This window comes from Eschrichtius robustus, chromosome 6, assembly GCF_028021215.1.
Source record: "Eschrichtius robustus isolate mEscRob2 chromosome 6, mEscRob2.pri, whole genome shotgun sequence".
NCBI lineage: Eukaryota > Metazoa > Chordata > Mammalia > Artiodactyla > Eschrichtiidae > Eschrichtius > Eschrichtius robustus.
The window spans coordinates 47,330,631-47,474,809 of NC_090829.1; the positions used below are offsets into that span (position 1 = coordinate 47,330,631).

Consider the following 144,179-nt stretch of genomic DNA (forward strand, 5'->3'; position numbering starts at 1 on the left):
CCCTTTAAATACCACAAGCAGCATGAAGAGCAACTTAGATTTTCTCCACCCTCCTGCTCACCATCAGCTATCAAGCTATGTTGATTATAATTCATATATTATAGTTAATCCATATTCTCTCTCCAGCTACACACATTCGAACATTATTCATCTGTACTCTAATCAGTCACCTTACCTCAGCCACTTCCCCAGAAAGTATTTTCTTTACTGCAACCATATTTACCTTTCTGAAATATAACTCTGCTTACACTCCTCTTCCTTTTAAAAGTGTGCAAGAGCCCACACTGCGTAGAAGATTAACTGCAAATCCTTTAGCATGGCATGGAAAAGATTTTAAGGTTCTAACCCAAACTGTGACTTCTATTTCTTCACCCATAGATTGTAGGTAGTGTCACTATTGTCAGTCAGTTTTTGGTACCTTATATCTCACTGGTTTATTTGCCTAGAATTTTGGTCCACTACCAAGGCATAGCCAGTATACCTGGGCCAGAAAGCTATGAAGCTCAAACCTGGGTTGGCAAACAGAATGGCGCACAGTATAGTCCCTCAGACAAAATTATATCAACAGATTTTGTTACAACCGAAAGCTTGAATACAATGATAGAACTTAATGATAACCTTCAACATTATTTAAGAACTTCCAAACTTCCATTAAAGACTTAACACAGTTCACAAGGGGAAAAAAAAAAAAAAAAAAACTACCTAGTATGGCAGAGAATGTCTAATGTCTCTCTGGCTCATTAAAATGAATAATATTTTATCTTCCTGGACACAGAATTAGGCCTCATTTCCCAATCCACTTCTATATAGGTGTAGCTACGTGTTGAAGTTATAACTGACCTGTGGTATATTGTTAGAGTGATGTCCCTAGCAAATCATGCCTCCCTATATCTCCATTCTTTTGCAGTGTGACTTTGCTATTCCTCCAATCAAGAGGTGGAGCTCGTTTCTGACCTCTTTGAATTCACCCTGGCCTTGTGACTTGTTTTGACCAATAGAATGTAACAGAGGTAATGTCATGTGACCTCTGAAGTAGGTTTTAGAGATCTTGCAACTTCTGTTTTCATCCTCTTGAAACACTACCTGCAGTGCCCATTCTTTGAAGAAGCCTAGGATGAAAGACTATCTGGGGATAGAAGTCCAGCTGATCCACCTGAGCTCAGCTCTCAACTGACCCATCAGCGGAATGTAGCCACATGTGTAACCCAAAATAAGACCAGGAGAAAAGCTGCTCAACCAACCAATAGAATTGTGAGAAAAAAGTAAATTGTTGTTGTTTGCAGATATGGAGTTTTGGTGTTATTTTTTACACAGAAATGGATAACAGATACAGGAAGTAATGTTCCCAAAAGTGATCGTACCCGTTTTTAGGCCTGACCCATAAAACCCTCTGATGAGCACTCCTCCATACTAATTTCCTTTTCTCAGTAGCTAGCGGGAAGATGATTCTCAGCAAGACCTTAGAAGCCATTTATTGAAGATGGCAAAGCCCCTCTGAGCCTGGTTCGTAAATGACTGACTATTGACATATTTATCAGGAAAGTGCAGATACTTGAGCAAGAAATAAACTTCAAGTGTATTTTAGCTTTAGCTTTAGTATTTTGAGTTCTACTTATTACAAAGTTAGTCTGTTCTAGTTATTACGTCAACAATCATACCATTAATACAATCTTTGACATTTCTTCAGCTAATATCTAGTTTCAGAAACATTTTATTTATGAGCAAAGATTTTTTTGTGAAAAAAATTGGACTTTAGTTATATGTAATTATGTTTGCAATATAAATTATTTTCTCACACTAAGACATTAGAGAAAAATTCATGGGAGTAAAACATTTATACATAATTTCAGCACTAGAATTTTGGCACATTTCATTCTTTGCATATGACCATTTTAACCTAAATTTATACATTCATTTTACCTAATATTACACAATAAACAATTTCTATATGAATTCATAACCACTTTTTTAAGTGATTGCATCCTACTCCATCTAGTGGACACAGTACAATTTATTTCTTATGCTTTTTTATTGATAATTTAAGCTGTGCCAAATATTCAGTGTTGTAACTCTGTAATGAGCGTTATTATAAATATAGCTTTTACTGTTTCATATAATTCCCTTAATTGTCATTCTTATTTTCTTAAATTCAATAATTTGTGTTTTTATTAAAATTACTTAATTTTAAGTTATTAATTATTTAATTTTAAGTTATTAATATTATTAAATTAGTAAAGGATATTAAGTCTTTGCTTGGTTTCTGTTATGTTTATATAAGGATAATAACATTAATGTAACACTGGATTCTTCTTTACCAAGCTTGGCAGACTTCCCTCAACTGTCATGCTTCATCACTAAGTATTATATGAGATCATGGTGATAATTATTTACTCCTCAAAATCTTTATTTTTTTTCTCATAGTTCATCACTTTTCTTTTTATCTTCTTTTTTCTGTATCCTGAATCATAGTTCCCAAGAACCAAGAACGTTTTTAGTCTACTGAACCTTCTTCTCTATATTATAGTCTCACCCCTCAAAAACCAATTATTTAATCTAACACAAGTGAAAGACAACCACGCCTACCACCCTGGCATTGATTTTCCACATTCTCTTCTGTTGTCCAAAATATCTCCACTTGAGTATCTCGCTGACATCTGGAATGTAAAATAAAAACCACATAAGTTATATTATCTTCCAGCACATAGTACATATTCTTCCCAACCTTCTCGTTACTTTAAAGATGTTCTTCCCGGCATTCCTCTGTTTTCCCAAGCTTACACAGAACTTTCTCTTGCTATTCAGGCTTCTGTATTTTTCCTTAGCTGTCTCATAGCCTTCTTAAAAGTATATATATATATATATATATATACTTAAAAGTATTTATATATTAAAAAATATATATATTGTTTACATTTGCTTCAATATATATATTGTTTGCTCTTTTCCTTTACATTTGCTTCAATTTCAATTTTCCATCACAGTGAATTGTGATATCAATCACCCAAACATTCTAATCAAAAACCTGGGGGTCATTCATGTGTTCTTCCTCATGATAACAGTACCTTTTAACCTGTCACCAAGTCTTTTTTTATCACTTTTTTGGTTTGGTTTTCTTCTATTTTTCTTGTTTTATGTTAAAATTTTTATTGATGTGTATATTGAAGATTGCACAAATCTTAAATAGTTAGACAAATGTTCACCAACTAAGTAAATACATGTATGTAAGCTGGACCCATTTTAAGAAACAGAATATTGCTAGCACCTGAGAAACCTCTGCTATGGCCCCTTTCAGTCACTAAATCTCATCTAAATTTAACCATTATGCTAATTTCCAACACCATAGATTGGTTTCTCCTGTTTTTGAACTTTATAGAATCAAATAATACATTATGTACTCTTTTGCATTTGGCTTTGTTCACTAAACAGCATGCTTGGGTCATCCATATTGACTGTAGTCGTAATTCTTTCATTCTCAACGCCGTATAGCTTTCTATTCAGTGTATGCTACCAATTATCCTTACCCATAATTTGGATGATAGATCTTTGGTTTGTGCTATTTGGAGAGTTTATTTTGAATAGTGTCACTATAAATGTTTCTATACATGATTTATGGTGCACATATTTAGGCATATGCTGGATATACACTTAGGAGTAGAATTGCAGGGTCATGGAATATGAACTTGACTGTTTTATGGGAACTTTTATCTTTGGTAATAGCCCCATCCCAAGGCTATCTAGGAGCTCCACATTGTCACCTTATTAGCATAAACTCTTGCTTGATTAAAAGGGGCTCTTTATGAATAACAAAAGACACTCCTATCACTCAGGAAATTCCAAGCATTTTAGCTCTATGTCAGGAATAGGGGCAAAGATCAAATATTTCTTATTATACAAGAGCATGTATCAAAATTTTATTCTTTCTTTTGGATTACTAATATTCTTTTTATGGCTAAATAACAGTTTACTGTATGTATATACCACAATGTATTCATCTATTTTTCTTTTGATGGACATTGAGCTGTTTCTACCTATTTACTATTTATAGTGAAGCTATGAATATCCATATACATGTAGTTGTTTGAGTACTTGTTTTAAACTCTTTTGGATATGTACTTAGAGTAGAATTACAGCATCATATGGTAGTTCTAAGTTTAACTTTGTGAGGAAGCACCAAATTATTTTCCATACCTACTGAAACATTTTACATTTCCATTAGCACCATATGAGAGTTCCAATTTCTCTACATTCTCACCAACACTTTTATTTCTATTTGTTTTAAAATAATAAGCATCCTGGTAGGGATGAAATGGTATCTCATTGTGGTTTTGATTTGCATTTCTCTAATGAATAGTGATGTTGAGAATCTTTTCATGTACATCTTGACCATTTGCATATCTTCGGAAAAATTTCTACTAATTTTATTTTTATTTTATTATACATTATGTATATTATACAGATTGCATATATCATTATACATAATATAACATTATATATATATATACATATATGTTTTATTAACTTTGGATTAGCAAAACTCTAATAATATCCCCTTCTGCCTGGCAGTGTATTCAAAAGGATCAGACATCTCTAACTATTTTTTTCTGGAGACAAAGGATTTTATTACTCTCAGCAATAGCAGTAACCAGAGGATCAGTATTTGTACTGGTTAACCTACCCTCATTCCCACAAGGTGATGCCATGAGGGCCAGGTGATCAGGCCTCTGTACTTTATCTTACTGTCTAACTAACAACTCTTCTTAAAATTTCTCAAAATAATTTTACTAATATGAATATAGTAAATATAATTCTGTACAACGTTGTAGAAATTACAGAATAAGCTCATCAAAGTTGATAACATTTTGTTTTACTTTTAGTTATGGAACTCCAACTTCAGTTTGTCTTTCTTGCATAAGAGAAGAATAACTGTATTTCAATAGTTAAGAAAAAATGCTACTTCTTATTCAAAATTTCCTCAAGCCCTCTCCAAGAATTTTGCCAAGTATTGAAGGTAAGAGGTTGTTACCTCAACTGCTTGTTTGAAGATCATCTAATTCAAATGGTCACCTTTTATCACAAATGACAATTACAATGCTTTATGGAAATCATCTTGCTTATAATAAAGTAAACCTATCGTTTATTTTCTACTAGAAATCTTCAGGCATATACTTGGACTTATCTTAATAACACTGACGTTTTTGATATTTATAAAGTCACATAGCACATATTTTCAATTGTATGGTGAATGTGATATCAAGGCTGTAATTAATACACATTTGTTTCTTGGAGCATGAATTTTGTGCTTGGCAGATGTTTACGTATTTTCTTCGTACAATTTACCAGCACATTTTGGAGTGTGAGAACACATGTTAATTTATTCAATATTGCCCTCAGAATTAACCCTGTATTCTAATATAACTCCATTACTGTGGATAAAATACATGATTTAATTTAATTATATGTCAAGCATTTTATAAAATGTACAATGATGGCTTAATATTTAATGACATAATATTTAAGTCATAAGATATATGACTTCTAGTTTCATTCATAAAACTAAGGATGTATCTCAGAAGTGCCTCTCCTAGCTGCCCCCTTAACACCCATCATCTTGACACATATTCATCCCCACTATGCTCCAGAACTCTTAAGCACCAATCATTTTCAAACCTCAATATATTCTTTCATTGGTAAATGCCTTTACCCATGCTCTTTACTGAGCCTGAAACTTTCACCTGCAAACATCCCCCTTCCATGTAAGTCTGCCTGGGAAAGAACTACCCAGTACCCTCAGTGCAAGATCTTGCTGAGCTGTCACTTCTATTCTGACCGAGTTCCCCACCACTGTCGGCCCTGCCTGTGCAGTTAGCTCTTTCTTCCTCTAAGATTCAGAAGGACTTCGAATTGTCTTATTCACCTTTCACACCAAGCTTCTAGCATAAGAACTTAAACTCTGGAGACCAAAAATACTGTTAGGAATAATTTTTCTGAGGCAGGAAATACAAAATCTATGTCTATCTCTGAATCAAAGAAGCAAAGAATACCCAGATTGGAAAAGATATTGAAGCAAATTAACACAACCGCCCACTATGCTAGGGTTCTTTCTACCACATCCTTATCAAGTGTTTTCTTAGCTCCTGCACAACACCTCTAGTTATTAGCTAGTTAATCTAATTAATCTGAATCAACAGACAAGTGCCTTTATTAACTTAAGGTTGCACCGGTACTAGATATTTACTGCACATTGTTTTTAAAAGTTCCTTATCTTCATTAGGGAAAGAGGTTCATAATGTACGAGTAGTTTAAGCTATCCAAACATACTTCCCATGTTACCAAAGAAATTTAATCACAGCAGCAGCTCCAGTGGAGAAAAAAAAATCACTGTATTCCATCTTCTTTATTAGGAAATATTCCTATTAGCCATCATTATCAGCTGAGCTCTATTCTCTACTGCTGAAAAATACCTATGGTGGTCATCATCAACATGCAGAGCTTTCCAAAATGAATAGCTGAAAGATGTGTTTGCCTGATAAACTCCTACAGCTGTGACCAATTGTGAACTGTGCAGTATACCTCTCCTCATTAATAATAAATCAAATAATAATAAAAAATTTGGGGCTTCCCTGGTGGCGCAGTGGTTAACAATCTGCCTGCCAATGCAGGGGACACGGGTTCGAGCCCTGGTCTGGGAAGATCCCACATGCCGCGGAGCAAATGGGCGCGTGAGCCACAACTACTGAGCCTGCGCATCTGGAGCCTGTGCTCCGCAACGGGAGAGGCCGCGACGGTGAGAGGCCCGCGCACCGCGATGAAGAGTGGCCCCCAATTGCCGCAACTGGAGAAAGCCCTCGCACAGAAACGAAGACCCAACACAGCCAAAAATAAATAAATAAATTAATTAATTAGAAAAAATTTGGCAGTACTTCTGTGGACTGATCTCACAATATTTCATGTGAACAAAGGGGAACATGGAGAATACCTCATGTTAGTACTTAAAATGCAAATAAGTTCTAAGACAAAATAAAATTTTTGTTTTAAACCCACATTTATGTGTCTGGTTAAAATGTTTTAAACAAGCTGATTATTAGGCAGTATACTAGAATGGAGAGAATGTGGGCTGAGGAGTCAGAATAAAGTCTGAATTTTTTATTCCTCACTTAGGTACCCAAATAAGAAAATTACATATACATTCTGAGGCTGTTATTTCACTTATGAAAAGGAAACACCAATATTTATCTGGCACCAAATGTTGTCGGTACCAAGTGAGATAACAGATTTGTAAATCTTCCCGTGAGTTTTTTTTTTTTTTTAATCTTGCATCACAGTGTAAGCTCCAAAGCCCCATGAGTGTCATGCATCTCTCTATCATATGGAAACATCTCTGTATAAAAACTATGGTGAAGAGATCATGTACTCATTCTATATATTTACATATAGTCATACTTTCCCATTACCTGTGAAAAATATGTAGGGGTCTCCCAGTTGTTTTTCTTTTTATGCCATTAGTTAGTCAATTAAAATTATATGGAGGTTAACGTTTTAGAGCGTGTAAGTAAATTCTTAACATTAAATTTATCTATTATTGAGAGAAATTATGCATGAAGATATATTCTTTCTTTTTTCTTGGTATTATCATTAATCCAGTGACTGAGACTACTGAACATTTATGCTACTTTAAATATCATACTTGTATTTCTGTCTTCGTCTTGTTGCTTTAATCCTTGCTGCTTATGCGACTACCCCAAAACTTAGTAGCTTAAAACAATGTTGTTGTTGTTTTTTTTCTCATGATTCTGTGGGTTGCTACAGAAGTTCATCTTATGATTTCAGCTGGGTTCACTCATGCCACTGCACTTAACAGGAGACAGTGTTGTGTTGGATCTGGCTCCTAGCAGCTTATGAGAGCTGAAGGTTGTGTGATTTCTGTAAACCAGGTGGCATGATATGGATGGCTTGAAACTGATCATGGTGGGTATTAACGCACAGAAAGTGGCAAATGCTACAAATCAGGCTTTTTAATTCCCCTAGAGCTGGCTGTTAAACATTTACCAACACATCACCTATTGGAGAGTTAGCTGACTGGAAAATTCAAGATGGCTTCACTTGACAGCTGATAGTTGGTGATGGCTATTGGCTGAGGTATCTTGGCTTTGGTCCGCATGACCTCTCATGCTCTAGAAGCTAAACTGAACTCATTATGTGGCAGTTTCAGTGCAACACTGCAGAAGGAGGGAAGCAGAAATTGCAATGTCTTAAAAAGTCGCATAACATCACTTCCATCACATTCCATTGGTTACTTACATAGCCTAACACACAGTTCCCCTTACTTATAAAATTAATGTAGCCTGCTAATAGCTTTTACAATCAGAATTAAGTAATAAAGTCCATGTGAAATACTTATGACAGTAACTGGTACATTAAAAATATTCAATAAATGTCAGTTACTATTATTACTATATAATTTATGTCCTTAAAATCTTTCATATCAGTCATCTCTTTATCCTCATTGCCACCACTTTAGTTAAAGGGGCCCTGTTTAATTCCTCCCACTTTACTTGGTCTGCAAAAATTCTGTTTTAGCATCTGTAATTGTAAACAAATATTTGTTCATTTGCCAGATTCCAACTTTTAAACTGTAAATTTTTAGGGACTTAAAACTCCTATTTTTCTTTTATGATTTTAAAATGAACATTCAGCATAGCATCTGGAATAATCATCCAATAAATGTTGAATTATTTTTTCTTCTAATAGCAATTGGAATAATTAACTTGTTAAATATTATGTTTTGTACTGAAATATATAACCATATTATGAAATAATTCATGTATCTGGAGTGATAAATCTACAGTATAGATAAGTTAAGAAATCATGTCTAGTGAACTAGTGTCAAAAATGTGAGATGCGGTCCTGCACAGTAGTTGAGCACACAGACTCTTGATACAGGTTACCCGTAACCAAATCCCAGCTCGATAGTTCTTGCTGTGTCTTTGGTAAAGTTACTTAGTCTTTCTGTGTTTTAGTTTCTTCCTCTGTAAAAAGGAAGATAAGACCTCTTACCTTAGAGCATTATTGTAAGCATGTAGTAAGTTAGTAATAGAAAATAGTAAAGTAATAGAAGACAAATTGACACATAATAAATTCTATTTAAATTCTCTATTATTATTGTTAATATATTTTCTGATACTTTATCTTCAGAAATATACTTGCCCTAAAAAAAATAAATATTACAGATTCAAGTAAGTTTGTGTTGTTTCATGTCATATTTTAGGAAAGGTTAGTGCAACACACCTATTGTATTTTTCATATTTTCTTTTTAAAAATACAAAAAACTGTCTAAAATTTGCCATAATACATTTTAATGACAATTTTACTTTAAATATAGACTAGATACCTGTACCTATAATGTAGTTTTCATATTTATTATTACCTAGAAAATATTAACATATATGTTTTGCCTTATGTAAACATGAAAAGAAGACAGATGAAAAGTCATCTTACCTCCTGACCCTTTACATTGGTTGTGTTCGTTAAGAATTCTTTTGCATAATAGTTCTTACATAACTGCAAATTATTACTTTCATTTAATCCTACAATTTTAACTACATATCACTCACCTTTTCTGTTTTAATTCACTTAATCTTTTTGTGCTTTTCCTCTGTTTTCTGTTATTTTTCAAACCTGTCCACTGCAGAATTAACTTAGCATTCAAAAGGATAGCTTCTATTATTCACTGTTATTAAAACATAAAAAGCTGCTTTATCACCTATGTTGTATCTAAACATTTTCTAATAATCCCCTGAAGCTCCACTTTTATTTTGAACTGCCTTCTAGCCTGCTACCTTTTCATCTCCTTCTCTCGTCTTTCATCTAATCTTCAATCTATTATTTTGCCTTTATGTTGGAGCCATGTTTCCTTGACTTTTATAGACACTATTTGAAATTTACTCCTGTTTCTTTGACTTTTTTTAATTAATTTTTATTGGAGTATAGTTGATTTACAATGTTATGTTAGTTTCTGCTGTACAGCAAAGTGAATCAGTTATACATATACATATATCCACTATTTTTTAGATTCTTTTCCCATATAGGTCATTACAGAGTATTGAGTAGAGTTCCCTCTGGTATATAGTAGTTCCTTATTAGTTATCCAGTTTATATATAGTAGTGTGTACATGTCAATCCCAATCTCCAAATTTATCCCTTCCCCCTCTTTCTCTCTTGGTAACCATAAGTTTGTTTTCTACATCTGTGACTCTATTTCTGTCTTGTAAATAAGTTCACTTGTACCATTTTTTTAGATTCCACATATAAGCAATATCATATGATAGTTGTCTTTCTCTGTCTGACTTACTTCACTCAGTATGACAATCTCTAGGTCCACCATGTCACTGCAAACGACATTATTTTGTTACTTTTTATGGCTAATATTCCATTGCATATATGTACTACATCTTCTTTATCTATTCATCCATCGATGGACATTTAGGTTGCTTTCCTGTCCTGGCTGTTGTAAACAGTGGTGCAATGAACATTGGGGTGCATGTATCTTTTCAAATTATGATTTTCTCTGAATATATGCCCAGGAGTGGGATTGCTAGATCATATGGTAGCTCTATTTTTACTTTTCTAAGGAACTTTCATACTGTTCTCCATAGTGACTGTACCAGTTTACATTCCCACCAACAGTGTAGGAGGGTTCTCTTTTCTCCACATCCTCTCCAGCATTTATTGTTTGTTATATACTATAGAAAAGAGAAGTAAATTTCAAATAGTATCTATAAAAGTCTCAGGTGTGCCCAAGCCTGAGACTTTTATAGATACTATTTGAAATTTATTTCTCTTTTCTATAGTATATAACATTTAGACATACGATATTTCTCACTTGATGCATGTATGTTTTCCTTTCCCTATGATACAAAAAATTTCTTGGTCTTTTTCTTCTTTGATATTTTTGCTTCTATATTTTGCTCTTTATCCTTAAAGAGTGAGAGTCCTCTTTGGGTCTGATATTTCATGTAGACTTGAGATAATTGTTGATGTTGTTGTTGTTTTAGAATTCCCTCATTTTGAACTGGGATATGTTTATAGATCATCTTCAGGACCAACCATAGAACACGTTAACAATTTGGCCACTCAGCGGGTTATCTGTCTATGGCTCTTAGCTTTGCCTTCAACCTTCCGTGATATCCCCTGCATTTCAGGGAAATGGAAGCCTGCAAACTTAATTTCCATCAATCATTTGCCATCTTGATTATCTAGGCTCTTTCAAAAGGAAACAATGAGGGGTTAGAAGGAAGGAGTAAGGAAAAAGCCCTTTTTTGCTACATGTGATGTCACCGTACAGGGCAGCAGGACACTGAAATATCTCAGGTGGTTTCACTTTTCCTGACTTGTCATTAACAGAGCTCTCTAGCACAATCAGAAGTAGCCAGCCCATCCTTCCCACAATCCATGTGATATTAATTCTCACAGTAATAGTCAAACAAAACAGCCCTTTTCTGCTTCATAAACTTGCCTTTAAATTCATCCAATTTATGTACAGTTTTGCATTTGCTGACATGGGATAAAAGTAGCCCATTATCCTCTGACAATGAAGTCGCAAATTTCAGAAGGTAAATAGATTAACAAACCCAGATTTCAATCCTAGAAAGCCTATTTCTGAGTCTACTTCTTTTACAAATACCAACTGAGTCAAAGTCTAGTTGGGATATAGAAACCACTTGAGGGATATCAGACAGGAAGGAATTGATGACGGAGATGGAAGGACTAGAGAGCTAAAGCGGGGTGGGGGGATGGTAGAGAGGAAACTGGAGATGAAGAAGAGGTAGTAAGCAGCAGTCAGAGGCTTCTATAGCTGCATGCTGGAGCCTGTAAGTTCACATGTGCCTCAACCTCCATAGGATGTCACCACTGTTTCTTCTGTCACCATTGCTGCTTCACGGGAACTCGGGTACCCTCTCTCCCACTGATGTTTTTAACCCCACTACTGCCACTGATGAAGCCACTCTTACAGTCACTATGTAGGCAACGCAAGAAGCAGAGAAAATGGCCTTTTCCTCCCTTTTGCCAGTGCTCCCATGATAGGAGCTGTCTCTTAGGACACCGACCTGAAACTCTGTCCCTGGGAGCTTACAAAATTACAAAATACAATTTACAAGCTTCAGTCCCCTAGCAATACAGAAGAAAGCATGGAATAGCAGGCAGGATAGGAGCTGACAGGCAAAAAAATCAATTAATCAATAAATTACCAGAATAGGAGAGTTTGTATGATCTAACATTGTGGACAATTCAGGTAGGAGAAATTCATCATTGCATAGATGACACTATTTAGGACAAAGGTACTGAATTTACTTCTAAACCCATTGTTACTGTACCTCTTCTAGAGCAGGAAGACACTTGATTCTTAAGACCATTTTGTCTATATAAATAGTCACTGAGACAACCTAGAAATTAACCGATAAATGAAAACCATTTCTCAAGGGCGACTACACTTCTAGCAAAAGCCTGCCCAGATAAGTATAACATGACAAGTTTTCAGTTCTGATTCTGATCATTAAATATCTCCTGTATTAAAGAAGAATCTTAAAAACTGCTCCCTGCAAGACCACAGGTGCCATTACTTCAGGCTTACTATTAGGAGCTCTTGGGCAACGGCACTACCACTGCGGTGGCATCTGCTGACGGCATCTGCTGTGGCAACAAAAGGCACTCTGGTTGAAATCAGCCTGCCTTCACCTCTAACATTTCCTTGTCAAGACTTGAGGAATTCATGGGATATAGAATCTCTTCTCGTTCTTTTGGACAAAAAGACATATTCTTTTTCAAAAGAGAGATTTGAGATCTAGACCTGTGGCTTCTTTCATTTCAATCCACCTGTGCTATACATAATAGAAAACTTAGAATTCTGAATTACCGTGGCACTTTTGTCTAACTTTCTAATTTAATACAGAGTTGTCTCTGTTTTATGTTTTCTGTGCCATTAACGTGGAAAGAAGGTGCAGTTTTTCTATTGCTCCTGTAACAATTTACCACAAATTTAGTTGCTTAAATGATACAAATTTATTATTTTACAGTTCTGTAGGTCAGAAGTTCAACATGAATCTCACTGGCTAAAATCAAGGTGTCAGCAGAGCTGTACTCCTTTCTAGAAGCCCTAGGGGAGAATCCATTTCCTTGTCTTATCCAGCTGCTAGAGTCTCCCCTCATTTCCTGACTCATGAACCTCAAAGAGAGCAACTGCAGGTTGACTTATTTTCAGATTACAACATTCTGATCCTTCTTCCATCTTCTCACCTCTCTCTCTCTCATCTGCTGGTAAAGTTTTTCTGTTTTAAGGATTCATGTGATTATATTCAGCCAACTATAATCCAGAATAATCTCCCCTCAAGATTCAGGATGTTGATCACATTTGCAAAGTTCCTTTGGCCATGGAAAGTAACATATTCACATGTCCCAGAGAACGGATATCTTAAGGAGCCATTATCCTGCCTACCACAGCAGGATATAATTTCTTACTTCTCACAGTCCTTCCTCCCTTCCTTCTTTCTTTTCTTCCTTTCTTCTTTCCTTTTGCTAATACTTTTTCATTTCAACTTTCTAATAGACTGTGAAGAATTTGAGTGAAAAACTGTGTCTTAATATTGTATCTATCCAGTACTAATTAAAATGTGTTGGTAGTTGAATATAATGGGGATAGCAATTCCTAATTCATGTTATTATTATTATTATTACTTATTTTTTGCTGTGGGGTGGTGCAATGTGGTAAAGATAGAGCAGTGAGCAAGGCAGAGGTGGTCCCTGCATTTGTGGAGCTTAGAGAATAGAGACAGTAAATACATATTTTTAAGTGTCACACTGTGAGAGAATGAGCAACACTTAAGTGCAATGTAACTTCTCTGATTTTCTTCATTAGAAAATAAAAAATTGACTTGATAGTCTATCATTCCATGTTTTTGTAAAGAATAAAGAGGCCAAAACATAGAAAAGTAATTTGTAACCTATAATGTTCTGTATTGATCAATATAAAAATAGTTTATCACTTGTGAAGGCATCAAATGTTACTTGAATTGTTGAATTAAATTTTCATGAAGACTCAAGGAACTGCCATTCCATTCTGTAATGGGAAAATGTTTTAAAAATATATTAAAATGGAAGAATTGCCTTTATTGCAATCTTTTGATTTAGTCTTTCAGGAATAATTATTAATCTCCCCTCTGCCAATGTAATATAGAAGGCAGTGCATTTGCTTTTCTCTTTTTTTTTTTCTTTGAATTTTATTTTATTTATATTTTTATACAGCAGGTTCTTATTAGTTATCCATTTTATACATATTAGTGTATATATGTCAATCCCAATCTCCCAATTCATCCCACCACCACCACCCATGCCACTTTCCCCCCTTGGTGTCCATACGTTTGTTCTCTACATCTGTGTCTCAATTTCTGCCCTGCAAACCGGTTCATCTGTACAATTTTTCTAGGTTCCACATATATGCGTTAATATACGATATTTGTTTTTCTCTTTCCGACTTACTTCACTCTGTATGACAGTCTCTAGATCCATCCACGTCTCTACAAATGACCCAATTTCGTTCCTTTATATGGCTAAGTAACATTCCATTGTATATATGTACCACAACTTCTTTATCCATTCATCTCTCGATAGGTATTTAGGTTGATTCCATGACCTGGCTATTGTAAATAATGATGCAATGAATATTGGGGTGCATGTGTCTCTTTGAATTATGGTTTTCTCTGGGTATATGCCCAGTAGTGGGATTGCTGAGTCATATGGTAATTTTAGTTTTAGTTTTTAAGGAACCTCCATAGTGTTCTCCACAGTGGCTGTATCAATTTACATTCCCACCAACAGTGAAAGAGGGATCCCTTTTCTCCACACCCTCTCCAGCATTTGTTGTTTGCAGATTTTCTGATGATGCCTATTCTAACAGATGTGAGGTGATACCTCATTGCAGTTTTGATTTGCATTTCTCTAATAATTAGTGATGTTGAGCAGCTTTTCATGTGCTTCTTGCCCATCTGTATGTCTTCTTTGGAGAAATGTCTATTTAGGTCTTCTGCCCATTTTGTGATCGGGTTGTTTGTTTTTTTAATATTGAGCTGCATGAGCTGTTTATATATTTTGGAGATTAACCCTTTGTCCATTGATTCGTTTGCAAATATTTTCTCTCGTTCTGAGGGTTGTCTTTACATCTTGTTTGTAGTTTCCTTTGCTGTGCAAAAGCTTTTAAGTTTTATTAGGTCCTATTTGTTTATTTTTGTTTTTATATCCATTTCCCTAGGAGGTGGGTCAAAAAGGATGTTGCTGTGATTTATGTCAAAGAGTATTCTTCCTATGTTTTCCTCTAAGAGTTTTATAGTGTCCGGTCTTACACTTAGGTCTCTAATCCATTTTGAGTTTATTTTTGTGTATGATGTTAGGGAGTGTTCTAATTTCATTCTTTTACATGTAGCTGTCCAGTTTTCCCAGCACCACTTACTGAAGAGACTGTCTTTTCTCCATTGTATATCCTTGCCTCCTTTGTCATAGATTATTTGACCATAGGTGCATGGGTTTATCTCTGGGCTTTCTATCCTGTTCCATTGATCCATATTTCTGTTTTTGTGCCAATACCATATTGTCTTGTTTGGGGTTATTTTTGTTTTTTTTAAATTTTTATTTTTATTTATTTATGGCTGTGTTGGGTCTTCATTTCTGTGTGAGGGCTTTCTCTAGTTGTGGCAAGCGGGAGCCACTCTTCATCGCGGTGCGCGGTCCTCTCACTATCGCGGCCTCTCTTCTTGCAGAGCACAGGCTCCAGATGCGCAGGCTCAGTAATTGTGGCTCACTGGCCCAGTTGCTCCGCGGCATGTGGGATCTTCCCAGACCAGGGCTCGAACCCGTGTTCCCTGCATTGGCAGGCAGATTCTCAAGCACTGCGCCACCAGGGAAGTCCTACCATATTGTCTTGATTACTGTATCTTTGTAGGATAGTCTGAAGTCAGGGCGTCTGATGCCTCCAGCTCTGTTTATTTCCTTCAAGACCGCTTTGGTTATTCGGGTTCTTTTGTGTCTCCACACTAATTTTAAGATTTTTTTTATAGTTCTGTAAAAAATGCCATTGGTAATTTCATAGGGATTGCATTGAATCTATAGATTGCATTGGGTAATATAGTTATTTTCACAATATTAATTCTTCCAATCTATGAACATGATATATCTCTCCATCTGTTTGTATCAACTTTAATTTCTTTCATCAGTGTCTTATGGTTTTCTGCATACAGGTTTTTGTCTCCCTAGGTATTTTATTCTTTTTGTTGCAGTGGTAAATAGGAGTGTTTCCTTCATTTCTCTTTCAGCTTTTTCATCGTGTATAGGAATGCAAGGGATTTCTGTGCATTAATTTTGTATCCTGCAACTTTACCAAATTCATAAATTAGCTCTAGTAGTTTTCGGGTGGCATCTTTAGGATTCTCTATGTATAGTATCATGTCATCTGCAAACAGTGACAGTTTTACTTCTTCTTTTCCAGCTTGTATTCCTTTTCTTTATTTCTCTTCTCTGATTGCTGTCTCTAGGACTTCCACACGTATGTTGAATATTAGTGGTGAGAGTGGACATCCTTGTCTTGTTCCTGATCTTAGAGGAAATGCTTTCAGTTTTTCACCATTGAGAATGATGTTTCCTGTGGGTTTGTCATATATGGCCTTTATTATGTTGCGGTAGGTTCCCTCTATGGCCCACGTTCTGGAAAGTTTTTGTCGTAAATGGGTGCTGAATTTTGTCGAAAGCTTTTTCTGCATCTATTGAGATGATCATATGGTTTTTATTCTTCAATTTGTTAATATGGTGTATCACATTGATTGGTTTGCGTATATTGAAGAATCCTTGCATCCCTGGGATAAATCTCACTTGATCATGGTGTATGATGCTTTTAATGTGTTGTTGGATTCTGTTTGCTAGTATTTTGTTGAGGATTTTTGCATCTATATTCATCAGTGATATTGGTCTGTAATTTTCTTTTTTTTTGTGGTATCTTTGTCTGGTTTTGATATCAGGGTGATCGTGGCCTCATAGAATAAATTTGGGAGTGTTCCTTCCTCTGCAATTTTTTGGAACAGTTTGAGAAGGATGAGTGTTAGCTCTTCTCTAAATGTTTGATAGAATTCACCTGTGAAGCCATCTGGTCCTGGACTTTTGTTTGTGGGAAGATTTTTAATCACAGTTTCAATTTCATTACTTGTGATTTGTCTGTTCATATTTTCTATTTCTTCCTGGTTCAGTCTTGGAAGGTTATACCTTTCTAAGAATTTGTCCCTTTCTTCCAGGTTGTCCATTTTATTGGCATAGAGTTGCTTGTAGTAGTCTCTTAGGATGCTTTGTATTTCTGCCATGTGTTTTGTAACTTCTCCTTTTTCATTTCTAAATTTGTTGATTTGAGTCCTCTCCCTCTTTTTCTTGATAAGTCTGGCTAATGGTTTATCAATTTTGTTTATCTTTTCAAAGAACCAGCTTTTAGTTTTATTGATCTTTGCTATTGTTTTCTTTGTTTCTATTTCATTTATTTCTGCTCTGATCTTTATGATTCCTTTCCTTCTGCTAACTTTGGGTTTTGTTTGTTCTTCTTTCTCTAGTTCCTTTATGTGTAAGGTTAGATTGTTTATTTGAGATGTTTGTTGTTTCTTGAGGTAGGATTGTATTGCTCTAAGCTTCCCTCAGATAACTGCTTTTGCTGCATCCCATAGGTTTTGGGTCATCGTGTTTTCATTGTCATTTGTCTCTAGGTATTTTTTGATTTCCTCTTTGATTTCTTCAGTGATCTCTTGGTTATTTAGTAACGTATTCTTTAGCCTCCACGTGTTTGTGTTTTTTATGCTTCTTACCCTGTAATTGGTTTCCAATCTCATAGCGTTGTGGCCAGAAAAGATACTTGGTATGATTTCAATTTTCTTAAATTTACTGAGGCTTGATTTGTGGCCCAAGATGTGATCTATCTGGAGAAGGTTCTGTGCACACTTGAGAAGAAAGTGTAATCTGCTCTTTTTGGATGGCATGTCCTATAAATATCAATTAAATCTACCTGGTTTATTGTGTCATTTAAAGCTTGTGTTTCCTTATTAATTTTTTGTTTGGTTGATCTGTCTATTGCTGTAAGTGAGGTGTCAAAGTCCTCCACTATTACTGTGTTACTGTTGATTTCCTATTTTATAGCTGTTAGCAGTTGTCTTATGTATTGAGGTGCTCCTATATTGGGTGCATATATATTTATAATTGTTATATCTTCTTCTTGGATTGATCCCTTGATCATTACATAGTGTCCTTCCTTGTATCTTGTAACAATCTTTATTTTAAAGTCTATTTTATCTGATATGAGTATTGCTACTCCAGCTTTCTTTTGATTTTCATTTGCATGGAATATCTTTTTTCATCCCCTCACTTTCAGCCTGTGTGTGTCCCTAGGTCTGAAGTGTGTCACTTGTAGACAGCCTATATATGGATCTTGTTTTTGCATCCATTCAGTGAGCCTGTGTCTTTTGGTTGGAGCATTTAATCCATTCACGTTTAATGTAATTATCAGTATGTATGTTCTTATTAACATTTTCTTAATTGTTTTGGGTTTGTTTCTGTAGGTCCTTTTCTTCTCTTGTGTTTCCCACTTAGAGAAGTTCCTTTAGCATTTGTTGTAGAGCTGGTTTGGTGGTGCTGAATTCTCTTAGCTTTTGCTTGTCTGTAAAGCTTTTGATTTCTCCATCAAATCTGAATGAGATCCTTGCCGGCTAGAGTAATCTTGGTTGTAAGTTCTTCCCTTTCATCACTTCAGTTATGTCATGTCACTCCATTCTGGCTTGTAGAGTTTCTGCTGAGAAATCAGCTGTTAACCTTATGGGAATTCCCTTGTATGTTATTTGTCGTTTTTCCCTTGCTGCTTTCAATAATATTTCTTTGTCTTTAATTTTTGCCAATTTGATTACTACGTGTCTCAGTGTGTTTCTCCTTGGGTTTATCCTATATGGGACTCTCTGCACTTCCTGGACTTGGGTGGCTATTTCCTTTCCCAAGTTAGGGAAGTTTTCAACTATAATCTCTTCAAATATTTTCTCGGGTCCTTTCTCTCTCTCTTCTCCTTCTGGGACCCCTATAATGCTAATGTTGCTGCGTTTAATGTTGTCCCAGAAGTCTCTTAGGCTGTCTTCATTTCTTTTCATTCTTTTTTCTTTATTCTGTTCTGCAGCAGTGAATTCCACCATTCTGTCTTCTAGGTCACTTATCCGTTCTTTTGCCTCAGTTATTCTGCTATTGATTCCTTCTAATGTAGTTTTCGTTTCAGTTATTGTATTGCTCATCTCTGTTTGTTTGTTCTTTAATTCTTCTAGATCTTTGTTAAACATTTCTTGCATCTTCTCGATCTTTGCCTCCATTCTTTTTCTGAGGTCCTGGATCATCTTCACTATCATTATTCTGAATTCTTTTTCTGTAAGGTTGCCTATCTCCACTTCATTTAGTTGTTTTTCTGGGGTTTTTTCTTGTTCCTTCATCTGGTACATAGCCCTCTGTCTTTTCATCTTGTCTATCTTTCTGTGAATGTGGTTTTTATTCCACAGGCTGCAGGATTGTAGTTCTTCTTGCCTCTGCTGTCTTCCCTCTGGTGGATGAGGCTATCTAAGAGGCTTGTGCATGTTTCCTGATGGGAGGGACTGGTGGTGGGTAGATCTGGCTGTTGCTCTTGTGGGCAGAGCCCAGTAAAACTTTAATCCGCTTGACTGCTGATGGGTGGGGCTGTGTTCCCTCCTTGTTGGGTGTTTGGCCTGAGGCAACCCAACACTGGAGCCTACCCGGGCTCTGTTGGAGCTAATGGTGGACTCTGGAAGGGCTCACACCAAGGAGTACTTCCCAGAACTTCTGCTGCCACTGTCCTTTTCCTCACGGTGAGACACAGCCACCCCCCACCTCTGCAGGAGACCCTCCAACACTAGCTGGTAGGTCTAGTTCAGTCTCCTATGGAGTCAATGCCTCTTCCCCTGGGTCCTGATGTGCACACTACTTTGTGTGTGCCCTCCAAGAGTGGAGTCTCTGTTTCCCCCAGGCCTGTCTAAGCCCTGCAATCAAATCCCGCTTACCTTCAAAGTCTGATTCTCTAGTAATTCCTCCTCCTGTTGCTGGACCCCCAGGTTGGGAAGCCTGACGTGGGGCTCAGAACCTTCACTCCAGTGGGTAGACTTCTGTGGTATAAGTGTTCTCCAGTTTGTGAGTCACCCACCCGGCAGTTATGTGATTTGATTTTATTGTGATTGTGCCCCTCCTACCATCTCACTGTGGCTTCTTTGTCTTTGGATGTGAGGTAGCTTTTCTGGTGAGTTCTAGTGTCTTCCTGTCGATGATTGTTCAGCAGTTAGTTGTGATTCTGGTGCTCTTGCAAGAGGGAATGAGAGCACGTCCGTCTACTCCACCATCTTGAACCAATATCTCCTCCAGTTTTTTTCACCTTGAGCTTCAATTAATGTCATCCTACCATTTGCCTATGTAGGGTAAATTTAAGGGACAGCCATACCACATCAATGGCTATTTTATTTTTTTTATTTTTTATTTTTTATTAAAATATAGTTGATCTACAATGTTTCCAATGTACAACAACGTGATTCCGTTATGCATATAAATATATATATATATTTTTCACATTCTTTTCCATTATAAGTTATTAAAAGATATTGAATACAGCTCCCTGCACTATGCAGTAGGTCCTTGTTTTTTTATCTGTTTTATATATAGTTGTTTGTATCTGCTAATCCCCAATTCTGAATTTATCCCTCCCGCCCTTTTCCCCTTTGGTAACCATAAGTTTGTTTTCTATATCTGTGAGTGTACTTCTGTTTTGTAAATAAGTTTATTTGTATCATTTTTTTTTAGATTCCACATATAACTGATATTATATGATATTTGGCTTTCTTTGTCTGACTTACTACACTTGGTATGGTAATCTCTAGACGCACCCATGTTGCAAATGGCATTATTTCATGTGCTAGTGACACAAATTCTTTCATTGTAAGAAAATGTTAAGATTAAATATCTTAATTTTATTTTATATGTTGTATATTATACTTCATTCTGCAGTGAGAATAGCACTGACTTTAATTTTTTAGAACCAGATTTGAAATTCAACTTTAAATTTCTTTCCTGGATGACTTTAGACAAATTTCTTAACCTCTCTGTTATTCACTCTCCAATCTGAAAAGTAGAAACCAGTGTATCTAATTTATGGGAATACTAGTGCCTAAAAAATAAAGAATATATGGAATGTTAGACATTACCTGGCACAGTATACTTACCTATTTAAAAAGTCACCATTGGACGTCTCATGACTTTTATCTCTATCTTGAAAATTTACACAGATATTGCTTTGGAGGTGTTTTAAGTTATTTTTATATTAAGTGACTTAATTCTTAAGATAGAATACATTTCATTTCACGTTTAGTAATTACATTACTAAATTAAACTACAAAGCAAATGCTGTCATATTTAAACAGACTACTGTTGGCATAAGTCTACACCATCACAGAATCACACACATTTAGGGTTAATCATTTCCTTTCGTGGTTAGCCTCTGTCAAAATTCCTACCAATGAGTTATTTTACAGTTCTGTCACTAGAAAAAATAAACTGGAAGGGACACAAAGCAGAGTGACAAGAACCCTCGTTTGGACTTACATGCTTAGTTTAGGATCATTTCTCTGCTATTTATTAGATCAGTGATATGGAACAATTGTTTTCTTCATGTACCCTTCTAGGGATCCTTCAACAGTCTGTTGAGGGAAGCCAAGGGACCTTCCTGGCCATTTATCATGTATTGATATTTCTTTCATCTGTGAACAAATGGACTTGGCTACTCTCATTAGGAAAGCAAAATGGCAAGGCTTAAACTATTAACTTCCCACGAGATTATTTACTACAAAGAAACACAAAATACTTTTTAGTCTTTATATCTTGAACTGTATCATAAGAATTGTTTTTGGTCCATTGTTCTATAATATGCTTGTTAGAGAAGAGAAGTTCTACTTTTCGGTGCTCCAGATGGAAAAGGAAAAGTTATGATTTTTTTTCACTAACAATAATTTTGGGTATAAAAAGAGGAGGCAGCTCAACCTAAGGGCAAGAAACATTGACAAGTTTTTATCCATGAAAGTAGATTGATGGGCAATATTGTCTGACACTTTTTAAGACAAAGAAGAGTCTCAGGATTTGCCAAAATCTATGAAATAGTTCAAGGATAGAACTTTCACCATCAAAGAATTAAGAAACTAGTTTGGGTGATATTTATTGAAAAATACTATGTTCAGAAAAATTTAAAAACTTTGTAGACTATTCTCTTTGATTAATGCCCATCCATTAAAATTCTATACATTCCATTTATTGACCTAAAATTAATCTATTATATACCTTGTGGCCTGAAATGAAGATGGGCATTTCCCCTGATTTTAGAAAACATTTCCCTAAAACATGAAACCTATGAAGATGATAAAAATATTAACTGAAAAGTACTTAAGTAGAATAAAATCTTTCCTAAGTTCTAATGTTATGCATGAACAAAATTATCCTTAGTAATTCTACTAATAGCCCCCAAACAGACATGATTTTTGCATGTACAGTTCTGAGTCTTAATTTGTTTGTAAATGTGTTATATGTATGAATTAATTTTATGTATTACATTTTCTATTTACAACAGTCCATTGTTATTATGTCCATTTTTACCAACAAATCTCAGATAGGATAAGTAACTGGACCAATTTACCAAGTAATAAATTGTAGAACTTGCATTTAGTTTTGGGTCTGTGCAACTCTAAAATCCACATTCCTTAATGTATCAATATTGGTTCATCAATTATAACAAATGTACCACACAATACATTAATAATAAGGGGAACTGTAGGGGGAGGAAGAGGGAGTATATGACAACTCTATGCTCGGTTTTTCTGTAAACCTAAAACTTCTCTAAAAAACACAGTCTATTAATTTTTAAAATATATATTTAAAAATCCACATTCTTTGCATTACACTTGATGAAGCAAGTATAGCCAGTTTGATTCAAAACATCTAGGTCAGGATTCCAATGGTGAATAAAGCATGTCACTCTCCTCCCAGAAAGACAAAAATACTAGGCCTGGGCCTCGGTTTTGTGTAAAGGTTGTAAGTGCCAAGTCAACTATTTCTGGTATTGTACTTAATTTTCCAAAGGACTGTAGCAGATATATAAATTAGAAGAGCTCTTTGAATCCTGATTTCAAATATAAAAGAAAAAGCCCTCCTTGCAATGTAATTTTTAAATTAATATGTTGTGATTTGTTCCATTATTTTGAACTAGCGTTTGTGTATTAGAGCTTTAAAATAAACATAAAAGCTGTCATTATATTAACTATCACATGAAATACCTGGCTTTAGAGATATGCGCCTATTTTCCAAGGTATATGTACAGGTAATTAGTTCTAACTCAGGGCGATGTTCTCATAAATAGGGAACAAATATTAGTGAATTCATTAATTAGTCATACTTACATTTCTGTCATTTGGAATAATGTGTTTGTTTGAACCAAGGTCCTTATTTATTACAGTCATTAATGACTGTCTGTAAGAGATGGTGCTGTAGCAATTCACCAATATTTGAAAAATGCACAGGTATTACATTTCTTAACAGGAGCCCTATCTCATTCTTTATTTTTTATAGAATGAAAACCAAACTAAAAAGTATGAAACTTTCTAGGCTTTTTTCAGCCACTTTCCTTTGTTTCACTCATCAGCCTATGCTCCCTATGCCTTTTCAAAAACCTTATAACACTTATTTCATTGTATTATAATACATGTTCACATTTATGCCTTCCTTAGTGTTTTTCTCATAAGCACCGTGATTCACTGTTGAATGAATTTGAAGACTCACTTATACAAAAGTATTTTAAGAATGTTTAAATTATTTTAATAAATTAAAATATTTTGTCTATTATATATGTATATATAATCATTATTTTACATGTATTCACATGGCACATATGTTATTTTGCCATATATATATAAGCATGTATAAACACAAAGACTATGACCATAAATGACAGTGTTTCCAACAGTTAATAAAAATCTAAAAAACTTTATAGTTTTATTTTAAGACCACAGAAATAAAAACATATATTCATCTTCCTGATTGGTTGTCCATAAGACAATGTCTTATATATATGATTCTATTACAAGTGATTTGTTCCAAATACGTTATTTTTTAAGGATTTACTGCAAAACATCATCAACAAAATTAAAGGGAATTATGTAATATAATAATTTGTCACTGAAAATTTTTATTTTCTATATTTTGTGTAACGATTATTTGAAGCATTAAATGATCTCCCAGTCTAGTAAGAAGGTATACTAAGAATATTTTTAAATTTTCATAATGAAGTAGGGCAGCATTTTCCAAATAGTGCTCCAGAAAATATGTCTCTGAAAATGTTCTTCAATTAAAAATAAGTTCATGATATATAGATGAAAAACAAACACATGAAAAGATGTTCACTATCCTATGTCATTATGGACTTGCAAATTAAATCAACAATCAGATATTACTGCACACTTATTAGAATAGATACCAACAAAAAAACAATTCCAACTGCTGGCAAATTTGCAGAACACCTGGAATTCTCATTCGTGCTGGTGGGAACGTAAAATGACACAACCAATGGGAAGACCATTTGGCAATTTCAAAGAAAAATAAATATAGTCTTATGATCCAACCCAGCAATCATACTACTAGGTATTTACCCAACTAAATTGGAAATATATATCCACATAAAAACATACATGTAATGCTTATAGTAGCTTTTATTCATAGGCACTAAAAACTGGAAGCATATGAGATGTCTTTCAATAGGTGAATAAACTGTGGTATATCTATATAATGGATTCAGCAATAAAAAGAACTGCGTTCTCAAGCTATGAAAAGACATGGATAAATCTTAAATGCATGTTGCTATGTGAAAGAAGCCAATCTTAAAAACCTATGTAATATATTATTCTAATTATATGACATTCTGGAAAAGGCAAAAGTAGAGTTGGTAACCAGATCTGTGATTGTGAGGGGCTCAGGAGGTAGAAGAAATGAAAGCTGGAATAATTGAAAAACAGGGGATTTTTTAGGGCAGTAAAGCTATTCTGTAAACTATAGTAAGATATTAAACATTTGTCAAAACTAATAGAACTTTGCAACAAAAAGAGTAAACCTTAAGGTATGCACATTTCTAAAAAAAGTCATTTACAAGCTTGCAGTTGCCAAGATGAAATGCAGAATGTGACAAAAGAATCTAAAAGTATTACAAATATATAAAACAATCTCACTAAAGGGGAGGTTGAGAGGAAAGGGTGCTGACCTAAGAAATTTTGGAAATGAGTGGAGTCTGTAAGACTAAAGACAGAAGGGGGCTTCCCTGGCGGCACAGTGGTTAAGAGCCTACCTGCCAATGCAGGGGACACAGATTCAAGCCTTGGTCTGTGAAGATCCCACATGCTGCAGAACAGCTAAGCCCGTGTGCTGCAGCTGCTGAGCCTGTGCTCTATAGCCCGCGAGCCACAACTGCTGAGCCCATGTGCCACAACTACTGAAGCCCACGCGCCTAGAGCCCGTGCTCCACAACAAGAGAAGCCACCACAATGAGAGATCCACGCACCACAACAGAGACCCACTGCAACCAAAATATAAAATAATAAATAAATAAAATTTTCAAAATAAATAAATAAATAAAGACAGAAGGAACTGCGTGTAAGCAATGTACCTGAGTTAATAAAGCTGTTCACCACAGGATTATGGGTTAACAGGTCTGATACTACTGAACGCATGTACTGGAATTCAGTCATTACATAAATAGATGGTGGATTGTGTGCCAGGTTTATCACTGTTAGAGTGAGAGTTTATGAGTCCATAACTGTCCATGTGGTGTTAGTTTAGGTTAGTTTAGGTTAGGTACATCAGTATGAACTCATTTTCCAGCTAAGTATAGATATAGATGGTTATATATATGCATACATAGAATTTGGATTATATATGTATATAGTTGTATATACATATATATCTTGCTCTGTCAACTGAGAGGGCCTAGAAACATCCACACAACAGCAGCAACAAGCACACCTAATGCTCAGATCTTGGTTTCAACAGCATTCTCCAATAAAAGGATTCAGGGCTCCTTGAATAAATAACTAATTCTAGGACTGGGGAAGGAAATATACTATATGAGCCTGTAGTATTGTGTAATGATGGAAAGTAAGAAGGTGCAGGAAAAAAATACACACAGGGATAGTTGTCAAAGGGATATTGGAGCCAACTGAAAGAGCTCCCAATGGCAAAAGCTAGAACAATCTGAACAACAAAATAAGTAAAGCAATAATGGATTATAACTTAAAGTATAAAGTAAGTATCCATGATTTCAATTTCATATTTACAAATTATTGAATAAATAAATAAATAAATGAGGGAGAAAAACTCTATCTTCCGTGCAGAAGAAGACCAAATAATTGACATAATCCACCCTTAAACTTGTGGAACATAACCCCTCAATCCTTAAATGTGGGCTATATATAGTGATCTTCTTCCAAAAGTAGAAAGGGGAAACAAAAGAATAACTTTACAGTAAAGAAATTTCATAAACACTGCATCAAGCCAGGTAATCAAGGTTATCATCAACAGTGATAATTCATAGTGATGTATCCTTGATATGTGATATTTCTGTGGTCTTCCTCCCAAAAATACATAACCCCATTCTAATTATGAGAAAAATATCAAACAAATCCCAGTTTAAGGACATTCTACAAAATATCCAACTGGTAGTCCTCAAAATTACCAAAATTGTGAAAAATAAGGGAAGTCTAGAGACTGTCACAACCAAGAGAAGCCTAACTAGATATGATAATGAAATGTAATATGATATCCTGGATAATATCCTTCCTAGAACATCAAAATAATATTACGGGAAACTGAGGAAATCTCAATAAGGTATGAACTTTAGTTAATAATAATGTATCAATATCTGTTCATTAATTATAATAAATGTAACATAATAATGTAAGATGTAGGAGAATTTGAGAACAGGTTATATGGTAATTATTTGTATTATTTTTGCAATAATTTTATAAATCTAAAACCATTTTAAAAGAGTAGTGGGCTTCCCTGGTGGTGCAGTGGTTGAAAGTCTGCCTGCCAATGCAGGGGACACGGGTTCGAGCCCTGGTCTGGGAAGATTCCACATGCCGTGGAGCAACTAGGCCCGTGAGCCACAACTACTGAGCCTGCGCGTTTGGAGCCTGTGCTCCGCAACAAGAGAGGCCGCGATGGTGAGAGGCCCGCGCACCACGATGAAGAGTGGCCCCCGTTTGCCACAACTAGAGAAAGCCCTCGCACAGAAACGAAGACCCAACACAGCCAAAAAAAATTAATTAATTAATTAATTTAAAAAAAAAGTTTAAAAAAAAAAGAGTAGTAAAAAAATCAGTGCAATAAATACAAAACAAACAAAATCCAGTTCAAGTGCTGAAGTCTGAGAAATATAGCATATTTACAAACTCCTCTTAGACAATCAAAATGCACACTGGCACCTAGAATACCTGAGAATTTCTATGGAATAGACAACTTTTTAATTATTAAATCCAACAATTTTCTTTCCTTATGATAACTTTTAAATTTTCTGTGGATCTAATATTATAAAATGATAAATTAGGGCCCCCTTAAGCCCAGAACTGAGATTTGGATATATGAAATATTAGTTTATGTACACTGTCTCCCTCACTCTAAACACCAAACATAATAACTATCTGATTTTATAGGGATAGAAATTATCTGAGTAGAGAATACACCATAATTTATCAGTGCATAGATCTCCGTAATACACAAGAATGCTTAGAAACTTCAGCTGGGTAGTAATGATGAGAGCAAAAACTAATCAAATTGCAGTGAAATGGGTTGTTTAGACTCTCTATACCCAAGTGAGAAACCATTATAAAGCTGAGAGTCAGACACACGTGAGTCAGATGAAGCAATAAGACTGAAGGCTGGAGGGGAGTAGATAAGGTTCCAGTTACAGGGAGGTGGTTTTCTGTGAACTCTGGGGAGGAAAACAGTAAGTACAAACTAAAAGAGTGGTCCCTGCCGTAACTCAGAACACAAATGACACCGCTAGGGGTTCCTATGACAGACCACAGAAAAGGGCGTTTTGTTTCTTTACCTACTTTTGAGAAGAAAGATGAGCAACAGGGCTCTGGGGAAGAGTGAAAGCAATGGGAGGTAAGGACCCAGTGGTCCACGACGCGGCAGTAAGTAGAGTGCAGGAACAGTGGCTGAAATGAGGTATCAGCTGAGCTGTGGTCTCTGGAAGAGGGGCAGTGGGGTGAGAAACATGCTGGGATGAGCACTTTAAATGGCTCATTGCCAAGTGTGGTACTACTGGAACCAAAGAGAAGCAGCAGATGGGGACCTGGAGGAGACCAGAGCAGTCAGGTGAGCAGTGCGCTGAGAGAAACATCAAACTGGATGAGTCCCCTGACTTGAAGTTTCCAGGAATGTCCTAAATGAAAGAGATCATGAAATTCCTCAGAGGGGTATTGTCTGTGCATGTGTATATGTGAAGGGAAGTGGATGTCAAACTCGTAAAATCCAAATCTAGATGTTTATGATGTACGTTTATAACGTCAGGATAGTGAGACCTAGAGACCTTTGTTTTATAATGAAAACTTGATTTCCAATTAAAAATTAAATTATTTTCTAAATTAAAAGATGTCAAAAGGCTAAGTATTTAGAGTTTTCCCGACTTCTTTATATAGCTCTTCTGCCTCTTCCTTTTATGTCAGCATGTCTATGTTTAGGAGTATTGCCTTATGTTCCAAGTTTTTAAATAAGCTTATTAATTAGTCATTCTTCTACACTTAATTGTTAATTATCAAACTCTACTTGAGTCTCTACAGATATTTCCAAACTTTCTACAGAGTACAAGCTCTTAATACTACCAGGAGCTATTGACACTTGCTTCTGACTTGTGAACATGTTCTAGATGATTACAATTCTGAAAGTCAGAGGCAGATTATTACCATCAGTTAACTGTAAGGCACTATTGATTATATTTTGATCAAGATAGTTATGTGTACAAGTGTATAACCAAATGATTAAATTTCCAAGGAATTCAATTTTAATCATGGGATTTCAGCTAGGCTGAAGGGCAAGATATGAATCAAGTCCAGGGTTATATGCAGAAGAACTTGAGATGGAAAGGATAGATTCCTATATTCTTTGGAGATAATATTTTAACATAAATGACAAAGTAGTAAATAGTTCTAATATATATAGAGGAAAATTTTTCTTGCAATCACCCTTTTAGAAAAAAAGTGTTTTGAAAAAGTATGTTTTTAAGCTTTAGCAGGGTGAATTTGCGAAGTGGTAACTTACATGGATTGACTTTATAAGCACTATGAAGAAACATCATCCTCTCAAATATTTCAGCAACAGCCCGTGAATGCTTGATACTTATTCAGCAGAAAAATGGTATTTTATTGTACAATAAGCAAGAAAAATTCACATGCAGTTCCCCGGGTATGGATAAAATAAGTATTCATATTCAACTAAATTCATATAATGTGTAAAATGATTGATAACAGATCTTTCTTGGGTTCAAGTCAGGCTAGAAGGTGAAATCCATTTTTAATTCCCAAAAGATCAGTTTAACAAGACAAGAACTATTTTTGACTGCTAACAACCAAGGAGAACTAGACCACCCACCATATTCACCCACAGTAACATTCTCGTCAGCTGGTTTCTGGTTGTTCCTTCTGTTTTCTGTCCTCAAGAGCTCTAGTAAAGATTTTCACTAGAACACTTGGTTCAGTAGTTCTGAGATTACATGAGATGGACTGCATAGGCTACGTATATGAGTTATGACAAAAATCACACATTTTACCTTGATTGCCAAACTTGTAGCTTCAATTCTCTATTTTAGGTAGTCTGAGCAAAATTACAGTGTGAACCATAAAAGAAAACATATTAAAAAGTAGCTTTGTATCACTGAAATTAACAATGTATAATGAAGAGAAATGATGTTTATTGAGTGATATAACCGCCTCACAAAATATATTCCTGATTCAGTTTAACATTTATCACAAGTGGTTTAAAGAAATTACTATTACCCTAATATAGAAATGAGGAAATTGAGGCCTAGGTAAGTTTTCATTTGTAGCAAATCTAGTCTCTGGCTACCAGGCCCAAGTTTGATTGTATGTGTAAGTAATAATGATGCCTATGCACATAGTTTTATATTATATTATGTATATATATATATATATATATAAAATACATATGTATGTGGTCATTTCATATATATCATGTATACCTCATATATAGATAGATATAGATTATAAGTATAGATATAGATATAGACCCAGATGGATACACTAGATAAGGTCCATTACCCAGACATATTTTGTAATGAATGCAACTATACACATTTAGTGATATCAATTGTATAATATAGTCACACTTAAAATTACATTCAACAGACCTGGAATAATTTATAATATGTAAAAGTACTCTTTTATTTGATCTAGAGTGTTTGTTATCATCTATTACGTTAACCACTTTAAATTACCTAATTAAACCATACTATTAACTACTTATAGGTATACAAAATAATAAAAGCAATTTCTTTTTTAGTGTGCGGGCATTCTAGTGGAAATTTGTTTACATTTTGCGATATTTGGATAGGCAATAATGTCTCCTTGTGAATTATGAGTCTATGTTTTAAATGAGAACATTATTTTAATTATAGAAACTCTTAAATGGAATATAAAAGCTAGCAATGTAATTTTATTTTAATGATCTCAGTTTAAAGAAATACAGCTATCATCTTAAAGCTAGTAAGATTTCAATCATTGTGCTTCCCAGTACAAAAGCATCCAAATCTAGAATGCCTGCATTTTTCCCTGGAGACAAAGCAAAATTACTGAAGCAATGATAACAGAGACCATATCCAATAACTCTTATAGAGAATGAGTAGATTTACAGTCTCATTTGCCCAACCTCTCAAATTTAGACTTGTACATGGTCACAAAATCAGGCATCTACACAGGTTCAGTGAGAGACTCAACTTCTCTCCCCACCAGCATAAGGTCCTGTCCAAGGTGTCACAGTACCAAAAATTACACAATTAGAAATGCATTCCTTTGAGAAAAGAAAAATCATCTCATTTACAAATGGCAGATACTCCTGAAATGTTTACTGTATTGTCACCAGCATTTTGACATAAGTTAACATATTACTCTATTCTCTTAGACAAGTGACTTAGATGAATATGAAGTTGCCTAGAGCCAAGACAGAGAAGTGGAAATCGGAAGGAAAGAGAAGATATGCGTTAGATAAGGGTCTTTTAATTGGATGTGACAAAAATAAAAGTAGCTTAAGCAAAAAATGAAATGAATTATAAAGGCAATGGGGTGTCTCACAGAGCACTAGGACAACAGTATAACTAAGCCTTGGGAAGAACTCAAACAAGGAATTCAGTGAAAAGACTATTTTGCTATCTTCCACCTCTGCTATTCTCTAGTCATTTGCTTTATTATTTTTTCTCTGAAGACCCATCATATGGTTCACATGGCAGAAAGGAGAGAGCAGAGAGCACCTAGTTTTACATCTTATACGAACAGCTTATACAGCTTCAGCCTCCAGAAAAACTACACTACCCTGCCTCTGTCTCAAGGCCCAACCTTGTTAGGGGAGAATTATGGTCTCCTCTTAAATGTGGAGTCCAACTTTAATCAGCTAGTTGTATATATACTTAGTTCCAGTGCAAAAGTCATGTATTCTTCCAGTAGAGAGAATTACAGAATTCTAGAAAATTACAGGTAGAAGGTTTATGTAAGCTCCTCTAATCCAATCTCAGCGCTAAAAAGAAATGAGCTATCAAGCCATGAAAAGATATGAAGGAATCTTAATGCATTCCGTTAAGTGAAAAAAGCTGATCCGAAAGGCTACATATTGTATGATTCCAAATATATGAAATTCTAGAAAATGCAAAACTATGGAGACAATAAAAAGATCAGTGGTTGCCAGGGGTTTGGGGAAGGGAAGTGTGAGTAGGTAGAGCACAGAGGTATTTTTAGGGCAGTGAACACTCCGTGTGTGCCACTATCATGATGGATATATGTCATTATACATTTGTCTAAACCCACAGAATGGCCAACACCAAAAGTGAATTATAATATAAACTACAGGCTATGAGTAATCAGGATGTGTCAATGTAGGTTCATCAGTTGTACCAAGTATATGTATCACTCTGGTGGGTGATGTTGATAATGGGGGAAACTATGCAATATATAGGTGCAGGGTGTATATATGAACGCAGTAACTTCCAGTCAAATTTTCTGTGAACTTAAAACTAATCTAAAAAAATTGAAATCTTGAAATATGAAAAATAAATAAATAAAATGTATCAAAAAGAAAAATATAGTAACATCTCCACCAAGAGTTATCAGACTGTGTATTTGTCCACATACGTACACAACAACACTGAATACAATCGTTATTTCTATTTTTTGCCAAGTAAACACGGAATTTCATTTGTTTGAATTTGTGTTTATTCAAATACAAGTTAGATGGAAAATTTCTTATTACTGCATCTGTGGTCCCTAAGACCAACCTCAAGCTCAATAACTTGCTAGAAGGACTCACAGAACTCAGGAAAGCTGTTATACTCATGATTACAGTTTACCACAGAAAAAGCACACAGATAAGAATCAGTAAATGTAAAAGATGCATAGGGCAGAGTCCAGGAGAGAGTAGGATCAAGCTTCCAATTGTCCTTTCCTAGTGGAGTTGTGTGGACAGCACTTAACTCTTCCAACAATGATGTGTAACAACACCTACAGAGTATTACCAGCCAGGGAAGCTCATCTTGGCCTTGATTTCCAGCATTTTTATTGGGGGGAGGGTGGCCATGTAGGCGTGGAGCACTCACTTTTCTGACTTTAGTGACTCTTTCTCCAGCCTCTCCAGGGGCCATACTGATACATCATGGCCCCAGGACCCCTTAATAAATTACATTGTTATCAGAAACCCTCTGAATTGGCCCAAGCACCCCAGGATTACAAATACACTATTAACAAGCAAGATATTCCAAGGGTTTAGAGATTATCTCCCCCAAACTGAGCAGGGTCAGAGTTTAAATATCCCAGCTCACTGAGTGAACTCTTAACTGCCTAAGCCACCCCCTTGGGTCCTTGGACTGCACAGATGGAAAACTTTTAGGTAGTTCAATCTTAATATTGAAATATTTATCTAGAATTCATTGAGATCCTTCCTAATCTAATAGTTTTGTGCAAATTGTCAGCATTAACCAGCAAATTAACACTAAATGTAGACAAACGCAAAGAGCTAAATGACCTAAAACTAATAAAAGTTATGGTTGGGAGAAAACTGAACCTAAAATCTCTAGTCATAAACCTATATTCTTTTGGCCGCTTAAAAGTTGCCTATATTAATGAGCTTTGGACATTTTTATCCTTGAAAAATGGCCCTCCAGCTGGCATGGATCCATAGCTTTGACCTCCCAACACCAGAATGTGCCAGATGCACAGCCAAGGCAGCTGTGGACCCTGGCAGCTGTGCAGTGGGGAGCTTGTGAAAAGTCATGTCCAGCAGTGACCTTGCTCTGCTCAGCATGCACCTGGGTTACCCTAAACGTGAGGAAATATCAGTGCCCAGACCCATTCAGGTCACTCTGCAGCAGGAAGACCAGGTCAGTAATACTCTCCACAGGGGATTCCAGGCTGTGCAGGTCCAGACTGTTCTCTGTGCAAGGGTACCCCACCAAAGGGAAAAGATGAGAATGAGTTCTAGCCTGTTCCTCACTTGTTAACTTTGTGTTGGCATATGAAGCACTGTTTGGAAGGAGGGTCATCTTTTCCTAATTCTCACGGGAGGTACCATATGTACTAGCAATGGCCCTGAGTGGAGAAGGGCACCCTCTTAGTCTCTTCGAGTTGGCCACATGAGAGGAAGCCAATCCCCCTCTTCTGCATAAAATCCTTGTCAAAGAATGAAAGATTGAAGCCAAATTTTGCTTGGATATTAAAAGTAAACTAATGTTAAATTTGTGCTAAAAGTAATAACAGAATTCTAAGATATTCCCCCAGTCAAATGTTCCATTTTGAACAAAAATAATCCTTAGTTTATGCTAATATTCTGATGCCCATGGGTACGTTAATCTAACAAAGAGTGAAAAAGGTCAGGATTTTTTATGAAATGTCACGCAATGCCAAATTAACAAAACTTAGTGTTACCTTAAAGCAATCATCTTGTGTAGCAAAATGTTTGGAATCTATTCCAATATACGTGAATTTCTTGGTGGAGTCCCGTCAGTATGGGTTGAAGTATTAATGATGTCCAAATGTAACAACATCTTTGTATGTTCCTTTTGCTGTTTTTTGAAGTGGTAATTATACTGGCATTGGAATATAATTTTTACAAATATGATACAAGTTCATGGCCATGCTTATCTCTGTCCATGCACCATAATTTTCTTTTTCCCTTTAATGGCTTATCGCCACCAGAACCGTATATTGCATTCCTTTTGTTTTCTTCCAGGAAAATCCAACTGTTTCAAAACACTTATGCTGCCAGGAATATTTTTAAAGTCAAATTATTTTATAGGTATTTTAATTTTAAGTGATTTTATGGTTTTATAATAGATAATATAAAGCTTTTTCTGCACTGTCTTATGTTTTGAATCATTTCAACTGCATCACAGATTTTGTTAATCTTTAAAGTCGAATGTGCCTGTGTTTTCATTGAATAATTATCAAGAAAAAAAGTGCATAACTCTCTTACATACTTCTAATAATTTATAAACTACTTAAAATATTTGAAGTGATTTACAAGTTAGAAAAAATGCCAAATAGAATAATATAAATATAACTATACAGAAGAATATAATATTAACAATGTGCCAGGGACTGTACCTAGTGTTTTCCATTTTTTATCTCCTTTAATTCTCACAACTCTATTGTATATTAAGCATTAGTCTCCCCATTTATGAAATGAAAACTAAGGCTCAAGAAGTATAAGTGATGCACTCAGGATCAGGCAGCCAGAATATTCCAGAAGCAAGGCCCACACGTAGGTCCCTTTAGTTCTAATCCCTGCTTACCAAAACAGAGCATTATGCTGTCTCAGAAACCAACTAAAAGGGTGTTTCTGATCTCTTTATGTACAATGTAGCACTTGTGTTTTCTTTTAGTATCATTTGAAATTTAAAAATACATCTCCTTTCCTGACTAACATCAAATGAAAATTAGCGTTTCTCAAACCATAGTCTGTGAGCCATCCAAACGAGAATGATTTGAGTGTGGTATTTAAAGTGCAGGTACAGGATTCTCCTCCAGAGGTACTGTATCTATTTCTCTTGGGTGGGGTGGGGGGAAGGAGTGGAGGAGTGTATGTACTTTAAAGATGTTCCTCCAGATGACTCTTATGAGTGCCAAAGTTTGAGACACACTGTTTGTAAATGATATTCTAACAGAGAGCCTCAAAGAAATGCCATTGCCATATGTCTTTTACGCAAAATTCAGCAAAGCCTGTGTACTATTACAACATTTCTAGTTTTGTCAGGCTCTATATCTCTATGTTGATGTATTCCAATCCCATATCATCTGAAGTTATCAGGTTATCAACATTTCGGCTTTGACTTTATGGTGATTTGTCTACTTGTTTCCTGCTATTATGAGAGCTATGACTATTCCTCTTTTTTCTCTCCTTACATTCTCTCTTCTTTCCTTTCCTTCTTATTTTCTCTTTTATTAATGTTTGTGGACAAATAATTCAGCTGAAATTCCTCCTTCAGTATATTTATGCTGTTCTCCGAAAATGTTCACATTTATTCCTTCTCTCTTTGCCTCAGAAATGAGTGCCGGTCACAAACGATTTTTTTCTTATTTAGCCACTGACTTAGTCTAAAATTGATTTTATATCACAAAGCCATAAGAATCATCATTATTATTGTGATTATCGGCCCTACTGAAAAAATAATTACGTAAATACAAATAAGTCATTCCAACACTAACATAATACTTCATTATCATGGCCGTTAGCATGAATATTAATAACTAAATATCACAGGATAAAGTAAGAGACATTTTAACTACGTATTTTCAAACACACACACACACACACACACACACACAGAGAACTGACATTCACAAGATTTATAGAACCCTGATTAGATTTCTGTTGCATCCCTGAGTATGCAAAAGAAAAAAAAACAATCCACCAGGCACCCAGCTTCAACACTTTCCCTCCACGAGAACAAGCCTCATGTCCCACCTGCTATTTTAATCCCTGTGGAGGAGCACAGTCTAATCAGGCTCAGGCAGCTTTGGCCGAGTTATCCGAGCTAAGGGCATAACATTAAACCATAATTCAGCGAAGGCGTATCTGTGGGGGGCAGAGATACCACAGTTCATTTACTTTGCTTTGTGATGACCTAACTTGATATGACAGTAGAATTTGAATCTAGGAAAATAAAAATGCAGCGTGTCTTTTCCTGAGTCTCTCAAGTATCAGCCTATTCAAGTAATCCATTGATAAACGTTAGATCACCTCAAACTCTGAGTTAAATTGTTCAAGTCTTTATAGTACAGTATTTATATCTTTTGAAACAATATGCACAGATATTAAGTAATAGTGTAGCATCTGGGTATACGAAGATAACTCAGTAGTCATTCTGTTTGAGAGTAAAGATGCTCAGAAAATGGCATCTTAAGGTCAATCAAACTCGGTGAGGTTAATGACAATGTAATTATAGAATTACAAACTCACAAGTTCCAAAAGGAAAATTTGTTAGTATTTCTGAATCTTCACACTTGATTTCTTTCCTTGATACATTCTCATACATTTACTTCACCCTGTGCCCAAGAATACCCTCGGGGCTCAAGAAATTACTCCCATTTGTCACTTTGAATTTTTGATTTTGTAATTACATGTCACTGATACATGGAAATCTTTCTTCCTGGAGGAATGCCTCCCCCTCCCAAGGAAGAAACAGCTGAATAATAAAGGATTTCAGAACAGGAAATCAGTACACTGGAGTGAAAAGCCTCTATTTTTTTGGACATCACAGATTTCACACCAGCTATATATGAGATTCAGGAACATAATTGTTTGAACCTGTCTCTCCTTCCTGAAATCTTCCTTCCTTTAGCATGGCTACAACCTCTCTGCATATGACAGTTGCCCCATCTCTTAAAGCTGGCACTGGGACGTCTCTTGTCATCTCAACTGTGATCTCATATCATTTACTTCTCCTGTACTATGGTCTATTGGGTTTCCTCTTCTTTTCAGTATCTCTCGTCCTGTCCCTTCAACTGCAGTCTTTCTTTTCTGAAACAGATCTCATAGCTATCTTTTTGCTCATTGTAGCTGGTAACTTTTAGACAGCTTAAAGCTCACACCAATCAGCGAAGAAACTAGACTAAGTGGAGTGAGTGCAGAATACTCTAAAATATGAAGGCCTGTGACTCCTGTAGTTCACCATAAAACCATCAGATCTGAACCAAACACCACACACACACACTGAGAAACAAACAAACAAACAAAGCAAATTAGAGATCTCTGTTTTTGTAGTAATGAAGAATAGAGAGAACTGACAGACAAACTATTAACATCTTTTAATTATTTAAGTAATAGTAAGTAAAATCTTGGTAAAGAAAGACTAAAGATCTGGTCATGTGTGTCAGTTATTTGCTTGTTAAAAACTCCAGCATACCCAAGGAAATCAGTTTTATTTTAAGAAAAGTGAAAGGTTTATTAGAAAATTCCCTTCGACTGGCCACTAGTAAATTAAGAAACATTTTCACACAAAAAAATGGAATCTTCATAAGTCCATTGTATTTTGCTTCTATGTTTTTGCATGATTAACACACAACACTTTGTTTTGTAAGTGCCAAAATAGGTTTCAGCTTTTCAACTGAGAAGTTGAATAACCCTCCAGACACAGTACTTTTGCCCTAAAATTTATCTTGAAATAAGCTAGACACCAACTCAACTCATGGTATAAAGCAAATTCACAGAACTCTTTGGTCTTGGTTTCTAAATAGCTGGGATCAAGTGTTTCTCCTCCCACTGATAACCTTGTGCTCTCGATCCAAATAAATCAACCATAGCAGTTCTATCTCTTTGCCTGTGACAAAGGAATGATGGCCATTTGTTTTAATTTTATGGGAAAGCATAATATTGGCTCATAATCAGGGACTCAGTAAAAGACTTTTGAAACTGGATATATAATCTGTTGAGGCATCCCTACAAATCCCCGGCTTGATTTTAAGTGAAATATTATGAGTGACTTTTTAAAATTTAAATAACCATGCCCTATTGTTCTTCATCTTGAGTAAGCTCCAAGAGAGATATGAGAACCACTGCTGATGATATTTGACAAGAAATTACATTATGGATCATGCTATATTTATGGTGTGGTGTTTTTTAATTTACAGAGATGATGTAAAGTAAACAGTAATGTCTTTGCTTCTTTAAAGAATTCCAATGAGATTGCACAGATCTGAATATAAGGATATTATCTCAATTGTGACTATTGTCAAGAATTTAATTATTATTTGTTTTTTGCCTCCACAACTTAGAGAAACTTCAAGAATAGTGCTCAGGAGTGCAGATGCTAAAGACAGATGGTCATGTTCAAACCCTGGCCCTGCTGCATATTTGCTGTGAGGCATTATGCCATTCATTAACATCTCTATTTCTCCATTATTATCTGTAACATGAATAATAATAGTACATTCCTTGAAAGATTGATGGCATGATTCAATTTTACTAATATTTATAAGGTGCTCAGAACCATGCCTGTCATATTGCCAGGTAGTATGTAAATTCACTAGTATTACTGCATTTTATAATCAATGTTTGTTTCAGTTAACCATTTTAAAAAACATCTTTCACACTTTACCTTCTTGCATCTCTTATCTTCAATTTCGGATAATTTCCCTTAAGACTTTTAAATCTTTAAATGGATGTATTAGGGGCAAACTCTGTTTCTGTTTGCTAAAAATGTCATTTCACCATCCTTTCTTACATGCCATGCTTCTGCATACAGAATTATAGTTTGTATTCTCTGAAAACACAAATGATATTACTGTAATGTCCCCAAGCTTCAATTTTTACTGTTAAAAAGTTAATTAAGTATAATTGCTCTTCCTTGGAGATGTCTCTCTCTCTGTTCTTCATACACATACATTTCTTTCTTTCTTTAGTTCTTTTTGTTCTGTTTTGTTTCTTTGAAATGTTGAGGATTCAGTACCATCTATCTAGGTGTGGATTATGTATCTTCACTTTGCTTGGAATCCATTGAGTTCCTAAAGTGTGGGATTGATGACTTTCTCCAACTCTAAAAAAATGACAGCCATTATTTCTTAAAGTCCTGAATCCTTCTAACTCTTTTTATTGTCTCCTGTTAGAAAGTTTGGTAGATTGTCTCCTAACTTATTTTCCATATTTTCTCTTTTTTTCCTCATTCTGTGTTTATTTTCAGAATAATTTTAATATTCCTTAATCATTTGACTATTCTTTATATATTTAGATATAGATATATAATAGATATTCCAGATCACTATTTTTCTGTTCTGCTGTATATAATCTGCTACTTCATCTGTTTTAGTTTCAAATTGTAATGATTCTTTTTTATTCCTCTTCAATTATTTCTTAAATCTATTTAATCATCACTTCTGGTCTTTTGTTTCTTCATTATGTTTCAAACTTCCCTTTTTATTTCTTTAAACTTAATGTCTTGTTATATCCTTAAACTGGTTTATATCTTGTGCCTAATAATTCCAAAATTTGAGACCATTTTCTGTTGTTTCTTCTGGCTTTCATTCTTTTCCCTTTAGTGTAATCTCAGTTTTGACTGTTTCCTTGGATCTTTAGCTATGGAAATTATAGGAGACCTCTATTAAAGTTTCATTCCTCCAGAAAGATTTTCAATTGCTTTTACGGATCACCTAGAGGTATTTTCAGCCCTTTTTATTCACTTCCAAAGTGAATAAAGAGAATTCACTTTGAAATAATTTTTCTCAGTAGGGTTTTTTAAACTAGATAGGCAGTATGAGTTCAGAACAAAAATTTCTAGGTGGGCGATGTTGTAGTTTTAAATTATCGTGGGTGATATACAGCACTTATTCTGTACCTTCTGCCGTACATCAAATATACAAGTGTTGAGGACCACAGCTTTATGCAGGGGCCTTATATTTTACTTCCCCACCATTGGGTCCTAAACTTTATCACCTGTTCCCCATGCAGCCATCAAAGTGGATCTCAGGAACAGAAGTGGATCTCCAAGTACAGAAATATGAATTTGATCTCAGGAAATGAAAGAAGACTTCAGGACAGAGACAGGTTTGGGGGCTCATTTTCCTCACTTTCATTCACTTACCCACTTTCCCATCCATTGGGTCTATGCAGATACATTACTACCATACTAGCTCAGCAAAGCCTTTTCATGTTTTACTCAATATTTATTTCTTCTTATTAGCAGGGTCACTCAGCATGTTGAAAATAGTCATATTGACAAAGATGTCAGCTAACATTTCTTCATAAGGAAAATGTGACTTGAAATTCTTCTTTGACTTCAGGATTTTGGGCTAAAAACTGTTTCTGTCACACTTCAGAATGCAGTCCTGAAAGTTAAAAGTATTTAATTCTGGAGTAGCCATTTAAATTGGGACAGCCAAATAGGTATCTGAAGAATTAAGGGCAAAAACATTTAACTCTTTATTTTAGTAGAGGCGTGTATAGGCTATTCTCCCAGTTATTTTTGTTCATATTTCTACCTCTTAGTACCCATAAAATAAAAATCATAAAACTAAATTATATAATTAAAATGCAATTGAAAGAATTCATTGAGGTGCAAGTTACCACCACGGACTGAGGTAAAAAGCTAGAGGATGTCAGGATAAATTCAAATAAATAAAACTGATACTTTGGTATTGAAAAGGGAGTTGGGGCCAAATGGGGCCCTATTCATAGGCCAGAACTTATCCTGTTTCCGTTTGATTACATCTGATGAGAGGAGGTACTTGGGCTGCTGTAAACTGACTGTTAAAAATTATTTTTGATTTACCTGATAAGGTTGATCTAGGGGGTGGTGGTGGGGATAAGAGGTAGTCAGACTAAGCCTACAGGAGATCTATCTCACACTAAGCTCCACAGTGTAAAATGACACCCTGAGAAGAAGATCGACGTTTTCTTTTCTTCACCAATTTGATGCCTACTATCCTTCACAAACATTGAAAACTTACCTCACTCCAGTAATCCTTTATTTGTTCTATTACTTATTTTTTAATCATGCCTTCTCAGTCTCTACATATCTATGTCTTATTTCTAATTTTATTTTTAACTTATCTGACAATAGAGAAAAAAAAGTTGTCTTGTCTATTAATTTATGATGCATGGAATCATGCAATGAATAGACAGTCAGTAAATTTGGTTGACAAATAGTATAAATGTGGATCAAATTCATATAGGTTTTCTTTATCTCAATGTCCAAATATCTATTAGAAAAGTTTGAAAAAAATGACAATGGAGCTAGTTAGGGTTTGAAAATCCATTACCCGAAATACATTGTATTTTTCAACTAGGTTCTTAAACATTGTCATTCTAATTAAAATTGTTAAAGGTTAAATTTTAAAACTTAGAAAATTTTAATTAATCTATTTATTAAAAAGATATTAATAATCACCTTATGCAATTATTTTCTTTTAACAAAGTGTTTTTCTTACTAGGTAACTAAAATGATTTAATACACCAATTTAAGTTGTATTTAATATAAGTGGTCTAAAGTACATCTACAACAGTGTTATTATCATTCTTTATAGTGGTAAAATTAATAATAAGAAATATTCCTAAAATTTGTTATATTATGTGTGGAAAATTATAAATAGCCCTGGATCAAAGGACGTGCGACACGAGGGTGGCTAGAAAGGCTAGAAAGTTGGGCTGTTGATGAAGGGACGTCCATATGCGCAGTGAGTGAGTGCTATGGTGTTTCTGCTGCTTACATTCACTGACGGCCTATTATGGGTTAGAATTTTACTAGGGTAAATGTGCAAGCAATTTAGGCCTTGAGGAGTTAAAAAGAGTAATGGCTTAATTAGTTTTAACTTTTAAAAGATTTATCTGGAAACCATTTGAAGATTGTTTTAAAAGCAATCGTACACTTGAGAGGGTAAAACTGATATCAGATAAAAGTAATTGGACCAACATAATCTTTTCATTTAAAAGATAAATTAAGTCAATAGCAGATAGAATGGGGTAAGAGCTTCAGATCTGAGAAACATTCCAAAAGTTGAATGGACAGTGCTATTGACTGATCCAAGAGGGTAAAGAACACTGATTTCTTGGTGCTCATAAAAGGATTATCACACGATGACATATATTCTTCAGTCTACAGAAAAGGGGATATAAATGTCTCCAGAATATAAGTGGAAGAGATTCTTGATGGGTTGGGATAAACTTGCAGTTTTCCATCTACACTTTTTTTTAAAAAGAATCATATCTTTCAAATAAAACCTAATGAATAAAATGGATGATACAAGTATTTTATTAGTATAAGTTTTTATGTGCATTCATATTTGCTCAAAATAAAATCAATTAAAAATTTTAAAGTTTTGATGAAAACAAATTGTCAAATTGGGGGTTTTGCAAAAATGTTGCTATGCAACATCAATTGCACTATAAAATTTATTCCTATATTTTATTTTGGTTTTGCAGTATTGAAAAAATTAATTCACCTAGATATAGAGTTTTGTGTCATAACAATATTGTCAAAATCTCACCTTGCATAAATTCAACTAAGCTGTGATGATAGGATAATCTTTATTCTGAATTCTAAAGGAAAACAAATTTATGAGAAGGATTTAATGTGTTTTTGGTCTTCATGTGCTAAAATTATATACATAATACATTTGTGTTGTAATCACTACCGTTTTAAAAAGAGGTAATACGTTTCAAATGGATTTGATTGAATAGATTTGGAGCTCCTAAATTACCTACAGAAATCAATGATTCTGTCGAACAAGACTTGAAACATAGGCATTAAGCTTCTTACTTGTCAGAGATTTGAAAGGGATTTATTCACTGTATATCTCCATACAACCCATGATTGTTTGAACAAGTCCCCGAGCAGTGGCTCAGCAGTGATCAGAACCATAGCACACAAGGCAAACAAGAAGCATTTGGCTGGTCCTTGCCTTTGGTGCAAAGTATCTTACCTATAGTTTCTACTATAACAGTGAATTTTTAAAAAGCAAGTAGATAATATTATTTATTTTTAAAATGTGGGCACTACTTTTCAAGGATATGAAGGAGTAGAGGAATATTTAATTACTAAAAATGCCATTCCGGAAATTCCAGTTTCTGATAATAGCAGAGTAGCCTGTATTGCACTAAGTGTCTTGCCATAACTAATTCTAACATTGGGAAAATATGTCTTTTAAACTGTTTTAAAGCACTGGAGTATTACCAAAAGCTAGCAGAAACTAAAGTGCTTTAACCCTTGAAAGATGGGAAACATACTGGATGAGATTCACATGTATGCAGTTTTTTCCCCTGGGGGTATATTCTGGCAGGTTTTGAAAGGAAAAGCTAAAGCAGGCAGCCAAAAATTACTGGATTAAAAAGTCAGACCCTAGAGTTGAGTTGCCAGAACAGGGAGAAAAAGGGAAGGGAGTACTGCAAGAAGGGAGCCAAAGAGGAGACAACTCATAAACATCAAGGGGATAATAAAAATAATACAGTCTGGTCCATTCCAATACATGTCTTAATCTTTTGATGGTTAAAATATTGTCATTGATAACCGTATTGTGGCAGGCAAAATTCTAAGATGACCCCCATCAAATCCTCACTCTGATTTTAACACCATCTATATGATAGATTTTGTTCCCATGATTAAGCTATAGTTCACACATAGTTGAATTTGATTACATGAGCTCTTTAAATCTGAGTCTAGATGTCAGAGACTCAAAGTGTAAAAGGGATTTGATGCAGGAGACATTCTGGGTTGTTGGCTTTGAAATGGAGCCACATGCAAGGAATGCAGGCAGTCTCTAGGAGCTGCATGTAACTCTGACCCACAGTCACAAGGAACTACCGCAACTACCTGAGCTTGGCAAAAGACTCCAAGCTACTGATGAGAACACATCTGGCTGACGGCTTGATTTCAACTTTGTACGACGGTGAGCTGAAAACCAGCCATACAATTTAAAAACTTCTAACCTGTGAGATAATGAATGTATTTTTTTAAACCACAAAGTATGTAGTAATTTGTTACACAGCAACGGAAAACTAATACACCCAAATTCAATAAAAAATGTCAAGAAAGAATTGTCAAAATTGAAGGTCTGTAGTGAAACCACTTTATCATTATTGCAGGGCCACCATGGCACTAGATCAAATTTAGGTATAACCCATTTGTTTACTCAGTTGGGGTCATTGACAGATTGTGGAGAGGAAAAAAATTGACTTTTGAGAATCAAACATAGGAATTAAATATATTCTGCTCATAAACAGAAGTGGAGAATTTATAAAATCAGTTTAAAGTCCAGGTTGCCACTATAGCTATTTATTTTAAATTTGAGATTTTGCTGAGAGGAATAATATAATCATGATACGAAGAAGCTGGAAATAGAGAGAAGAGGGGGAAAAGCATGGAGCTTAAATATATTTGTTCTACATTAGTTCATGATAGAATGTTGGACATTTCCATCAGAGATATTTTTCTGTGGTAAGGGTTATATATTGTATCAACAAGGATTTGTATAGGCACTTTATAATTGAGTCATCACACACACACACACGCACACACACATAAAAACACATATACACATGCATGCCCTCACACACACAAATTAGTAATCCTTTTTATTTTTAATATAATGACTTTTTAGTGTTATTTCACTGGCTTCAAAACAATTATTTCAATGCCTACCTAGTATTTTATTGAGAGGATGGATAATATGTTACTTAAATATATTTATGTTGTTGGGGATTTAGTATTTTAATCTTTACATTGTTAATCATGCCAATTTATATCAGCATGCAGAATATTGTTTTTCCATTTGGGGGGAGGGTTCCTTAAAATAAATGCCTAGAAATGAAATACTATATTAAAATATCTGAACACTAGCTTTTTCTTAAGGGACTCACCAATAATAATTTATATTATCATTTCTACTAGAACAACTGAGGGCACTAATCTTTTGAGAGAAGGAGTAAATGATTGGGAAATAATAAATTAATTGACAAATATAGCACTCTGGAAATTTCAACAATTAGAAACGACAGAGTAGCTTCTCTCAGACTAACCATTTGCCAATAATAATTCTGAACTTTGGGAGGTGATATCTAAGGGGGGACCTGTTTAAACCACTGGAGAGTTACGAAAAGAATGTATATAGAAACTAAAAGGAATTTTACTCAAAAAAAAGGGAACTGCAGTACATGAGATCAACATTTGCACAGATTTTTTTTTCTTAAGAATATTACCTAGAGCCATATGAAGCATGACACCATAAACTTGCTGGCTTGAGGAGTCAGAACCTAGAACTGACAACTGCCAGAGCAGCTAGAAATTAAGGGTACAAATCCCAGTAAAGAGGAAGTCACAGAGAAAAATACACTGTATGCATATAAACTCTCCTCAAATTCTAAAACAGAGATGCACATGTGTTGGGCAAGTCTCCAAGGAGCCCTGAAGGAAAATAAGAGCTGGGAGGCTGAAAGAGCTCAGTAGAGATTTCAACAGCTGACCAGTGTGAGGGAGACAAGGTTTGTACTTTGATTCTTGCCAGTTACATGGAAAGCTAGTAAGATTAATACCACGTCCCAGAACTAAAGGATATGCCTTAGGGCAATACTAACAAAGCTTAACACAAAGTGTCCACAAGATCAAGGTGATTAGTTCATACAATGTTACAAAAAAAAAAAAAGACAACAACAAAAACTCATCATTTTTCAGAGAAAAGCAACAAAATCCAGGATCTTACAATGCTAGTATACAAGAATTACTTATAAATGCACAGAAACTAGAAAATATGGCTCAGGCATAATAAATAATATCAATAAACGGAAATAGATTCAGAGATAAATGCTGAGCCTGGAATAAGAATTTTAAAATAAATATGAAAAACATATTTTAAAAACTCCACAAATATTTATATAATGAGAAAAAATTTTGGAAATTTCAGGAGAGATATGGTAGCTGTAAAATAGTAATAATCCTAGAACTAAAACTATTACTAGAATTAAACTTCATTAGGTATAATTGAGAAAAGATTGGATAAAATAAAACAAAATATTAGCAAACTTTAATGCTAGTCAGTAGATATCGTCCAAACAGAAGTAAAGAGAGAAAAAATATTGAAAAGAAATAAGCAGACTCTAAATGATCTCTGGGACAAGTGTTAGGCAGCCTGATTTCCATATAGTCGGAGTCTTAGAAGGATATAAGAGCAAGAAAGGGGAAGATAAAAGATAGAAGATAAATTAGTCAACATTTTTCCAAACTGTAAACAAATAGTATTCACTGATCTATTTTGCAAGCAAGATAAATACTGAGGAAACCAAAGTTTAGGAGAATAAGGAAGCCAAACTGTTAAAGCATAAAGAAAAAAACAATATTAAAAGTAGCCAGAGGAAAAAAAAGACACATAACATACAGGAAAACAACCATAAGAAGTAGAACTGGAAAACAGAACATCTTTAAAGTACAAAAATAGAAATAAAAAAGAAATTAAGAAAATTAAGAATCTAGAATTCTATATCTACAGAAAATGTCTTTTTCAAAAACTGAAGGAATCATGAAGCGATTTTCTGAGAAGACATGTCGCTCACAGAAAAATGCTAGGGGATGTTGTTCAGGCTGAAGTGAAAAGGTATCTCATAGAAATCCAGATATAAAGGAAGGAAAGATACCACGCAAATGCCAAGATAAGAAAGCTGATGTGACTATATTAATACCAGAAAGGTAGAGCTCAAGATTAGTTGTACTACGAGTTAAAGAGGATCATTACATAACAGCATGATTAAAAGGGCAGTTCATCAAGAAGACCTAAGGATTCTAAATTTTTATACACCTGGTAATAGAGCTTCAGAAGACATAAAGCAAAAATAAAGGGAGAAATAGACAAATACATAATCATATTTGAAAATTATATTCTCATTAATTGATAGAACAAGTACCTTCAATTCAGTAAATATTTAGAAGATTTGCATAACACTATAGACCAACTTTACCTAATTAATAGTTGCAAAATACTCCATCCTACAACTGCAGAATACACATCCTTTTCAAGTTCACATGGAATGTTCACAAAGACAGACCACATGCTGGAGCATAAAACAATACATTTTATATGGTTGAAATCATATACAGCATATTTCTAACCATAAGAATATTATATTAGAAATAAAAATAAAAGAAATATAAAGCTCAGATACTTAAATATTTGTTATGTAAGTAATAGCATACTTTTAAAAATAACACTCATAAGTCAAAGAAGAAATCACAAGGGAAAATTTTTTAAATTGTTTAAAGTTATATTCCATTTACAGTTATAAAATATTGTATGGGATTAAGAGGTACAAACTACTATGTATAAAATAAGCTATAAGAATATATTGTACAACACAGGGAATGTGGCAAAACTCTTTAATAGACATGTTAAAATGATGATACAGACAATGGCTAATGAACAATGAAAATATATTCCACATTTTTAGCCATCAAAAAATGCAAATTAATCCACAATGAGATGCAATCAAAACTCACCAATATGGTCAAAATTTAAAAGGTGAAAATAGCAAGTGCTGTTGAAGATATGAAACAACAAAAACTCTCAATATGTTGTTTGGCAGGGTCCCAAAGAGTCAAGCACCCACCAATGAGCAACCCAGAAATTCTACTCCTAGGTATTTACCCAAGAGGAATGAAAACATTTGAATGTACAGAGCAAATTTATTCATAATAGTACATAAAATACCATAATGGCTATCAACAGGTGAATAAATAAAAGAAGAAACTGAGGTATGTCCATAAAATGGGAATAATATTCGGCAGTTGAAAGGAATACACTACTGAAGCATTATTTTGAGTGAAAGAATCCAGGGAACAAAAAGGTGTGCACACAATGTTATTCCACTTGTATGGATTCCAACTAAGCTAAGATGATAGAGAGGAAAATAGTTGTCTCTGAGAAAGGGAAGGGATTAATTATAAAGGAATATGAGGGTACTTTCTGGGGCAATGCTAATGTTTTCTGTCTGGGCACGGATGGAGATATGACAAGTGTAATCATTGTAATTACATAAAAATATGTATCCATTTGACAAAATTTTAAAAACACAAAAATCTGTGCATTTCACTGTGTATAAACATCTAAATTATAATATTAAAGTTAGTTTTAAACTAACTTTATGATTAAATGATTTTTACTTGCAGTTATGTAATTAGATTGTGTCAAGTATTTTAACTGTATTTGTGTTCCAGTTTACTTGTTTTTATTACCTTATAAGCCTTTGTGCATATATCTATTTTCTTATTTATTTCTATTTCTTAATATATACGATACACTTACTACTTATTTAACTTATTATTACACATAATGTCCAAGTCTGTTTACATTATTATAACTCTTTAATGAAATTTTAAATCTTTATATTCATTTCCTTATGATTTCTTCTTCTGTTTGTAAGCATAAAAAGTCTTTCCCGGGCTTCCCTGGTGGCACAGTGGTTGAGAATCTGCCTGCCAATGCAGAGGACACGGGTTCGAGCCCTGGTCTGGGAAGATCCCACATGCCACGGAGCAGCTGGGTCCGTGAGCCACAACTACTGAGCCTGCGCGTCTGGAGCCTGTGCTCCGCAACAACAGAGGCCGCGATAGTGAGAGGCCCGCGTACCACGATGAAGAGTGGCCCCCGCTCGCCGCAACTAGAGAAAGCCCATGCACAGAAACGAAGACCCAACACAGCCAAAAATAAATAAAAATAAATTAATTAATTTTAAAAAAAAAAAGTCTTTCCCTACAAGAGATTTGGTAAATATTCTTCTTTAATACCTCCTTGCTATCGAGCATTTTTCATATTAAACTTAATTCCTCTGGAATTTATTTCTCTTGTATGTTGGAATAAAGAATGTCAATTAGGTTTTTTTTTCCAGATTTCTAGTCAGTTGTGGCTTTTATCTACTGATGAACAAAGAGTCTTGAGTAAAATAAAGTTTATTTCCTGGCTATTTCAGTGAACTGTCTATTGCAATAAAAATACCCCAAATCTTAGCTATTATAATTGTATAAGGTATTTATTTTAAAAAAAGTAATTCTCTCATTACTCGTCTTCAGTCAGAATTTAATTCTATGATCCCACCTCTTTATTCTGTCAGAATAATGTTAAATTCTTTGTATCAAGGTAAATAAATGCCATTGGAAATTTCTTTAAAAAGAAAATTTTGAAATCTATATATTAATTGTAAACTTCTGACATCTTACAGTTTTTTGTGTGTGTGTGCCAATTCAGGAACATGAGATCTTTTTCCACTAATTGTTTCCCTTTATGTAACTTAAAAAGCATTTCATTTTTCCATTTATATACCTGAATTAAATAAATTTTCACATTTGAGATGGAAACAGTTTCCATTTTAATTTAATTAGCTTTCAATGGGACATAGAAATTAGTTTTGCCCAAATACTTTAACAAGATTGCCTTGCATTTAAAAAAGAAAAGGGTAACACTGACTTCTTGATATAGATTCAAAGTGTTTATTAATTTGTGATTTCACTGCATTGTGTACTGTTTTGTACAACCTTTGCTTTTTTGTAGTAAATTGAATAGTTTCAATTTACTACAAGGATAGTAAATTGAAGTTTCTTCGAAAGTTAGTATACAATGCTGTAGCATTAGATTCCCATATTCCATGGAATGATAGATGATAAATTTATATTTGTAGGACTTATAGTTCTAATACTTATATTTTATGAAAGTGGAGAGAACTCAAAAGTTTAGTTTTTATTTCTCAGCAAATCACATCCATATGATTATAGGAAAGCACAACTCTGTGCAGTTAGTTAAGAAAGTGTTAAGAATAGGAAAAATACACCATAGGAACACCAAAGATTTTGAAGAGTTTCTTTAAGATAGCATACAGATAGTATCTGATTAACTGAAATACTAGAACAGAGTGAACCACAGCTCTGAGCCCTGCAATGATAAGGCTTTAGTCAGTAGGAAGGTTTTCATAGGTGGAATCTCCCTAAAAGTCTGTGAGTGCAACCATCAGAAGTGGAAAAAAAAAAAAAAGAAAAGAGGGGAGAAAACTCGGTGACTTGTTGAAAAAATTGGTCCTAAAGCCACCCAAAGTTCTTTCTGTCCAAGCTACGCTCAGTGGTGATATTTGATCCTAGGCTGAAGCCAGAGAAGTATTGTCTAACAAATTAGAGCAATTTTCCTAGAAATCCTTGGATTTGCAGGCATGGGGTCCTCCTGATTTTGGCAACTGGGAGGTGAAAGAAGTGAGTGGCTTCCTGCCTAAGGTAAAATGTGACTTGTGTTGGGATTCCCCAAAAGACACACATATATAAAAAGGCCAACAAAGGCAGACAATAACTTCAAAACCACCTATGTTAGTCAAACTGATTATTCATTACAAACAAGAAACTGAAGGGAATTAAAAGTTTTCAAAATAAGAACTGATATGAAACTGAAGGAAATAAAACATTCTGGGAGAAAAAAAAGTACTGTACTTGAAAAGATTCTAATTAGTAGCATCAGAGAAATTTGTTAAAACACAGTGCACCTATAAAACAAAAGTTGGCTGGTTTTAAAATGGAAAAACAATTCAACAAAGACGAATTCTTAGCAATTAAAAATACGATGGCCAAAATTTAAAAAATGAAATAGGAGAGCTGTGATAAAAATGAGGAACTCTCTCAGAACCTAAAAAAAATAGACAAAAGAGAAGAAACAAAAAAAGGAACACTAAGAGATTGAGAATCAATTCAGAATAGCTGATATCAATCAAAAATGGTTTCTAAAATGAGAAGGCAAGGAAAATAAATGGAAGAAATCAATAAATATTAGAAGAACTTTTTCCAAAGTTGAGAGAAAAGATAAATCTTCACTTTAAAATGACTTGTTGAGTGATAAGAGTTACACAGCTAGAAATATTTCATTGTATTTCAAACTATCGAGAATAAAGAAAAAATTCTAAAAATATTCAGAAAAAATATCACCACCTACAACACCTAAGTTTGTCAGTAATATTGAATACTAGAAGTCCCGAAGGAAGGAGAATAATGTATCCCTAGAAATTCATATCATACCAGATACAAACATGAGAAAGAAATAAAGAATTTCTAGTCATAACAGTATTCAGGAAATTTTCCCCCTGTGCATCTTTATTTGAAAAACTTCTTTGTGGATATACTTTGGTAAAATAAGGAATAAAACCCAGAGGAAGCTACTGGATCCCAGAGACAGGCTAATTAACTCCTCAATACAAAATGTAAAAGCAATAAGTCTGAGGGGTATCATTGCACAACTGGCCTGAAAATTAATTATTTATCCAAAATATAAATAAGAAGTTGAATTATCCTAATGAAATGGTAAAAAAGAATACATTTATTTTTTCCTTCACAAATAACAAAGTTAATTAAAAACTCAAGAAAATATAAAAAAGAAAACTATAAAAGTCACAGTTCAAATATAAAGCAACCTAACAAAACAGGATTTTGAATATTTGAAGGAAAAGGAAGAGGGAATTATTGATAATGAGAATTTGAATGTATTCATGTTATATATGCAGTCATACCTTTGATGACAAATTGAAATTATAATGGAGTAATAGAGTGATGGTGGCTATTGAGAATCTGGTCTCAGAAATGTCTCTGCACCACTGAGAACTGGAACTTTATGTGAATTATACCTAACTAAGGACACCAGCCATTTTTAAAAAAACATCTACTACCTCAGTGTTGTGTTTCAAGGTTGTTCCCCCTTGTAACTATGCAACCATTTCGGATGCCAACCAATCCTTACTGAGCAAGCACCCTTACTTCTTGCCAGCTCCAATTATAATTCTTGATAAACAACTCATGTAGCTAACTGTGGTCTTGCTGTTTTTGCTTTTATCAACCTCCCCCATCTTGCAGTCTGTCTCACAGGCTGGAATTCTAACCAACCCCAAATAAACACCTTTTTATTTCAATCAGGTCTTTGTTTTTTGAAATTTTGGTTAACATAGCTGGTGTAGTCTACAGGACCCAGAGCAACCCCTCAGTTCAGATTGGGTGTATGGTACCTACAGGGACCTACTGTGTCTGGTCTTCTCTTCAGCTGTGCCGGGGCTACGTGGTGAGCCCTTCCTGGATTCCAGCCTCTCATTTTGATTGAGGTTCAGGCCTTTATTTGGGTGTTTCTAGGTGTCAACACTTGTCCCCTCTCTTTTGGGGAATGGGGGTTGTTTGTTTGTTCTTTCTGTCTCAAGATTCAGGTTCAAGGTTTTTCTGCCTATGCCGCTTGGTAAGAGATTCAGGTTTTAGGTTTTAGTGAGCACGCAGAATAATAGGAAGTTCTTATTGCAAAATTTTTTTAAAAAAGTGAACCCCCCCCCACCTCCAGAAACCCCTGCCAGCTTTATGTTTAACACCTATGGACCCTAATACTGTAACTACCTATCTAAATGGGTCCATTTAACCCAGGATGATTTAAAATTACACTGGCCAAAATAGGAAACTTTCAAAATTCCCAAATTAGTCTATCTTCGTGCATTACTAGAAATGTTTCAGAATCAGACAATTAATGGGAAGCACATTTTAATTGGTATCTAAAAGCATCTAAAGGTAACACTGAGAAAATTACCTCCCTCCAAGCTGTAAATACAAAGTTGACTCAGACTGTCTCTAAACTTTAAAAATCAGCTAAACCTTCCCACTCCTCTCCTACTCCCCTCAAATTCTTCTTTTTCTCCTCCATCCCTTTACCCGCCTCTTTCCAAACTCCTTTTGTTTTTTTTATCTGACTGCTCTCCTCTCTCCTCCTCCTGCACTGAAACCCCTCCCAAACCCCCGTGCTGGAAGTCCCTTTTCAAACTAATCCCACTGGGCAAGAAAAAAGCCTGCTCCATCTCCTCAGCAGTTCCCTAGACCTAACTACAAATCATCAGAAAATAAATCAGCTGGAAACCAATATTCAAGGGCTAATAGAAACAACCATCTTTGTCTTACAAATCTTTACAAAACCAAAAGTACACCTACTAAAAACAAGTTAAGGTCCACCCTATTTTTACCAGTGCCAAGGCATCATCTATTCCTCTCAAAATGATTGTAGATATTATAAAAGATCAGGATATTAGAGCAAAATTTTCCTGTACTTGAAAAATTAATAATAAATACCCTAAGACTTATAATAATAGATACATTTTCTTTCTCTGCCCCTTAAAGTTATAAATCTTATCATGTCGTTGAAATGTAAACACAGCCCGCATTGTCTGAGACTGCAGCCTTGACTCAATCAGTAGAACTTAAAAAGAAAAAAAAAAAAAAGGAAAAGAGGTCTTGTTAAACAGAAACTGATAAAAGGACTCTCTTGCCCAAACAGCTTCCTTAGAATTGCTTGTCAAGGACAAAGATAGATCTTAAAAGTCTTCTCCACAAATAATAAAAGACTTAAGCTATCTGAGTGAATAATCTAATTTATTCCAACTGTTATTTATAAAATAGTAAGTTTTGTATTGTACGTGATTCAAAACTAAAATTTTTAAATGAAATCTATGAGATCTCTGGTTGCATTTATCTATATGTCCATTTGTGTATGTTACCTCCTGATAATATTTCCAAAATTAATTTATAAAAGAGCTCTATTTAATTGGCTTAAATAAATAAATGCTTATATTACAATTCTCAAAAATATAATAAAAACTAACCCAAATGTTTTTCAAGGTCACATGGTCTAGGATCATCTTTAGTAAATAAAAGCTATTTAAGCTTGTTGGTTTAATTTATACAAGTATATCTTCTTAGTTAGCATTAAATATAATGGAGATAGAAAACTTTTGTTCTACCGGGGTTTGCTAATCAAACAGACTAATGTCTCTCTTGCAAAGTTTGTCACCAAAAAGGAAACAGAAAAAAAAGAATGACTAACTGTTTTAATGTCTCATGAAGTTTTCATGAGTAATCTAAGTATGATTGTTAAGAACAAATCAATTAAATAGATGAAAATGAGATAAGTTTTCAGGTGAACAATTTAATTTAATAATTTTTTTATGACATGCCTACTTAAATAGTTTCTTAAATCTCTGGTAATTTACACCCTTAGAGTTTCTCTAAGTTAACTTAAATGATGGGAATTCATTAAATGCCCAGATCATTTTCAGATAAGATAAAATATTGAAACATTAATTGCTAAACAAGTCTGATAAGAAAAGGTATACAGCATGGAAATGCTTTTGTTAAGGGAAAAGGAACTGACTTTGTCCTATTTCTAAATGGGGTGGGGGAGAAAAGAGGGGACAAACTAAAATGGACACATAAAGTTGTAAAAGATTTCTGAAAAAAGGAATCTTTAGAAAAGAATTTTATTTGTGGTCAGGACTGGATGATATTGGAACGAATTTAATTAGTAGATGAATTTTTTTTAAAATCCTGAACCATGCAGAGCTGAACTCAGGAAAACAGGAAGAAATCTACACAAACTATAAGATGCATAAGAGAGAACTGTCAGCCAGAGTCATAACTTTGAAACTGCAAGTGCCATCAGGAAAATTGCTGAAACCTCTGATCTAAGTGCAAGATTTTAACAAGACTGACAAAAGAAACCTTGGCCCTGCATAGTGTAGGGAGACACAATTGAGATTGTGCAAAATTTGAGGCTAACAAAGAGTTATAACTTCAGTAAAAACATAGGCCAGTTGCCATCTACAAATGCTTACAGAAAGAAAATTGTTGTTTGTGACTTGGAGCCTAAGTTGTTATAAGTCTCCCTTTAGTATCTGTGATCAAAGGACTGGCCTTACATGGATTTGGAGTTTGAATTTACATTATAGCACTATACAGTAGCCTAGAGAAAGCAAAAAAGAATCCTTACTCTAGGGATATACTCTCAAATACATCCTCTTAGAATTTTCCAATATAGAGTCCAGATGAGCAATGCGTTATATCCACAGTTAAAAAAAATATAAGGAAGTAAGTCAGGAAAACAAATAACACACAGTAACAGTTTCAGATATTGAAAATACCAAACACAGAATAAGAAATAAATTATTCCAAATGTTTAATGAAATAAAACTTTTAAAAATAAAATAAAAGTACGAGAGACTACCAAAAAATGCATGGCAGTTTTTAAAAAGAACTTGACAATATTGCTAAGTGCAAGATGAAAGTCCATGCACTTCTGGTAAGAGTAAAATCTGGTACAACTGTTTAGGAAAACTTGGCATTATCTAGTAATGTCAAAAATATTAATGTATTATGACCCAGCTATCCATATCTTAGATACAAACCTTAAAGAATCCTTGCACATGTTCAGCAGAAAAAATATATAGGAATGTTCAAAGCCACATTTTTTTCATATTAGACAAAACTTGGAAACAACAAATAACAATAACAGTAGAATAGATTAAGCGAATGCTAGCCAGAGATAAGTTGATACCTACTTTTATTCCTCACTAGTCATATGACCTTGAGAAAATAATATAACTCAAGTATCCTAAGTTTTCTCATCTCTAAAATTGGGGAAATAATAATATCATCACCATATAGTCATCCTTATTTATGCATCCGATCAAACCGTCACTGAACAAATACTTCTTTAAAGAGTGATACTGTCCTGACAATGTTTTAGGCAGTAGAAATACATTAATAAACAAGAGATACAAATATCTCACCTCATGGAGTTAGCTTTCTTTTGATAATATTTTATTTTAGAACTAGACATCAACAAAGAAATGGTATGATTTGCCGGATAAGGAATGCCTAAAAGAAGAGAAGTCCTTTTCAATAGGATGACCAGGAAAACCTCCCCTAGGAGATGATAACTGAGTAGAGACCTGGAAGATGAGACCACAATCCTGTAAAAATGTGGGGAAAGAGATTTCTGGGAAGAGGCAGCAAGTATAAAATCCCCAAAATAGAAGGGGCTTGGGAGAGTGAGGCTGTGGTCTAGTAACTAAAAAAGAGAGTAAGAGAAGTTGAGGTCAGAGGGTTAGGTACTGTCCAGGCATCATGTTTGTTGATAGCTGTAAGTAGCTGTGATTTAAAACTAAGCTCAGTGGGAAGCCATCACAGTGTTTCAGGCAGGAATGATGACATGAGTTAAAAAAAAAAAAAAGATTAGTCAGTGGTTGCATAAAAAAGATAATACATATTTGCTTAATCCAGATTTTGGCACAGAATAAGCACTGAGTAATCAATAACTATTATTACTGTTAGTTATGTTTAACTGCTTGTGAAGCAGAAGCTGATCTATGAACAATCAATTTATTTCTTAACTGTCTTATCTTCACTTGTCATGTCCTTTCAGACAGTTTTACTATGGATTCTGCCTAGTCCCTCTTCACTTCTACAGATTTACTTTATGTCTCAAGGCTGAAAGCAGAGTTGCTCTGAAAGTTTTCAGTCATCAATGGGGAGAATTTGGGGTATAAGAAACTAGGGTATTGGCTAGTCTCCAGAGGGCCCAAGGAAAGAAAAGGTAACCATATTGCCCAAGCAGAGAGATTAGTGATTGTAGGGATGAATTGCTACATTACCTTAAAGACAACATTCATTAAAGTTACTGTGCCCACTAAACTCAGATTAATGGCATGAGGCTAGCACAAAAGGAGGGGAGAGAAGAAGAGAACTAGGCCTATTGATTATTTGGTAAGATTGTAAATTGAATAAAATGCTAGAAGTGAACGGTTCTAAATAGCCCACGTTTGCTTATGCAGCACCACTTCGCATTCAATAGAATAATGCTTTGCTTGTCTTAATGAATGACAAAATTAATGTCAACTGCTAAGCATTTTAAATTTCCTCCTTCATATCTAGTAAAATTTGTTTCTTTTAGAGGCAAGTCTGATTACCTATGGTAGGGGCCAATAACTAAATCTTCCTTCTTGATAGTTCGTAAAAGGGAGATTTGATCCATGAAAAATAAGTATTTTTTTAATTTATTGATTTGTTTGTTTGTTTTGTTTACCATTCACCCTCCTTGTCTTTATCACCTTAAATTATGCTATACCAAAGGTGGTTATTTTGAGATTTTACTACTAGAAACTTACTAGAAAGCTTTATGAACTGCTTTTCTTGAATTCTGCCATTGCCATTGAATTTATGAGTAAGCTATCACATTAAGAACATGCTTTAAAATCAATATAACATAAAAGAGATTATTTCTCTTTCCACTTTGGCAAATGAATTATTAGTTATGATACTGAAGTTATCACCATCATTTAAGCATATTTAGTGAGGACATACTGGCACATAACGCTAGCATAAACTCATTGGCCCGAATGTAAGATTTAATTTTGTCTTAAGTTTGCAACTGGAATCCCAGGTACAAATCCCCATTTTGCAGGGCCTTTCATACTGAGCTCTAGGGGTTTCATGGAACACCCCTAGTATGGTTGCTTGGAGTAAGGCAAAGTGGGGATCTAAGAAGCAAAATTCCGTTCCATTGCCTATGTTTATGCTTAAAACAACACAGATTTCCTTTGTTTGAAGCATTGAGTTTCAGGTGAGATTCCTCATGAACAAATGATTCAATCTCATAAAAGGACAGAATTCAAATACTATTATTATTTACTATTTTGAAGAAACTAAATAAGCTGATTAATAAGAAATGATCTCGATAGTATGCAGATCTAATGAAGTTCCTTAGGTCATAAGACTATCACAGGCCTCAAAAATGACCTCATTAATTTTAGCTTTGTGTGGAGCTGAGTCAGATTTCAACTATCTATGGCTTTTAGCTCCTTTTCCTCTTTCCTAGGCCCGCATGCGCACGCGCGCGCGCACACACACACACACACACACACACACAATTTCATTTAAGAGAGCTATAAAATTTTATTAATGTGGTGTTAGCAGTAAAGAAATTCATATCTCACAAAGCACCAAGCCTGGATAATTAGCCCTAGAATTGGTTAATCCAGTGACTTGACATCATCAATAACCCAAATTAATTCCACTCTTCACTAGATCACTATCTTTAAATGAGGACCTCAGGCTAACAGTTCCCATGATCATAGATAGCTACTGCACTTCCAGACACCATATCATATTAGAAGAAAACGAGAGCATCTCCTTCCATACTTCTTTTTTAGAGTAAGAAAAGCATATTCAGAAGTGCTCCCAGACTTCGTCTCACAGCTCCTTAACTTAAATGGTATCAAATACCCATTCCTAGACAAAGCACTGGTAAAGGAAAAGGAATCCCCATGGCCTAGTGAAGAGTATGATTGTGTAAGAATGGGGGATTATTAGAATAAAATTAAGGTTCTTTTAAATGTTTTTAAAAGCTAGACTGAGGGAAATTACCATAATTAATAGGTGGACAAAAAAAATAGTCTGTTACACAAATATAAAAGTAAAATTGAATTCATTATAACCTTCTTCCAGGAAAGTACTCATAATTCATTAAAATAAAGTTAGGGTATAGAATCATAGATCTCTAATCTAATGCCTAGTCTGGCCATATCAATTTCAAGAAGGACTAGAACGTATTTCTCTGTACATAAACTTAAAGACATTTCCTTTATTAATATCCATTTAAAGTATTCCTTACATTCTCTGAAATAAGCAGTCACTTAGAATAATAAGTTTTACACACATGAGCATACACAAAATACTTCTGGTTTCTAAAGAAATATTTTACTATTTGTTCCAAAGGTTTTACTCTCCTCATCACAGTATTGATACTGCTCTTCTCTCAGCGATAAAACATATTTGATATAATGCAAAACTTATTGGCAAATAGATTTTTAAAAATCAAGAATGGGTTAAAAATAAACATAAATAAGCATGTGTTTTGTTAATTGTTTCAGCTGCACTTGATTTCTTAAAATAAACCTTCATCGAAATCTTCAAAACCTCCTTCATTTCCTTACACATATTGTTAAGAATTGTGAAAAGCCCTGATTCTACCCTACTTGTAACCTAAGAAGATAACCTGCCAAAGTTTCATAGAAGAAACTGGCAGAAGAAATAAGAGGCCAGGGTCAGAAACAAAGGACTTTATTTCTTATGGGGCAGCAAACATCATGGGTTGCAACATATTTCCATCCTTTCCCACAGTTTCTCAGGAAAAATACAGATGGTTGCAGATAGATGTCTGTACACTAAGTGAGCTGCATTACAGGAGAGAAATCCTGAGCATAGGAAACTCCAAATTTTTATAGTAGGCAGCAACATGCCTGCCCTGTGCTCCAGAGGGAGACATTGTTATTATACTGGACAATAGGGATTCCTAACATTGGCTTGGGAGAGAGATCTTATCTTTGTTTTCCCAAACTGTAAGCAAACCTGTCATTTGCCCCAGAAGGAGATAAAATCTTTATCCTCCAAGACTGTTCACTATACAAATATCCTTGGTAAAAATAGTCCAGAACAAATGGAACTTAATATCTCACTTACAAAGCATGCAGAAATGTAAAAGACGTGGTGAATTTTCTTCCGAAAATTTCTTCCGAAATTTCTTCCGAAATTATTTCTTTCACATTTGCTGACAAGTATTCAAAATATCCATTTGAGAAATTGTGCCAGTTCTACTTCAGAGGCCAAGAATCATGGAAATCAAAAATAGTTGAAATAATTAAGTCGAGGTCTATGTATAAGAAGGGAGCTTTAGTTTCAGTTCTAAAGTTATTGAGCCAAAACTTTAGCAGATTTACAGTTTTGTTTATTTACTTAGAAATGTAAAGTTTCCTTGCTTTTCTAGTAAAGTTCTTATCTTCATAAACGGTCTTGTGAGCAAGCCAAAATATGCTGGTCTTGCATTCTTGTAGTGACAATAATGTACAATAGAAAATAAGACTCCAATGCTCATTTATCATTTATGATGACAGATTGAGAGCAGCTGCAAGCACAAAGCTGACAATTCTGCCTAGGATGATGTACAGTACAAACCAGAATGATCCTAAGATGCATTAACTTTATAATAATATACAGTGACCATTACTGATCTGGTATGCAAGATGCTTGTGATAATATATGGGGAAAAGGGGTGGTTCACAAACAAGAGTATATCGTATATTGGTATGTTAACTTAGGACCACAGATATTATACTCATAGAATACAAGGTTACTGGTTACTATAGAATAGTAGACTGCTGTTCCTAAATTTCTTGGAGAAACATATAATTTTAGTTTCTCGTAAATATATGCAAACATATCTGTTACTTGACAAATATATTATGCAGTAATAATAGCCAGAGATCAAAAGTAGGGTATAATATAAGGGGACGAAAAGGCTGTCTTAAAGGCAACCAGCATTTTTTTTTCCTATTCATTAACTCACAAATGTTTGGACCTTGTAAAAACAGGAGTCATGGCTAACCAAGGTACCTTAAACCAGTAGATGGTACCTTAAACCAGTAGATGGTACCTTAAACCAGTAGATGTAGCATGAAACTCTACTGTTTATGGAGTGGGATGATTTCACATTGTTCCTCTCATCTGTTGTATCTTCTTTTGCTCTTAAACATATCTCAAATTAAAATCATAGACTAACTGACTCTGATCTTAGAGATAATCTAGTTTAGTTTATTTTTTCAGTGAGACTCACAGAATGGAGATAGACTAACAGAACATATTTATTGAGTGGCTACTACATGTCAAAGATTATGCTAGGGACTCCATACACATTATCATATTCAGTCAACCCGTAATTCCTGAGAGAAAAATAGTCTCATCACATTGTTATAGGGGGAAACAAAAGACATGTTGTTTCACTACATAGTGATGTCAAAATAAAGCAAGATTTTAACAACATTAACATCAGAATTAATCACTCATTTATGAGTTTAAGTAATCCTTAAATTGAAATCTTACCAGGATGTGAAATAACTTCTGAGAATTGACAAAATATATCTTTAGTTCAAATATAATAATTTTCTTTTTCTCATCCATTGTTTGAATTAATCATCCTGTATTAGTCTATAATGATGATACCTCTCCAGCTACCACCTTCTTTTCTCCTTCCTTCAAAAGCCATAGTTCTTGAAAGAGTGACCCCAAATCACTGTATCCACTTCTTCACCAACGCCAAATCAAAGACTTACTAATCAATACTTATCCCAGCATTTTACATTCTTAGCTCTCATAGTGCTCTTCGAAATAAAACTTTAGTTCTAAAACTACATCTATGCTTTAATTCCAATGGAAATTCATTAAAGAATACAAGATTATACTTTTTATACTTAAAAAAAATCCCCTGAAGAGAGTTGCAGTGGTGGAGAATAACACAGGAGAATATAATTTTATATCTACATGAATACATATTATGAAAATAAAGCTGTCAAAATTCCAATAAATGGAGTGACATAATGGTGCAATTCTACCTTTTTAAATTAATATTTCTTTTTAAATTAATTAATGTAAGTAAATATTTTTAATGAAGGTTTACTTTAAACCCTCAGTTATGTATGTAAAAATATCCCAGATGAAAAAGTCCAAATGTAATTTTATTTAAATTATTATTTAAATAAAAACAATATATTGAAAACAATCTAATACTATTTAGATTAAAAACAATATAAGGAGTAAATCACAACTTTTCAATTTTATGAAATTTTGAATTTAGAATTTAAATCATATTAATATTGCAAGTGAAATTACCACATAGCCCCACGTGATAAGCACTAATGATTATTTAAATGAATATAAAACAAAAATATGAATATGCATTTAGTTTATATTTCACCATGAGAATAATTAAAGAAATTAAATTATGAATCCTGGAGTTTGAGGACACAGTTCAAATCCTTATATGTTGATGTTCCTTGAAACCAACAAGGATGGATATCTGGTAGAAGTGTCACTATTTAGATCACACCATGCATCTGGAGTGAGAATGCCTCAATAGCGTTTTTCTGCGCTATTTCAGTGGTATGGAGAAATCATCTATCACATTCTCAAGTCTGGTCTATTGAAAGACACTCTACCCAGTGCAGTGGCTACTTCGTACATCCTAGATTAATCCTGAGGAGATGGAGTAGATTTTCCCAAGACTCCTCTCATCACTCATCCTAAATGGAGTGTAATGGAATGTAAAGCACAACGCCTCTTGATTCTCTCTTTGCTAATATGACATGTAAATTCTCATGGCTTTGTGCCACGGTGTTAGGGGAAGAACTTTGCTAATCTAGAGCTCTCAAGTCTAAGCTGGCTCTTTGTATTTTGTTGAATTGTTACTCAACTTCGGAAAGTTTAAAATATAATTATGAGTTAAATTATCATCACCATTGCCACCCTGTGTACCCTTTCAAGACATAAAAATCCCATAAATCATCCTCTCTAGGAGAAGTCAAAGGAGCACTAGGGAAAATGCAGCTCGCAGGAGCCATTTGAACAATGACTGTGAAAATAACATCTGTTCCTTGTTTTCATGCTAAATATATTTTTTAATTCACTGCAGGGGACACCACTGGCAGCAGTCAGTATAATTTATCTGTATCTTTAATACTCAGTGTTTTATTCAGGAACAGAAATATATTTGCTTTCTAAAGAGCATCAAGAGTAAATGTTAAGGGATTCTCTTTAATATTGTAGGATTATGAGCAGGTATTGAAGCAATCAATTGCGAATGTGTAACTATCAATCACAGCCATCATTACATAAAATTTCTTTCTGCCACAGAAAAGGGGCTAATGTAGGTGTGGGTGTGTGAATGTAGGGTGTGGGTGTATATAAGGATATCAGTTGGTTGTAATATAGAAGAAACATTAAAGATACTGTCAGATGTAAAAAGAATTATTGAAAATCCTGAAATTTAACAAAATAAACATATGGAATATAAAGTTTGAATGTGAGAAGGTGATTCATTTCCTACTGAATTCCTTCAAAGGAAAGCTACTCACATTTTTTCTTAACTCCATGATATTCACTGATGGGGGGACGGTTTTTTCCAGATATGTTCAAATTCCTCTGGAATTCTAAGCTTTTTTGAAGGTCTCTCCATCATCTTTGTCCAACCGTGTTTTCTTACGATTTTTCAACACAAAATCTATAGGAATCTCCTTTTGTTTACTGTGACTTGAATACAGTATTAATCCTGTATTAATACTCAAGTTATCTCTTGTTCTCAAATGTCCTCCCCACTTTTCTGTCTCAACTCAATTCTACCCATGTTTCAGTATTCAGTGCATGAACAGACTGGCTCATCCACTCCTCCACTGAAGCCAACAATATATATATATATTAAGCACTCACTATATTCCACGCACTGAGAATACTTGAAGGATAGGCGTTTCCTTGGTAGTTAAGCATGATAAGGGGAAAGAACTAGTGAATGCTGAATCGTGAAAACATGAAAGAACATGGCATGTCTGGGAAGGACAAGTAGTTTGATAGAAAGGAGTGGATTAGAAACCTGTATTTGTTATTTTTAATTTACTGTCATATTTTCTTTGTTAATCTCTCTCTCATGAAACCTTACACATTTTAAAATCTGCATTGTTTTGGTTTTTGTTTTATATATATATACATATATATATATATATACATATATATATATATGTTCAGTCCTATAATGTATTGAAAAATACATGAAACCAAAAAAAAAACCCAAAAAAGGAAAGGAAAGCCACTGCTAACACTTTGTAGCATATGTTATTTCCTGTGCTTATATTGGTATACATGTACATATGTAGTTTTTCTACAAACAAGGTGTCTTATTTTTCAAACTTTGCAAACCTATATTTTTTAACAACGTATTGCATATATTTTTCAATGTGATAAATTACTCTTCTAGATTTGGTCGTGTTACCCTTTGATAATTTGGTTTAAAAAATGATGTATCTGTGTTCTTCTTTTGAAAAAAAGACATACACATTTGTGCACACAAAATATTTATAATTTAAAAGGTCTTCATGTTTAACGACACCTATTCATTAATCCCTGGAACCACCATTATACAACACCATTTTTAATGATTGCTCAATATTCCATGGAATGTATATATGTATGTGTATATATATACATGTACACAGTAATCTTTCCATCTATCTCTATGCATACTCTATTTAATTTTTACCAGGCCACACATCTTTGAGGCATTTCAAATTTATCCATTTTAACCATTATCAATCATTATAAGCAATATTCTAGTAATTAATATTGGTTCTCATTATGATAGTCCTCGAATAAATTCTCAGGAGGCAGTTTCTGAATCAAGAGTACACAATGGTTTACAGCAAAGTGTCCTCCCCAAAATGGTGTGCAACCATTAATTTTTTACTAAATTTTTACTCAGCTGTGTCAGCTACATAAAGGGGAAGGAATCAAGGCAAGGATCTTTTATTGATTCTGATATTTAGAAAGTCTATCAAAAAATTCAGAAAAGTTAATGGCAATAACATAAGTGAGACAAGACAAGGGAGAAAACTTTGCCTCCTCTTCATCTGGGTAATACTTCACAGAAGGACTTCTTTCCCTTGAATTATTACAGGTTAAAAAGAAAATTGAATGCAATGTCTTCTGAGTGGCATTAGTTTCATGCCAGTAAACTGGGAAATTGAAACATGATGACTGCATGTATACATGATACATAGACTACTAGCGATCTCTTGTACCGTTTGTTTTGCTTTGTTTTTTGTTTAAACATATACCATTGAGCAAAGCTTTTTCAAGTTTAGTTTACTACTGGAAACAATAAAGATGGTTTATTTATTTATTTTTTTTTTTAAAACATCTTTATTGGAGTATAATTGCTCTACAATGGTGTGTTAGTTTCTGCTTTATAACAAAGTGAATCAGTTATACATATACATATGTTCCCATATCTCTTCCCTCTTGCATCTCCCTCCCTCCCACCCTCCCCATCCCACCCCTCTAGGTGGTCACAAAGCACCGAGCTGATCTCCCCGTGCTATGCGGCTGCTTCCCACTAGCTATCTATTTTACATTTGGTAGTGTATATATGTCCATGACACTCTCTCACCCTGTCACATCTCACCCCTCCCCCTCCCCATATCCTCAAGTCCAGTCTCTAGTAGGTCTGTGTCTTTATTCCCGTCTTGCCACTAGGTTCTTCATGACCTTTTTTTTTTTTTTCCTTAGATTCCATATATATGTGTTAGCATAAAGATGGTTTATTTACTTAGTGTTTTTGATTTATTAAGACTTTAGAGAAAATCAGCATCCTCTGCCTCAAGTCACTTATTTATCCAGTTAATACTCATTGAGTACATACCACGTCAGGCCTTATACTAGGAGCTCTGAAAGTTGTCAGATTTTCAGGTGGGATATTTCTCTGGGGGGGTGGGTATTGCTTTAACATTAGCCAACCATTGTTTTTATATGTAATAATCATCTTGAAAATATATTCCCTTATATTGAAACATCTATTTTCCTTCAATTTACATTTTTATAGCAGTAATACTTTCATATGATATGTTTGTTATCTGTGATAGCTGTCACAAGCAATCAAGGATGATGATTTTGTTTTTAAAGCAAACAGCTTTAAAGTGGTGCTAACCTAAAAATAAATTTTGTAAATATCAATTTGTGCTAAATGTCCTCTACAAAAAGAATAAGGCACTGTATTGTTTATATAGTCTGTTTACAGAAATTCCTAAAATTGATTGATCCATCCTTTCTTTTCAGAAACTCTGCTCAGCAGACAGCTTTTCAAGCTGCCTTGAAGGGCATCTGCCAACCGTCTAGGACCATAAAGCCACCACTGGGCCATGTAATATCACCTTAGGAGCTCCTCTTTCCTGCTTTCTTCTTGATCTTCTGCTTCAGTAGTCACCATTCATTAGTTCTCTTGCTGTTTCCCTGATTCTACCTCAATGCTATAAATTATATAGTTCATTTCTTCCTCTTTAATAGGCAATCTGAATTCCAAATATCTACCTTGAGTCACTGCTAGACAATTTCCAATATGTTCTTTACTGGCTCCGTAAACAGATATTGTGCATACCTATAAATTGTCCCAGTTCTCAAGGCATTATCTGAGAACGGTTCAAACTGTGCTTTGCCAAACCTGTGCTCCGCCTAAGTTCTTCTTGTCTTCCGGTCCTTTCCATCCTCTGTAAATAGTTTCTCCTTTCTTGGAAAATATAGGTCAAATCCTTAATTAAGTTTTTATCCAGGAAACTTTGTCTCTACTTCCACAATTCCACTTTAGGCTAGCTTCTGAGCTGTAGCGTCTATGTCTATAAAATAAAAATGAGACCTACCTACTACAGTTATTGTATTGATGATTGTATGCAATAGGTTCCTGTTACATAGTATGAGCTTAAAAACATTAGTTACCTCTGTACTGATTTGTTTATATATTATTTTTTATCAGATAATAAAGATGGTTTAAAACAATGTGTGTTGAAAAAAGATGGGTGATGTTTCTGTGACCACTTGCTGTAACAATTCAGCCCCTGTCTGTAAGGAAGCCTTCATCACCAAGAAAATAATGGCTGTAATAAGAAAATCTATTGTCCATCAAAGAACTTTCCCTTAAGTGAGTTTGAGTCATGACTTGCTTCCTGGAATTATTGGTGTCTCTTCCGCTCACCAGGGACTTCTTCATCAATAGAAGTTCTATTAGTGTTTATGCTTCTTGCTAGTTCTAACAAAATTTCTGGATTTTTTTTTTTATTTGTGACAGTCACCTGTGGTTAAGGCCAATGACAAAACCTCTACTTGGATGAAAGCAGAGGATTGACCCCAGTAACCACACACCCAAACAATGCACAAGTAGTAACATTTTAAAACTCAACTAGAGCTTATGATTGTATTCACCCTACACTAGGGAACTACTTTTCCTTGGAGTTGTTACCCTGGAATACTGGTATACATTATATTTATGCCTCAGATATCCTTACACCCAAATGCTAACTCATGATTTAAGAAATATATGGCTATAGACAAGATATCAGTTCAGCAGATTTTCCCCTTTCAGTTGGACTGATGGAAGCAGTTCTGACCATAAATACTACTTTTTTTCCTGTTATTGTATTATATCCTTAATTTTAAAGGACTGAATGTGTGCTTTCATTTCAAGAAGCCTCAAAAGAGAGAAGTCAACCCTTACTGCTGAGGTAAGGGTTCAGGAGAAGAAGTCAGTCTCCTGACTGAGAGGGGACACTGAGCCACAAGGTAAAAAAAAAAAAAAAAAAAACCAGACTAGTGTTTGATCTCCCAGCTGTGGCACTTAGGCTGATATCTCTGAACCCTCATGTATTGACCAAGGACTGGTTTTTAAATGAGTGAGGAAGAAGAGAGCACATGACATCCTCGGGCTTACTCTGTTCCCTGTTCAGAAGGCGTGGGAATCACACTTTTTTTTCTAGCATAAGCTAGATCAGTTACCTTTAAATTAATCTATACGTGATCAATAGGACCCCTCAGATAGCACTGAAACTGGATTAAATGCATTTCCCTTTTTATTTCAGTTTTTAAAAACCTTAAAAAATTTTTATAGGGCTTCCCTGGTGGCACAGTGGTTAAGAATCCGCCCGCCAATGCAGGGGAGACGGGTTCGAGCCCTGGTCCGGGAAGATCCCACATGCCACGGAGCAACTAAGCCCGTGAGCCACAACTACTGAGCCTGCGCGTCTGGAGCCTACCGAAGCCCGTGCGCCTAGAGCCCGTGCTCCGCAACAAGAGAAGCCACAGCAATGAGAAGCCCGCGCACCACAATGAAGACCCAACGCAGCCAAAAATAAATAAATAAATAAATTTATTTAAAAAAACCTTAAACAATTTAATCTTACAGTAATACTCCACGAGATTCCCTTGAGCATAGACATTTCCATGCTGTGCTGCTTCCCTCAAGCAATGCAGAGCAGCCTCGGTATCCTGGTGGATGCCTTGTCCATAAAAGTACATGAGCCCAAGTACACCCTGGGATCCCAGGTTTCCATTGCCACAAGCTTCTGAATGCCAATAAAATGCCTTCTCTAACTCTTTGGGTACCTTTGTTGAATAATACAACCCTAGGATACTTTGAGCCTTCATACTTCATGGTCTCAAATAGCAGATTTTATGAAGTTAGAATCTCACAAATACTTTCTTTTTGCTACCTTTAAAAAGGAGTTATTATTTTGGCTATATATGACTGGGCTTCAGAAAGTTGGTGAAATCTCAGGTTGTATTAAACATTTTCTCAAAATAGGGTCCAAAACTTATATCAGATTCTCAAAAGGCTACATGTTTACCGAACATTAAGAAATATGGCTTTAGCTGATCTCTGTTTTGGTTGCAACATTAACTGTTTTATTCTGCATTACATTTCGTTGTGTTACCTAACATAAATATATTGGAGAATAAAGGAAATTTACACCTTAAATAAGTTAAACAAATATTCAGAGAAAATTATGTGTCATATTAGACACCTAGGCATTTTTTTCTTTTTCATCTTGCTCCCATTTGAAATGACAGCAACTAAAGTTTCAGACCTTTGGCATAACTTCTTACTAGCCTCAAGCCATCCATTTTTGAATTTCTCATGGGCTCTCTGGATTCTTTCTGCACATCATTACCTGGAAAATCCTGTAGCGTTTATTACAGTATTCTTGGAAGAGAGGAGCTGCTGAAATAATTGTAGTGTTCAACCTTTGCTTCATTACAGCCAGTATCTCTACAGTTAGACTTAACTGGGCAGGGTCCAGTAACATGTATTAAAGGCGTGGATTATGCTTATGCTTTGTATTATATTTTATATTTATTTGTTTTATTTAACTGATAACATGATTTTAGCAGGGGCTGTGGTCTCAACTTGATAGTTTTCTGGGACTAACAAAGTGAGGTTCTAATGCTCTTCCGCAATCTCTTCTTCATGATCTCTTGTCTTCCATTATCTGAAACTTCTCTTTATTGATTGCCCTCCATCTACACTGTGGTCACCAATGCCTTTACTACCAGTGTTTCTGTCCCCAGTGTTCTTTTCCCACTATTCTTTGATAAATATTTTTGCTTTCTAACATCAAACAGACTCAGAAGCTTTCCTTGTCTCTTCTGTTTATTTAAACTGAGACCAAAATATTGGCTACTGGACCGAAATAGTCTTCCATTTCTCTGTCTCCACCTCTCCACTGAGTTTATACCTTTTGACATTGAGAGATAAAGGGCTTTAGAACACTGATGGGATGAAGAGCATATTTCCTGATGAAAAGTCTCTACAGTGAGACTTCCAGCCACTAAAATTCTCCCCTTTGCCTTCCCATTCCTCATTTTACATTGAAAAAATTCCTAGAAATACATCAAGAGGAGTAACATATGGCAGATATTTAGAGTGGTTTCAACAACTCCCCACGTTGAAAATATAGTATTAAGAAGGTGCGAATGTTCAAACTAAGTCTCCCCTCAACCTAAACAATGTAGCTTCAATGAGAAGTCTTTGTTAAATTTACTGATAGCCCTAATTTAAGGAAAATTCAAGGCATGCACCAACAAAACAGGATTGAACTGACTAAAGAGATGAACAAAGGGCAGAGAAGGATAAAGATGGGCCAGTAGATATGCCACAGTGGATGAAGAGCAGAAAGAAAGATTAGCAACAGGGACAGGACAGAGAACCATGTGAGATGCACAAATATACATTCCAAATGAATGTATTGTTGGAGGCAGAAAGAAAATCTAGAACAAGGCCTCTGAAGTGTTCTTTCGCGATTGTGTACTGGTGGTATAAAACTCCAAAGGATGCATGAATCACCCTTAGTTCTGCTGATCTTTTTTTTCATATTGCCCAAGTCAGAGCCCTAGGAAATGTTTCTTCTCCAAAACTTGTACCTATTGGGAATCAAGAAGAGTGTGAAATGTTAAATACAAGAATCTAACTTCCAGCTTCGTTTCATTAAAAAAAATGAATCTATAGACACTGCAGTTCACTGAGGGAGCCAACAATAATCTGTGCTCCTTATCTTAATATCCAGTTCTTTGGTCAAAGTTAAGAATATATTTTTCTGTTTTAGTTTGCTTTGTTTTGTTTAATGAACATAATGCCCAGAGGGAAAAATGTGACGAACAATAAGAGTAAAGAGAAAATGATGACAACTAAAACACAACAGATGTCTTTGTAATGGAAAATTTTAGAAAATATTATTCCATATGTCACTAAGATACAATTTTCAATGAAATGGATAGTTCCTGTGAATCAGCAATTACCAAAATTGTCTCAAAAAAGGCAGAAAATTTGAATAAGTCCCAATAACAAGGAAAGAAATTGAGAAAATTGTCAAAGGATTATCTTACAAAACTTGTTCTGTGTTCAGATGGTTTTATCTATAAATATTCTCAAATAAGTAGTTACAGATACTGTATAAGCTTTTCAAACATGTAGAAATAGCTCGATAGCTATCCAATTCTGTGCATATAGCAAGCATACTAGATTCTAAGAACTAACAAGGGTAGCATGAAAAAGTAAGCTACAGACATATTTTTAGGCACAAAGTGTGAAAGTCAAACAAAAATTAGAAAACAACATTCAATAGTGTATTTTAAAAGTCACCAGTGCCATGTAGCTTTTCTGTGATGATGAAAAGCTTAAATAAAATGATAAAATATTTAATAAAATAGATCATCACATCAAGTAGCTTAATAAAGTTATCAATAATATGAAGAAGATCTGCTGAAAGACATAAGGTTTCATATAACCCAATTCAATACTTATTGCTGAGAAAAATAATATTTTAACTAAAATTTGAAGAGTGCATCTGTAATTATTTAAAGAATATAACAAAATATCAAAAACCATTATAGTCAATGTTGAAGTTATTTGGGAGACATTTTGTCTCAAAAAATAGGGTCTGAAACAGAAATTCAAAGTTATTAAACAGGAAAAGGTCATTATTTTCTTGTAATCTGATTGAACATCCTTAAGTTACTATTATTTATAAATAGTATCATTCTATAGCTTAATTTTAAAAAAACAAACAAACCTTAGTGCATTAAAAAATGATGAGGATTAAAAACAAAGTAGAATGTAAAAATGGCCAGATAAGGTATGGAATTTTTAAACCATTCAGTAGAAAGTCTTATCACAATTCATAAAATGCAATGCCAAAGAAATGCCATTAATAATAGCAAAAACGTATAAAATATCTAGGAATAAAAAGAAATAGGTATAACCAATAGAAAATTAAATACCAAACTACTTTGAGATCTAAAACTAGTTTCAATAAGATCAAAACTATATACCTGAAAGGCAATATTTAGTACTATAAACATATCAATACTGGGAGTTGGTAAATGCATACTTTTATTCAATGTAGTTCTAGTGAAGAAAAACTTGTTTTACAAAAGATGGAAATAAAGAATTTGCGAGATCTATTCTAAAATTTATACTTCTAAATAAAATAAAATTTATACTTCTAAAAATATGAAAAAAACTTCTGAAAAATAAAGGGAACAATCCATTGTTCCAAATATGTATACTATATGCATATATAGCAGTAACCAAATAAAGAGCAGATTAATGGGGAAAATAATAGCACCAAAATATGACTTCTAATATGTAACAATAAATAATAAAGGAGTCACCACAAAAAATAACCACAGCTGACATATAAAAAATTCAAATATACAATACAAAGAGCTGATGACTAAAGTTAACCTAGCTAGACTAGGTAGGAGAGAGCTGCCTACAAAGGCCATGTGGTCAGACGGAGTTTCACGGGGTCAGTTGCTCAGTTTTGCAGGTCAGTGAACATGAGATTGATGACTGAAAAAGAATACAGTTTATAAATTTCTTAAACAAACAAGACTGGTGAAATAATCCAAAATATAGAAATGGTTGCATTCTCTATTTTAAAAATGCAGAATATTGACTTCTGCTTTGGTTATGATGGAATAGTTTGTACTCAACTAATATTCCTAACAACAACATAAAAGCAAGAAAGCCATATAAAAATGTTAAAACTTGTTGGAACGCATTAGAAATTGCCAAAGCTTATGGCCTAAGACAAAGCTAACCGAGATGATGTCAATTGTCTCTCTGCCTCTTTCTTCCCAGGACGTTTTAAAATAATTGGAAGAGAGCATGAGGTCAAGAGCCAGGCAAAGAGTTTCTACAAAGATGTAGAGTAGGTAGCAGAGCTTGAGGCAACTCCCAGAGCCAGGAAGACAAACATTTGAGATAGGTGGTGCTGTGGCAGCCTGTATTTACAGCAATAAAATCCCAGAGAGACGGTACATTCAAACAAATAAGCCCAACACTTGGCATAAGTTTTCCACATAATACATTTGGGAATAAGTTGCACAAGACAAGGGTATAAAAAGGAAGGGGGAAAGCAACTGTAAAACAGATCAAGACTGTCATGCCACGTTGCTTGGGAGTCAAAAGTTATATTTTAGGTCCTAGCAATGGGGAGACATCTTACAAAATTCAGACACCTAGTTGGAAACTCAGGGGGACTAAACCTTGGGAGTGGGGAAATCAGGGAGAGAACAATCATTACAGAGACTACAACACAGCACAGAGTAAACTTAGCTCCTGGTTGGATTGAGGTGTTCTGCTCCTCTGTATCCCACCAAAAGACTGGTGAATCCTCTCTGCAGAAGATGACGTCATCCAGGGTGTCTCCAATTTTTCATACAAATATCTGGAATTTAAGCAAATGTTGACAGGTATATCTATGAATAGGACTAAAAGATAATAGGCAAAGCTACAGATGACAAAGACGCTGAAGTTATCAGCCATGATCTTTAAAATAACTGTAATTAAGATGGTGTGGAAAATATATGACAAGATTGAAATTTTCACCAGAGAACTGGAATCAATAGAAAAGAAGAAAATGAAAATTCTAGAACTTAAAAAATATATAGTAATTAAGATTAAGAACTGAATAAGTTGGACATAGCAGAAAGAAGATTAATTAGTTAGACTACATAAATTTGTAGACTATTTCCAGATTTAAGCATGAAGAAAAGGGATGGGCAGTACACAAAGATTGTAAGTTGTACCATGAGTACAATTTTAATCACAGAAGAGGAAGAGATAAGGATTAAGGAAAATGTAATTTTTGAAGAGGTAATAGCATCAAAAATTCTATAACCGACGAATGACATCAGTCTACAGATATAAGTTTGAGAAGCCCAAAAGTATAAATATGAAGAAAAGTCACTTAGATACATCATAGTACAACTGACTAAGGAGACCCGAGAGAGAGAGAGAAAAAAATCTTTTAAAAAAATTCTTTTGGCTTCCCTGGTGGCGCAGTGGTTGAGAATCTGCCTGCCAATGCAGGGGACACGGGTTCAAGCCCTGGGCTGGGAAGATCCCGCATGCCGCGGAGCAACTAGGCCCGTGAGCCACAACTACTGAGCCTGCGCGTCTGGAGCCTGCGCCCCGCAACAAGAGAGGCCGTGACAGTGAAAGGCCCGCGCACTGTGATAAAGAGTGGCGGATGAAGAGTGGTCCCCCCTTGCCACAACTAGAGAAAGCCCTCGCATAGAAACGAAGACCCAACACAGCCAAAAATAAAATAAAATAAATAAGTCAGGAGATCTTTTTAAAAAAAAAAAATTCTTTTAAAAATCTTAAAAATAGTCAAAGCAGCAGGACACATTACCATCAAAGGGGGAGCAACAAGCTGAAAGCTGACTTTACAAGAGAAAGCTGAAAACCTGGAAATAATAGATTGATATCTTTAATGCACTGAGGAAAAAAGTCAAAACAAAACACTACCTTCACATTCTAGTCCCAGAAAAAATATTCTTTAAAAGTGACAGCAAACTGAAGAAACTCAATGCAAACACAAATTGAGAAAATATTTGCCAGCTAGACGCACAGTAAAGACATATCACAGTAAAGGGATGTCTTCAGACAGAAGAAAAATGGTATCAAAAATGCAAAGAGTAATGAAGAACAAAAAAGAGTAAATTTGTGTTAAAGTATGATTAATCTTTAATCTAACTGTCTCTTCATAAATAAGTCATAAAAACTATTTAAAAAATGGTGAATTCTTCTTTGCGAGAAAAACAGCAGGTAAATCAATATCACTACATATTGCCTGACAGTACAGTGAAAGTACACAGATGATACTACAGGAGACAAGAGGAGAGCTACCCAGTCTAACGAGGCATGTTGCGTAGAGGAATAGAGGAAAGCCTTCCCTGAGGAAGAGATCTTGGCTGAGTCTCAACTGATTCAAATAATGGAGAGGAGAGAAGAAAGACAAAAGAAATTGGGACTTTCCTGGAGGCCCAGTGATTAAGCTCTGAGCTTCCACTGCAGAGGGCATGGGTTCAATCCCTGGTTGGGGAGCTAGGATCCTGCTAGCTGCACAGTGTGACCAAAAAAAAAAAAAATTAGAAATTATATGATTGGGGGTGTTGAGAAACCTTTCGATGAGCAAATATTTAAATTTATAAATTATCTATTATGGAGTCACCAAAATTAACTCTACATTTTTCCAGCTCTATAAAATTGTTCTCTGCTTACTAGTTTCACCTTTTAGTTCATTCTTATTAGTCTTGTTAAAAAATATCAAGAGGAGGAAGAAATAAGCCATAATATAATGTGCAGAACTGCAGCAAAACACAGAATTACATCAACCATGGAATGAGAATCATAATGAAAGTTTATTTCATATTAATTATGCATTTTATACTCAACACCCTATACTATATATTTTAGGCCATCAAAAGAACAAAAATCATTGAAGCAAAAGAAAAGTTGTAGTGTAAAGAATCAAGAAAAGTTGAATGATGTATCTTTCTGAAAGCAATTTGACTTTCTGCTTCTTTTCTCCAAGATGCTTGCCAAACAGGCCCAGCAATAAATGGTAAATGGAGCAGTTTTCCTAAATGGATGCTTAAAATTCTTGCCAAATAAAGTAGGACTCTGTTAATTAAAATTTTAATTGTTCTTGAAAGTGGTTGAGAAAGACAATACTTAACCTTTCTAAATGAATATGCCAGCAACATAGTTGTCCTTTAGCAGACCATGTACAAATTAATTATTCACACCTATTGATTAAATGTTTTAATCCATATGCAGATTCAAATGATACCTGTGCACCCAATCAATTTTTGCTTATAGCCTCCCTAGGAGCAGATGTTCAAGCTCTGTTTATGAGAATTTAGGTACAACCTAAAGAGTCTTTTACTCCTTCTGTCACTTTCAAGGAGGACTGAAGGTTGTTGAGATTATCATGTTTGCCTCAATTCACAGGCTTCCACATTCAGCTCCTTCTCCCTGATGCCGATCAAGCAAAATCTCTCAAGACTTTGTCTCTTATGTTAAGGATAAGGAAATACAACCTGCTTGAAATTATTCTTTACTTTAAGACAGGTCACAGATTATTCCTAAGTATAATTTTTTAAAAAGTTATTAACCTTCCTACTCTGTTAGGTATCTAATAGGTGTTTAAGAAAAAAAATGGCTATAATTGAAATTATAGTCCAGCCAAATGTACATTCTCTATTCTCTATAGAGCATCTGCCCTAAATCCTTTTATCCTTTCTGGTTCCAGAGGATTGAACTGTGCAACCTGAAATGTAAGTAAACATTTCTCTTGCCACTCACACTTGATTCAGTAACATAAAATGTTGCTAGTGTTGTTACAATTTTTTTCTTGGACTCTAGGCTCTACTTCTTTAAAATATTTTGTTAAATAAGTAAAATAATAATAATAATTCTTCACATGTTTACCATAACCATCGACTCAATATATATAGAAATTTAAAAATAATTTTCCCCTACATCCTATGTTAATAACCTGGTATGTATCTTTTCATACCTTTCTCTATGTCCATTCAAATATATTCACCCACATATATGATTCTATAATTCCCATTTTCAAAAATAAGTTTCCATGGATTAGGCTGTCAAAGCTTCCTACATGGGCAATTACACGCTAAATCTTTAATATCACATCTGATCCTAATTTGATAAACCCTTTATTCTTGTTACCAAAAGTCCCAGACTCTCTTGACAATCTTAAACTTTTCAGTTAACATCCAGAGGGAAAATGAACAAGTTCATATTTGTCAACATTTATCTCATGAAAGGGTTTGTCCCATATATATCAATACTAGAGAGCCATCAACACTTCTAAGCAGAGAACTGACATGTTTGCTCCTCTGTTTTAGTAGAATATATTACAGAAGGGAGAACCTGGAGGTGGTCAGATAGGACATCAAGCTGCCTACTTTATGTGGCAAGTCACAGCAGGGTGAGGGCCAGACTGCAGGGGATAGGCCCTGGGAATAGAGAATGGAGATGGTAGATTTTGTCAGAGAGGGAAACCTCAAAGATAAACCCAAGGTTTCTAGATTCTCAGTTTGGTGTTTATAGTGATAAAGTTCAACAAGACAAGAAATACAGAAAGGAGAGCAATTCTGAGGTGGAAATTTAGCCCTACATATATTGTATTTGAGGCTTCTGTGGGACAACTATGGAATGGTGACTTGTGAGGAAATGGAAAATTTTATCATAATCTCTTCTTTCTCATCACTTAACATTTTAGTTTAAATATTTTACAGTCTTGTTTTATATTCTCTACAATTTTATTTTATGGCTGGCAAAATATTACACTGAGCAACAAAATTTCCATTTTTAATTGCTGGATATTTGGGCAGCTTCCAAGATTTCATTATTGTAGATAAGGATGCAGTAGATATCTTGATGAATATTACTTTTTCATCTTTGAATTACTCTCTCAAAATATATATTCCCAGAAACAAATTAAGTTTATTCAGTCAAATGATACAAAAATTGAAAGTTATTTGTCGAAATGCTTTTAAAAGCTGTTTTAAATACACACACGTGTGTGTGTGTGTGTGTGTGTGTATGTGTTTGTGTTTCTGTGCGTGTGTGTGTATATGTATACACATTACCGTGGTTTTTTTGGTTTGGTTTGGTTAGGATTTACATTATCACCAGAACTGGAATTTTTTTAGTTTCTACTTTAGAAGCACTCTGAGCATTTTCACCAGTAGTTACTTTAGCACACCCCTGCTAAGTGTACCAAGTATCACAGAAGCCTGTTGAAACAAGCAGGGCTTTTAGCATAAAGACTTTTTTGCCTTAAAAATCTAGCACACTACATACTGATGCTTTATTCTAGTGCATCACTGTCTCCAAATAATCTTTGCACATTTTGGTATATTACCCAAGATCCCACAGATTCCCATGAAAAACAGAATAAAACATTTCAAGCATCCTTTTTACTAACCAATTTATAGCTTCTCTCAAAATGCTGAATACAGAGAAAACAAGTGCAAAACATTAGTTTACCTACTTCAGCTACTGAGTGCCGTATGTTTTTCTTTCGCTCTTCATGGACTTCCTCGGAGGCAAATTAGTAAAATCGCAAGTGCCTTCTGGAAAAAGTGATTAGCCTATTCAGAACTCCTTTGTGCTCTCTAAAAAGCACTTTAAAGTTAACTGAACATTCCACTATGTTGTCAGATTTACAATTGATTCCAGTTTCCAGTGAGCGACTTATCATGACAGACTGCTGGAAAACGGATACGCCTTTCACTCAGCATTTGATTCTGAAGAGAAGCCACAAGAAGAAAACACGTCAGCTGCGGCAAGACCATGACGACACCAGTGGTTGGTTTCAAGAGTGGTTTTCAATGTGTTATACACTGAAAATAAGGAACTGGAGTAAGAAATGGTATTTGTCTCCAGCCACACTATGACAACATTTTTCTGCTTATTTCTTCTCATTCTTCTAACTTCGGATTAAAATTCACCTCATCAGAGAGCTCCTCCTGACATCTTTCAATGGTTTCCAGCTTCACTCCATTGTGTTCAAACCAGCTCAGTTGTTGATATAATCAGACACTTTGTAATTATACATTTATTTCTGCTTACTTGTTACTTTCTGTCTCTTCCACTATCTGTGATCTCACTGAGAGCAGGAACTGTGTGTATTTCTTACCCAAAACATATCCAGTTCCTGGCTAAGTATCTGGTTCATAGGAAGCATTCAATAAATATCTCATTAATGAATAAACTAAATGAATAAAACTGTAAGTAAAACTCATGAGCACCAACTCCAAATTAGAGACCACCATCATTAGACAGCTATATTTTTTGGCTACAGAAACGAAGAATATCTGTTCCTCTAAATATATTTCAATCCATACACTCCTAAAAGTATATTTTTTCAGGAATGGCATCAACTCTTAAAACAAATAGAAAATAACTTTAAAATTGGAGATGGTGCCCAATCCTGTTTAAAACCACAATTACAAGTGGAGAAGGTAACTTGGACTCACGCTGTATGGGAAAAGGTATCAAAAGATGACCATAGAGAAAGCAAAGCTGATACTTCAGCAGGCATCCACTGTAAAGCTCATTCAGGGTGATGGAGGTTATGGAGGTGATGGCACATGACACAAAATAGATGCTAGAATTAAATTTACAATACATCATCTGTAATCTTTCCTATGTATGGCCATATAACTGTTCAATTAGTGTAACACTTATTGATTAACTGTCTAATAAATAAATGCTCTACTCTAGTCATTTGGGATACAACAATAACATGAATAAGTTCCTTCAAATATGCAAGAATGATAATTACAAATAGTGATAAATGCTTTGAAGAAAATTGGACAATGAAGATAAACTGATTGTGACAGGAAGACGCATTGTTTAGCTACAGAGTGATGAGGAAAGACCTTCCTGAAGAGGTACCATTTGAGCCAAGGTCTGAGATATAAAACAGCAGCCCTGCCAAGTTCTGATGGAAGAGTATTTCAGAAAGAGAAAGTACAAAGACCAAGTTTAGAAATAGGTTTGGTGTCTTCCAGAAACTGAAATAACCTCTATGATTAGAGTGCACTGAACAGGAGGAAATGTGGGGGAAGGAGGGTCCTGGAGGCAGTCTTGTAAAGCATGGTAAGGATTTTGAAATGATTGTTTCTTTATATTCCTTAACCATTGCTTCAGCTTGCAGAAGTGGTTCATCTGTATTACTATGAAGGCCCAGGCCAAACAAAAAGGAAAGAACAAATCCTTCATACTCTGTATTGTGTAGTTACATTCCTTGTGCAGGATCAAATACCATAGACAGGTGGTAGAAAGCGAGTAAAAATGAGAGCTCCTTAACTGCGCCCATACAAGGCTATGCAACTACTTTTCACTCTTATAATAATTAGTTTGGTTAAGAGTTCTTATGAAATTAAAACCGTAATTAATTAAGCACCACTAACTTACTAATAAACACCACATGTATCTTTGCCACTGGATTTCCTCAGGTACTTTGCTTCAGTGATTCCAATATCCTTCACTATGACAGAGTCCCTGTTGGAGATAATGAACCCATAGATAACCCCAACTGAAATTCAAGTGCAATCAAAGAAAATGTTGATATGGAAACATTTTATTTCTTCACAGCTGAAAGGAACACAAAGAGGTCTTGCAGTCTCTGTAACCCAAATATTTGAACAACATCAAATAAATTTATCATATTTTTGTAACTTTCTTAATGTAGATTGAATGGAATCACATTCTAACCTAGGTTAGAAAGTTTGTACCCAAGCCATATCCATAGTTTTGTACCTAAACCAAACCTCGGAAGCAGCAGTGAACATAGGATGTGAGATTAGGATTTCTGGTCTTACTGTAGTTTTGACACCTTATTCCTAAATAAGATCTTAAATCAAGAGTTGATTTGATTCAAGTATTGAAAGGAACCAAATGAGATAAGTAATTCAGCAAATATTGCTAAAATGTCCTCATTCAAGTCTGTATCTTTCTCATGCCTTAAGTGATATTCACAATCTACAAAAATCAGAAAAATATAAAATGTATACCACTAGTTCTTCTAAAGCAAAATAACAAATTTTCATCTGTATCATGCTTAAAGAATTTTCCTCAGTTATTATTTTTCCCCACTTTTAAATTGTACATTAGCCTTGGACTCCAGATCTTACTGGTTACTGGTCAGGAGCCTGATAAGAATTTTGCATGGAAAATGGACAAGAGAAAGTGATACAACTCTACCTTCTCCAGAGATATTATGGAAGGATTCATCAGATAAAGTTACAAAGTGGCTTTTTTTCAGAGTGCCTTTGGAATGAAGAAAGTTGAAAAGGAGAGAGACCCAAGGCAGTTTAGAACCAGCTCTGTGCCAGTGTCTGTGCCAGATTCTATAAACTTAGGAGAGGTCCAATACCTATCAGACATTATCATCATTGTCATCATTTGATTTTAAAGTTAATTTTACTGTGCTAAGAGGTGGTCAGCTCTTGTGACAACTATTGAATAGTGTGCATCATAGCTGAAATGCATGCTTTTTGTTAACCACAGAAGTAGTAGCATGGGATAATAGAAGACTCTGAGCAGAAATTTGGTGTATTAGTAAGCTCTGCCTACTATAACAAAGTACCTTGAACTGGGAGGCTTAAACAACAGAAATGTATTTTCTCACTGTTTGGGAGGTAGAAGTCCAAGATCATGGTGGCAGTAGATTTGGTTTCTAGTGAAGCTTCCCTTCCTGGCTTGTAGATGGCCACCTTCTCAGTGTGTCCTCACATGGCATTTCCTCTGTATACATGGAGAGAGAGAGAGAGAGAGATCTCTGGTATCTCTTTTTCTTATAAGGACACTAGTCCTGTTGGATTATGGCCCCACCCTTATGACCTCATTTAACCTTAATTGCCTTCTCAAAGGCACAAATATAGTCACATTGGAAATTGGGACTTCAACATGTGAATTTGGAGGGGATGCAATTCAGACCATAACACCTGGAGACCTGGGTTCTACCCTTGGTCTTGATACTAAGTTGCTTGGGCAGATACTTCTCTCTCTATGCACCTTGTTTTTCCTGTCTTTTTTTGTTTGTTTGTTTGTTTTTCCATGTGTAAAATGAAGTTGAAATGGATGATCTCTATGTAACTGCCAAAACAAAACAAAACAAAAAACTCCCTGACTTTGTCCTCCAAGAAAATAAATTTAATGATTAATATTTCAAGTAATAAATGAAGCAAAACTTCCCCTTCCACAACTTGAATACTATAATGGTTTATAATGATCAACTATAATATTCAGTTTTTATTTTATTCTACTAAATTATCTACTAAATTGTCTTAACCCCCAGAGGAATACAACTTAAAGGTTGTATTGAGACACTCAGTGAGCCTATAATCATCAACTCCTCTCAAACTCAAAAACCAACACATCATAAAATAATACCAACAATGCGTTCAAAGATTGAGCCTATTTAAACATTTCAGTCACAATATTGTTGACATGATGGTTCATCATAAAACATTAATCTAGTAAATGCCTTGGGAGTTTATAAATGCATATGTGTCAAAATGTTAATTAATTGAAATGAATTAAATTTAGCAAAACTATTATTATCCTTGCCTGGCAATTTAGGCAAAGAAAGAATTAGGTCCTGTTCAGACTGCTGCCTAATAAGTAGAACACTGGATTAATTACCAAGAATCACAGACATATTGTTGTTATTTGGACATGCTACTTAGAAAGTCAGATTTCTAGGCACAAGAGATTTGAACTTCAAGATACAGTGCTGGGGTGCCAGGTCATTAAGTATGAATGGAAGTCAGGTTTCATCTGTAACCCAGAGTTCACATGAAAGCACAAAAATATATTCTAGCATGAAGTAAGGTAGGAACTGAAGGCAGAAATAAGATTCAGAGACTGGAAAGGAGGTGCAGACAAAATAGATCACAGAGCTGCCAAAACCTTTTTCATCACCCCTTTTGTCCACAAATGCAGCAGCGTTCCTTTTGGGTTGTTTGAAATGTGTTACTTCAGTCTCTGACAAAGAACATTAGGTACCATAATTTTGCTGATATATGTTCGTGGCTTTGTTATCTGAACTTAAATCACACATTCCATTCTACAACTTCGAGAAAAGGGACAAAATGAACAAGAGCCACATAGACTCAATCCTCACCCTTCAGAGATGGTAACTGGTGAAAGTGGCTATAATGAAGTACCCAGAAGAGGAAAATGCAATTAACCAGGAGCCCTGTATAGTGTCTAATTTGATTTTCTTTGCTTGTTAGCTCAGCTGTTTGGAGCATGGTGTTAATGAAGTCAAGATTACAAGTTCAATTGCCATATGGGCCAGTTAGCTTCGCTCAGTTCCATGGCTACTGACCAAATGAGTTCTACTGGTTACAGGAGGAACTAGACAAGAGAGCATGGATTAGAGAAAATCCATTACTCCAACTGTCAAAATAAACTCCAAGCACTACTCTCAAGAGCAGGATTGCAGTATTTTCATTTTAATTGTAATTTACTTAATACTAAGAAAAGCTTTACAAAATTCTGAGAATTGAAAATTGAGACAGAAAGCTAGAATTTCTGAACCCAAAATCAGTGTCCTTTACCAAATCAGGCAAAGGTTGCTTGATAATCCTGTTGTGGTTGTTCTTTAACTGAGTTCTCAGACATCTAAGTTCTAATATGGCTGAGAACTTGGATTTCAGCTGAGGTGGGTCACATATAGGAGATGAAAGAGAAGAGCAAGAGAGAGAGAAATTATCATTAGGGCTGAGCAGAAAAGGGAAGCAGAAATAAGGAAAATAAAGGCTGGAACCACAGCAGAGAAAGGACAGGCAACTGATGCACCATGTATTCAATCTGAAGCAGACCTCATATGTACGCAGACACACGCACTCAATCTTACAATTGGGCTCTAGTCTCCCTTTGAGTTGTGATCCATTTTAAGTCTCCTGAAGGTGAAGTCATAGACAGACCCTGGCTCAGACCAGTTATAGAGGATTCCAAAAGCATCCACATAATTGCAATTCCTCTTTATCCCTGGATCTTAAGACCACAGACATACCATACAGCTGAGGGCTATATGTAACATGCCATAGCCATTCTGTTATACCAGACCTGCATGTCTGGAACACAGTTTTATGATACTCCCAAGGAAATAAGAGAGAAAAAGCGAGGAGCTAAATTAGCTTCTTTGGTAAATCCTCATCATAACACCCACCCCAGCTGATAAAGAAATCTGGAGTATGACCAGTGAACAAATCACCTCTGGGGGAAGGAGTGGATTCTTTAAGAGCCAAAATCAAGTACACAGCACTGTTTGCCATTCCCTATTTTCCCTTTAAATCCACAAATCAGGCTTCTTACCTCATCCTACCCTGCTTTGCTCGCAAGGGAAATAATTCACATTTCTTTTTCTTCCATTCTTAAGAAAAACAAGGCCTTTTGGGCAGGTTTTGGGAAACACCCCAAGATACAAGTTATATTCACAGAGCTCTATAGTTTGCTTGAAGGTTCTGAGGACTCCCGAATGTCTTAGTGGGACAAGCCAAGTACTTGCAGGGAACAAGCCAAGTACTCCCTCCTTCCTCTCTCCCTCCAGATACATGCACTGGTCAGCAACATTTGACGGAAAATTACAGGACAGATAATTCTCTATTTGACACTATATGAATAAAAACAAGTGGTATACCATTAGATGTCTTTGAATGGTGATTTATTCTAAGGAGTCATTCTCAAACTTTTTCAGACTCTCCCCTTTAAACTTTTTCTATTATAATAGCAGAGACAAAAGCCTTTCGAGTAAGAAGTATGAGAAGGCAGGGACAGACAATTAACTAATGGTCCGCTCAGTTACAGGAAAATTGCCTGAACAGCACTCTGTTATCTTGCGATAATAGGGCCATTTATGTGCATCACATTTTCATTTTCAGCTCTGTGTTCGTTTTAATTACTTTCATTTGAATACCCAATCTTAACTTTTTCCCCTGCACATGCCTTGCTAATCAAAATACTTGATTCATTAACACTGCTAAGAGTTACAGCACTTTATTAATACACTAAATTTCAACAACTACTTCTATTACAGCAAAAGCAAATACTAAGGCCAGCCGCAATGATATTTTAAGCGTCTTAGGAATGTCAGATGAGAACTGTTGTTAAACTGGATAAGCACCAACTGTAGTTAGTAGCAGTGCTCTCCTGCCCCCTATTGGTTAGTTACTTGAGCATCAAATTGAAATTAAGTTATTTTGTGCCCAGAGAAAAATGTTCAGCGCTTTTTCTTGGATCAAGTATAGGTCATAAACTAAAAAAAATGCTTACACACACACAGACACACACAGAATTTATCTCTTTGATTTCACTTTTGAGTTGAAGCTAAAGGAAAAACGGGGGATTAAAAAAGAGAGTAAATTTTGCACTGGGTGTAAGAAAACTCCTACACCCACTTATATTCAACTATTGCTGAGCGCTAACTATGCACTAGGTATTCCTCATGCAATGTTAATGTTTCAGTTTAATGGGCTTTTAAAACAAGTAGCCCTAAATTTGAATCAAGGGAGTTGTTCTTCATTATCACATTGAACCATATAAACATAGGAAAGTTATTATATTTTATCTTGAAAATGATATGGTTTATAATTACTATTGCACATGATGATATAAAAAATGATTTATGTGAAAATGCCTACTAAGCATTGCTAAGTAAATGTTTAATTTTTGTTTCTTACAATAACTCTGTAATATAAACATTACCTATATTCTCATTTTATAGAAAAACTGAGGTCCAGGGAGAGAAAGAAAACTACAGCTACTAAATAGTAACGCTGGAATTAAAATCCAGAACATTTTGCTTCAATATAAAGATTCATCTTCTTGTGTTATGTACACTGGAACTTTATTACAACTCACTGCTATAGAATCAGGTCCATACAAGCTACTCTCTCTTGAATTATACCTTAAAAAATTTAATAAGCTAGTGCAAGAAAAAAAAGTTGTGATCTTATTTGTGGAAGTGTTCTAGACAATATTTTTTAAAAGATTTAACTTGTGTTATGAAAAATATCATGGGCTATTATCAAAAAAATGAACAAACAAAACATGTACATTTCAATGACATAAAAGATTCGTCACTCAACAGCTATTCACATACTTTGTAGGTATATTATCCTACCTCTTGGCGTTTTGCTGCCATTTCTCCTATTAGAAATATTAGTGGGTTTTTATGCCTACTCCATAAAGGAATGAAAAGTAATTATTACAGATTTTGATTACTACATATACATCTACAAGCAGAATTTATTATTTTTGTAAGTACAGAGATGTAATTACTAAGTAGAACTGGTAATGTTCTCAACATAATTAAGACAGTTAAAATATTTTGATTTTAAAAAAGAGCTACAATTCATATTACACCCAGAAATCACCTCTATCACGTTAGAAATTGGTCAAACTTTTAAAATCATGTAATTAGAAATATATGCGAAATGGTACAGATGAATCGGTTTGCAAGGCAGAAACAGAGACACAGAGGTAAAGAACAAATGTATGGCCACCAAGGGGGGGAAGTGGGGCTTAGGAGGTGGTGATGGGATGAATTGGGAGATTGGGAGTGACATGTATACACTAATATGTATAAAATGGATAACTTATAAGAACCTGCTGTATAGCACAGGGCACTCCACTTCGCTGTACAGTAGAAACTAACACAACATTGTAAAACAACTATACCCCAATAATAAATAAATAAAAGAAAAAGAAAAAATAAAATAAAATTGGATTGTGGTGATAGTTGAATAACCTTGTGAACATACCAAAGTGGGCGAATTGTATGGTATATGAAATAATATCTCAATAAAGCTTTTATATATTTTTTAAAAGTAAAAGAAAAAAAGAAAAAAGAAATACATGTGATATGTTTGTCTACCAGTGCTCTGGTTGCAAATTATTAAAAACTGCTTGAATCATGTCCCAATTCTAATTTTTACAACAGAAGAGAATCCACATTTGTGAGCAATTAAATACACACTTATTTCCATTTTAGGATAATGTGGAAGAGCTTAACAACTTAAATATCTGCCCACTCATAGTCATTTCCTAGCTAGATCATAAGTCAAAGTTAATTAGGCCAAGGCATCATTTTTTGATGAGTCTGGAATTTGCACATATATGTTTAATAATGAATAATTATAGGTCATTTTATTATCAGCAAAGATACGTACCATTATAATTGCATTAATCTTTGTGGAAAGTGCTAAGTTAAGGTTATACAAGTCAATTAAGCTTTTGTGACTGGGATAAACTAAAACAAATAATTATATACCTGGAGCTCCAATGGTGTGTTGTGGGACACTGATACATTGAAATCGTTCTTGTCAATTCATTAATTTATTCATTCACTCAAAAAATGTATTGACTTTCCACTTCATATACCAAAGAGAAAATTAGGTTCAAGTCTAATTAACCACTTGTTAACTAGCTGGTATACAGGAAACCACCTCATGTTTTCAAGTCTCCCTTATCTGTAAAACAGGGATAAGAATATCAACTTCGCAAAATTGCTGTCGGATTCCAAATGCAGTATAAGTGCAGTTTCTGGCATTTAATATTGCTGCAATAAATATTATTTTGATCTAATCTTGAGCTTCTTTTTCTGAAGTGGGCAAGTCATTTCACTTCTCTGTAAAGGTTTCTTGATCTATAAATTGTTGGACAAGAATATGTGTGAGGTCCTTTTTGAATCTAACCTTCTGCAATTTCTACTACAATTCCACTGTGCCTAAATGTCAGGATTAGACATTGAGCTACTTTGTCACTTTCTTCTCTGCAATGGATCTTTTAAAATGAAACCTGTGTCAACCTTATTATATAATTTGAACTAAGGTATATTGAGTGTGGAAATAGATAATTGTTTTATAAAAATATCCAAACAAAGCTTTAGTGTCAATTGGACTATTCTGTTCTATCTAGGAAAATTTTCAATATGTGTGTCTTAAAACATTTCTTAACAACACATAAACAATACAAAAGAAGAAAATGTAGATTATAAGCACAGAATGTTACGTGGAAATGCTTCCATCATGTAGTTATCCCACAATAAGTTTTTGTCGATGCCTAAATCTGGCCTAAAAATGTCCCATAAGAAACAAAAATATGAAAGTAGGCAATAACATCACACCATTGAGATGTTTTACTCCCAAAATCTTCCTATAAATAGTTGGTCCCTGAGTGAAGTATTTTCCTGTACAAAAAGCTGTATTTTGTCCATATTTTTGTCTATATTTTTTCTGACATATAAGCAGTTGGAATGCTAATAATTGTGGAAATGTGAAGAAAGTGAAAAGATTGTTACACAAACTTTTAAAGATTGTTGGAGCCTTAATCGTGAGTCCTTAGGTTGCCTTCAAGAACTCTGGGGTAGTTTCAACAGCAATCTCTTTCCGCTTCTCTGTGCCTTTTAAGTCAAGTTGGACAAAATTTGTCAAATTCATACATTTATTGAATTTGAATGTCCTGACAAATTCTGAGGAAATAATCCTCCTTAAAATTGTCTCACTGAGGGTCAGCTGGAGCAAAAGGAAGTACCTTGAAAGTTAGCTCTGTTAGTCTGGCCCACACCCTCGTGACACGGTGTCTTTGACAGGCTGGCAGCAGGGATGAGGGAAGGAAGAAAAAACAGATAAAAACAACAAGAGTTCTTTTTTAAAACCTCATCCTCGGGCTTCCCTGTAAGTTTGCCTCTTTGACTCCCTCATGTCTGCCATATGTTCAAAACAAAAACAAAAACAAAGCATAGCAAAACCAGCCATCAGGGACAGTAAGAGAAAACATCACAGCATGCATGTATAAATTTCTTCAATTAATAATTAGGAAGCATATACTGCATGTTCCTCAAAAACAGTAATAGGAAAACAAATGAGGTGTTATTTTGAGAGATTAGGACTATCAGGCAACATTGATGTTATTTCATAGATGTCAACCTAAATAATAGATGTTATTTTGGTTATGATAATGAATCCTCAAGATTCTTTTCATGAAATTTCCATTTCAGAGATTAATTAAATTTGAAATGATGCCTTCTTCATCTTTTAAAATGTGAACCTTAAAATATATTCTGCATAAGGTCAAATGAGTGTAAAATTGAAATGCCCTTATTTACATGCTTGGAGGTGGTGATTAACTGCAACTAGCGAAGAAGATGGAAAGAGTAGCGATGTTGGAGTCATATGGGGATTTTGCATGCACGCACACACGTACACACCAGTATCCTACAGAAGTTAGAAATCACTGCTATGGTAAACTGTTGTCTATCTCTCAGGCATATCAGAGTAAAAAATACCCTGAGAACCATAGGTCCAGATCATGTTTCCAAAATATATTTTATCTCAAAAGCTAGTATGATACAGATACTTATATATCTTTAGCAATAATATCTAAATGACTCCAACTACCAGAAGCCTGTATAGATAAAAATAATAAAACAGCTAGAAGTTAAGTACCTACTCTTAGCCTGGCACTGCCCTGAGTAATTTACCTATCTTTTATTTGCAAATATCTTGTTTAATACGCTCTAGAAGAAGAGAGGTAGTAGTATAAAATCTCTTCATCAGGTGGCAGAATGGAGTCTTAGAGAATTAGCATAGTTTGTTCATGTTTACATACCTTGTAACTATCAGAGCAAGAATTAAGACTCAGATATGCTTAACATCAAAGTTTACACTCTTTCAATTGCATACCTCAGAGTACTTCCCATCCTAGGACATGTTTGTCAATTTTACTCAAAGATGTGGTCAGAATGGGCTTCAACCTTCTTTTATAACAGTACAGAGAAATATAGCCTTACTGATTTCTTTTCCACTTTAAATTTCTTCCAAGGAATTAGAATTCAAATTACTTCCACATGTGATTTCTCTCAACTCTTGAATAATTTTATTCATGTGCCCTATCTCATAAAAAACCACAATAGTATTGAGAGATTGGCATCCTTTAGTGACAGGGTGTTATAAGAAAGCATTCCCTAACTTGGAATTGCTTTACTGTAGGCAGTGGTATTACCAACTTTCAATAATTTCAGTTTCATCTTTCCCATAATGAATTTCCCTACACATTTAAATAGTGAGATTCAGAGATACTGAGTCAATTAATTTCTCAAGTTCCAGTTCCATAATGTGATTGCAATGTATGCAGTGTAAAAATCTAAATAGAAGTGTTATAAAATTTAAAAAATAGTAATAAAACAGAGAGAGACACAGAGATAGAAATTCTTGCTAGCAATAGATTGGCGTTTCCAAACTCTAAAAGGAAAATGACTAGTCTCTGAAAACTTTTATCTTTTTTTTTCTAGCAGACATACTTTAGCTATGAAACCCCAAGCCTATATTTAACTACAAAGTTCTTTTGACATACATCAAGTTCAAAGAGAACAATCCGTGCCTTGTACAGCAGATTTGAAAACATCCCAATATGATAGTAAATGATAATGATCAAGTTCTGAAAGCATAGTCAACCTAAATAACCAGATGAATTATATCTGGTTACCTTTTTAAAGTATGATATGCAGTATGTTTTTCCTACCTGACCCTCTACCCAACTACCAAATTGTATTTAGCTAACTGAAATAAAAGTATAAAATCTTCATGTCTATCAACTTTATAATTGAAGGGTAATTCTATTGGTGTTTATCATCTGAATTCTAACAATCTTCAACTAGAATTATATGAAATGCATTCAAACTGAAGACTAAAACATATCTGTAAAATCTTTTTAAAGTTAGAATAGAGAACTGGAATGCAAATGATCATGTAATGACAGAAATATGCCAAAATGAGTTCCTGACATAACAGTTAAATTTTCTGAGAGAAAGGCATTTAATTGAGCTTACTTTCTTCCTAAATACAAAAAGCTTTCTGAGGAGAGAAGGGAGCAGCATTTTCCTTTTCAGTACTAACATAGTTTACTTTTTTCTAGTTACAAAATTAATCAATTAGGTTTTATTTGGGAAATTAAGCCATCATTAAGGTACATAAAATATTCTGGAACTAGGTATAGGTGGTGGTTGTACAACATTGTGATGCACTAATTGCCACTGAGTTGTTCACTATAAATTGGTTAATTTTATTATATGGGAGTTTAACCTCGATTTTTTAAAGTGCATAAAATAAATATTATATTTCCATTTGAAATGATGAGGTAGCGGTATTATATAAATATTATATAATTTTGAGTTAAAAAAGTTTCAGGGCTGTGTATCACATATGTATATCTCATATGCAAAGACCAGATTCCACCCTCTCACCCTTCAGTCTGTCTTCCTGGCAGAGAGTTTAGTTAGGGTTCCACCTTCACATAAGATGTTCCCTCCTGAGTCCAGGGCAAGAGGAAGGGAGACGTGACTGACATAATTCAATTTTGGGCATTCACCTTAGTAATGACTGTGGAGGTGAGCCTGCTAGCAGGCTTCCAGAAAAAGCTGTCCTTACTAGTAAAAAGAGACAAATGAGAAGAAATGTCTTTCTTGTCCTTGCTGCATATTGTGATGTCTGTTTGTGACACTTGGAGCTGCTTTAATCATCTTGCGACCATGAGTGGAGATATCAAAACAGGCTAAAGAAAACTTCGTGTTATAGGCGTCATTGTGCCACTCACTGAACCTCCAGACTTCTGGAAAATGTCACATCCAGACTTTTGTTACGTGAACTAGTAAATTTTCCTCAAGGTCAAAGGCACTTTAAATTGTATATTTTATTACTTGTACCTGAAAGCATCCTACTTACAGTATGATTCCCAAATTTCCCATTTTTGTGGAGAAAAATATGGTATGTAAAATATATAATTAATATATAGTTTTATGTGTATAAAATAATGAATACAAATATGAATGTATATTAAGAATTTCTTGCAGGTTACACACAAATGCGTAATCACGATTCTTCTAGAAAAGGAGAAATTATGAGGAAAGAAGCATCGCTTTTTACTTTATAGAGGTCCTGTTTGAATTTGTTTTACAACAAATGTATGTTATTTATCTGAATTTAATAATAGATGTAAAAACAAAAAGTAAACCTTAACTACCCATTCATACATAGGGGAAAATAGCATCTCTTTTTTGGAGGAAAATTATATGTTATATGATGATTTATACATATGATATACATTATATGTTATTATTTCTGCTCTTTTTTTCAAAAATTTTGTTTACATCTTGTATCAGTCAAGACTTAACTGGTTAAAAAAAAAAAAAGACTTACTTGGTTGCCATGAAGAATGTCTTGGTTAAAATAACCAACCCAAGAAGTGTAGGATTAGAGCCTACTTTGTGGAAGACTGAAACCAGGGATGTATATACTGTCAGGTGTCGCACTGTAGCTTCTCTGCTATTTGAGACTGGCCCATCCCTGTGGAAATGTCACCTGGAGATTCTGACCTATACCAAATTCTCACAATTTCACAACCAGAGAAGTAAAGACTCTTTGCATCCAGCACCAGTTTGAAAATGTCTTGTCAGCTTAGGCGATGTGCCCATCCCTTTGACTAATCACTGTGACAGAGAGTAAAGCAAAATGATTGTCCTCAATTGAGTATTAAGCTTCCTTATACCCAGAATGCATCTAACAGACCCAGCTCCCTGGAGCATCTCTGTGAGCTGGAGACTACCTTCATTTATGTTCACTGCACATCCTTTGTCCTAGGGACTGACAGTTCTTTTGCACTTTCCTCCTGTTACGTAAACCTTAATGACCTTGTCAGTCAGGCTGCAGCATCACAAGGGTAAAGGAGGGGGTGAGTGCAAAACCTGTGACAGTCTCCAGGCTAGGACTTGCAAAACTTAAATTGCCAACATTTTATTTAAATGCACCTGTATATTAGTGTATTAGTTTGCCAGAGCTGCCATAACAAAGTGCCATAGACCACGTGGCTTAACAAATAGAAATTTGTTTTCTCATGGTTCTGGAAAGGAAGTCTGAGATCAAGGTGACAGCAGGGTTGGTTTCTCTTGAGGACTGTGAAGGGAAGATCTGTTCCAACCCACAGAATGGGAGAAAATATTTGCAAACAATGCGACCAACAGGGATTAATCTCCAAAACTTACAAACAGCTCATGCGGCACAATATTAAAAAAACAAACAACCCAATCAAAAAATGGACAGAAGACCTAAATAGCCATTTCTCCAAAGAAGAAACACGGACGGCCAAGAGGCACATGAAAACATGCTCAACATCGTTAATTATTAGAGAAATGCAAGTCAAAACTACAGTGAGATATTACCTCTTACCAGTCAGAATGGCCATCATCAAAAAATCTACAAACAATAAATGCTGGAGAGGGTGTGGAGAAAAGGGAGCCCTCCTACACTGTTAATGGGAATGTAAATTGGTACATCCACTTTGGAGAACAGTACAGAGGTTCCTTAAAACACTAAAAATAGAGTTACCATATAATCCATCAATACCACTCCTAGACATATATCCAGAGAAAAACATGGTTCGAAAGGATACATGGGTCCCAGTGTTCACTGCAGCTCTGCTTACAATAGCCAAGACATGGAAGTAACCTAAATGTCTATCGTCAGAGGAATGGATAAAGAAGATGTGATATATATATGCAATGGAATATTACTCTGCCATTAAAAATAATGAAATAATGACATTTGCAGCAACGCGGATGGACCTGGAGATTATCATACTAAGTGAAGTAAGTCAGACAGAGAAAGACAAATATCATATGATATCACTTATATGCAGAATCTAAAAAAAATGATACAAATAAACTTATTTACAAAACATAAACAGACTCACAGACTTAGAGAACGAACTTATGGCTACTGGGGGGAAGGGTGTGGGGGAGGAGTAGATTGAGAGTTTGGGATTGACATATACACACTGCTATATTTAAAATAGGTAAGCAACCTATTTTGATGATGAATATGAAGGCAGGCTAAGCTGGGCTGTAGCGTAGTGTCTCAGAGGCTGTGCTCCTTCCAGAGCCCAAGGACTTAGAGCTTCCTCCACTGCCTTCCTGTTCCAACAATGCCCAAAAAAGCTGTGATGCTTTTCTTCACCCAGTGCTTTGGGGCTGTATTAGATCTCATTCACCTCTGTTCTCAGCACTACAAGGTAAAATGGGAGTTCTCCGCCACTGGGCAACTTCTCTGAGTTGCAAACTCTGTGCACAACCTGAAGCCATGTAGCTGACAGGGTCTTGGTGCTCTGGCCTGGTGTCAGCCCTGAGCCTCCGAGGTGGGAGAGCTGAGTTCAGGACATTGGACCACCAGAGACCTCTGGGCTCCATGTAATGTCAATCGGCTAGAACTCTCCCAGAGTCCTCTGTATCAATGCTAAGACCCAGCTCTATCCAATGGCCAGAAATCTCAAGTGCTGGATGCCCCATCCCAAACAACTAGCAAGACAGGAACACAACACCACCCATTAGCAGAGAGGCTGCCTAAAATCATACTAAGTTCACAGACACCACAAAACACACCACTGGACGTGGCCCTGCCCACCAGAAAGACAAGATCCAGCCCTACCCACCAAAACACAGACACCAGTCCCCTCCACCAGGAAGCCTACACAGCCACTGAACCAACCTCATCCACTGGGGGCACACACCAAAAAAAAAAAAAAGGGAAATATGAACATGCAGCCTGTGAAAAGGAGACCCCAAACACAGCAAGTTAAGCAAAATGAGAAGACAGACAAATATGCAGCAGATGAACGAGCAAGGTAAAAACAACCAGGCCAAACAAATGAAGAGGAAATAGGCAGTCAACCTGAAAAAGAATTCAAAGTAATGATAGTAAATAGGATCCAAACTCTTGAAAATAGAATGGAGAAAATTAAAAAAACGCTTAACAAGGACCTAGAAGAACTAAAGAGCAAACAAACAATGATGAAAAGCATAATAAATGAAATTAAAAATTCTCTAGAAGGAATCAATAACAGAATAACTGAGGCAGAAGAATGGATAAGTGACATGGAAGATAAAATAGTGGAAATAACTACCGCAGAGCAGAATAAAGAAAAAAGAATGAAAAGAATTGAGGACAGTCTCAGAGACCTCTGGGACAACATTAAATGCACCAACATTCGAATTATAGGGGATCCAGAAGAAGAAGAGAAAAAGAAAGGGCTGAGAAAATATTTGAAGAGATTATAGTTGAAAACTTCCCTAACATGGGAAAGGAAATAGTCATTCAAACCAGGAAAGGCAGAGAGTCCCAGACAGGATACATCCAAGGAGAAACACACCAAGGCACATATTAATCAAACTATCAAAAATTAAATACAAAGAAAAAATATTGAAAGCAGCAAGGGAAAAGCAACAAATATCATACAAGGGAATCACCATAAGGTTAACAGCTGATCTTTCAGCAGAAACTCTGCAGGCCAGAAGGGAGTGGCAGGACATATTTAAAGTGATGAAAGGGAAAAACCTACAACCAAGATTAGTCTACCCAGCAAGGATCGCATTCAGATTCAATGGAGAAATTAAAAACTTTACAGATAAGCAAAAGTTAAGAGAATTCAGCACCACCAAACCAGCTTTACAAAAAATGCTAAAGGAACTTCTCTAGGCAGAAAACACAACAGAAGGAAAAGAACTGCAAAAACAAACCTAAAACAATTAAGAAAATGGTAATAGGAACATACATATTAATAACTGCCTTAAATGTAAATGGATTAAATGCTCCAGCCAAAAGACATAGACTGGATGAATAAATACAAAAACAAGACCCATATATATGCTCTCTACGAGAGACCAACTTCAGACCTAAGACATATACAGACTGAAAGTGAGGGGATGGAAAAAGATATTCCATGCAAATGGAAATCAAAAGAAAGCTGGAGTAGCAATTCTCATATCAGATAAAATAGACTTTAACATAAAGACTAATACAAGAGACAAAGAAGAACACTGCATAATGATCAAGGGATCAATCCAAGAGGTAGATATAACAATTGTATATATTTATGCACCCAATATAAGAGCACCTCAATACATAAGGCAAATGTTAACAGCCATAAAAGGGAAAATCAACAGAAACACAATAATAGTAGGGAAGTTTAACACCCCACTTTCACCAATGGACAGATCATCGAAAATGAAAATACATAAGGAAACACAAGCTTTAAATGACACATTAAACAAGATGGACTTAATTGATATTTATAGGACATTCCATCCAAAACAACAGAATACACATTATTCTCAAGTGCTCATGGAACACTCTCCAGGATAGATCATATCTTGGGTCACAAATCAAGCCTTGGTAAATTTAAGAAAATTGAAATCATATCAAGTATCTTTTCTGACCACAACAGTATGAGACTAGATATCTTACAGGAAAAAAAAAAAAAAAAGCTGTAAAAAATACAAACGTGTGAAGGCTAAACAATACACTACTAAATAACCAAGAGATCACTGAAGAAATCAAAGAGGAAATCAAAAAATACCTAGAAATAAAATGACAATGAAAACACGACGGCCCAAAACCTATGGAATGCAGCAAAATAAGTTCTAAGAAGGAAGTTTATAACATTACCATCCTACCTCAAGAAACATGAAAAAACTCAAATAAACAACCTAACATTACTCCTAAAGAATTAGAGAAAGAAGAACAAAAAAAAACCCCAAAGATAGCAGAAGGAAAGAAATCATAAAGATCAGATCAGAAAGAAATGAAAAGAAATGAAGGAAACAACAGCAAACATAATAAAACCAAAAACTAGTTCTTTGAGGAAATAAACAAAATTGATAAACCATTAACCAGACTCACCAAGAAAAAAACAAAGACTCAAATCAACAGAATTAGAAATGAAAAAGGAGAAGTAACAACTGACACCACAGAAATACAAAGGATCACGGCAGATTACTACAAGCAACTCTATACCAATAAAATGGACAACCTGGACGAAATGGACAAATTCTTAGAAATGCACAACCTTCTGAGACTGAACCAGGAAGAAACAGAAAATATAAACAGACCAGTCACAAGCACTGAGATTGAAACTGTGATTAAAAATCTTCCAACAAACAAAACCCAGGACCAGATAACTTCACAGGTGAATTCTATCAAACATTTAGAGAAGAGCTAACACCTATCCTTCTCAAACTCTTCCAAAATATAGCAGAGGGAGGAACACTCACAAACTCATTCTATGAGGCCACCATCACCCTGATACCCAAACCAGACAAAAAAGAAAACTACAGGCCAATATCAGTGATGAACATAGATGCAAAAATCCTCAACAAAATACTAGCAAACAGAATCCAACAGCACATTAAAAGCATCATACACCATGATCAAGTGGGGTTTATCCTAGGGATGCAAGGATTCTTCAATATACGCAAGTCAATCAATGTGATACACCATATTAGCAAATTGAAGGATAAAAACCATATGATCTTCTCAATAGATGCAGAAAAAGCTTTCAACAAAATTCAACACCCATTTATGACAAAAACTCCCCAAGAAAGTAGGCACAGAGGGAACTTACCTCAGCATAATAAAGGCCATATATGACAAACCCACAGCCAACATCATTCTCAATGGTGAAAAACTGAAAGCATTTCCTCTACGATAAGGAACAGGACAAGGCTGCCCACTCTCACTGCTATTATTCAACATAGTTTTGGAAGTTTTAGCCACTGGAACCAGAGAAGAAAATGAAATAAAAGGAATCCAAATTCGAAAATAAGGAAAACTGTCACTGTTTGCAGATGACATGATACTATACATAGAGAATCCTAAAGATGCTACCAGAAAAACACTCGAGCTAATCAATGAATTTGGTAAAGTAGCAGGACACAAAATCAATGCACAGAAACCTCTTGCATTCTTATACACTAACAATGAAAAATCTGAAAGAGAAATTAAGGAAACACTCCCATTTACCATTGCAACAAAAAGAAAAAAAATACCTAGGAATAAACTTACCTAAGGAGAAAAAAAAACCTGTATGCAAAAAACTATGAGACACTGATGAAAGAAATTAAACACGATACAGATGGAGAGATATATCATGTTCTTGGATTGGAACAATCAACATTGTGAAAATGGCTGTACTACCCAAAGCATTCTATAGATTCAGTGCAATCCCTATCAAACTACAATGGCATTTTTCACAAAAGTAGAACAAAAAATTTCACAATTTGTATGGAAGCACAAAAGACCCCGAATAGCCAAAGCAATCTTGAGAAAGAAAAACAGAGCTGGAAGAATCAGGCTCCATGACTTCAGACTATACTACAAAGCTACAGTAATCAAGACAATATGGTACTGGCACAAAAACAGAAATATAGATCAATGCAACAGGATAGAAAGCCCAGAGTTAAACCCACGCACCTATGGTCAACTAATCTATGACAAAGGAAGCAAGGATATACAATGGAGAAAATACAGCCTCTTCAATAAATGGTGCTGGGAAAACTGGACAGCTACATGTAAGAGAATGAAATTAGAACACTGCCTAACACCATAAAAAAAAAAAAAAACTTAAAATGGATTAAAGACCTAAATGTAAGGCCAGACACTATAAAACTCTTAGAGGAAAACATAGGCAGAACACTCTGACATAAATCACAGCAAGATCCTTTTTGACTCACCTGGTAGAGAAATGGAAATAAAAACAAAAATAAACAAATGGGACCTAATGAGATTTAAAAGCTTTTGCACAGCAAAGGAAACCATAAACAAGACGAAAAGACAGCCCTCAGAATGGGAGAAAATATGTGCAAAAGAAGCAACTGACAAAGGGTTAATCTCCAATATATACAAGCAGCTCATGCAACTCAATATCAAAAAAACAAACAACCCAATCCAAAAATGGGAAGAAGACCTAAAAAGACATTTCTGCAAAGAAGATATACAGATTGCCATCAAACACATGAAAGGATGGTCAACATCACTAATCATTAAAGAAATGCAAATCCAAACTACAATGAGGGTTCACCTCACACTGGTCAGAATGGCCATCATCAAAAAATCTACGAACAGTAAATGCTGGAGAGGGTGTGGAGAAAAGGGAACCCTCTTGCACTGTTGATGGGAATGTAAATTGATACAGCCACTATGGAGAGCAGTATGGAGGTTCCTTAAAAGCTAAAAATAGAACTACCATACGACCCAGAAATCCCACTACTGGGCATATACCCTGAGAAAACCATAATTCAAAAACAGTCATGTATCACAATGTTCATTGTAGCACTATTTACAATAGCCAGGACATGGAAACAACCTAAGTGTCCATCGACAGATGAATGGATGAAGAAGATGTGGCACATATATACAATGGAATATTACTCAGCCATAAAAAGAAACAAAACTGAATTATTTGTAATGAGGTGGATGGACCTAGAGTCTGTCATACAGAGTGAAGTAAGTCAGAAAGAGAAAAACAAATACCATATGTTAACACATATATATGGAATCTAAAAAAAAAAAATGTTTCTGAAGAACCTAGGGGTAGGACAGGAATAAAGACTCAGACATAGAGAATGGACTTGAGGACAAGGGGAGGGGGAAGCATAAGATGAGATGAAGTGAGAGAGTGGCATTGACATATATACACTACCAAATGTAAAATGGATAGCTAGTGGGAAGCAGCTGTATCGCACAAGGAGATCAGCTCAGTGCTTTGTGACCACCTAGAGGAGTGGGAGAGGAAGGGTGGGAGGGAGGTGCAAGAGGGAGGGGATAAGGGGTTATATGTATACATATACCTCATTCACTTTGTTATACAGCAGAAACTAACACAACATAGTAAAGCAATTATACTCCAATAAAGATGTTAAAAATATATAAAATAAACGGTGCTGCTAATTTTTTTTTGACATCATTTTTTACATATTCATGTTTATTCCTTGTTTATTGTAGTTATAGCTGCTTTTAGAATTTTTTTGTCTTTTAATCTTTGCACTGCTTATTTAAGTGATCATCAGTACTTACTATATATTTGCCTTTCCTAGTGGATTTTTTCCTTTCCTGTAGATTCTTACTGTTTTTCCACTTAGAGAAGACCCTTTAACATTTCTTTTAGGATAAGTTAAGTGTTGATGAATTCTTTCAGTTTTTGCTTGTCTGAGAAGTTCGTTATCTCTCTGTCTATTCTAAATGATAATCTTGCTGGGTAGAGTGTCCTAGGTTGCAGGTTTTTTCCTTTCAGGACTTTGAACTTATCATGCCACTCCCTTCCGGCTTTCAAAGTTTCTGCTGAGAAATCAGCTGATAGCCCTTTGGGGATTCTTTTTTATATGACTTAGTTTTTTCTCTTACTGCCTTTGGAATTCTCTCCTTATCTTTAACTTTTGCCATTTTAAATATGATATGTCTTGGTTTGGGTCTGTTTGGGTTCATCTTGTTTGGGACCCTCTGTGCTTCCTGTACCTCAATATCTGTTTCCTTTGTTCAGGTTTGGGAAGTTTTCAGTCATAATTTTCTCAAATACATTTTCAACCCCCTTCTCTCTCTCTTCTTCTGGGACCCCTACAATGCAAATGTTGGTAAAACTAATGTTATCTCAGAGATCTCTTAAACTTTTTTCTTTTTTTATTTGATTTTCTTTTTGCTGTTCTGGCTGGGTGATTTCCATTATTCTATCTTCCAGATCACTTATGTGACCTTCTGTATCACTTAATCTGCTATAAATTCCTTCTAGTGTGTTTTTTATTTCATCTGTTGAGTTCTTCATTTCTGATTGGGTCTTTTTTATATTTTATCTTTCCTTGTTAAAATTCTCACTGTGTACATCTATTCTTTCCCCTAATTCAGTTAACACTTTTATTACCAATGTTTTGAATTCTTTAGTAAGTTGTTTACTTCTGTTTCATTATTTAATTTTTCAGGGGTTTTCTCTAGCTCATTCACTTGAGAACAGTTCCTCTGCCTTTTCGTTTTGCTTACTTTTCTCTGCTTCTATGAATTTAGATGAAAAATTTACCTATTGCAGTCTTGAAGGGCTGTTCTTATGTGGGAATGTCCCTATACAGACTGCTCGTGCCAAACGCCTTTGGTGGGAGGGCTGGATTTGACATGGGCCAAAGTCACATGTCCTTCCTCAGAGTGTGCTGGCAGCTATCACCTTGGTACGTGGTGGGGCTGGAGATGTAGGGGCTGGGCCTGGAGCCAGATGTCAGGCGGGGCTTCCCCTCTGCTCAGTGGCCATCACCACCTTCTCAGGGGTGAGGTCTGATCCGAAGTTGCTGGAGCAGAAGCTCTGAGAGTCCGGCTGAGTTGGCTGTGTTCCCTTTCAGTGTGTGTTTTCCTGTCTCCTTGCACAGGGGCCTTTGCTCCAGATCCCAGAGTGGGGGAAAGCTGAAGTAGGGGACCCCTAAGCAGGCTGTCAGCTAGTGTCAGCTGCAGACAGAGTAGCTGTCTCCAGTGTGCTGCCGGTTCAGGCACCCACACTGTCCAGTTCCCCTTTGTACCTCACAGCACATCACTCCCCGGCCTCCTCTGTCCAGGCCCTGCTGTCCTGCAGGACAGGCTCACTTGGACTCTTGGCACATATCAGGGTATGAGCTGTGGTGGAGTGGCTGCTGCTAGAGCTCTGGGCTGCATCTCATGGGCTGCTTGAGTGAGTGCCAACAGTGGCCACTGCTGCCCGACCTAGGCTCTGCCCCAGGACCAAGTCTCTTCTGTGTTCCGTAGTCTAATTTTCTCCCTGGTCATGGCAGCCTTAGATCCGGTGCTTTGCTATGATGTGAGGTAAGTGAGGTTGGAGTGGTGGCTCAGGTTAGGATGAGGTGTGTACCAAGATGGACCCTTTCCACCAGACCTCTACCACCCTCTCCGCCCTGCCTCCGGGGCAAGCCAGCACGGAGTCCAGGCTTCTCACAGCCCTCCGTTAGTCCCAGTGATCCTCCAAACAGCCAAGAGGTCTAGTCTCCCCCACGCTGGACTCCGGCCAAGACTGGAGTGTCCAATCCGTGGCCCTCACTACTCACTCCCCAGGGTGGGTGTCCACCCATGTTTTCTCCCTTTCCCTCTGAATCCCCTCCTAGGGGCACAGGTCTTGACCCAATCGCTTTTCTTCCCTTCCTATGTAATTACGTGTGTATTTTTCTTACAGCCTTGGTTGTACAGGAGTCCTTATGCCAGTTTCCAAGTAGTCTTCAGTGAGAATTGTTCCACATGTAGATGTATTTTTGATGTGTTTGTAGGGGAATGTGATCTCCACATCCTCTTACTCTGCCATCTTGATTGAGACCCCATCAGGTGTTTTTAAAGTATTATTTTTAAATAAATGAATTTATCATTCAATATGAATAAGCAGCAACCATTAAGACTTGTCTTAGAAATCACCAGCAAAATATAGAATTAAAGTAATTATCCATATAAACATTTTTTTAAATTTATTTATTTATTTATTTATTTATTTTTGGCTGTGTTGGGTCTTAGTTTCTGTGCGAGGGCTTTCTCTAGTTGTGTCAAGCGGGGTCCACTCTTCATCACGGTGTGCGGGCCTCTCACCGTCGTGGCCTCTCTTGTTGCAGAGCACAGGCTCCAGACGCGCAGGCTCAGTAATTGTGGCTCACGGGCCTAGTTGCTCCGTGGCATGTGGGATCTTCCCAGACCAGGGCTCAAACCCCTGTCCCCTGCATTGGCAGGCAGATTCTCAACCACTGCGCCACCAGGGAAGCCCCCATATAAACATTTTTTATAAATCATTTCTGTACGCAGATCTCTTTTGTGACTGCTCCTAAAAAAGGTATAGTTCAGGTATGTGAGGGTTTTTATCTTTTATTAAGGCACTCTGCATCATTTGAGGTTAAGTCATCATCATCATTATCATCACCATCTCATTATCATCGTATTTGAATCACACGTTACAGTTCGTGACATTATGCAATCTATATTTTCTCATTTGACCCACCTAACAACACCAATGAGAAGATTAAGTTTGGCATAGAAAGTTTTCAACACAGGACTGACTCCAAGCCTGATATATTTTAAGGCAAGGGATGTCTTGTGGTTATTGTTGAGTCATTTACTACTGCCTCTTATAATCTATTCTAGAATCTTTTATTCTGTAGTCTTCTTATCCAAATGACCTCAGTGGTTCTTCTGATGGCAGGTTCTATAGTATTTGGAGGTGAGCAAAGCACTCAAACTACTCATAACAAAAAAAATTTACTTCTAAAATTATGTAGCATATAAACCTCATTGTAATTGTTTTCTCTTCTTAAGTCACAGAAGTCATAGGAATACAGATAATGAGTTTTTATGAGAATTAGAACACTAACTACATTAGTTATACCTAAAGATGACCCAGTGAAGGAACTCTGAGCTTGACAGGGTTTTTTGGAAGAAATCTTGGGAGAAATGTGTGTTCATTTTTAGCTGAAATGACGGGATAATCAAATATATCCAATTTTTAATCATATGGCATTGTCATCTTCAGTTTCACATCAGTTTCTCCTGTTACACCCCAAAATTGCATTAGTTATATATATTGCTGATGTAATACAAAGTTTTACATTAGAAAAAAATGGTAATTTGGGGAAAATAATTACATTTCTCACTTTCCTCTTTTGAATTTAGCTGATAATTCTAGTTAGCCGAGGAGCAATTAAAATTTCTGGTCTGTTAGCACTAGTCCCAGTTTTTCTAATAAAACAGATAGGGATGTTTAGTGGTGATGGGCACCGGGATGTATGTTCTTAAAATATCTTTCTGGGCCATTTTGATGATGGGGAAGGCTTGGAAATACTTTTGTAAGCCATCTATATTGACTGTGGCAAAGAATTTTTAGAATCATTGCAGGGGTAATTTAGAATCAAAGAAACACTCTGTTCCTGTACAAAAAATCACATTTGGTGAGAAGGACATTTCTAGGTCTCTACCAACCATAATATCAGAAGAGTGGATTATAGTTAAAACCGTCATCAGATTGGATTTTGGAAACATTTTTTCAACTGTGCTATCCCTGACCACTTGTAACAATTATGAATTTAAGAAAGTCACTTAGACGTTTTAGTATTTCACATTCCTCATTTGTAAAGTGGACAATAATAATAACAATAACATTGATAAAATTAAAAAAAACTTCTAAGAATTCTGTAGGCTGTGAATCAGTATAAATATATCATATATCCTTAATTTCTTTTTCTTGTGAATTACACGACTATCATTCAAAAAGCAGAATCCATCTCCCCTCAAAAGCTTTTCTAAAGCTCCCCAGTCAGAACTAAACGGTCTCTTCTCTCATAGTACTTGGCTAAATTCTCTACTCAAGTACGTCACCTCGTATTTCGTGTCAAAACTATTTGTGTATGTTAGTTAGCGCCATTAGGTTTAAAGGATCTTGAGAAGGAACACCTTTTCCTTATCATTTTGGTGATCCTTGGTGTCTAGCACAGGGCCTTATATACAGTAGATCCTCAGCAAATATTTTTTAAACTGCACTGATGAAGACATCAGGCCGTGAGACCCACGAAGTGACCCTGCCTCTCCATTTTTTATTACACTGCTATCTGAGAATACCAGTGGAATTCCTTTGCTCCTTTGCCTAGTGGAAGCAATAATAAACATTCTGAATCTATTCCTTTCCCTATGTTTGAGCCTTCTGAGTTGTATAGCACTCTAAGGAAAAAAAATCCATATTCATAATGTTCTTGCAGGACTGCTATTACAACCCACTGTAGCAATTTGGTAGGTAATACCCTTGAACCAAATTGTACAAATTTGTTTATTATATTTAAGAAATAATTCCAAATTATTAGCTGCTTATACACTCATTCTTCTTAATTTCTCGTATTTTCTAAATGTCCCAAATTTATGACCCAGAAGCAATAAAAACTCTTTAATATTCATTATTTTAACTTTTGCCAAAATTTATCTTTTAAATTATAAATAGGTTTGTTATTATTACCAAAATCTTTCTTTTTCTAGTTATTAAAAGAACTGTCATTTTAAATTTGAAGTTCTACTACATCAGGGACATTCATAAAAATAGGTTTTTACATCTTATTTCTGCTTGCTGAATTTTATCTGTTAGATACTTTTTGCAGCAATACTTACAATGTATGATCACACAAAAATTCAAGAGCTCCTTTAAGTAACCAACAAGAATTACAAATAGCCTGGAACATGGCAGGTATCAAGTCAAAAAGGAAAACTGTAATAAATTTAAGTTACAGAGCTTTGACATAGAGCCTGTTCCACTGGAGCAGTTTAGGTACAATCTAAAGACTCAGATGACTACTTCAGTCACTATCATTAGCAGATCAATACTCTATTGCAAGAAAGAAAGATACCATATCTGTAATAGGCATGTTTAGTTCTGCTTCCCAGTTTGCATGTATATGATTAAACTGGCACATACCCTAGTTGTTACAAACAAATGACTTATTGGTCTTAGGGCTGGGATGCAGAAATGAAGAAAGAGAACATTGAAAGTGCATTCAGCAGCTGGAGGAGACAGAATAAATCACAAATGGGGAAAACAGGGGATCCAAGAACCAAGCACTCAACACAGGAGGGCAATAAAGAAAATCACTAAGAACACAAAAGGAAAATCCAGGATGACAGCCTTGCTGCAGATTAGGCAGTACTAGGTCAGATAAGTGAAGAAAAGCTTCTGGGACATCACCAGGAAAAACAAAATTGAGACTGATAAATTATGAGACAAGTTTGGCTTTGTGGAAATCTGGCATAAGAGCAATGTCAAGCAAAGGAAATGAAAGTGCCAATTACTTGCTGAAAACAATACAAAATTCTTGAGGAAAGGAAATAAACTCGTAGAATACTGCTTGACTCAGCAATAAAATCAAAACAAAACAAAACAAAAGATATGTCTCCTTGATGATGAAAACCTCTCAACATGGAATTAACCAAAAGTGAGTTACAACTGTATATCAAGGATAGAAGGAGGGGACATATGTTTGGAAGCGATGGATGATAAAAGAGAACTGAATTCTAAACTCTAATTCCTAAATAGTTTTAATATTATGGAAAATTTCTAAAACTGAAAAATTAAGAAATAGCATAATCATTTTAAAGAATAATATTGTAAATAAAGGAGTAATAACTTTAAGAAGTGCAAATGATTGTCAATGGAAATTGGGCTAGGAGGGAACCATAGTTTTTCATTATATGAACTACTGTTTCCTTTTTAGCACTCAGAAGAGCTTAAAAATAAATAAATAAAATTTAAATATAAACAAGCTTATCAAAATAACCAGACACATGGACACATTCAACTCATTCATGTCTGTGGACATCTGCCCTCCCAGAGTTCATGGTGCACACATTCTATCAACACACCCCCTAAACCCAACAACAGTTATCTGTTCAGAGTTGTCTGCTATCTATCTATCTGTTTAGACCACCAGCGTCTGTGACTGTGGAGAACTTGTTTAGAAGAAACCATTAGAAATTAGGCATGGCAGAGTTTGGGATTGACATATATACACTAATATGTATAAAATAGATAACTAATAAGAACTTGCTGTGTAAAAAAAAAAATTAGGCACGGCAGAGAAATCTGTCATCCAAGTTATCACTTTCATAATTTGACACTTGAATGAGGGCAATTCACCAGATCCTCCTCATAAGGTAGATGATATTATTCCCATTTTCCAGATAGCCTAGATGAGGCTGAAGAGATTAACCGATTTGCCTAAAGCCACACAATTGGGAAAGAATAGTCAAAAAACTCAACTGAGGTCTGGTACCAAGTTCCTGCTTTTGCCTGAACCAAGCATTCTCTCCCCGTGAGGTGGAAGGACCCTTTTACTGTCACTGAGGTCTCCGGTGGTGAACTACTGACACCGGGGATAAAACCCCACGTATTTGTAGAGCTTTACAAAACGACATTTTGTCCTCACAATAACCTTCAAAATGTGATAAGGAAGGCACTATTGCCTTCGAAATGAGGAAGTTGAGAAGGCTGCCCAAGTTCTCACTGCTGGTTAGAGAGAATCAAAACTGACACAGATGTTATCCAACTCCAGGGCTGCTCATGCTGGCGAAATCACATCCATTGTGAGAAAAAGAGCCATGGCCCTGAACTGAACCAAACATAACTTGCCCAGATAAAGCAGTGGTTTGGGATTATTATATTTGAAAAGTACATTTGTTTCAAATTTGGATCAAGTTTTAATCTAAGCATTTTCCGTTGCCTTCCCTTGCAATAAAAGGTCAACTTCAAACTCCACTGAAGTGAATTAGGCACGTATTTCTTAGGCACTTGCACATACAATATCCCGGTTACTCCTCTGAACAGTTCTGTGGGACCGGCATTGTCAAATGGAGGTATGGAGGGGTTAAGTGACTTTCCCTTTACATTTTCAATAAACTCATGGCATTGGGATTGCCATGGTTCATAATCTGAAGGTTTATTTGTCTATAACGTCATGTGCTTTATACACAGGTCTCAAACTGCAAACGGAAAAGGAATAAATACAATGTGTTAAAGAGCTCAAGCAACCTAGATTTGTGTCCCACTAGTTTAAGACATAAACTACCTACTTCTTCAACAAGACAATGATAGACTTGTCAATCATCTGAAGTTTCTAGCTTATGTCCTTATGTAATTTATAGTAATAAATAGAGCATATACAATATGCCAGGCACAATTCCAAGAAATTTATGTCTATCAATTTACTTAGTCATTATAACAATCCTATGATATAGCTACTAATGCTTTATACAAGAAGAAACTGAGTCACAATTACAGGGGAATTAGGGAATTTGCCCAGATCCTCACAGCTAGTAATGGTAGCACCAGGATTCAGACCCAGTTTTCAGGAACAAAGCCTTTAACCACTACCCTCTACTAATTTTCTATGTAGAGTGTGATAAGCACACATCAACAAAATAGCATCCCAACTGCTTTTTGTACCTCTTTTGTGTACCAATTTCCCTTTATTGAGGTGCTTCTATGGTGCAGCTAAGGGAAACATCTTTTTTTAAAACACAGATATGAACACATAACTCAATTGTACAAAAGTAATTGAATAGCTCCACACTAACTCACTCTTTAGTATGTAAAAAAATTTCTTTCACAATCTATCCCACTCTCCCTTTGCCATGCTCCATCCCTTTGAGACGTAGTGCTACTCGATGCTCCAGGACCACCTGAAGGCAGTAGATGGTTACAGGCCCAGGGGGTTGAGGATCTATTTTGTTCCAGTGCTGGGCTAAGGACTTAGAGATCTGAACATAAATAGAGCCCTGAATCTAATCCCAGCTCTGAAACTTCATTTTGATTATGTTTCAAGGAAAATCACACAGCCAACCTATTTCTTCCACCAGGGCAATGGTTAACTGTTTCTACATAATGCAATTCAAGATCCTAATGATTTCTAAATAAATTTAGATTAACTTTCAAAATCATCCAGACCTATGCAATCAGTTACAGATAAGTTTTCCTCTTGGATGTTTCCATAAAATGTATGTGTATGTCTGTGTGTGTGTCTGCATGTGCATGTATGCACGCATGCGTGTTTGTGTTTGAGAGACAGTCCAGTTACTATGGAGTACTGATTGCATTCCCAGTACCCTGCTAAGGTTTTACTTATTCTATGCCTTCACAGCAACCCAGTGAAGTAGATATCAGTGTCTCCATTTTGTAGATGAACAAAGTAAAGCTCTGAGTATCTGAGATGACAGAGAGGACAAAAAGGATACATGCCAAAGGACTGAAAAATCTTGACAGTCTCTGTATTTGTATTGTACATAGATACCTTGGTGATGACTAAAAGTGTCAGATAATAAGTTATTAGCAACTAACAGTGAGATTTTCATTCATCTTAAAGCAAACATCTCTATCACACAATTCAAGTTTAAGAGTGTAATTTTAAGGCAGCAATACATCTAAACAGACGGCATCTGAAGATGCTGAAGTAAACATCTGTATTTTAGGCAACCTTGAGATTTGCCAATAATAATTGACAAAACAAGTCATTTTACTGTTCAATAATTTAATTTCAAGTGCATTTCTGGTTTTGGATTTTTATACTTTGTCACACAGTTCTGGACTCTTTTAAAGACTTCCATTGAAACTATTTCTGTTCATGCAATAAGCATAGAGTTTTTCAAAATGTATAAGGGAAAGCACTCCCCTACCTGTTATTTAAACCAGTGTGTCCTAAAGCACGTCTCCTTCTCTTTGATGCTACACTGCAATGTGTCTCATAGAACAACCTTTTTAAAAACGTTCAATTTCTTTGGTCAGAGATTAGAGCATTTGATGTCATATATAGACAATAAAATCCTTTTTATCTCAGTGGTATTTCATTATACCTTGTGACTTAGAAACAAAACAGACTTAAAGTCAAGCCAAGGCACATCTTTAGATGCTATGATAATGCTAATATGCCTTTTAAAATTGAGGCCAGCTGGGAAATAGAAAGGGTGACAAGTGGAACCAACTTGCATCAAACTGGCATGACACCAGACATTGGCATAGCCTAAGTGACAGCTGCAGCATCTGGAGGGAGCGTGATAAGAAAATCCCGTTATAATACTGAGCTGGTTTTCCTTAAATTACATCTTATATGATTTCATAGGTGCCATATTTTATTTTAGAACACAGTTCATTTCTTTTTGAAACTGAAACTCTCTTGTCCTTAAGCAAAGGTGAAGGAAGTGGTATTTGACTGTCCTTTGGCAAAAGAATAACCCATGTATATTTAATTAGGCCCTTTACCTGAGGGATTTTCATTATGAGAACAGTGTCAGACTATAACTCTGGTGGCAACGTAAATGCTATCAGAGCATTCAGAGCAGAGTTCAACAAAAGATCTGCTGTCTGTTACAGTTGTTACAATGCACAGAGAGGTCCCGGACTGCAAGTGACGAAGTAGAACCAAGTCTCGTTTTCACTCGCAGTTGAGCATCTTCTTTGGACTGAAAGTCAATAGGTAACTACCCAGGTGTTCTTGCTCCAGCTTATGGAGCGCGCCCGTGAGCCTCTTTTCCTCGCAGTGGGAAATACTCTAGGCAAAGACTATTCCATCACCATCTCAGCCTATAGCTTCAGGCTGTGAATCTGCACCTAAGGAGATGGCTCCTTTTAGCGAAATGCCTCTCCTTCTGGGGACCAAAAGGACCAGTGGTCTCTCTTCTCTTCTTCATTTACTCCATGTGAGTTCATTAAACAACTATTCTATGACAGGCACTGTGATTCTATGATTTGGACTTCTGAAATATAAAATTAATATCATATGGACTCTCCCCCTCAGCTCACACTGCAGAAAATAGTCAGCTATATAAACAGACAATTGCAATGTGATGTGATGAGAGCCTCAGTAGAAGCAGGTACAAAGAATTCCACCACTGCAGCCAGTCTTGGCTTTCCCATCATGCGGAAGGTGCACACTCTGGTTTTTGAAGTTTTCAAATCGCTTCTCCTAATTTCAGGGAGACTCTTTTCTAAAATGTGTGAGCATTCTATGACCCTTTTGAATTTTGACTGATCCTTTGTAAACATTAATAGTTAATCTGTCATTTCAATGAAACAGTTCAAACTCAAAAATTAGAAAGTATACAATCTAAAAATAAAATGAAAATGAGGCTGGAAAATTTCTAGTAAGGGATGTGACATATTTTACATTTTTTAAAAAGCACAAACCTAAGTCATAAGAAAGGAGTAATAGTGTTTGGAATATGTAAATTTATTAATTTAGTTTCTTAAATCTTTTCTGAAATAAGGTGGAGTATACAAAGGAAACAATGACTACAGGATTGAGATATAATCAGGGCACGCATAGAAAGATGATAAAAAGGGAAAATAATGTAATAGAACAGACAGCTAAAAATAAATGTTTACAGATGACATATCTGATATTGGCAATAAATTATCAGCTGGCAGCAGTTCACCTCAAAACCAGAATTGACAATGATCTCCGATATACATATAATAATATTTAAAGCATCGATAGATATCATAAGCATATAATCTTCCAGAGAATCATAAGTGGAGATAGTTGGTGTCATGTGGGTGATTTATCATTAAGTCTCAGTGAGGATCCTAGGAAATGTTAGCTTCAGAGATGAGCGCCATCTTCCCCTCCCCGCTCTACATTCTGGACTCTACCATCTTGGCAAACCTTATGCCAAGGTTCAAACACTTCTGTTCCATGTGCTCTATGTCCTCTATTTCAAGGACGTTTAATGATGCATGTTCAATTAGCTAGTTGATCCAAAAATACAGCACAGGAATTAGAACCAACTCAGAAGGTAACTGCCCCCCACGAATATGTGAAAGGTTGCCCCACTGCATTGTAATTTTCAGATTCACAAAAGAAAAAGGGGCATTTTCTAGACACTTGGCTCACAGGCCTAATATTTTAACCTATTTCACTTGACTGTTGACTACGAATACTCCCCTATAAAGTATTTATCACCTACTGCAGGAATTTATTCATCTTAGTATGTCATGAATGTATTACAATTATATGTTTTTCTTTTTACTAACACTCTTTGTTGCTACCCTGTGTTTCTGAAAGAGAGAGAGCTCACTAGAAAGAGAGAAATAGAGAGGCTTCTTGTCATCCCAATTTTCATAAATTCCTGACTATAAATTTTGCTTCTGACTTTAATTAAAGTCTTGTCTTGTAGTTCTCACATTCTGTCAGCTAGCATGGACGTCCCAGCTCTCTGCCACTAGGGGATCACAATGCAAACCAGTGCTTGCATTAAAATACATGCTGAGCAAGTGAAATTCCTGGCACCTGAAGTTTTCCCCTGCTCTCACCATTCCCTCTTTTATTCCCTTTGTTATATTTATTTTATTTTTATAGTAGAATCATCTTGCTATATCACCAATGGGACTGCTACACTATAGCTACAAAGAAAGTACCTGTCAAATAATGTACACTGGCTAAGAATGAAAAAAACATCAGCTAAGTTGGGGATATTATCCAGATCCTTTACGGTGACCTAGTCTCATTCATTGTTTTGTCCTGAGCCAATTATACTCTGCCTGAGCTTATGACCAACTTCCTCTCTTGACCAAGCTCAAGCATATTGCATGACTCCAACCAATTTTAGCTGGTTGTGTCCCCAGGCAGATCCACATATTATTTGTTCCTTTGGATGAATGGTCATTCAGCAACCATTACCCAGTGCTTTAGTAGTGCCTCAGGATAGGAATCATATCCAGAAATAAGTGTTGACATCCCACACACTGCCAGCTGTTTATTCACTACATGATTACAAGACTGTGTGTTCTAATCCACCATGCCAATTCTGAAAGAGTTTAGTCATATCAGTGTGGGGGAGAAAATACCTCACTGGAGATGGATACAGAGATATAAATATAGAGATAGAGATGAGATAGACATAGGGATAGGGATAGGGATAGGGATAGGATAGGTAGAGATAGATAGAGATAGAGATAATTATTGCCTAATCAACAGCCATTCCCAATTCTCTCCCTAACACACCCAGATCCACTCTTGTTATCAAGTATCCGTGATCTTAGTAGAGTTGAAGGGCTCCCAATTCCCAAGACCCAAGATGAGAATTTGATTGGCTTGTGTCAGTTGTGGTGACTTCAGTTATCTTAATTAATTGCGAATAGTTAAATCGTGGGCATGTGACCCAATTCTGGTCAGTGGACACCAAGGGAGTTTCTGTGGGACTTTTGGGAAAGGATAAGCTGGTTTAAAAAGGAGATGTATAAGAGGAAAATCTTCTCTTCTAAAATATGTCATCAAGTCTGCATATGATGCCTGGAAGTGCTACAGCCATCCTGTAGCTATGAGGGGAAGCTCACTGACATGCTGAACAAATCAGAGTAGAAACATGGATGTGGGTCCCTGATGAGGTTCTTCAACTGCTGAATGAACCAATCATGGATACTGCTTACCTCTAGTTTTATTATCATGTAAGAATTTAAATGGCCTAATTTTTGTGAGTGATAAAAAGTGGGTAAATATGTCACTTTTAGTTGGATTTTCTAGAACTTGTAGCTGGAAACCTTCTAGCAGGCACAGCCTGCATATCCAATTTACAATACTCTTTCTTCTTCTATTATCAAAATGTCAAAGTTAACCCATTCTCAGTGTAGTGGGAGTTAAGGATGAGCAATTGCCTACTTCTCTAAATTTTATTAACCAAATATTATGTCTGTGTCTCCTCTCCTATTATGACAGCTAGATTAAAAATGAAACTCTTACCTTTGATAGCACTTCATGAAATTAGAGTCTGAAAACTAGAATAAGTCACTAAGGAAGATGCCGATAGTGGGCAGAAAAAATGATCCAAAATAAGTCAGCCTGTACAAGAACATCTGAAGCTCTTGCTAAAGAAGGAAACCCTAAAAGGCTGAGAGAAGCCAGTAATAATGAGGAATAGCAAGGTGGAATTGGAGAATTTCACAGTAGGTAGAACAGAGTGGGTGCTCTTATACAGGTAGAGGGAACTGGGCTGGATTAACTACATAATTTGTGGTTCCCAGCGCAAAGTAAAAATGCTGGTCCCTTTGTTCAGAAATCATTAAGAATTTTAAGACAAGATAGCAGAGCACTAAACCAAGCATAGAGTTCTAGAAGGATCCTTAGAAAGAGTGGAGCCCTAAGCAACTGCAGGGGTGGCACATCCATGAAGCCAACCTGAAAGCTGGATACACCTTTGGTATGGTTCTTTCCAGTCTGCGTAAAGGTATTGGGATGGGGTGGACATGGTAATGAGGTTATTGGTACAAAGTGGGAGTGAGCCCTAGAAAAACTTTCTTAGGCAGAGTTGATTTCCAGCCCAGAGTTAGGAATCAAGAGGGGGGGTGGTACATAAACAGTTCTGGAGTTAAACCTACCATAGATTCTTTATGAAAATCATAAAGTTAAATGCTATTTAAATGAGAGGGAAATACTTGATTACAATGTTAGCAAAGTAGCCAGATATAAAAGTATATGACTGTATCTGTATTTGTGGGGTGTGTATCTTAATAGACTCAAATAAGTACACCAAAATACATTAATAGTATGTGTATTTGTTTACTAACGTACCGTAAAAAGCACCACAAGCTGAGTGGCTTAAAAACATAAGTGTATTTTCTCATAGTGCTGGAGGCTAGAAGTCTGAAATCAAGACGTTCGTAAGGTTGGTTTCTTCTGAGGGCTGTGAGGGAAGAATCTGTTCAGGGCCTCTCTCCTTAGCTTGTAGATGGCTGTCTTTATGTTCACATGGCATTCTCTCTGTATGCATGTCTGTCTCCAATTTTCCCCTTTTTATAAAAACACCAGTCATACTGGATTCGGGCCTATGCTAATGAGTTCATTTTACCTTGATTACTTCAGTAAAGACCCTATCCCCTAATAAGGCCCATTTGAAGGTACTGGGAGTTAGATCTTCAACATATGAATTTTTGAGGGACACAGTTTAACCTGTGTGATAGGTTAACCATATGAAGGAGTATCACTTTTTCTTTATGTATTTTCATAGCTTTCACAGATTGTTAAATCAGTTTTTAAATGAGAAAAAAATGTTATGAAAATATGCATCTTAACAGTGTTCTAAATGACGGACTAAATAAAATATCAATAATAAGATCTTGACTGATTAAGAGTCTTGGTGAGGAATATGGAGAACTAACATATGATGCGTAAGAAAAAACTATCATGTAGGGTGAATCAATTTGTAGTACCTACATAGGTAATTCATTAGAGTAGAGGACTTCTATGAAAATAATCTTACACCCTGAAGAATAACAATCCCAAGTCTCAACTTTTACCTTTTACCCTCTTCCATACTTCTTCCACCACTATGTTGATCCAAGAGTCCAGCTCTACATATCAAACCACACCATACACCTACCTATTCCAACTTCCAGAATCCCAAACCAAGTGCATCTAGCACATTCTAAGGAACAATCTCAAACTCTGATTAGATTGGAATTGCAGGACAAACATCTATTCAGAAATATATTTTACTCTTTAGTATGCTTTAGAAGTGCAACAGGCCCACATTCTCATAGACCTCAATCACTTTGGAGTTGTGGATTCATAGTAACTACTTTGTAAAGTCATTGTAACAATCACTATTAGTTATTATTTTCATTTTTTATTCTGTCCGTCAAATATTTTTATTCAGAACTCATAGTGTATACAACACAATGTAGGCTATATTTGTTCATGGTTTTTTGAATAGAGCAATCTATGAATATATTCAAGGCAATGTCTCAATTGTTAGGGGAACTAATTAAGCTTTGCTGTATTCCATTCATACAGACTCAACCCCCAAATCCCCATTTGACCACGTGGTATCTTACAGGAAACAAGCAACATTGTCCAAGAATATAAATTAACCAATATAATCCCAAGGAAGAATTACACACACACACACACACACACACACACACAAACATACACACACACAAACACACATCAAACATATAAAATTTCAGCAAATGCCAAGATTACTAAAAAACATTTTGGAAACATTTCAAAGGAAGTTACAAGAATATGTCACCCATCAAAATCAAAACTCAGCTGTCACTGAAATTTCACAAGACAAATTGAAGCTGCCAAAATCTTCTAGAAATCCCATTCACTTCAAAGATGAATATAGTCTTTGCATTGCTTCTTAACTTAATAACAACAAAAATATAGATGGAAACTATAAACATAAAGTTAGACTCTTCTAAGGGCTTAATTGCTCAACATTATGATTTTCTAAATACTATCATATATTTTAGCTGACATTAACATCGGTTTTCTTCAAATTAACATTCATAATATAAAGCAACAATTATAGCTAGAGATATCATCTATTAAATCATACCCTGACAATGCCAAGTTGTTTTTTGTTTGCCATTATGGAAAATAACATTCTCTTGTTAACATTTATCTTTTACAAATACGATAACAAATTATCAAATATATATTTCCATAGCAACGTGAAAATATAGAAGTTGATGTGCCTTCTACATAGGGTTTCAATATTCAAAGTCAGGAAATACTACTGTCTTCAGAGTCTGAATTTGGATAACATCATCATTTTGAATCAATGTCATTTACTTTTCAGTGGAGGTTGAAGTGGCTACTATGTGTAAATTCCTGTTACATATTTTATGTGAGTTAAAAATATACAGCCTCGGGCTTCCCTGGTGGCGCAGTGGTTGAGAATCTGCCTGCCAATGCAGGGGACACGGGTTCGAGCCCTGGTCTGGGAAGATCCCACATGCCGCGGAGCAACTAGGCCCGTGAGCCACAACTACTGAGCCTGCGCGTCTGGAACTTATGCTCTGCAACAAGAGAGGCCGCGACAGTGAGAGGCCCGCTCACCGCGATGAAGAGTGACCCCCCACTTGAGAAACTAGAGAAAGCCCTCGCACAGAAACGAAGACCCAACACAGCCATAAATAAATAAAATTAAATAAAATTTAAAAAATAATTTAGGGGCTTCCCTGGTGGCGCAGTGGTTGAGAATCTGCCTGCCAATGCAGGGCACACGGGTTCGAGCCCTGGTCTGGGAAGATCCCACATGCCGCGGAGCAACTAGGCCCGTGAGCCACAACTACTGAGCCTGCGCGTCTGGAGCCTGTGCTCCGCAAGAAGAGAGGCCGCGATAATGAGAGGCCCGCGCACCGCGATGAAGAGTGGCCCCCACTTGCCGCAACTAAAGAAAGCCCTCGCACAGAAACGAAGACCCAACACAGCCATAAATAAATAACTAAAAAATAAATAAAAACCCAAAAAAAAAAAAAGAAGTTAAAAAAAAAATTAAAAAAATAATAATAATAATAATAATTTAAAAAATATATATATACAGCCCCATCTCCATTCTTCAACAAAATCACCGTCTAGTAGAGGTTATAAGGCATAGGAAAATTACATTACCAGGAAACACAGTTGCTTTGTAATTGATGCAAATAAATAACTATGAAGATTTAAATGATGGAGAACACTTTTCTGTGCAGCATGATTGTGAAAACTTTCAAACAGAAATGCTGAGTCTTAAGAGATGGGAAGGATTTCCATAGGAGTCCATGAGTAAGAAGGAACTCCTGAAAAATGGAATATTTTCAGCCAATTCATAGAGAGAGCAAAGTACAAGAGGTATTTGAGAAACAGCCAGAATTATAGTTAGACTAGAAGGAAAGGAGGCTGAAAATTAGGAGGGCCAGCATCATAGGATGGGAAAAGGAGAGAGAAGGCAAAAGACCAAGGGATGGCTGAAGCAAAGAGGGGCAAAAATGCATCTTCCACGACTATATTTCATTCTAATATTTGGCATTTTGTCTCTTGTTTTTCAAGTGGGGCTGGCCTTGGTTGCAGAAAGTACTGTCAACAAGCAATTCAGATTTCTGAAATTTCAAAAGTTATGATTTCTTTTTTTCCTGGTGAACATGCTTTATAACAAAGGAATATTTTATGTATTATTGATCATCTTGGTGAAAGTGAGTTTACCAGTCATGGGAGTTTGAGCTAGAATAGAATAAGAGATAATGACTAGAATAGCATAACTGAAAGCAAGTGCTCACTTTCATTAGTTCAGGTTTTAGAGAGAAACTCATGTCTAATCACCTGGACTCAAAATTTTGATTTTTTAGTAGATTAATCAATTTCATTTTCACACACGTACATACACACACGTGCACACAATATCTCTGTTACCATTACTTTTAGCCATAAGATTGAGCAGGGCTTGATAAATTTGACACAAATCAACAGGCAGTTCTGAGTTTCAGTAGAGAACCAAAATGTTTCACACTTATTTACTGTACAACATTTAAATCAGCATGACAAAGATGGCCTGTGTTTATGCTAACAGTCAACTCAATATTTAAAAGAGAATAAAAAAAAAAAGGCACTGTTTTTTCAAAAATGTTTAAATTTTGTCTCATCTCATACATTATCTTGTATTTTTATTAGATATCTTTCCTACTAGATATCTTGTATTCCTAATACTATAATTCCATCCCTCCAATACCAAATTAGTTATTTACAAATAGCTCTATGACCTTGGGAAGTTACATAAGTTTTCTGAGCCTCTGCTTTCCTATTTGAGAAAAAAAAAAAGTTATACTATTTAAATGAACCATTCCATGCATCATTCCACGATTCTGAATTTCTACATTTTACCTTCCTTCTGTGAAAAATGACAGTCTCAGTTGCCCCTTTGAGTACCAGATTGCGCCATTTATACATTATGATAATTAAAGTAATGATTAGAGACAAAATTTGCAAGTGCACATTTCGGTCTGAATACATTTCTCAATCCTCCCCTTCTGGCTTGGAAGGATACACCAGCATGCTCATGCCAGCCGTTGAGCTTAGGATGTGTTCCGCCTGTGAGGAGCCTGGATTTTCACTTCACAATGGCTTTATCAGCTTCCACAGCTGCAGAATAATGCAAGTTCCTAAGAGGCACTAAGAGACGCTTAGACACCTGTCAAGCCAGGTGCACAGGGACAGCAGTTGCCCAAGAAGTATCTAGGCTGGCATACAGCCAACTCCTTCTCCACCTTAAAACAAGAGGCTAATGTGATCACATTTAACTAAGAGGACCCTTCCCCATCCAGACACTATTACAGGTACTGAAAATACAGAAAAGTGTGCTTTTTAAAAATCCGAAGCAAGGCTAAGTCGCAATCCGGAAATGAAGCTTACTCAGCCTGTTCTGAAATGTTACCTAGTTGTTAATCATTAATGAGACTCTAAATTTATGAAACCTTGAAGTGAAATGGAAGACTAAGATTTTGGCATCACGTTTCATTTGAATCAACTTTCTGGAGGAAAAACAGCTCAGGAAGTTGGACTTTAGGCTGCTAGGGCTACCCCAGGGCATCTGGGTTGTTCTGGGGGGCTATATCATCAGCATACATGTGTGCAAGGGAGAAAACACATTAGACTGTAAGATAATCATCAAGCAGAGAAAATAAAATATGCCCTCAGGCGTCCCATTTGTAATTCCCTTGATTCTATGCTCACAGGGCTTTCTTTCCTGTACAATTTCTCAAGTTAATGCAAATCACTTTATGCAGTCTCTGCAAGGCCCCAAATTTCTGAAGTTTCATAGGGGTAATTTATGGCTTGCTAAAGCAAATGCCTTAGAGAGGTCAACAAAAATTGCTCCTATCACACAGTCTTCATCTATTGCACTGGCGGTACCTTGGGTGTCACATCCTGGATGATTGGTTTGCTGTGAAGCCTGACCAGAAAGGAGTCAGCAAATCCTTTGGCTGCAGTAGTTTGAAATGTGTACATATACTTCTTTTTTTTTTTTCAGAAACAGAACCCAAATAGGCCTTTGCTGAAGCAAGTCTCTTAATTTCCCTTCTGCGGACATGAAGTAAACTGGCACATCTCCCACACTGAATAAGGAAAGACCTCAGATCAGAGGTCTTTTACCTCAGTTGTTAAAGGAATTGCCAAGTATAGAAATTTGGGCTTTTGCCTGAGATTGTATCTCAACTCAGCATTCACCAGGAAATAATTTCAAACCTTCCAATGCATGAATTAATCTCCCTGCACCAGATATTCACATTCATGACTCTTGTGTGCATTTAGGAGCATGAGGTCACAGTTCCCACCACTATCACCAAAAGAGGAAATTGATCAAAGAAAGAACAGCCATAAAATCTGTGTTTGTTATCAGAGTTCTACTGTTACAAGTGTTTACAATTAAATAGATAGATAGATGAGAGATGATAGATAGACAGATAGATAGATAGAGGTATAGATATAGATATATACCCCTTAGGCATGTATCTCCACTTTCTAAGAAAAACTTTCCAGATGTTTCCGTAGATGAATTCACTAGTTATGTATGTATTAGACAGAAGAGTTGGCAGGTTTCGGTCTTCTGACTACAAACACGATGTATATTATTCAGTGTTCTCCAGAGAAACAGAACCAATAAGAGAGAGAGAGATTTATTATGGGAATTGGCTCACAGTGATCATGGAGGTTGAGATATGCCAGGATACGCCATCCGCAAGTTGGAGAACCAGAAAATCTGGAGGTATAATTCATTCTGAGATGTAAGGCCTGAGAACCAGGGTGCTGCTGGTGTAAGTCCTGGAGTCCAACAGCCTGAGAACCAAGAGCTTCGATGTCTGAAGGCAGGAGAATATGAACGTCCCAGCTCAAGAAGAGAGGGTGAAAATGTATCCTTCCTCACCTGCTTGTCCTATTCAGGCCCTCAACAAACTGTATGATGCCCACCCACATTGTTAAGGGTGGATCTTCTTTACTCAGTCTATCTAGTCCTACTCAGTTCAGAAAGAAAGCAAAGTTATGCATATTAAACATTAGAATGGCTAAAACACGAAAAAAACAACCGAAACACCTAACAATACCAACGGCTTCTGAGGAAGCAGAGCAGCAGAAGCTCTCATTCACTACTGCTGAGAATGCAAGATGGTACAGTCACTTGGAAAGGTATTTGGGCATTTTCTTATGAAACTAAACATAGTTTTATCATACAATCAAGCAATCACATTACTAAATATTTACCCAACTGGTTTGAAAACTGATGTCCACACCAAAATCTAAATGTGAACGTTCATATCAGTTTTATTCATAATTGCCCCAAACTAGAAGCAATCAAGATGTCCTTCAATAGATGACTGGATAAACATGATCCTGTAATGGTGAATACAAAACACTATGCATTTGTCAAAACCTATATAACTGTACAGCATGAAGAGTGAATCTTAATGTATACAAATTTTTAACATCATTTCAGGGATTAGGGGAATCCAAAGATGGAATACAGAAACTGAAAAAAAAACCTAACAGTATTAAAAATGTGTAACATACTTTCACTGAACAGAATGGGGAATAGGGTATTAACATAATTAACTAAGGAAATTAATAGTCTGAAAGACTAAAGACTAAAGAAATGTACATAAGCATTACATGCTAGTTAATAAAGTTGTCTTCCATGGGGGTACAGGTTAATAATTCAGATATCGCTATACCTTCATGCTGGAATTAAATTAAGTGAATGGATAGTTTCTCATTGCTAGAGTGGAAATTTATAGTTAAGCAACAGGTGGGGTTATAATGATCTAAATGGTAATGGATTAGAGTTGAACAGATCAATATGAAATCGCATTTACCTTAATATTAAGATAGAAATATTTATAGATATTGGGTTAGTATAGACATATATTTCCTTGCTCTGTCAGCTGAGAGATCCTAGAAGTAACTACATCCCAGAAACAATGAGCACTCCTAGTGCCCAGAACTTTGTTTCTAATATCATTTTCCAGTAGGGAGAACTAGGTTTCCTTAGAGAAGTGTCTGATTCTAAGACTAGACAGAAAATACAAAAGATGAGCCAGAAGTATCTTGTAATGCCAGAAAGTAAAGAAGTGCTTAAAAGATTCCCACAGTGATGGAGTTACGTCAAAGGGATATAGGACTCAACTAAAATAGTTCCCAATGGCCAAATTTGGAAGAATTTAAGCCACAAAATCAATAAGGTAGTATTGGATTATAACCCAAATATCATAAAAATATTTCTCCAAGAGTCCATACTGATATAAATGATTGAATAAATAGGTGAGAACAGACAAATCTCCCAAGGAGAATAATTCCAATGTTCAAGACATTCAATGAATGGATTGAAAAAATAGTGCAATGGACTGAATGTTTGCGTCCCACCCAAAATATATCTGTTGAAATCCTAACCCCCAAGGTAAGGGCTTTGGAAAGTAATTAGGTCATGAAGGTGGACCTCCATGAATGGGATTAATGCCCTCATAAAAGGGACACCAGAGAGCTCTCTCATCCTGTTTCCACTATGTGAGGATACAGTGAGAAGACGGTCAATAGACAAAGGAGCTGACATTTTTCCAGGAATGATATATAAATGGCCAATAAGCATGTAAAAAGATGTCAAACATCCTTAGTTACCAGGGAAAAACAAAACCATGATGAGATACCACTTCACATCCATTAGGATGTCTAAAATCAAAAAGATAGACAATAACGATGTGGAAAAATTGAAACCCTCATGCATTGCTGGTGTGATTGTAAAATGGTTCAGCTACTTTGAAAAATAGTTTAGCTGTTCCTCAAAATGTTAAATGTAGAGTTGCCATCTAAATCTGATTATTTTGTTCTGATGATTTATAATATAAAAAACAAAATAACTTTAAATTATATATTTCCTAAGTATCTCAATGTTCTCTAGTTTTCATTAACATCACATTACATGCTGGGAAAAGATTAAATCAACTTTTGGACTGATATAAGACCATCTTGAAACAAAGCTAGACTATCTATCAATATTGGAATGATTCTTTACATGGAAGAGGGAAACATTATTTTGGTTTAAATGTTCTTTTTCTCCACTTTCACCAAGTATTAAATAAATAATGATGCTACTTATAAAATAACAAGAAAAGTAGACTATATGTGTACTTGTACTCCCCATCAGATTTCAGATATATACTTTCAACTCACTGCAGGTTGGACACATTAATATGAGTATCAAATTTTACGTATTCAAAACAGAATTCATTATCTTTCGTACGAAATTTGCTTCTCTTGCCATCTTATCTAAATTAAGAGCATAGAATTGGTTTAGACAATTACCCATTTAAGTCACAGAGTTCTAGTTATTTCCTACACGTCTCTTCATCACCTTTGCAGGCAAGAGGTGCAGGGCAGTAGCTATGGAGGTAGGGTAAAGTCATCAGATCCTACACATGATATGTAGGTAGGAATACTTATTTTCTGTATGGATATTTTAAGGAATATCATTTTATTTACATGCCATGAAAGTTGTGACTATGTACAACTTAGGTGTGAATTTTTAAATATCTGATTGGTTTTTGTTCTCTTTACTATATCAACAAGTTTAAATACTCTTCACATTGCCCCCAGCTATTCATTCTAAGAGTTTGATCTGAATAGGTACAGCCCTAGGTACGGCTTATTTTGCCGGCAAGCATTTGTTTTAAAGATCAAATGTGGAGTTTTAAATTTTGTTCTCATGTTCAAAGTCTAAGGTGTTTCCTTTTTGAAATTTTATTCAAAATATACTGAAAATAACATATCACTTTCAATTTTCTCATTTCAATTTTCCTCTTATTTTATTGATACTTTTGTAATCCCTACAGGTAGTTTAATTCTCTTGATATCAAAAATACTTTCAGGATACCCCTAGTATTCACAATCTCTTTTGGACAAACAACTTACCCATAATTTAATTAATGTTAACCCTCATCTTACCAACTTGAGCATCTAGAAGTTTTCTTCATAAAAAAAAAAAAAGACATGGCCATTTTCATGATACAAGAAATATTATGTCCTCCAGAAAAGTAGACAAGTATTTTTCATCTTTAACAGGGAGACAAATACTACCATATCAGATTTTTTTCTTCACTGAAGTTGTAGCTTAGAGAACTATAAATGGAATAATGTTATTTTAAAATAGTTAGACACCTATAATATTTTCAAAGTAAATATCCAATGAAGTAGACAAGTAAACATATCATTATTAAATTCACAGAGAAATATGTTCAAGAAAATGATAAGTGAAACTGGGCGATATATAGAGAGCATTTACCATACCAACGCATTGTTCCAGGTATCATTGAGATATAGACAGGATCCATCACTAAGACAATGTGGAATATGATAAGAATCAAACAAGAAAATACTAATCATTCAGAACAACTGTAGGAAAGACGTCATTTGAAATGAACAGATAAATATTGCTCTAAGAAATACTTGAAGGAAATTATCATTTCAGACTAAGGTCATCAAGGAGAGCGTCAGGAATTTGAATTTGAGTCAGGTCTTTGTAACACTGGATTTGTACAAGAAGCAAAGAAAACAAGGAAATAGAAATTTAAGAAAAATGATGGTTATATATAAGTATTTAGCAACAAACAACAATGTAATATGATAGATGTAGAAATGGAGTGAAATGATAAAAAGAAATTTAGGCATGAAAAATTTAGGCATGCACCTGGTTATACACTTTTAAACAACCAAAGTCACTTATTGAGGTGAATGGGTTATTAGGAAATTTAAAGCAAAAATGGACTGAAGAAAAAATGTAAAGATAAAAAACCTTGACTGTTATTAATAACTTTAACAATTTCCAGCCAAATCTTCAGCTCATTTCTTCTTTTTCATGAAACACTCACAGATTCAGTGGGATTGTGTTGCCTATGAGAATGGAGGCTACAGATGGGGAAAAAAAATGTAGGCCCCTCTCTACACAATCATTGAATCAATTGTTCCTCAGCTGATATTCTTCCTCCCTATAGTCTCAGAAATGTATTTCTGTACAATTGCATTAGTAATACTGTTTATCATTTCAGCAAGGAATCAACAATTTTAATACTGTTCATACTTCATTATAAATAAAACACTAGAGCAGCAAATAGATTTTATAGTTTCACACATCTGGATATTTCAAAGCTCACTTTTCCTTTGGATATTCCTCTTGGACACTTGATTGGCATCCTTTTCAAGAAGGGAACTTATTTTCTCAAGTTTCAAATAATTGGTATTTTGAATCACAGGATGCCATAATTCTCAAACTAAATATTGGAAATTCAAATCTACACACTGGTATTGACCTCTGTTGCAATCCCATAGTACAGAATGTTTGTTGAAATTATCTCATAAGTGTAATACATTGATAATCTGAGCATAACTTACTTTTTCCTCCAATTTCTTTATTATTTTTCCAAAGAAATTATGTCTTTGTTTTAATAAGATAACATCTCTTACATATGTATTTAAAAATTTCCTAATATGTTTGTAGAAAGAAAAATATTGACTCTTAAACATGCATTGCTTTCTACTAGTTTAAAGAAGTAAATTATCAGCTCAAATTAATATGCAGAATTACTTAGAACAGAATCTCTGCTGTATATGAGTCATCACAATGGGCTTAACCTCATACTAAATTCAAAAATCAGTTCAGAAATTTAGAAAATGCTGGCAAGAGGAAAGCCATGTTACGAGCCTTATAGACATTGAAGTCTTTAAGGTCCCTGAAAATGGCTATAAGAAAAAAAAAAAAAAAAAAAAATCAGTTCAGTTGTGCTGAACTGATCAACTTTAAATAAGTCTATATTTTAAAATACTATCTATTACATTAAATTCAAATTATACAGTTAGGTTGATCATAGTGGATGCCTCAATACTAGTAACTAACATTTGGATATTGGGTTTTGTTTTGTTTTATTTTTATATATAATTTCCAAAGTAGCTTCCACAAGATCTGCTTGCATTTTTGCATTCATGTGATATCTTCATCTAAAAGCATCTCATTGAAGAAAATCATCATTTCTTATAGCCTTGATTCTCCTCTGCCACCAATATTATAGATTTTTAAATGCCAGAGACATTTTTTATAAGTCCAGAATTACTCAGCACACTTATTGTGAGATCCCTAATTTATTTGATTTTTTCACATGGGAAGCAAAGTTCAAATCTCCTTAGACCTATCTGAAAACAATCATATTACGGACCTTTGGTGCTCTAGGTTTCAGTTCTCCTTCACAAATGTGATGAGTTAAGCCTCTGTGGGTGTGTTTCATGGTACTCAATAAATACTTTAAAGTGCATTTGTGCTCACAGGCGGTATCAGGAAGGTCAATACATAATAAAATAAAAAATTTAAGAAAAAACTCTCCAAGCTTTTATTGTAAATGATTCCAGTGAAGTGACAGGAGCAAAGACACAGACGTAGAGAATGGACTTGAGAACATGGGGAGGGGGAAGGGTAAGCTGGGACGAAGTGAGAGAGTGGCATGGACATATATACACTACCAAATGATAGCTAGTGGGAAGCAGCCGCATAGCACAGGGAGACCAGCTCGGTGCTTTGTGACCACCTAGAGGGGTGGGATAGGGAGGGTGGGAGGGAGATGTAAGAGGGAGGGGATAAGGGGATATATGTATACGTAGAGCTGATTCACTTTGTTGTACAGCAGAAATTAACACAACATTGTAAAGCAATTATACTCCAATAAAGATGTTAAAAAAAAAAAAAAGACAATGATTTTTAAATGTTTCAAAACAAAAGCCTAGGAAACAAAACATTTACCAATGCTTATCTAAATAATTACATCTGGATATAGAATAAATTTCATGGAAAAGAAATATGAACCAAAAAAAAAATATAGGGGTGGAAAGCAAAACAATAATTGTCAGGGATCGGGAGTGGAATGAGGGGGTGACTACAAGAAGACAGCATTAGGCAATCTGGGGGGACATGGAACTATTCTGCATCATGACAGAGATGGACACCTGGCTATATGTATTTGTCAAATCCCACAGGATTCCACCCCATAAATTGTACATTTTACTGTATAAATGAAAACTAAAAATAGTAAAGAGAGATTTCTTAAAAGTAGAAAATCTAATGTCCTTTGTTAGTATCAGATATTATTACATGTATCAAATAAGTCATTCTATTTTTTGCGTTTTGTTCATATTTTTACCCACAGCCTCAGGATACAACACCTTAATTTTGAGTGAAGGTAGAAAAGCCTGAATATGAATGTAAGCCAGTGAGATAAAAAAACAAAACCACCATTAAAAAAACCCTCTCTAACCATTCTCTTCATGCACCTATATTAAATCTCCTGAATATAGTGCAATAATGACATTGTAATAAGTAAGCAATCTACTTATTGCTTTTCTTTATAAAGTGCTAAAAGTTAGCTCAACTTCAGAATAAAATGTGATTAGTTATACTTTGTATAAAAACAAAAACCATTACAGACTTTCATATATTTTTGGTTGGAGCATAAAATGGAACAACCATGTTGGACAATACGTTTTTTTAAAAACAATATAGCTTTTTTAAAAGGGTCAAACAAGTATCTATCATATGACTGAGCAACTTTAGCCCTAAAATTTACCCAAGAGAAATAAAGTTACCTGTCCACACTAAAACTTATAAACTAATATTCATAACATCTTTATTTGTAATAAAGAACAATCCAAATACCCACTGATAAGTGAATGAGTAAACAAATTGTGGACTATTTATACAATATACGATAGGATACTACCCAACGATAAAAAGAACAACTTACTGATACATTATTCTAAAATTATGAATTCTAAAACCATTGAGCTGAGTGAAAACATTCAGATGCAAAAGAGTACGTACTATATAACTATACTTATATGAAAGTCTAGAAAATGCAAACCAATCTATAGTGACAGAAGCAGATAAGCAGCTGTCTAGGGACTGGAAATGGGGAAATTGGCCTTAAAAGAGCAGACGTATTTTGGGGGAGATAATGGAAATGTTCTAAATATTGATTTGAGTCATGGTTACAAATATATATATATATATATTATATATATATTTGTCAAAATTCATTGAACTGCATATTTTAAATAGGATCATCTTAGTGTATATAAACTACACTTCAATAGAGTTAATTTCAAAAGTTCAAACATTAGATCTTGCAACTAGATCTTGGTTTCTAAATACCATTTTCCAATAAAAGGAAATCAAGGCTTATGAAGAAGGGGTTGATTTCAGGTTTGGGGACATTTTATAGTACCAGAAAATAAGAAAGTTATAAAATAAAAGAAAGAAAGGAAGAAAGAAGCATTAAGAACCAACCTTAAAGTACTCACCACAATGATCAAAGTTTGAATTTGAGCAACAAAATAGTAACCTATAATATTGAATATAACCCAAAGAATTGTTTAAGAACGAGTCCATACTGATATAAATAAATAATAGACAAATAAACGGAAGATAAGTGGCAACCTTTCCCTACAGAGGAATTCCAATTAATAAGTATGGAAGGAATGAGGGAAATAGAAAATATCCGTTAGAATACCACAGTAATAATTGTCGTAGACAATATATACTGATAAATGCTAAAACGAGCGGGCAAAAGTTTAAGTAGAAACAAGATGTTTACATAGTCTCAAAGTACCTCTCCCAATATATTTAGTAATTACAAAGGGAAAATTGATAAGCTTATGGCATAGAATCCTGGCAGACACCCCATTAACCAAAGGATGAAGTATAGCATCAAGAGTATGAAGACATTCTGGCATCGTATGCCTTCTGATATAATGCACTAAGAAAGGCCCCTCGCCCCTGTGATGTCCTTCCTGATAATACAGAACCTCAATCTAACTATAAGAAAACATCAAACAAGCCCACATTCTGCAAAGAACTGACCAGTACTCACAAAAGTGTCAAGGTAAAACTGAGGAAAGGTCATAGATTTGAAAAGAGTAGTGAGACAAGGCAACTAAAGTGTGAGATCCTGAATTGGATCCTGGAATCGAAAAGAGATATTAATAGGAAGACTGGTGAAATCTGAATAAGTGCTGTACTTCAGTCAATAGTATTGTGCCAAGGTTAATCTGCTAGTTTTGATCATTTTTTTATGGTTATGATAAGATGTTAACATAAGGACAAGCTGGGTAAAAGTATGAGAATTCTGTTTTATTTTTACAATTCCACCAAAAGACTAAAATTACCTTAAAGTGTTTATTGTTAAAAAGCATCAAATATTATTGGTGATATTTCATGTTTCTAAAAATACATAGAAAACTAGATCCTTAGCAAATATTCAGTGAATTAGCTTTTCATCTTTGAATAAAATTAATCAATTAAAAATATATATTGAATTCTTACTCTGTTCTAAGTACAGAGCCAGTTTCCTATAGACAAGAAATAAAACATCCCAACTTACAAGATTCCAGTACTGTTCATTTATTCAAAGTTACCTAACATCTACTATAAAAAATATACTATGTAAAAATATGCATAGAAAAGCTAACTTAAAATATCAACAAGTATGACAGGACTTGATGAGTCTCCTGGATATCACTCAAAAGTCATCATAAAAACATTTTTCTTAAAATTTTTTCCTTTAAGTTGCTTTAAGAAAACTGGTTTTAAATTTTTTATAAAATTATGTTATTAAAACTATTATTTTATTCCAAACAAATGCCTGGACATATACATGGTGAAATAATATAAAATCATTATTCTCACCAATTTATACCACTTGAAAGAGGTTCCATTCTCTAGAAATTAATTTTTAGAAATACCCTTACATTGTACCTAGATTTGGTTAGAGAACATCAAATAAACAACAAAAATAACTACAACTACAGAAGAAAAATGTAGGGCAAATCTTGTGCATTATTAGCTTTTCTTTAGTCAATAAACTTAAAAGGGCACAGAAACTTGATTGCTACTTTTAATTTTTTTTAAAATTTTGTCTAAGTGCCTTTCTTGTATGCAATATGCAGCTGGGTTTTATTTTTCAACCCAATCTGACAGTCTCTGCCTTTCACTACAGAATTTCAGACTATTTGCATTTAATACAGCAATTAATCTATTTCTTTCAAGTGATAAAACATTTTACACTTTCTTTGTTGTTCCTTATTTTTCCATTTTCCTTATTTTTATAACTCCTTCTTGAATGTGAAATTCCTTGCCAATGAAGCATGAATACAAAAAAAATGAAAGAAAAGAAGAACTGCTTTACATCTATGCATCAGATATTGAGAAATTTTGTACAATAAGAAGGTTCATATTAAACAGCCTTGAACTTTACCCCTTGATTTGTCAAAAAACAAAAGTATCCTCATTACAGTATCCTATTACATTGCTTATTCTATTATTAAACAAAATAAATAGCAGTCAGTGTTAAATTATGTACCATGGAAAAGGTTGAACTCATTTGTAGCTTTGAGCAGAGGAAAAAAGACAATTATGTTCCTGTATAATGCCATCCACTTAAATATCTCTGAAGTTTTTCCCACAACTTTGAAACAAATTATCAAGGAAGCTGGCATCTCTGCCATTTTCCTGCAGTGGGCAATAAATTGGAACTACTGATTTCTCCCAATGTAGCCACTTCCTGGGTTAGTGCATTGTGTGCTGCTGATGACATCACAAAAGCCTCCCTATTTTAAGAGCTCCTTTTTGAAATTGCAAAGATTGTCAACTTCTTCAATATTTTAATTTTTGTTTATTTTAGCAGTCAAAATTTGACTGGAAAAAATCCCAGTACTCTGAAGATAAATCTTCTGTGACAACATCTGGCTTTTCTGCTTTGGTAAAGAAAGAAGATTCAAATTTCGTTTTTTTTCTTTTTCCTGTTTCATGCTTTGGTACAAAAGACTGCCAACATTCCTGAAAGAATGTATCCACTGTGAAGAAAGGATTCAACTTTATCAGAAGCAGGGTCTACACAAATCATCTTTTTGAGTTTTGTCTAGAAAAGAAATCATAGTATGAAGTTAGATACCACACAAAACTGTATCATTAAACTGACCAGAAATGTTATTATAAAGAGAGAAAGAGGAATCTATGCTCAAAATAATCTGACAGAGAGAGACTGAGGCATAGCTTCATTTTCTTAGTAAATATTTTATAAGACTTTGATTGCAAGGTAAATCACTAAATCAAGACTCTTTTGAAACCATTAGAGACATTGAAAAATCATGAGATTTTTAGCCACATTGTGTTAGATATTGGAGGTAGACAAATCTCAAAAAAGAGTTTCCGGCTAGCTGATGTACAGTGTGACAAAGCTATGTCTATTTTATCCCCAAGTGGAAATCCATAGAACTTGTAAATGCTGAAGAAATTTTACTTCTGTTCAGAAAAAATTAAACTTGAAGTATGGATTTGTGATTATTTACTGATTGATCTAGATAAGCCACAACAGTGAGACAATCCTTTCCAAGCATGATGTCACTGATTTACAAAGAAAATTGTTCAACATAAATCTATGGTTAAGAGTTAAAGTCCAATGTTTCTTATTACAAGTCCTTCTTCATTTAGTGAAGTTAGACACATGAAATTTGGGAGCTGTTTTCCTATGTGTATAAGATTTTGCATTAGTACTTAGTATGATTGAAATGCAAAGTTAAAATTTATGTGATTTCAAAGATGTTACATAAGAGATTGGTCAGTAATTTTTGACTCTCTCACTTTTCCCCATCCCAGGTGTCTCAACCTTCTCTGGTACCTCTGAGGAGTCTGATTTCCCTAATCCCATCTAGGAATTAATTTGTAGTGATACCACAGGCACAGTATTGCAAAGCCTGATTTATTTTCACTAAAATGACAAGGTAGTCAATGAGAGAAACAATGGGCCTATAGTAACCCAAAAGTTCTCAAATACACAAACTTGAATTTGCATACTTACACAGTTTAAAAAAATATTTGTTTTATCTTTTGATTTAGATAAGCCACATCAGTAAAACCATATTTCAATCAGTTCTCCTTCTCTTAACTTGTTACTTCCTTAGGGTGGTAGGTTTCCCTGAGCACCCACGTTTATGCACATTGTCTCTGCATACTCTGAAAGTCCACCTCAAATGATATTTGTAGAGGCTTCCCTGGTGGTGCAGTGGTTGGACACGGGTTCGAGCCCTGGTCTGGGAAGATCCCACATGCCGCGGAGCAACTAGGCCCGTGAGCCACAACTACTGAGCCTGCGCGTCTGGAGCCTGTGCTCCGCAACAGGAGAGGCCGCGACAGTGAGAAGCCCGCGCACCGCGATGAAGAGTGCTCCCAGCTCGCCACAACTAGAGAAAGCCCTCGCACAGAAACGAAGACCCAACACAGCCATAAATAAATAAATAAATAAATAAATAAATAAATAAATAAATAAATAAATAAATAAATACATTTTTTTTTTTAAAAAATGATATTTGTATGTCTGTATCTTTGTTACCACATGATTCAAGAAATGAAGAATGGTTTTATGTCTTTGTCTTCTGTTTGACACCTGCATAGTCCCTAATAATGGTAACCCTATAGCTGCTTGATTTTCTTCCCTAAAGCTCTTCGATTCTCTTTCAAGTATGTGAACAGCATATTGTAGTTCCTTAAAATATAACATTCAAATGGAAAGGTTATTTAAAGATAAATAAATTAATTAGAAGTATGCTTAGACAGACATTTATTTTTGTAATAACACCAACTAGTGTTAAAGTAAGCTAACCATTTTCTTCACTGTCTGATACTTTTCATGCTGTTATTTTGTGCAGACAATAAGTCTGCTTTTTCAGATATAGGAGATGAAAATTTACATGCCCATATATCATGCTGTTCAACTATACTCCTCATCATTGTCCTGACCCAAAATTTCAAATACTTTTCATGCTAAATAAAAACATCTTTATTACTGTCATTTACTTTTTCATAGAATTAAGTTTGGGTTTTGGCTTATTTTCATAGTTTGAATTTCATTTTATTCAAGAAATTGCAATTATATTTTGCTTGAAAAGTGAGAGAGAAAAACTGAATCCTTTGTAAAGATTGTTTTTATACCCTATCTATGTAAAAGGAAATATTTTTTACTTTTTATGAAATCTTTCCACTGAATCTTTTAATTTTACATTTACCATGACAGATTTGTCACTGTGTTTTTAAAATATATCATTTTAATCCAGTCAGTCATCTTATTCTTCTTAGGTAAAGTTGACCTGATGTCATGGTATATACTTTTAAAAACAATTTCAGTTGCATTATTTCATTTGATATTGACATGACAGTAAACCTACAAGTAGTGGGCCAATATTTTGTTGGCTAACTCTTCCAGCTGCTTTCCCCAATTTCCCAATTTTGCAGTTGATGACACAGAATCAATGTGAATAAAGAGCTTATTTATAGATACACAGCCACCTAAAAAGGAGTTAAGACTAATGTTTATCCCTCTGGGACAGAATGTTCCCTTTGACACACCCCTTTTTATTGTGAGAGAGAAGGGAAGAAATGGGGTTCATTATTCATTAATTATCCCAGCATATTAAAGATTTCCCAGAGTGAATAATTTAATTACATTTAATATTTACTTAAAATCTACCAATGTTACAAATGAAGAAACTAAAGGAGTCAACAGACACATTTTGCAATTTTATATAAATCCTAAAGTATTTTATACATGAAATGAAATCCTTTTACTATCCCTGAATATGAAAACTATTTTTCATACAAATTATCAAAATTACATCAAAATCTTTATTATCTCAGCCTACGTATGTGAGTCAGTTGAGATGTTTCAGCCAGAAACATGTCATCATCTAGATAATTTATTTGATTTAAAGCATGTTATTGATTCTCAAACTGTACAAAATCATTGAAGACTAATCCAGAAGATTATTATTAAAAAGTTTCTAAATTTCTATTACCAGGATGTATTCACATTTTGCTTTTTATTATATTTAATAATACTTTGCATCAATATGTAACCTATTCACAGAGGTTATTTTGTCTAATTGTTACAGAAGGATTATTGGTTTGTTTTACTGGTTTGCTTAGTTTGGGAGGTAGAATGGACAGTCAGATGATTATCTTGTCTTTGTTACTTACTTTCAGGAAGGCCAACCAGAGGTCAGCAAACTTTTTCTGTAAAGGGTCAGTAGTAAGGATTTTAGGTTTTGAGGGTGAAAAAGAAAAATAGAAGATATCATGTGGGTTCTTATATAACCATTTAAATGGAATCATTTACAAATGTAAACAGGAATCTTAGCTTTCAGGGACAAAAGCCCACACAGAGCTAGATTTGTCCTCAGTCATAGTTTGCTGGCCCCCCACTTTAGGAAGTTGATTAAATGTCTTTGATTCCCCAGTTTTCTAATCTGTAAAATAAAAGACTGATAAGGGCTCAGTGACAGGAAAGAGGGAATTTGAAAGGAGCATGAGATTCAGGTTTGAATCCTACTTGTACTGCTTACTTGCAAAACCACTCTCAATTAGAGACCCCCAGATCCTCCTTGTTGCTAAATCCAGTGTTTGTTTCCAATCCTTGTCTGAGCTCTAGGCAGCCTTTGTCTTCGCTGATTAGCCTTTCATCCTTGGAAAGCACTCTTTTCTTGGAGTCTAAGGCTTCATCTTCTCTGTTTCTTCTTCCTACAACTTTAGAATCTCATTTGTAAACCCTACAGTGAACCCCTCGTTCACTATCCAGCCCTTAAGCAGTGGTGTTTCTCCATGTTACTTCCATCCCAGATCTTCTATGTATTTCATTCTTCCTTAGCGATCTCATCTACTCCACACAGATTCCATCATCATCCTTTTGTCTACTAGTGACTTGAAAATTCTGATCTTCAGTCCTGATGCTCCCAAACACCAGACCAAAATGTCCCACAAAGACATCAAGTTCTATCTAGGACTGGGACTTCCCTGGTGGTCCAGTAGTTAGGACTCGGCACTTTCAACACCAAGCCTGAGTTCAATCCCTGGTGGAGGAACTAAGAACCCACAAGCCACGTGGCACGGCCAAAAACAAAGACTCTATCTAAGCCGGAAAGATTGTATATCCCTACCTCCCAAAACACCTCCCTCTGCTTTCTTGAATTGGAAATGTTACTCCTTTATTCCATCATGCCTTAATCCTTAAACTCCTTCACCCCTGGTATCCAGTTGATCACCACATCTGAGGATTCTACTTCTTAAGTTTTACTCCATCTATCTCAAGGTTCCTGGAATCAGGACACACCCTCCTGGGAGCTACAGCTTGGATGCCTAACTCATATCTTTTTGGTTTCCAGATTCCTTTTACTTCCCTACAAATTCAGCTCTGTGTTTAAAAGACATTAGTGACATTTTCTCTAGGTTTTCTATGTATTTTTCAGAGGGAATATTTTTGTTCCTGTGTTTTTTTCCAGGTTATTTCATATGCCAAAGTGCCTGAAGTAGAATCTCTACACTTATTTCCTAATCACTGAAAAGTCGATTTCATTTGTTGTGTATGAACTATTGACACAGATCCCTTTTTCCTCCTTAACTATTTATTTATTTGTTTATTTGCTTAGTAGAGTCATCCAAAGAAGCTCAGTCCTGGGGACTCTCCATAACATTCACTTCGACCTTAGGAAAATTCTCAGTCTTTGCCACTGCAACCTGTGGAAGTGCAGGTTTCTCCCACTATTTCCCTCTCATTTCAGGCTACCATTCATTGCAAGACTGTTTCAGCCTGCCTGCAAGATTCAGACACAGGAACTCAGACTACAGGTATACAAGCTGAGCTCTTCCAAAAAATCTCTAGACATGCACTGACAATAATAAGGAGTGGGTCTGAACTGGAATTTACAAGAAAAACATTTTCTGTCTGAACTCCCCCTCATGTGGGTCTGGGTACAGGAAAAGTACCCTATCCCATTCCCCAGAGCACTCTCTGCTCCCAAAGATTTCCTTCAAAGAAATCTGCTCTGGTCTATGAACTTTTCACCTTTTATTACATAAGCTGCATCTGGGGTTCCAGTGATTCCAGATCTACCTTATTATGTTTTACTGAATTATCTCTTACTAAATCCCATGTAGATTCATGACCTCTGGGACTTTGCATTTCCCTTTAAAGGGAGAGTAAACGTATCTTTATTTGCCATGGGAGAGTTACATCTTGTCAGGCAAGAGCTTAGTGTTATAATTCCTGTTATATTAAAGTTTAAATATCTATAAAGGGGTATTTAAGGATGCTCTGTAGCCAGATATTTGGCCATAGTGGCCATTAATTTATTATTTCTCAGTTCTATATCCACCCATTTAGACTGTGCTTTGTAAGGTTGGTGACAGGACTCTGCCAACTATGTTTTTCTTTGGACTGCTAGTTTTCAGTAAGGTTCCTACTGCCGAGGGCACTAGAGGGAAATGAGAAAGCAACAGCTGTACTTGACTGCGTCCTCCAGCTTCTTTTAAACTCTCAGAACCAGCCTCACTGCCTATGCTGGGACGTAGCACCAGCGGCAGTGGCAGCACCCTTCCTCAAAGGTCTGAGCCCCAGCTTCACTGGCCCTTCCCCCAAGAGTCCAGGTTCTGTGCAGTCCAATCTGTTCTCTGCGGGTAACAGCTGCTTCCTGCTATTAATACCTCAACATTTCCTTTTTACTTTTTCGGCTCTCCATACCTATGTTCCTATAGTTCCTTCTATCAAAGACCTTTGTTGAAATGTGGAGTGTGGTTTTTATTTTCCTGTCAGAAACCTGTCTGATGTAAAGGAGAGACTAGATTTTAGTTAAATTGACATTGTAAAGAGATTATGAATGGAAAATAATAAGATAGTGGTAGGTTTTTTGAATGTAGAGCAGGAGGCATATAGTAATAATCATGATTTCAAAACAGGAGCTACACTGTTACATGTCTACTGATGGCTGACATTGGGCTAAGAGTTCTATGTTTATTAAATCTTCACAAAAGTGCCGCAAAGTAGGGTCACTATCTCTACTCCACAGGTGAGGAAACTGAGAGTCACAGATTTAAATGATTTGCACAAAATCATGAAGCAAGTTAGTGGCATGGTTAATACTGAAGTCCAGTTCTATCTGATTCCAAATTATATCATTCTACCTCCCAAGGAAGACACCATTAGAAGGACAGACAAAAGGGCTATGAGAGTGCTTAGTAAATGATGCCACGTAGCTAAAGAGGGATATGAGAAGAAACAAATGTTGATGAAAAGGTTTGTTTCTTTGACAGTAAATATATGTAATAAGTTTGGAGAAAGCAAGACATGTACCAGTTGGGGACTGTGAGAATAGAAGTCTGAAAATTCAAGGAACACACTTGAGATCAAAAGGACATGTCCTATTTGGGGACACTTATTTGAGTCAATTTGAAGAAGCTATTTTGATTTTAATACTGACTACCTCAGGCGTATATTCATGTTCTGCTACAAAAGATTGTAACGTGGAAAGAATTAATCTAATTTTTAGGTGATTTCTCCAATTACTTAGAGGCCAGATTTTCTGTAGTAGGTCAAAAGAGCTCAATTAATTAAGGGGGGTGGAGGATGTAATTTCAAATCTAGGATCGGGGACTTGGAAGCAAGGGGCAGAATTTGGGCATTAGTTGTGGTGACAATAGTAAGAGAGCCAGCCAGGGTATTGGTTCAGAACAATAATGGTTGTGGAAAAGCCATTGCAGGGCCACTGAAAAGCAAATGGATCAGGGCATTTTCCATAACAGTAACAGCACTGAGTGATATAAAGTAACAACATTTGTGATATTTAAGCACTTGGTTATTCTGATGGCTGGTATGTATCACAAGGTATAATAAAAGGTAAGCTTTTTAGAGTGTAAAGTCTATTCTGTCACATATCCTGCATTCTGGCCATTTTGACCTCTCCCCTAAGTATATAATGCATCACGGGTTCACCTTTAAGCAGTCTCTGAGTAGAATGTTTTAAACAAATCCTCCACCTAATAAACATTTACTCATCCTCAATGCCAAATCAAATTTTATCTGTTTGATGAAACCGTTTTAGGAACTATCAGGAAAAGTTCATTATTTCTCTGTGTTCCCCGAGCAGTTTGTCAAATTCCTTTAATTCTACTTACCATGTTGTACATATTTAATTATTTCTATGTCTTCCCCCAACTCTCCAGCTATAGACAGGAAACTTGTTTTCTTCATTTTCTAAATCTATCTAAAATGATGTCTTGCAGAAGATAGTTGGAAAATAAGACAGAACTCTTCCCTCACCAATAAATATTTGTTGAACAAATTAATAGCATGAGTTGATAAGTTAATTAAGTACACAACTGCAAGTTGGTTATCTGATTACAAAGAACAAACTATTCTACTGTCAATTAAATATAAAGTCAAGGGGAATGAATAATCACAAAAGCCCAGGAACAATTACTCTAAATGCCACAATTTTATAATTTTGAAATATAACCAATTAAAGCAGTGCTATACATTAATGATTTCTGGTAAATTAAGCAACTTGGGTATTCAACCATGCTGTTTAATTACCTGTGTCCTTAAGCATTACCAATTATCTATCTCCTTTATGTGAAAAAAATATGGCTGTAAAGCATCACTCCTTCTGGACAAGGAAAGTGAGTAGTTAATTAGTGAAGAAGATAAAACTGCTTCCTTTTGGATGAGCAAAGTGGCATTCAGGAGCATCTAGAGCATGAACTGAGGAATAAGTAATTTTAGGTAAAAGGGCTCTTGAACTAGTGACTTCCACAAATTAACACCCCAAATGTAGGCTATCATATACTTTGGCAGGAGGTAGACAGTGAAGGAAACTAACAAATACTCAACTAAATTTAGTTTACTTGTATGATTTTTTGCTGCAACTGAATATACATCCTCCCAGGTTTTCAATGATACTATAATTAGTGATCAAACGGGAATACTAACTTTACTCCAGGTGACAAATATATTGATATCTGAACCGTGAGATTTCTTCAGTGATGCTTGCTCAGTTAATCTTTCTTCTGTTTTGTATATGTTTGTCCTCTTCATGCCTAGCAATATTTCCCCCTTTCGTAGTAGCACAAAATGTGCAGTTGATCAAAGACCAAAGTTGATCAAAGTTGATCAAGAGGTTTAATGTATAACTTTTTGCTGGAAATTATGTTTTATATTACCAATCCTTTCTTCCTTGTCATCCTCCTATATCCTAAATCTTTTGGTTTCTGACTTGGCAATTGAAAGATTTGGCTAGTAAATGTGTTCCTTTCATGGTAATGATGTATAAGTGAATAGGTAAACATTATTTCTGAAAACTGGTTATTTCCTGATGCTAGGCTAGAACTATGAGATTCTCAAATACAATTAAACCATCCCCCTTCACACCTGACTAATGATTCATCCATTTATCAACATTTTTTTGAGCATCTAAAAAGTTTAAAAGGTAGTCCCTACCGGAAGAAGCAGCATGTGTTCAAAAGGAAGAATAAAGTAGCAGAAAGCATCAAATGCGGGCTGAGAACAGTGAAGTTATGGAGTTATTTAACCTCTCTAAGGTTGTTTGTTTCATGTTGTAAAAATGAGGGTATTAACATCAACTTTACAGGGTGTGTTTGAGGGTTAAAGATGATAATGTTTGTAAAACATTTGGCTTGGCAGAGATTGTGACTTATTATAGCAGCCATTTTGTTCTGGGCATGCTATATTTCCCAGACTTCTGTGGAGTAAGATGTGGCCACAAGCCTATCTTCCGAGCAATTAAGTTAATTAGAAATGCTATGTGTGGTTAAAGGAAAATAGCCTTCCAAGTGGTACACTCCTCTTTTTCTTCTCACCTCCTGGTGTCTTGACTGTACCCATGTTGGGTATAGCTCAAGCAGCCATCTTGGCTCATGCTGTGGCTTACCAAGAATGGTAAAGCAGCAGTAGAGAATGAATCTAGTTCTCTGTAATCATGATGTTTTACGCCCCACTCCTGGACTCCTCCTATGTGCAAGTAATAAAAACTTCTGTCTTTATTTTGCACGCTCTTGTTTGTTTCTTTGTCCCTATACATTCAGCACAACCTAATATAAAGTAATACAACTTACAACTCTGATAATCTCAGGTGATTTTAAAAGAACAGAAATTGAAGGCAAAGAGGCCAGAAAAGAGACTCTTACACTTGTTAGGACAAAATATCCTAAATACACAAATCGGAACAGTGGCGATGGGATTGGAGAGTACGTGGCTAAATGAAAAATATTGCAAAGGTAGAGTAAACAGGCAAGGCATTGAACTTTGAAGGGGCTAAGATGATACTATGGAGTGATATATGACTGAGACTTTACTTGGAGTGTCAGGGAACATATAATAACATTCATTAGAACAGGAAATTAACAGTAATGAAGGTACTGTTGAAGAAAATATTAAGTTTGATTCTAGAGATGTTGAGTTTGGTGTGCTGGCTTAGTATCCTGGTGAAAATGTAAAGCAAATATCACAGTCTTATACTTTTGCATGGTATAAACTTAGTTTGTAGTTGATTTACTATAATTATTCATTAATTCATTCAAAAGTTTTTCTTAAGTGTCTACTTTATTCCAGACATCATTTGGGGCCTTTGGTATACAGCGGTGTCCTCGTCCTCAAGAAGGCTCATTCTAGTAAAAAGCACATTTATCTCTCTTCTAGGACATGAAGAAGGTAACTTCCTTTTACAGAATTCTTCATTGTTAGGGTAGCACGGTAATTGCATTGATACCTTCACATTATCCAATACCTTAGCCCAAATTTTACTTTTTTAATATAATTTCATTTTGATTGTGTCATACCATGAAGGAGCTAGTTGCTTAACCTTGAAATTTTCAAGTTGAAAGAGTAATAGAAGTAAGGTGAAGGACAGAAATTAAGGGAAAACAGTCGTACACATTCCACAGATTTTAAGCAATAATGCCCTGAGTAAAATCTGGAGCCGTACTTTGAAATTGTAGACATTAATAAAACCCATTTCTTCCCCTTGCTAGCAATTTGGAGTGTGTACGTGTATTATTGCAAGCATAAATTCAGCTACAGGGCCATGTAAACAGCTCTATTAATATTTATTACCTTATTTCTTTGTTTCATGGGGTTTCAGCAAAGGTCCTTATTTTGGTCATGGGAAAAAAATGTTTCAAGGCATATAATTCTGAGATTGTTGAAAAGTAAATGATTATTCTTCAGTAAAATGCAGATGTTTATATTGGTTTTATTGGTTTTTACTGGTTTTACTAATCATCTCCAACAATTTTCACATTCTTTAACTATCTTAGCTATACAGAAGTATCAGTAATACTTCGTGGCTGCAATTGTATAACAGAAATATTAAACTATAGTTTAGGACTAGCTTCTGACTAGATAAATGGTTTTGAACCAAGTCATAAACTCCAGATGACTGAGCAGTTCAGTTCACTAAAATATTTATTTCTGGCTTTAAACATTCCATAAAAATACCAACTTTGGTTCCCTGAACTCTTCTAACATTTTAAAGGTTCACGTACCAGTTGGTTTGGGAAGCTTTCGGTAAACTTTTTTGTAAACTTTTTTATAGCTACCTAAGTTGCTCATTTTACACACAGACCATGGGTCACAAAGTCACTCGTATCGATATAGCACTGCCTATGCCCTTACTAAGTTGTCTGTTGTGGGTTTAAATAATTAGAGGAGAACAATTAGTTTATACATTAAGGTCAATAGACCGTACACACTGATTCAGATTGACTGCCAATCTCATCATTTCCGAAGGACATCAAATGAACTTGAGGATAAATATTAATTTTAATTGCAATACTTGCCACTTACAGGGCAAACTTATGCTTTTCAAAGCGCTTCATCATTTCTAACCCTACGACATTCTGTGAGGTAACATTTAAAGAGAGCCAACAGTCAACGGATATAACCGAGAACTTCATCTTTATAAAAATGTGAAAATCTTATTTACCATATAATATTTTTACATCACTTATGGAAATAAGTGTGTGGGACCTGTTATTTTGTACTTAAAAGATGCTTTCTTTGATACATTATTCATGTTATAATGTTTAGTTATGCCCACCTGATATGTCCATTCAGCAGTTAGTGGCTGTAAGACAAATGCATAAAATCTGCATAGGTAATATTGTTTTTCTGAAAACGTCAAGAAACAAGAACACAAGTTACAAACCATTCATTTATGTATATATTTGTTTAAGATTGATTCGTTTTTTAATAATTTACTGAATTCGAGAGGACATGATTAGGATAAACTAGACTGTGTATTTTATGAAGTCTGAAGACATCAGCAGCCTGCATCAGGCCTCGGCCATGATGGCATTTATCAGAGGAGGCGCGAGATGAAGGGCTGGGGACCCTGGTCCAAGTGCCAGCTTTGCCATTTAATAGCTGAATCACCTTGAGCAGTCTTTCCACAGTCAGGAGTATCTGTTTCCTTCTTAGAAAATATATTCTTCCCTACATCACAGGAAGAATATGGCGCTCAAATAGGATAATTTATCCCAAAGCACTTTATATTTCAAGCACATAAAAAATGCAAGTTATTAATACTGATGCTGGGTAGTTACCACATTTTTGTGGATCACTGGAGAGTAATCATATGCCACATGTTCCAGAAATGACAGCCAAGGTCACCTCTACTCTATTCAGTTCATTGGGAATTGAATTTCCTCATCCATGGATCTGATCCTGTTTATCTTCTGTTCACACACTGCTGGTCTGTCTTTATAGTGCTTGTCAGGGAGATGATAAGTCAGTTAACTTCGATGGTTCCAAAATAGTGATTCTACCCCAAAACGTCAGTTCTGAGATTTGGGTGATACTCACTGAGCTGTTCCCTGGAATATATTCCCTAGCATATTATCAAGGAAATAACAAGTATACTTAAAAACTGAGTTGGGATTTACAACCCAGCAGTGATTCTGCATCTCCATTTGTCTTTTTCTACCCTCCTCTTATATCTCCATCATTCTTTGATATAGGTCTGTTCTTGAGTTAATCCTGAAGGAAAAGTTAAAGCATTCATAAATTCTGAAGACATTCCACTCATTATCTGTCTCACTACTTCTGCTTAAAAGAAAAATAATTTCAATAGAATTGACCGACAGTGTTAAATGATATTTGGTTTACATTTTATTTATTAGGAATGTGGTTTTGCCCAGTTTTCTTTTTTTCATCCTGTGTTTGAGAATATAGAATTTGAGGTCTCACCCAAACATTAAGATCTGAGATCTTTAAATATTTCCCTGTTCAGGCTTTTTCTGAAGCATGGGTTCACCAGTTAATTGTTTAAGAAGAAATTAGTAAACATTGATATAAACAATTAATCAGATAATCTCTTAAATTACATTTTATTGTTCCCTAACAGTGAATCTCTTTTAACCTGTCATGTTTTTTCTGCCTCAATTTTTTTCCTACTGTCAAAAAGTCAAAAGTGTTTTTCAGAACACTTTTCCTGGATCAAGAGCTTTTTAAATTGATTCCACTGCCTCTATTATTATCATTTTCCTTAGGCCTTTTATGCAAGATGGCAATAACAATTTGAAAAATTAATAAAAATGCATACTATATAAAACATTTTCCCTTATTAGCAGTAAAATAATTTGGGAGTGCAGACAGATGATGAAAGGCTGATTCGCAAATTATCAAAGACCTATCTATCTAAATATATGGTCATATTCTTTATCTAAGCATATTATGTTTGCTATATATCCATTTCAGCAGAGAGCTAAAAACTATTCATTCAATCTTTTCAAGATATAGTTATGGAACACTTATAGGACTGTATCATACAGGGGCTAAAGGCAAAGTTATAAAATATGACCTTTACCATTTGAGAATATACAATATACATGGAGAGAAAATACAAGCAGACACACTCACTCATGTTGGCTGCAGGGACAATTTTTGTTCATTTTTTGTTCACTACTTCCTTACACAGTGCCTGACACATAGTAAAGAGTAAGGATTTTGAAAGAGTAAATATACAAATGTCATAACCAAAGGAGTATGTGTTCTACAAAGAAAGAAAAAAGGAGATAGTTATATGAGTTGAAGTCAAAGAATACTACATGGAGAAGATAAGACACACAAATAGTATTTGTCTAGGTGCAAAATGGCAAAATGCATTTCAAGTAGAAATTATTTCAGAGTTCTAGGAGATGGTGAAGTGTTTCTACCGCTATTTATGTCAGCCAGTGAAGTTGTCACTACTCAGCCTCTTACCACAGCGAAATTCTGAATATCCTCTTTTCTGACCCCATTGCTCCCACTTCCCATTTCCTGAACTTTCCAATGCACTCCCTGGAATTCACAGACAAATCCCTTATATCATTATCAGCTTCTCTGGATGTTCCCTTCACATCCTTGCTCTAACTTACCTGGCTCTCCCCTGAAGATATTATTACCCAGAAACCCTCCTAAGTGTCTCCTGATTTTCTCCCTTCATCACTCATACTGTCAAACTTAGAGATGGGATAAAAATCATCTTTGCTCCTCTTTGCTACTTCCAAACCTTTTTCTAGGATTAAAAAAAAAAAAAAAAAGCATTCAATCTAATGTTTTTACATATTACTACAACCTCTCCTTGTTGCAATCACCTACAGATACCTTGGGTCCCATCTATGAAGATTTTAGCTCCAGTATCATGGTTTATTTGACATAGTTCTTATAATTATTAGTGATTCTAATATTCATATACATTATATTTCCAATATGCTGTGTTCTCAGCTCACTGGTCTCTTCTGATAAACTGAATCTTTCCTTTTCTCTTAGCTTCTCACCTCCATTACCATATCCTACACTTTGTCATTAAGAACAAGTTAATTCTTTCATAGTCTCAATTTCCATCATCCCATTTTCTCTTCCGTTACTGTCTAATCCTTCTCAGTGTCTTTTCTGATTAATCCTTATCTACTTGCGCAGAGCTTGGTCCACATATATATTATCTTGTCTCTCTACGTTTACTTCCCTGGTGACTTCATCCAATCTCACAGTTTTTAGTACTACTCCAAACTCTAGAATCAAATATCCAAGAGTCTTGACATGTTTACATGAAAGTCTAATAGACATCTCAACGTCAACATGTCCAGAGCAAGATTCCTAATTTCTTTTTTTTTTTTTAATGTAGCTCTTCTCCTCCAGTGTTTCCTATGTTAATAAATGTCAATCACATCCTTCTGGTTACTCAGGCCAAAAACAGTGCAGTTACTTTTGATTCTTCTCTTTCTTTCAAGCTCCACATTCAAGATACTGAACTTCACATTCAAACCATATTATTTATATTACAAAAACTATGTTTCTCTGTTACTACCATCTCGGTCTAAGACAACCTTTTTTTCCTGAATTACTCAAATATTTCCTAAGTGGTGCCCCAGCCCCGCTTTCACTGCTCTATAAACTAATATCCAGAATGATTCTTTCAAAATTTAAGGCAGATCGCGCTATTCCTCTACTTTTAAAAATCCATTTTTTTTCTGTTTCACTCAGAATGAAAGCCAAAATTTTTACAAAGGCCTACAGGGCCTTAAATTTAATGGCCCCCTATTATTTGTATAACCTAATCAACTCTAGTCCCCTGCCCACTCCATTTCAGCCATAGTGAACTCATTGCTGTTCCCCAACCATGCCAAGCCCATTTCTGCCTCAGGGCCTTTGGACTTGCTATTTTTTGACCTGAAACACTACTTTCCAGGTAGTCACATATCTCACTCCTACATCTGTTTCAGGTATCTGCACAAAAATCTCCTGAGGATACCTCCACTTCTTGTCATTGAGACCTTCCTTACCAGCAATCTGAAATTCTACTCTCCTAGCACTCCCTAATCCACTTCCCTGCTATTTATTTTCTCCATAAATTTTACCACCATTGACATAATATCTTATTATTTATTAAATTTATCGTCTCTTTCTTCCCAGTTGGAATGTAAGCATCACAGTGGAAGGAAGATTACCTGGTTTTTTCTCCTGCCATATCCTCAGTGCCTCTTACAGAATCTGGCAATATAATAAACATTCTCTGTTGAATAAATGAATGAATGAGTGAATGAAAACAAAAGTGAATAGTAAAAGGCTAGCATTATAACAGGTTAGAAAGGGTCTTTACTACCAGGCTAAAGAACTAAGATT

At 35.3% G+C, this 144,179-nt stretch overlaps 1 non-coding gene across 1 annotated transcript; it reads left to right on the top strand.

The window, feature by feature from the left end:
- The first annotated feature begins 123,793 nt into the window (after positions 1-123,793).
- On the top strand, positions 123,794-123,893 carry LOC137766871 (small nucleolar RNA SNORA33). Its single transcript, XR_011074403.1, has one exon. It is a non-coding gene; the product is annotated as a small nucleolar RNA SNORA33 (small nucleolar RNA).
- Positions 123,894-144,179: the final 20,286 nt, after the last annotated feature.